General features: G+C 42.5%; 1 protein-coding gene across 6 annotated transcripts; it reads left to right on the top strand.

Annotated features, from left to right (window-relative positions):
• The first annotated feature begins 49437 nt into the window (after window positions 1-49437).
• On the top strand, window positions 49438-111415 carry Cpeb4 (cytoplasmic polyadenylation element binding protein 4). 6 transcript variants are annotated; one of them, XM_006245978.4, is made up of 10 exons: window positions 49438-51222; window positions 68542-68623; window positions 86304-86354; window positions 95736-95759; window positions 97312-97485; window positions 100755-100844; window positions 101169-101287; window positions 103449-103563; window positions 105794-105975; window positions 107123-111415. In XM_006245978.4, the coding sequence occupies exons 1-10, from the start codon at window positions 50098-50100 to the stop codon at window positions 107348-107350; spliced, it is 2190 nt and encodes a 729-aa protein (XP_006246040.1). In that variant the 5' UTR covers window positions 49438-50097; the 3' UTR covers window positions 107351-111415. The 6 variants fall into 6 exon arrangements, with proteins under 6 accessions (XP_006246040.1, XP_006246041.1, XP_006246042.1 ...); XM_006245979.4 differs by lacking the exon at window positions 86304-86354; NM_001106992.1 differs by lacking the exon at window positions 95736-95759 and having other exon boundaries at window positions 50098-51222; window positions 107123-108014.
• Window positions 111416-111780: the final 365 nt, after the last annotated feature.

Raw genomic sequence — 111780 nt, 5'->3', positions numbered from 1 at the left:
CAGCCATTCTGTTCTTTTTCTTTTAAGAGCACACATCCACTTTTATTTATTTACTCTCCATTAGTTTAAATCCAGGATGGGTGCAGCATCACACGGATTCTGTCTCCAACGGCCTTTGCGGGAAGGTTGCTTTGGAATTTGGCATGAACCATGCCACGGTCTTCACGGGCCTGAGTTACTTTTCCCCAGATCACTCTGGGCTCGTTTAGTTTGCCTCCAGGAGTGACTGTGTTGTTTTTTTGCTTTGTTCACATAAGCACATCTCTTGCCCAAGTGGAACTCAGTTTCATCCCCAGCATAAACCCCTTCAATTTTAAGGAGAGCCGTGTGTTCTCTTTGGTTCTGGAGACCCCGGTTGTAGCCTTGTACCATAGCCTTCCAGACACACTTGCTTCCTTTTGGAAGTCCTGTTCCCAGCAGGCCTCCGCAGGTGCCAAGATGGCGGAAAGCACCGTTCTATTCTTAACTGACACCCTCTACCCAGCCATCGTCACCACCCTCCTACTTAAAAACTATATGCTTGCCCCTTCTTCCCCCGCAGAGCTTGCATCCCAGCATTGGGTCTCCTGTAAGTCTGGATTTAGTCATCCTTGTGATCACCAATGTCTCTGTTGACCCGGTTCCGATTTCCGGGTTGTCCCAGTGCCCTGCGACCCACCCCAGCTTTCTTCAGCAGACGTGGAGATGAGGGAGGAAGTGTCTCCTGGCCAGAACGAGCCTTGTGTATTTGTGTCTTTCCACATTCATGCTTCAGCTGCCGTTGTCCCTGACTTATGGATTAGTTAAGAGGCAAGGCTGTCACCCTTTCTTGTGACACCTTCTCCCACAGCTTGTACCTGGCCGGACATGGGTGTTGGGAGGAAGCTTCCTGAGGGAAGCTGCTCCGTCAGCTTCCTCTTAGCTTTTCCCCTTCTTTCTGACTGTTCTCTGAGCTACTCAAGGACAAAAGTCCGGTCCTTTCTTCCACAGTGTGTGTGTGTGTGTGTGTGTGTGTGTGTGTGTGTGTGTGTGTGTGTCTGTCTGTCTGTCTGTCTGTCTGTCTGTCTGTCATTCCTCACGTGGAGAATTGTGAACTATCTGTATCTGGCTGGCTGATCAGGAAGGTTGTTACTTCCAACTGTACTTTGGTAGTTCACACTGCACTAGCAGAAGGCCAGGTTGTCGGCTAAGTTCTGTATGGACATTGACTTGTACTATGTTGGCAGTCATCCTGGGCAGTGGACGCTTTTTAAAAATCATTATTGGGCAGAAACCGAGACTGCAGCTCAGAGAATAACCACTCGAGTCGTAGGCAAGATGTGACCCCTGCCCATTTGACTCCCACACTGTGGGTTTTGGCGCTTTCCAATGACCCTGAGTGAAAGGGACCTTGTTAAAAGCACCTGCTGATTCCGCTTTGGGCCGAACTTAACATTTCTAAAACAAAGCAAAAAACAAAACTCCCCTGCTTGAAGTCATGTTGATCTTTATATCAACATGATACTATGATTCTATGGCTCCTCTTGACCTGACCTGTTAGGATGGTCAGCACAATTCTTTCTTGGAAGAATGTCTTGGAACAGAATCTTGGAAGAGATTTGGGCCTTTAGATCCTGGGTCTGAATCTTAGCAGTCAGCTCCTTGTTACGACTGTGGCAAAGTCTACTCTCAGAAACACGGCGATGTCATCTGCAGGCCGAGGATAATGGTGCCACCAATGAATGGCTACAACGGAACAGACATCACAATGCCTGGAAAGGGCTCCACACACACCGAAAGCTGTATAACACAAACAGAGACTGGAAGCGGCTTCAGGTTGGAAGGAGCATTGATGGAGTCCTGTGTGACCATCACCCGGTTCCTTTTCTTTCATTTCCTTCACTTCTAAAAACCATTTCTCTAAGCAGAAAGGTTTTATTTTAGTGGGGACACACCACAATTTGTCTTGCCCTATTAGAGATTCTTATTACCTCAGACCTGGAACCTTCTAGAAGACTCCTCCGAGTATTTTGTACCCACAAAGTGATTCTCCCAAGCCCTTTCCATCTGCAGCAGAGAGATGGATCAAGGAAGGAGGCTTGGATCACCCCACTGCCTACCCCAAAGGACATTACAAGCAGACAAGACTGCTGAGCAGAGCCAGTGCCCAGCACTAAATCCTCAGCCCTGATGGTCCAGCACAGGGAGGTACAGAAAGCTGCAGCAGAATTACTACTCTGGTCACGTTGAGGTATTTCCCATCAGCTTCTTTGACTTGCCCCCTAAAACACACTAAGTACATGGGCTATGAACTATTTCCTTCTCTTCCCAGGGAGCAGCAAATCCTGCCTCACCTGGCCTAAGCTGCCCCCTGAGACTTGGTTTTGGACAACAGAATGTGTCAAAGTGACAGCCTTAAAAAGATGGATGGTCTCTGCTTTCTCCCACTTGAAAGACAGTTTTGGGAGAAGGACCTTGAAGGCAGGAGGACATCTTGGTAACTGCAGCTTTGGTCAGTTCCAGAAAAAGGTGTCCACATGAGTACTCTCACCTCTACCGTGTAGCATGAGAACCATCTGAGCTCAGTGAGTCTATCTAACAGTGAGAAGTCAGCCATACACAAAGCTGTTATTTTGGGGCTGTAAGGCCTAAATTATAGAATGGCTTATTACCCAGCAGCCAAGAAACAAGCCAGTAGATATTTCTGGCGTCTACACTTTCCTAATCTTTTCTTCCATTTTATACCCACCAGGTATTTCCTGTGTCAGCTGGTGCCTCCCATCACGTTTCCAACCAGTAGCACAAGTATCGTAAGGAAACTTGACAGAATGCAAATTCTCGGCTCCACTACAGCTCAACAGAAGCAGACTTTCAGGGGTCAGGCCAACAGTGGGTCTGAACAAGCCTGGGAGAGTCTAAGAAAGAATTCAAGTCTGACTAGCAGGTTGGGCTAATGGCCCTCTCCATTACTGAACATGTTAATCACCCTTCCTTTGAAGACACACATTGCTTGGGTCTACCCCGTCCCTTCCAGATCAGACCAGGCCCTGGCTTCTGTGATAGCAAGAGCATCCCATGCTAACTTAGTTGAACAGGCTTGTAGCATTGAAAAATTGAAGATGATTTTCATGATGTTTGGGCCCTCTGAGAAAGTGCTTATGTCACAGAGAAAAGACCCATACCCGAGGATCTGGTCAGAGCGCAGGTTCTGATCCCGTGGATTTAGGGTAAACTTGGGATTAGGCATTTTTAATAAAGTCATCTCTGGTCACCCCAGGGGACTGGCTCCAGGAGACCCAGGAATCCCCAGATCTGCAGATGCTCTAGTCCATGTTGTAATACAGTGTGGTGTGGGCATATAACGTGCACCTCCTCCGTGTACCCTTTACCGTCTCTAGATCACTATGACACCCAGGACAGCATAGAATGTCACAAAATGGCTGTTGAACCATAGGGTCTAGAAAATAATGACAAAAAAGCCAAGTCTGCACATGCTCCGTATGAACGCAACGTTTCCCCACTGAATAACGTCAATCGGCAGTTGTTTGAGTCGGCGAAGCTGGAGATACTGAAGGCTGACTGTGTGCTCGTTGCCAAGTGATGCTTAGCTGGAGCGCCAAAGCTCTGCAAAGTCACAATCTTCTCCGGGACGTCCGAGAAAGCAGCTGTAAATGGAACATCTGCGTGACGAATGGGATGACCTAAAGTTCTACCGAGGTGGCCTCAATGCCCCTTTTACAGTCTTCAAGGGAGAGTTCCTATGGAAGATGTCATCTGAGCTTTGCCCTACAAGATGGAAAGACTTTTTTTTTGTTCGATTCACACAGAGAATGATGTTCCAAAGCAGAGACAGGCGTTTGTTAGGAAACCCACCAAAAGCCACTCTGGGGGCCTGGGGTCTAGCTCGGATGGGATAAGAAAAGGGAAGGGAGTGGGAAATGGTTTGTGGCCAGAGTGGGAACAGGCCTGAACATCAGGTAAGACACACAGGTTTCCTTCAGAGGCTATAAGACATGGAAGCCTCTTTAATGGGGGTAGGACACCTCTGTGCAGACACTGACCGGGTTCCACATGAGCACCGCGGGTGTCGCCACCACCCTCCTTTTCATGACAAGGTTTATATCATGAGACAGAGGGATGCCAGGATGACTTGGGGGACAGGAATTAAACATGACAGTATGTTGAAACTGAGCACTCCTCTTCCTTGCATGAGGATGTCCTCTGGTCCTTTTGAGGAATTGTCCCAAGAAGGAGGAGGGATGAGGAGATTTCTACTTATGGAGAGCACAGCTCAGCTCATGTGACCACATGCCATACTGAAAACAAAATATGAGTGATGGGAATAGAAGCTCTACCCATGGGTGACTGAGTGCAGCCATGAGCAGCGGCAGGCACCATGGTCAGCCTGGGTTACCACATTGTGGTAACAATACCAGCATTGTGCTGACATTTGGGATTTGGTCCTTTACTATGCCACTGCACAAGCAAGGTGAACACATGCTCCCCCGCCTCTTTAAAGCAAGAAAACACCCACCTTTGTCGGGTTGACTGTGCTCTTTAATAACCCACAAGGTCCTGATCAGTTCTAGCATGAGAACGAAGCAGCAACCATGAAACAGGTCAATAAAAGTCTGTCTGAGTTATGTGTGTTCGGGCACCCTCTCACTAAATTCATTAAGCTCCTTCTATGTCCCTGTGTTCTTCCTGACATTTTTCTGGTTCAGTCTGCTTGAATGCTTGCAGGAGGATCAGTGCCAAGCTCTCAGAGGACTCATTCAAAACAAAAGCAGGGTTCCAGAGAATTCCTGACCCGCCAGCAAACTGAGAGCCAGTGACTTTGGGTTGGTCAGCATGCTTCACCGGTGATCACACCCTGCCTCCCAGAGAAGACAAAAAAAAAACAGGGAGCCACTGTTCGAATTCCAACTCAGGGTGAACTAGAAAGTGGCACCGTCCTCAGTTCTATGTGTCTCCCCCACCTACAAATCAGAGGGTTTTAGATAAAGGCACCGACACTGGCTTCCCACTTTCTAGGCCTCTTCTTCTCCATCTCGCGATAATTTATGTCTTTCCCGCTCACACTAGCTATTCCCGGAAGCCCCTGGCAGCTTCCTGAGACATCTTTACAGATACATGGTCTATTTTTGGCCTGGTAGGGACTAGACAATGATTAATGGATGGGAACTCTGGTTTTTCTGGCAAGAGAAGCTTCAGTTTAGGCTGGAGAGGCCTTTGGGTATCGATCAGGCGCTCATCAAAGTCAAGTGGAAAGCAGGTTTGTGTGTGTGTGTGTGTGTGTGTGTGTGTGTGTGAACACGTACACACGCGTGCAGCCCTCACAGGCATGCCTTGCGTATGAGCATGAATACCATGGCCTTATACGCTTTCAAACTCCGGTTTCTGTCCCTTTGGAGTCTCAAGGAATCGTTCCACTTTGCGGCTCTTTAACATTGATGAAGCTGTCCTTTACATTTCAAAGAACTGTGGAGCACAGATAAAAACGTACAATCCAACTCATTTCCATTTAAAGCACCTTCCCGGAGCACCTGCCACGTGTGAGATAGTGGTGTCTTGCCACGCTCCGGGTGAGCAAGATGGAACCGATAGGGGTGCCTCTGACTTCAGGGAAATTAGGCTGTCCTCATTTAAGAGGGCCGAGGCTGCGATGGACCAGCCTGCTCACAGTGATAAGCCCTGACATTTCCATTACAGCTACAAAATGCAAAGTGCACGTGGACGTGCCTGTGTGTCCATGGTCAGGAGGCTATTCTTATCTTCCTGCCCGTGGGTGCTGGTGGTCTCAGATTGCTTTCCCACCGGCTCATACAACTCAGTGCAGAGAAAGGCAATCAGCTGGAGTCACGGGCCGTTGCCAAGGAGGAGTGAGCCAGGAGACTGGCCAAGAAAATCTAGGCTTCTGTGGTAACTTAGATGGTGTCAAATGGGAAACAAAATGCCCCTTTCTCAAAATCGCTGGGACTAAGCTCCAAGGTTTCTTACCCCAGTGTCCTTGTGGCCAGTCACGATGCCTGTCACATCCCTCCCCCTCTTAATGATGCTTCCTTTCTCAAACCCCGTGTGCCTCGTGCAAAGGTGACAGGCCATGCTGCAGATGGACTATGCTGTCCTTGACCTTCAACCTCTCCCTGCTGCCCCTGCCCCAAGTGTCTCCTGTCCTAAGGCTCTGAGAGAGTAGTTTCTTTGCTCTTTGAAGAACATTTGACTTGCTTGTGTGTGGAGGAGGGGCTCCAGGGAAGGGAGGTTACCAGGAAGAACAGCAACCCTAGTTGGGTTACTTCCTGTTTTGAAACCCAAGGACTTGTTTGAAATCAAGGATGGGTGTAAACGTTGGCGAGACAGTTTCTCCTGTGCCCTAAGGACTTTCTGTGGCCTGCAGTAAGCAGGCCTGGCAGGGGACTCTTGAACCTGTTTCTCACATAGCAGAATGCACTCCTTGTGGGGCCGAGTCGCTCTAGGTGCACGGCCACACATGGCCCCGTGTGGTGGTCTGACCTGGTACAGGAAGTGGGGCTGCTGCTCAACCTACAATTTTCCTTCCTCACCTTATGGAGAAGGAGCTGTTGGAGCAGCTGAGAACCTTTTACTTCCTGCAGCCCACAGGAAGCACAATTCGGGATTCTCAAAGGTGACACCACAACTGCCACCTTCTTTTAAGGTACCAGCATCTTCTCCTGTTTCGATGCCCACAATGGGCTCTGAACCTCTGCCTTCCCCACTCACACCCTGGCCCTTTCTGCAATGCTTAGTCCTTACTGCGCTCAGTTCAGAATGTCACTCTAAGACCCAAGTTTGGCTGGCCAGACTGTGACATCATCTGACCAGTGTGACTGGTTCAGGGATGGGCTGTAAGTAAGCTAGGGGCTAATTATAACTCCAGCCATTAAGCACTTACTGTGTGCCAGACACGTAACGTCCAGCACTTTAGTTGACTCTCCCAGCAGCCCTGTGGGGTCAGCACTCTTATTGCTAGAGGGGCTAAATAACTTATCCAAGGAACCCGATAAGGTCACAGTCTGAACCTGACTCCAGGACTCCAAGTGGAGACTTAGTTGTGAGAGTTGACATAAAATGTGCTGTGGGTGTTTTCTTCAAGGGGACTGTCCATTTTAAGTATGTATCTTCCAGTGAGACTGCTATTATGGTTCGATAGAGACCAACCTGGGAAAGGAAGAGATTGCAAGGCAGACGGCCATCCAGAACTTGGGAAGGTCCTCCTCTCCTGCTCTCCCCAGCAACATCAGGGCAGCATGCATACCCTCTCCCCCTCTCCCCCTTTCCCCCTCTCCCCCTCTCCCCCTCTCCCCCTTTCCCCCTCTCCCCCTCTCCTTCCTCCTCCACTTCCTCCTCCTCCTCCTCTTCCTCCTCCTCCTCCTCCTTCTACTTCTTCTCTCTCTCTGTCTCTCTCTCTGTCTCTCTCTCTCTCTCTTTCTCTCAGATGACCACCACATTATATGTCTTGATACACTGATCCGTTTTCCCAACTGAAACTGATGTGGAAGGTTTCGTGTGTGTGTGTGTGTGTGTGTGTGTGTGTGTGTGTGTGTGTGTGTGTGTGTGTGTGCATTCATCATAGTATGAAGTCTTTGAGATCCGTTCCTTTCAGTTCAGGGTGAATCATGAAGGGTCTTATCACTGCTCATGCATGTAAGGGCTGACTGGAGAGAGGAAGGGCCCATTGTACCCTGGGATCTGTGTCGAAAGGGTCAGTGTAAGAGGTACATAATCTCTACAGGGCACAGACCTGGCTAACACCGCCTTGATGAGACTGTTGGGCTCAGAAAATACTACCCCAAGTGAAGCCTCAGAGCCAAGCTGCTCTTTGGCCTTCTGACTCTCTTTGGCCTATCAATCTGTCCTGCTGAGAGACTTACAAGCCAGAACTACTTCCACGAGGTCAGAAATCCTTCCCCCATAAGTCAGTCAGAAAGTCTAAAAATACTATTCTAACCTTCCCTTTCCTTTCTACGTGACAGCAGGTTATCAACCAATCAAGACCCTCATTCCAGAGGGTCCTGCCCTCTCCCAGAGAGGAGGAAATGCCACAGGGAGGGACTCAGAAGGTTCTGAACCTAGGCTTGGCTGGGTTGCCCACTTGGTCAGTAACTCATCCCCATCCGTGTTGGCATGCTGCTGCCCCTCCTTTATTGAGTCTTGAGTATTAAAAACGGACAGTTCTTTCTAGGGCTTGGAGTCTGCCCTGGGCCTGCCAAATTCGTGATTACATCAGCGTGTTAGCCTCTCTCTTGTTAGACTGTAATTTGTTGCAGGGGTGTCTACTGAGATCGTGTGACAAGAGTGACTGTCCACTGCTCCCCTGCTGGGAGGATAATGCCAGGTCTGTGGGGCTGAACTCTTTTAGGCCGTGTGCTCTGTGAATTGTAGCTCACTTAATTCATTTTCCCACTGAGAAGAGTTGATATTAACACTCAGGACTATTGGATTAAATTATCCTTTTGCATATGGACCCCCCAATTGCTACACCCACAGTACGGTCTGCCTTCCTCCACTCACTCCCTTTGTCAACGGAGCAGTATCATTCTAATAAATTGACTGCCACTCAACTGATGCTGGTTTCTTTAGAGACTTGAACATAAACATGGCGTGTACATTATATGATATCACAAAACCCCATAACGAGGTACTTAAAGTCGTCAGAATCACAGAGATGGAAGGTGGAGTTTGGCAGAAGGCTGTGGTGAGGCAGCTACACTTCAGGACATATAGTTTCAATGTGTTTCGTGAAATGAGTCATGGAGATGGATGGTGGTAATGGTCCAGCCTCTTTTTTTTTTTTTTTTTTGGTTCTTTTTTTCGGAGCTGGGGACCGAACCCAGGGCCTTGCGCTTCCTAGGTAAGCGCTCTACCACTGAGCTAAATCCCCAGCCCCCTGGTCCAGCCTCTTTAGGGGTGTACTGAACGTCACTTGAAATATATACTGGACAATACTGACTTTGAATTTTCAAATTGCTTCAATCTAATTAGATTTCAGCAAATGAATATAAAATATAGAATAAATAACTGGAAGTGTAGAAAACTGTCTACATATAAGGGATCCCAGTGAATATCCTGATGGCTAAGAAAAATACGTAGTGTGAAACATTGAGAAATATCACTATTTCAAAAAAAATTAGTCTTTGTACTGGGTGTACTGACTCATACCTGCCATCCACATCCCAAGGCCTGGGAGGCTGAGGCAGGAGGATTCAAGCTGGAGCTACACAGGAATAACCTGTCAAAACCCAGATGATTTGATTTGGCTTTCCACTGTGACCCATGAGGGACTGAAGAGAAACACTACACCTTGCCTCTTCCCTCCCTGTTTTTCAGTGTCAAACTGCTAGTGAGAAGGCTCTTAGCCTTTTCTGTATGGGTGACAAAATTCATCATCCCTTTAATGTCGTTTCTGTATTTAAGTACACCCAGAGCCCGGCACTGGGCCTTCATCCTGCATTTCAGAATTTGCTTTATGTCTCTGAAGAATCATTACGATGATAATTTATACAAATATTTCACTATAACAAAGAATTTTGAAAACAGCACATTTGATTTTTCTGACAAGAAATTTTGAAGTTACATATTCGGGAGAACTTAGGAACTCAAGAACTAATGTTACCATTTTGGCATGTAGAGGACTATGATCAAAGACTTGGTTTACTTCCATTAATTTTTTTTTTAAAACAGAGTCTCAGTGTGTAGCCCAGACTGACCCCAAATTCTCACCATCCTCCTGCTCATCCGCTCTAGTCCTTCAAAATGTGATTATAAGTATATTTGTTTCCTTAAAATAAACAGCATTAGTGTGGTGTTAAATATGTGAGCTATTTTCGTCTTTTGTTGCAATTTCTCTTGCGAGATTAATATGTGCTTCTTTATGTGGTGTATAAATAATCCATAAACATGTTATAGCCCCTTATTGTTTCCACACTTGAAGCACCATCATGTGCTGGCTCCTAGGAGGTTCAGAAACCACATGTATGGGGTTGGGGATTTAGCTCAGTGGTAGAGCACTTGCCTAGCAAGCGCAAGACCCTGGGTTCGGTCCCCAGCTCCAAAAAAAAAAAAAAAACCACATGTATGGTTCTGATAAGAGCTGGACTCACCAGATAGTTTGTTTATATCCTATCGAGCCTCCTGTCTCAGCAAATTCAACCTCTCTTTCCCCAATCCTGCAATTTCTCTAGCTTATTCTAGTAGTATAGTGCATACAGTTCTGAAAGCGCTGTTGTGTATGGATTATTGTAAGTGACATGTGGATATGAGCTAATTTTGTATTACAAGGGTGACTGACCAAAATATTAAATTTTAAAAAATTGTCCTAACTGCTTAATCTACTACGGATGGTAGCAAAGTGGAAGGATATCAGTGTCAGAAAGAGACAGACAGTCAGACAGACAGTCAGACAGACAGACAGACAGACAGACAGCTGCTGCTGCTGCAGCCACCGTGCCCGTGGCTGTCTGTCTCTGAGAGTCTGGATGACTCACTTCCCTCTGGTCTGTACATCTGTCAGGCCTCCTGAGCACTCAGTCCCTGGCCTCCAGAGCCCCATCTTTTCTCTTTTGTTTTCAATGCAAACATCAGCACATGGCTCTGCTGCCTTTACCCTTCAGGGTTTCCCCAGAGTGCACCTGGGCACTTCCTAAGTTGGTGCCACCCCTCAGTGTCCAAAGGCAAGTGACAAGCGAACATCAGAGGTGGAGAGGGAGGCAGCGATGCCGTCCAGAGCAGGAGAGGTCCCCTCCTTTCTCCATTTGTTCCCAACAACTGTGTCTGAGGACAACAGGTGTCAGACACACTGGAGGCTCTAGAGACATGGCAGTGACAAGGTGGACCTGGGGCCCCTCACCTCTCGATTCAAATTCTATAGGAACAGGACAACAAGAAACAAGTGAACACAGAGTTGGATGAGGTGGCTTTAGATCATACTGAATTTCGTACAGACTAGATAGGGGCTTTACCCTGGGGAGAAAATGAACCGGGAGAGAAAGGTGGCAGGCAGCTCTCTAAAGATGAAGATAGTCTGAAGGGTCTTGCTGATGGCCCTTCATGTACAAGAGACTGCTCCGGAGGAGGGTGGGGGCCTCTTGGCTCTTTGTGAAGTGGGAAGGGATCTGGATCAAGGTGAGGGCAATGAGGTTGAAAAGACAAGCAAGATTTCCTATTCTGTCATCTGACTCTTGTTCCAAAAGCTTGCCATGGGCTCAGAGGTGTTTCAGACCAAAGGCCTCAGTGCTAAGGTCAGGAGCCAGAGTTCCTCCCCGCCCATCCCACACTCAGACCCTTTCTTGCAGATCAGGTTTAAGCCTAGCCTTATTTTTACCTTCCAGCTAGTTTTCCAGCTTTTCCAACAGTCCCTTCATGAAAGAAGAGGCACATTTACCTTTGTGGTGGAGTCACACCTGCCAGTGAGGAGCAGCAGGACAAAAGGAGGAAGCGTTAGAGTGACAAGGCTTAGATTAGAACCTTTGCAGAATCCACGAACTCAACTCCATGTTCAGTCAACCCAAGCTTATGGGACACAATGAGAGCTGTGCTAAGAGGAAAACTCGTAGCTCTGAGTGCCTCCAAAAAGAAACAGGAGAGAGCATACATCAGCAGCTTGACAGCACACCTAAAAGTTCTAGAACAAAAAGAAGCAAATACACCCAAGAGGAGTAGAAGGCAGGAAATAATCAAACTCACGGCTGAAATCAACCAAGTAGAAACAAAAAGGACCATAGAAAGAATCAACAGAACCAAAAGCTGGTTCTTTGAGAAAAATCAACAAGATAGATAAACCCTTAGCCAGACTAACCAGAGGACACAGAGAGTGTGTCCAAATTAACAAAATCAGAAATGAAAATGGAGACATAACCACAGAATCGGAGGAAATTCAAAATATTATCAGATCCTACTACAAAAGCCTATATTCAACAAAACTGGAAAATCTGGAGGAAATGGACAAGTTTCTAGACAAATACGAGGTACCAAAGTTAAATCAGGAACAGATAAACCATCTAAACAACCCCATAACTCCTAAAGAAATAGAAGCAGTTATTAAAAATCTCCAAACCAAAAAGAGCCCAGGATCAGATAGGTTTAGTGCAGAATTCTATCAGACCTTCATAGAAGACCTCATACCAATACTGTCCAAACTATTCCACAAAATTGAAACAGACAGAGCACTACCAAATTCCTTCTATGAAGCCACAATTACTCTTATACCTAAACCACACAAAGACCCAACAAAGAAAGAGAACTTCAAACCAATTTCCCTTATAAATATTGATCCAAGAACACATCAAAATGATCATCCATCATGATCAAGTAGGCTTCATCCCAGGGATGCAGGGATGGTTCAATATATAGAAATCCTTCAATATAATCCACTATATAAACAAACTCAAAGTAAAAAACCACATGATCATTTCATTAGATGCTGAGAGAAAGCATTTGACAAAATTCAACACCCCTCCACGATAAAAGTCCTGGAAAGATCAGGAATTCAAGGCCCATACCTAAACATAGTAAAAACAATATACAGCAAACCAGTGCCAACATTAAACTAAATGGAGAGAAACTTGAAGCAATCCCACTAAAATCAGGGGCTAGACAAGGCTGCCCACTCTTTCCCTACTTATTCAATATAGTTCTCGAAGTCCTAGCCAGAGCAGTCAGACAACAAAAGGAGGTCAAAGGGATACAAATTGGAAAGGAAGAAATCAAAATATCACCTTTTGCAGATGATATGATAGTGTACTTAAGTGACCCCGAAGTTCCACCAGAGAACTACAAAGTCTGATAGACAACTTCAGCAAAGATTCTCCAACATACAACAAAGACACTATGACATATATATACATATATACATATATATATGTATGTATATATATGTTTATATGTATTTGACAGCCAGAGCATGTCAAATACAGAGGCGAATGCTAGCAGCAAACCACTGAACTGAGACCAGGACCCCCATTGGAGGAATTAGAGAAAGGATTGAAAGAGCTGAAGGGGCTTGCAACTCTATAAAAACAATAATGCTAATCAACCAGAGCTCCCCGGGACTAAACTACCACCCAAAGAGTACACATGGACTGACCCATGGCTCCAGCTGCATATGTAGCAGAGGATGGCCTTGTTGGGCACCAATGGAAGGAGAAACCCTTGGTTCTACCAAGGGGTGGATGGGGAGGGGAGCACCCGTATAGAAAAAGGGGAGGGGGAGAGGATAGGGGGCTTATGTCCAGGAAACTGGGAAAGGGAATAACATTTGAAATGTAAATTTAAAAATATCCAATTTAAACAAAAAAGAAAGAAAGAAGATCTCACTAGGTGATGGTGGCTCACGCCTTTAATACCAGAACTAGGGAGGCAGAGGCAGTAGATTTCTGAGCTTGAGGCCAGCCTGGTCTACAGAGAGAGTTCTAGGGCAGCCAGGGCTACACACACACACACACACACACACACACACACACACACACACACACACACACACACTCCTATATCATAATAAAACAAGCAGTAATAAAAAAAAAAATCTCACCTCTCCCAATTAGCGTCCCAGTGAAGCAGCTCATCACCCATCCTGAGATCTGACACGAGGAGAACAGCCACAAAGCTCTTCTAATGCGCATGCACCCCTCCTTCCATTTTGTGTCTCATTAGTGAAGGGCGTGTCTTCTGGGCACGCCCTTTATGGAGATTAGGTTTTCCACAGTGAATCCACTCCGGCGTTGCAATTTCCCTTCCACGACACGAAGCCAAGGGAAATCGGGCAACTCCAGCTCCTTCGTAGTCGGCCATCTTTTGACAAAGTTGTCAGCCAACCAATCAAATGCTTGGCACCATTTTAACTGTGTGAGCTTCACTATCAAACCTGGAATCTCTGCTCACTGGGCCTTATCAACAAGTTTAGACTGATTAAGTTCTACGTTCCTTCCAATGTTATCCCACACCCTTAAAATCCATTCCCACACAAATTCCCCAGACATTCGCTTGAATGAGTCAAAATTTTTAAAAAATAGGTACATAGCATGCTTTAGAGTTTTGTTTGTGTCTTAACCTGGTGACACAGATCTGGCCATGGCCTTAGGCCTAGTCCCTGCCCAGATTTTGTTTCTAGGCTGATATGGGCCTTGTATTCTTTAGAACAGCTAAGGGCATCCAGCCTTGTAGCTCACAGCCCTCCCTACCAGCAGGCACTGCGTCATTCCAGTTGTAGACATACTGGATATTCTGACACGGTAAAGCACACACACTTGATTCTGTGGATCTAAGCAGCAGTAAATATTTAGTATGCCTTAAAATTTAAAGACACAGGATATTGGCTGGTGACCTCTCTGTGAAACACAGGATATCACCTGGTGACCTCTCAGTGAGTGACCTCTCTGTGAGGGTCACTTTCCTCTGCTTCGTCTGGCAAGAGACGTAAAAACCTTAAGAAATATTCATGTTTGATATTTAATAATGAAAGATTATGCCTAAAATTCCGATTTCTAAGTCCATTTGAAGAAAAACAAGAGTACCTGGTCGCCCTGAACAGGTCAGTGGGTGCTGAGTGGCGGACTTTTGTTCTCAAGCCCCGCCATCCTCCACAGTCTCACACAGACTTTACTGCCTGCTCCTCACCATCCCTCTCCGTGATAACAGTAGATAGCGTCTACTCTTACATCTGATCTCCGTCCCTTGGGTGGCGGCAGTATTACTAGGAAGTGTGGTACCTTTGTGAATAGTGCATACTTCGGTTATTTGGGGTGGGGACTGTGACCTTGAAAGAGGTTATGGACACTAGCTTCTTCCTCTTCCGTTTTCTGCCCGTGCAGTAAACAGCCAATGTCAGCTGGTATGCCCACCAGAGTCTCAAAGCAATGGGCCCATCTGATCGTGGATTTGGACCCTCCTAAACTATGGACCAAAGTGAACCTTTTCTCTTTATAAGTTGGTCATCACAGGTATTCCACGATACTAATGGAAAGCTAACATACGATCTCTGAAAGTCCCCATCACCTATGCCCCTCCTCAAACACTCTTCCTTCAGCTTAGGCAATACAGTCCCAGCTGATCTCAGCCTGGCACTGGGACTCCAGGCATGTGTCTCTAGGTCTGGCTTTTGAGGTCTTGAAAAGGCACAAGGAGCTCAGGTTCCTTCCTCCTCCCTCCATGCTGGTACCTCTCCCTGGATCCTATGGGTGCTTCTCTGTTTATTGGGTGCCCACATCATGTCAGAGTTGGACACAGAGTCCCTTACACATTCATAGCCTTCTGGGCCACACACCCCAGGAACATTTCTGTTTTCATTCAGCTAATACCTAAGGCCCAATCTTGCTTTAGGAAGATTGTATGATATCATGATCTAGCACATACCAAGAGCCAGTCAAAGAGAGGAAAAGCAGGGAGAGCAGTGGATGGATGGATGGATGGATGGATGGATGGATGGATGGATGGATGGATGGATGGATAAATGGAAAAGGAAGACATATTGATTAATGTTTGTCACTCTGTAGAATTCCTTCAAAGCCTCTTTAGCCCCCTTCTCTCCTTGCTTCAGGATCTTTTCTCTTTCCCTGACCCTGGCAACTTCTTATTCTTGTGTAGTACATGGGCTAGTGCAGATCAATAAATGCACTTAAGACAATAAAGAGAGCGGTTCTTTAAAGTATCCCTTTGAGTGCACCTACAGACCCTGTTAGTCCTATGAAAGCAGTGATGTAGCCAATCACAGACCCTGTTAGTCCTATGAAAGCAGTGATGTAGCCAATCACAGACCCTGTTAGTCCTATGAAAGCAGTGATGTAGCCAATCACAGACCCTGTTGGTCCTATGAAAGCAGTGATGTAGCCAATCATCCTCTAGGTCTCTATCACCATAGTGCCATCATTCCTGACTGGGTCAATCCACACACGCATTGCTCCTCTCTCAAAATTATTTGTGGTCTGTAAATAAAAAGAGGGGAAGCTTGCCCTGAAGTGTTTATTGTGGCCCTGGGTCCTTTTTCCTTACCTCATGCTTAGGGAAGTCAAATTCCCCCAAAGAGGCTGGCTCTCAGTTTTAGCAGTAGCCCTTTCATAGGTTAAAATGTGTTACCCAAACACATCTGTTGAAGTTGTGGCCTTCGGCATGTCCAAGTGTGACTTACTTGGTCATGGAGGACACAATTTGTTAAGATGAGGTCGCACTGGAGTAGGTGGGTCCTTAATCCAATATGATGGGTATTGTAAGACAAGAAGAGGTCTAGATATGTGGACACGAGGGAAGCATGTTCTATGACAACAGCAGCAGTGGGCAGCTGTAGTTGCGGATCCAGAAGCCACAAAGATTGGCAGCCCTCGCCAGAAGTCAGCAAGAGGCAAGGAGACTGAGTTTCTAGAAGAGTGTGACTTGAGATTTCTGACCTCCAGAAACAGGAGAGAACGTTTCTGTTGTTTTCAGGCACCCATTTTTGATACAGCTTCGTCTTTGGATCTACAGGGGACAAAAGTCTTTCAAATGGAACAAAACAAACAAACAAACCTAAAACAACAACAACAAAAACAAAAAACAAACAAAACAAAACAAAAATCCAAATAATTGATTTCAACTGGGCAAGTTTGAGTAGAGTATTAGAAGCAAATAAGTACTCTTGGAAGATTCTAGAAAAGGTCTGATTTCTTATATGTTATCTTTTTTTCTTATCTAAATCTAAACCAATACTAATGCAGTCTAAGGATAAAGGGGCGGGAAGGAGAAGTGGCACTGGCTGTGTGCGTATATCATGTGCCCTAGGCCCAGCACCTGATCAGCTCTCTGGTCTCTCGCAAGACTCCAGAGGAAGAGGTCCTACGGCAGATGGTTCAGAGAGGGGAGGGGGAGAGAGAGAGAGAGAGAGAGAGAGAGAGAGAGAACACGTAAGCATTGGGGCGAGGGACGAACCAAGGAAAGGAAACTGGCAGTGAATCTGTGAGACACTGTTCCACTGAGGGACACAGAGAGGGGCAGACACGTGACACCAGCCAGGCAGGAGGGAGGAAAACCTTCAACCTCTGTCTTCTCGTGCCAGGGCCTCCCATTGGCTGAACTGGCAGGGAGCCCGGAGGACACAGTAGCCTGCAACAAAGAGAGGGCGAAGGGCAGGGAGAGGATCCAGGGAACCAAACGGAGAATTACCAGGGCAGCTAGGAATTCTTCTTTCTGAAGAAGAATTCTCATCCCCACTCTGCCAGCGGAGGATACGGATGGCCACCTGAGAGAGGCCAGGGGGAGGAAGAGGGTTGGTAATAAGTCATAAGACCCAGAGGTAACTCCTTACAAATATGGTACGAATAAACAACAGACTGGAGCCGCTCTCATAAGACGTGCACGTTATTTTGTTTTCTCCAGCGATAGACTTGGACAAATTATGCCTCGGCTCCATGTCATAAAAGGCACAGAGGGAATTGTACGGCGTATTATAAAGATAGTTAAACTTCAAGGCAAATCAGGGTTGCCAGAATTCAAGAAGGATTCGAGTCAATCTTGTCCTAAACGGGCCCAGGTACAGGAAAGAAAATAGAAGGCGATTGATTCAAAACATTCTGTACCTTGCACTCTTGGGAGGTTTGGAAGGAGGCATCAGTGCCCGCGACGAAAATAGCAGGTTCATCTGGCAGCATGTGACAGAGGGGGGAGAACTTCCTTGGCCGTTGTGCAGTGGCCCAAAGTGGTGTCCGTTATCTAGGGACTGTTAAAGCAGAGGCAGCAAGATGGAGCTTCCTTAGGGCAGCGGGGTTCTGAAGGGGAGATGACACGAGGCTGAATTTCGGCATCTCTGGGGAGCTATGTCTCTCAGCTTTCCTCTATCCAAAGACAGAACCATGGCACATCTGCCATGATGGGCGGCTGACAGGGTCAGCCCGTGCTGTGCTGCACTGCATCCTCGGCAAGCAGCAGAGGCAGGAGAGGGTACGCCAAACACCACTCCGGAGCTTTGCCTGTGTGCTGTCTTAACTAGGAGCCAGAGAGCAATTCAAACTTCAGTTGTTCTAAGCATCCCACCTTATGACCCAAACACATAGCCAGGCTCTCGGGGGTCTTGACAAGCTGAGGGTGATGGCTGCTGGGGACATCCACTCCTTCAGAAAAGGCACCAGAGACTTTCTCCTTTCCCTTTGACAACCATCTCCACACCCATGGGTACCGTGAGGGGACGTGACACTGCTGGAGCCTGAAGGGCAGTGGCACAGAGAATCCCAGAGCCTTGACAGCAGGCCTGAGAAGAGCTCTGTCCTCCCACTGCCCACCTTTCCACAGCGGCACTTCCAGCTCGGTAAGATGAAGGTGGCCTTCTTAAGGAAGCCATCTCCAGCTTGAGATTTCTTCCGCTTCTTTCAGGGTGTGTGTGGGGAGGGGGAATTCTAGCCAGTACTCCGCTTCAAATCTGTTACACTGTTTCCACGCATGACTCCACCAGGTCCAGCTCAAAAATTACTCCTTGCTGGTAACAATGAGCCTCACCTATCACCCTCTCCCAGTCTGTCTGCTTCCTGCAGAGACCCCGGGTCTCCTCTGTGTCTCTTATTTGGAAATAGCAACCCCTCCCCCATACTAGAACATGGGCCTGAGGGCAGGAGTGTATCTGTCTTCTCTTCACATCTCAGGGACTTAGCACAGTACCTAGCCTATAGTAGGTACTAAGTAAGTCATTTCAGAACCACAGGCAGACAGCTGGGGTTCTAGATGCTTTTCAGATCTCTATATCGGCCTCTGGGGACTCAGGCTTCTTGGATCCTCAGCATCTCCTGTTTCTGTAGCTCATGGATGCAACTTCCCTGACACGTGCCACCAACCATACGCATGCTTTCTTTGCACAGGAGCTCCTAAGAGATAGACAAGATCACCTCCACCTGGGTACACCTCATATTCTCTAGGCCAAGATCTTGGACAATGACCTGGAAGGGCTTTATCATCTCCCTCAGCCATCTCTCCTCTCCCCACCAAAGTCTCTACCCAATCTGATCCCAAGGGAGTAGACTGGGGTAGCAATGACATCATGGAGCCAAAGGATTATCCAGAAAATGGAAACTGAGGCTCAGATGGAGACATGACCTTGCTGTCAACAGGAAGTGGCTAAAGGAAGAGAAACTGAGCTTCCTTTATATCCATATTCCAAGCTCTTTCCAGTACCTGTGAGGTAGGGACAGAGAAGACATGGCAAGTTTTCACTATCTCTAGGGTGATCCAGAGTACAGCAGGATAATTCTGCTGTCTCAGCCTTCCCAGCAGCAGATTGGGGTCCTTAGCCAATTTCTCTCTCTCTCTCTCTCTCTCTCTCTCTCTCTCTCTCTCTCTCTCTCTCTCTCTGTGTGTGTGTGTGTGTGTGTGTGTGTGTGTGTGTGTATGCAGGTTCACACTCCTTAGAAGGCTGTGTGGAGGTTGACATAGATAATAAAAGCACTAAACTAGCTTTCGCTTGACATCTAGACTCAAAGATCAAGCTGGGAGTTTTGTGATTCGCTCACTATAAATACTCAGGATGCGTGGTGTGAAGCACCCATTGTCTGCTGGTTTCTTCACTAGGCCATCTATCTGTCCCCAGCCCCAGGACATCTGGTGCCTGTGGTTGATCCATTAGCCAGCCGTCTTGCCTGCCCCAGAGCAGAGCAATCCAGGACACCATGAAATATTTAAGCAATCTTGACAGCAGATAGCTTCCTTTAACTGGATTCTGTTAGGATCATGGGTTGGGTTACAGATGAGGCCTGATCAGCTAAGGCTGAGAAGTCGAAGGCCTAGAGCAGGATTGACCACACCCAGCGAACTGACAGAGAAATGAACAATAGTTATGGTTCCCTTTCGAAAGATACGCGGAACTATGTGGGTCATGCAGATCCCTAGTGGAGGGACCAAGGACTTACTCATCCATCCCAGACCTGGAAAATCACAGTCCTGAGTCAGATCTGGGTTCCAACTCAGCCCGGCCTATTGCTAGCTTCTATGGTGAATTACTACAGTTTGCCAAGACTCAGTTTCTCAGTCTGTGAGTGGGGGAAACTTACCTCACCACCTTACCTTCCAAGAATGCCATGGGACTTAACTGCTGTAAGGTGTTCGGAGGTGTGTGGCAGGCACTCACGTTTACGTCTTGTTACGCTACGCTATGTTATGTTACGTTACATTACGCCACGCCACGCTATGCTGTGTTATATGTTCCCTCCTTCCATGTATTCAGGGGCTTCTTACCTGGCTCTGTGTTAGAAGTTACAACTAGGGATGGCCTGGGAGGTGGAACATAGACTGCTCTGGTGGGCAAAGGACTTTACACAGTACCCAACCCATGCCTCTGAGCATTAACTGCTCCTCATGCTTGCTGTTTCAGATACCACACTTAGTACTATGCTCTGATGCCTAGTGACATGGATTAAGTTCCAGTGCAGGTGACCTTGCCCACCATGGTAAGAGAAGTGTGGGTTGGGTACTGTGTTAAGTGCTTTGTCCACCATGGTAAAAGAGGTATGGGTTGGGTACTGTGTTAAGTTCTTTGTCCACCATGGTAACAGAAGAGTGGGTTGGGTACTGTGTTAAGTTCTTTGTCCACCATGGTAACAGAAGTGTGGGTTGGGCATTGTGTTAAATACTTCATCCACCATGGTAAAAGAGGTGTGGGTTGGGTACTATGTTAAGTGCTTTGCCCACCATGGTAACAGAAGTGTGGGTTGGGCATTGTGTTAAGTACTTCATCCACCATGGTAAAAGAGGCGTGGGTTGGGTACTGTGTTAAGTGCTTCGTCCACCATGCTAAAGGATTAAACATCAGACAGTGTACTGGCAAAAGCCTGCCTGCTAAGCATTGATGGCCCTCACTGGCTTTGTAGGCAGACCAACCCTGACTTCAAGTTCATGGCTATAAAATAAATTGTTACAGTGGGACTGTGGAAAGCTGGTTGGGGAGTCTATGAGAGTGCTTTAGAGTCACAATAACGAAAATGATTTTTCCTGTGGAAATGCCAACACTGAAAGTGTTTTTATAGCTGGGACGTTCATGGCCATAAAATCCAGATTCTCCTGGCTCCCCTAGTGTTACATCACGCTGGGCCTTCACTTTCCCCACCAGCTCCGACACGGGGAAGCATGCTCCACATCCCTCATCCTCGTTGCCATCTTCCCTAGCGTGTGATGATGAAGTCTCTCCAACATGACCTGTGTATGTTCAAAGCTGCAGCCTTCGAATTTGTCGCTCTTGTGGTTCGGTGAGAGGAAGGGAACCCTGCAAAGCCAATTGTGTGTCATTTCTAAGACAGAAAAGTGCAGAAGAAAAGCTTATAGTTAGGTGGCCGTGGTCTCTCTGAGGAGCCTGGCAGCCACAGCCCAAAGGGAAACTCTGAAGTCGGAGCAGTTCACTTTTGCTGAGAGAAGCAGATCCTCTGGGCATTGGTCCGTGTTAGAGCAAAGCAGGGTGCTGTCTGACAACACTTTCCACTTGGTGGTAACTCTCATGGCTACACATGGGGTCTGTCAGTCTCAGTGTAAAACAAACAAGCAAAAAAGCCCAACAAGGTGTCTGGAGGCCCCTCCCCACAAGGGTGCCAGATCCAACTGGAAGCATGGACTCTATTTCATGGAATCCGGGTGACTTATCTCCAACAGCCCAGGAAAAGGAAGTGAGAACCTTCTCAAGACCACACAGCAGGAAGCAGTGGGGCTGAGATCTCCAGAGAATTACATTATGTTCATCCAGAGCAGGATTCAAACCCACCTCATACCCAGCTCTACCGTACGACCTGCTGGCTCCCAGCACATGCCAGGGATTCCTGGAGACACTAGAATATGGCTGTGAGCAAGAGGGGCACATCCGGGCCCCCAAGGGGGTCTCTTTGAGAGAGAGAAGAAAGCAGGCAGGTTCTACTTGAGGTGAATCTTTCAGTAAAAATATTCAGGTCCACAGCAGGCAGAAAAGGTGGAAGCCCGCCACTGTAGTAAGAGAAAGTTCCTCTGAGAAGGTCCTATTTGTGACCCGAAGACTGTGGAGTGAGCCACGGCAAGGAAAACAAGGGTGAAGGTCCAAAGGTTAGAACTCACTCGCCCTGGGACAGATGGGGAAGCAGGAGCAGCATGACCAGAAGGTCATACATGATAGTGGACAGAGGCTGACCACAGGGGTCACAGTAGTGAGCAGAACATTGAGTTGAGTTCAGCACAGGCCTGGAAGGTTCTGGGGGGGGAGGGGCAGATCATCTTTGTGTTTACATGATCTTCCGATGCTGGTGTGTCTGTGTCTGCCTGCGTATGCATACATGTGTCTGTGTGGATGTGGATGCTTATGTGTGCTGAAGTAGAACATGGGGGCGGCGAGAGGCTGCATAGAGATCAGGAAAGCAAACTGATACTGCTCTAGGCACCAAGGCAAGCCGGGGTGAGCTCTGTGGTCCTGAGGTGGAGGAGGGTGCAGGATCCATCTGAAAACAAAGCCATCTGGATTCGGAAGGTTTGGAGATGAGCAGCAAGGGAGGAGAGGGCACCCACAATGGCTGCCACACCAATGACTCCCCGTCTTGTGCCTTGAACACAGCAGGTGAGGTATTATCTGGGGCTGTTGTAGCACAATGTGGGAGCACCAAAGAGCCCGGTTTCAAGACAGGCATGCCCCGCCTCTGCCCACATAGCAGGCAAGACACACTCAAGATAACACTCCTCTCTGCCCAGCGTCTTCCCGGAACACCAGCCAGCCAGGCCCTGCGGCAGCCAGGGTGCTGCGTTCTCTAGATTGGGTTCCTGGAAAAACTGTTCCATTATTGATAAGGAGCCCCTGACATCACAGCAAGATGAAGAGGCGTTTCCTTGCTGCCCTGCAGATCTGGGTTCTCTGGCTCAGTGGCAGGAATGTGGGGGAGGCTGGGGAAGGGACAGTGTCACCACGAAACACAGCCATCTGAAAACACCAGAGAAACACGGCATTGTAGTAACTCACATCTGCTGGACACTTTTTCGATACCAGTCATCTCCTTCCAAAGTACCATGGCCCTAAGAACTCTAAGACAAAGGTCCAAGCCCTTCCCACCTCGCAGACTAGAAAACTGAGGCAAAGGGAGGTCAGGCAAGTTGCTCCAGGTTATCCAACTTGCAATGGGAAGGGCCAGCATTAAGTTCTACCCATCTGTGTCCAGTTTGCAGGACCCCACTCTGCTGAACAGCCCCAGGAGCTACCCAGCCAGAGTTGAGAGGTGGGGCAGAAGCAGAAGGCACTCTCTGCCTTCCCTAACTTGAAGGGAATTTTAGAGCTGGAGGAGAGCATTAACCTAGCATGTGCACGGCCCTGGTTCTGCTCCAACACCACATAAACACGAATCAGTGAGATGAGATACCAGGGGGAATCACTGAGTGAAAGCCGTCATCCAGCATCGATGTTAAGTGCTCACCTGCCTGCTTCACCCCTCCGAGTAAAGAATGATACCCCATACCTGGGCAGCTAGGAAGCAGAAGTCCTGGGGTCCGAGGGCAGAGACTCCCCAACCCCACTGCACACATTCACGTGTGCAGACTGAATACAAAACTTGACCTGGAGTGAGTGACTTTCTTGTTGTAATCTCAGAAGAGAGAGCCTAGATCCATCTTCTAGGCTGCCGGGAAGCTGCTTGGAAATACTTGCTCGTTTCTTTTTAGTTTGCTGGATCTCACACTTCTTACCTCTGCTTCCTTTCATCCCCTCCCTCTTCTGTCTACTGACTGGCTGGGCACCTGCAGGCTAGTGTGAGGCAGGAGAGATCAAAAGGAGGAGAAGCGGGCTGACACTCAAGACCAGCTCCGCCCTTTGCTACTTCTGTGGCCTGTTCTTTTACCGTCTCCTCTACCTACCATGTACACCATCTCAACGGTCCCAAAGAGGAAGAATGCACAGCTCTGATCATACATGACACGCTGTCCTATTAGGATGTCCTAGCTCGGTAAACTTTTGAGAGTTTGAGCCTGGAAGGGGACAAAGAGGGATTAGATGCAGACCTACCTTTAACTAGCTTCCTACCTAGAAAGGAAGATAAGGAGTGGCCTGAGACCAGGGTTGCACCAAAGGAGTAGACAAAGAGCCTAAGGACTCAAAGGAAGAAAGACACTCTTGTCATACAGAGCCTTGTTTTACAGACCAGCCTGGAAATTAGACCCTCTCTGTCCGCCTCCCTATCCCCAATCCCGGATTACCTACCAAGGCCAGGAAAATGTTTTTTCTAGGTCAGATCCAAATCTTAGTAAAACAGAGTAGAAGATGATGAGCCTATGGCTGGATCCACCCAAGGGCAAGAGCTAGACAGGCAGATGTGCCCTGTGGACAACGGCCTTAGCACAACAAAGCCTCTGATCCACTGTCTCCAAAACACAACTAACATATATGGGACATGGACATATATGGAGTCTCAAAGTCCACCTCACATTTACTGAGCCTGCTGAGTAGGATGCAGCGTAGCATGTACGGTCAGAGCTGTGCGCGCTTCCTCTTTCGGACAGTGTAGGTGGTGTGTGTACACAGTAGGTGAGAGGAGAGACGTGAATGTGGATTGTGTTCAACAGGGAGCAGCTTTCAGTGAAGTTGTTTATTAGTGATGGAGGAAATGCTGAACCACCTGTCCTCTGCTGAGGTCAAAGGACATTGTTGGGTCTTCCACTAGGGGCCAACTCAGGTCCTCAGGCTTATAAACTTTACCTGCTCAGACATCAGACATTCTCTCTCTCTCTCTCTCTCTCTCTCTCTCTCTCTCTCTCTCTCTCTCTCTGTGTGTGTGTGTGTGTGTGTGTGTATGTGTGTGTGTGATAGTGTGTCTCTGTCTCTGTCTCTGTGTGTGTCTGTCTCTGTCTCTGTCTCTCTGTCTCTCTCTGTCTCTCTCTCTCTCTGTGTGTATGTGTGTGTGTGTGTGTGTGTGTGTGTGTGTGTGTGTGTGTGGTGTGATTCTTCTAAGACAGGTGGATGTCACTGCTAACTATTTTGGCAGCTCCATTTCAGATCACCGAAGGGCGCACTTGACAGTTTCATATCAACTGTTCCTCAGAAGGAACTGCCAGCAGTGTGTGTGTTCTGAACTAATGGAAAAAGTCAAGTGTGACTGTGCCAGGGTCCTTGTCTCTAGTGTAGAACCAAGATCAGCGCCAGCATCCACCTTACTGGATCGCAAGCTCATGCTGCATAATGGGTTCTAGTTAGGCGGGCACTCACTGTGAATGCTCTTGTTGGCAGTGCGCTCAGAGATGAGCAGTTCAGGCATCAAAGACATACAGACAGAAGGAAGAAGTGCTAGTGTTCTCCAGCACAGGGGAGGGCTGCACCTCACAACGATCCATTGTCTCGTTTATGAATAAGTAGTGGAGAGGAGCTCAAAGGCCCCAAACAAAATAATGACAGAAAGGGAAACAGAAACTCCTTGATCAGTTCACATGGCGTACATGTATTGAGATATCACGCCACAGCCCATGATTATGTGCAACTATGTTAACTGAAAATATTTTAACTGGTTTTTAAAAAGTAGGACTACAACGGCCGGAGGCCAGCACACTCAGTGGTAGGCTCAGAGATGCACAAAGCACATAGCAGACTCTGGGGGACTCATTCATGCCATCAGTCCATGAATATGCATGAAGTAACTGTTCAGTGACCAATCCAGAGGCAGCTTCTGAGCAGAAAGGGATGAAACATTCAATCAGGGAAGCAACCAGAAACCCTATTAAAACCCACGCTCTGCCTGCCTATTCCGTCTCTTTGAGCCTTGGTTCCCATATTTATAAAAGCAAGGATAGGCTAACTAGAGTGGTTATGAATATTAAATTATAATATTGAGATGAGAATGGCCCGAGACAATGCTCGTAAAGTAGTAAGGGCTTAATAAGTGCCCTTATTAATGGGAGTCTGAGGACCACAGAGACGTGCAAACGTAACAACTACCTATTGGTATTCCATGATTTGTCAGCCTTGTGTTAGGTTCTGGACATATGGAAACAAAACATGTCATTGTGTGTTACGGGGACAGCCCGTACTTTAACTGCATACACTCATCCTTTCCTTTCTCTGATTCCTGCATCCATGGATTCAACCGAATGTCAAGAGTAACAATGTTATCACCCTTTCCCATTTTTACTTCCTAAGTAATACAGTACAATCGTATGCATGTAGCATCTGCATCCCATGGGCGCTTAGGTAATCTAGACGTGTACACAGGAAGATATGTATGGTTATATGTAGGCATACATCATTTTATGTAAGAGACTGGAGCAGGTACAGATCTTGGTATAGGGGCGGGGGGGGGCTCTCCCAAAGATACTAAAGAATATTACATGCTTTAATTGTGCACATGAAATGAACACAAACATCAGTGAAGACAAGCTGGTTGTGAGTGACATGAAGGACTGGCGGTCCTCCTAGGCTACCTCTTGCACTCTAAAGCATGGCCGTTTTCAGACCCAATTCACTTTGAATGGGCTAGGAGACTGTCATGTCACATATAGAGGGACCGAAGGCAATGTTAGGCATCAGTTGGTCAAAAAAAATATACACATACAGATACATATAAACATACACATACATATAAACATATACATACACATACACATACATATAAACATATGCATACATGTAAACATACACATACATATAAACATACACATACACATACATGTAAACATACACATACATATAAACATACACATACATATATGCATTCTACACAATACAAGAATCAGGCTATCATCCCTGGGATTTCAAACTCCAGTTTTGCCTGGAATTTTCCAGTTTCAAAGCAACAATTGCTTTCCTGGGTGCCAACGTCCCTGCGGCTTCCCCTTGCTTGTCTAGACCCTTGTAGCTTGTCCTCTCTGTCTTCCTCCTCCGTGTCCTGGGAGGCTGTTCCTTCCCCTTAGGTCCTGGTTAGGAAATAAGGTTGGGAAGTCTGAGGAAGTGAGGATGGCGGCTGTATATTCACACCCCGTCTTCTCACTTAGAAGGCCACAATGGGGTGTATGAGTCCCTCTGCCAAAAGCCATACTTCCTGCCAGGTGGCTGCCTCCAGGGTGCCCTCTACGCCTGTACACAAAGGCCCAGGAGAGGTGACAACACAGGGCTCTGACCAGCCCCAGGGAATTGTACCCTGTCTCATGGGTCACCCTCACCTTTGCAAATACCTTCTTTATTAAACCCTCCTCACATTTTGCTTACTTTGAACGATGCCATGTGTTTCCTCCAGGCCACTCACTGGCACCTCTAGGTGCCCAGCTTAAGGAATGCTGTGCTTTGTGCTGGACCGGTGGAAAATAAGGCTGGAAATTTGGCCATAATAGGTTATCCTTTCAAATCTTCACTCGTCCTATGTGCTGGTTGGCTGGGGCTGACAATTGGAGTTGCTTTTCTTCCCAGCTCTTAGGAAAAGCTCTCAGGTCTGTTGTCAGACCCAAAACTTCAAAGGTGTGTGGGGACAGAATTCACACAGACTATGAAAACTGTGTGCCTGTCACACATGATGTTTCTCAGGACTCCATAGAGTCATGCCTGTTAAGCTCTCATTGGAGCACCCAGCACTCAGTAAGGAGTTTGGGCCCTTTCTGTTTCCGTAGTTGCCTGACTTCATTTCCCAGGGACTCTATGGATACTGCTCTGGATAACTGCTCCTCTCTGTAGCCACCTTTTTCTTTATACTTTAGCAACGTGTAGAAACACCATTCACATTTTTAAATCTCCTACTAGTGCTAAGCACCTTGAACCGTAGAGAAGGCAGCGGCCATTTGCATGGTAAGCAGTCTCGTGATCCACCTACTAACTTTCTGTTTGAGCCTGTTAATGCCTCCATTTCCCTGTGTGTAAAATGTGTATATTATCTATCCTTAGACTTGCTAAGAAGAACCAATGAGTAAGGCTTGTCCAGGCACCTATGTACATGCGTGATTACACCTACTGTCCCAGTTCATCCCAAGAACAGTCCTGGGAACATGCGAGACTGTCAAAACTTTGTAACTTTCTGACTACGAAGCTTGGTTCCTACAGACTGCTACTGAGGATATGTTGTGTGACAAAATTCAAGTATCCATGTAAAAAATATAGTAGCCATGGCCGCTGGGTAGTAGGTCATTGCTGTGCACCATGGTAAGTAAGCACTTCATATGCTGTATCCTGGTTTCAGGTCAAAATGATTCCATGGAGAACCTGGGAGCCCAAGGGTTAAGTTGCATGCATAGGGTCCTTCCTAGAAACAGCCTCCAGTGGGACTAAACCTAGTCTCTTGACTTAGGCTTCCATGCTCTTAACTACCAGGGAAAGACAGAGCCCACCGGGCCGCTCCACTTCAGGGATCCCCGGAAGTCGTGTCTGCAGTGTAAACTGTATCCTACCATCAAATAGGCCGGCTTTCTGCTGCGACAGTGAGAAGCACAGCTTAGTGCTGAGGCTGGCAAGTGCAGCATCCGATGTCATCTGCTCTATTATGGAATGTGCCATGGCTCACCCTAAAACAAAAGATGGAGAAATAGCAGGAACATAGGGATGTCTAGAGCCCCACCAGCTGAAAAGTGGCAGTTGACACCAGCAAAACTGATCACAACAGCCACCAGGCATGAGGGAGCCCTAACTATCCAGGTCATCATGTTCCCAGCCTGCAGAGCAAGGAGGAAGGGTACGCTGACAAGGCTATTCAGGCTCCCTCAGCTAGGCTCAGCTGTACAAAGCAGCATTCCTGCCACAGAGGAGCCCATCCAGGGGACGACAGTCATCCTTTCGGTGTTCTGTCATCGCTGGCTCTGTCTGAGCTTGTAGCATGCAGCAGAACAGGGGTAGAGTCCTCACTTCCCCTTTAAGAAGGTTCAGTCACTCTCCTAGTTTTCTTCCTGTTGCTGTGCCAGACCAGAGTGGTGAAAACCACTCAGCAGGAGGGAGGATTTATTTGGCTTCCACTTCCAGGTCATACATAGTCCACCACAGACGGCAGGCAGACAGGGCAGGGACCCGAGGCAGAATCGATGGAGAACTACTGCTTGCTGGCTCATCTGCCAACTCACACTTAGCTAGACTTCTGAGACAGCGCAGGATCACTTGACCAGGGAAGGGCATCTTCTACAGTGACCTGGGTCCGTTTACAACCATTGCCTAGGAGGGACAATCTTTTACAGACGAACCTAAAGACCAGCTAGATAAAGAAAACTGTGTGCCTGAAAGTCCTTTCTCAGGTGACTCCAGGATGTCGAGTTGACCGTTAGTTTAGCCAGAACACTCAGATGAAGAGGGCGGAAAGAACTGGGGGAAAAAATGTGACTGAATCAGTTACAAATGGCTGAATATGGAATAGCTGTAGTTGTTTAAGCATAGTACGAAAGGGATTGAGATGAGAGTAAAACCGTAGAGGACCCGGGACAGAGCACCGATGGGACCTTGAAGCCAGAAGCTACCATGATAGAGGGCCTGAAGCTTTGTTAAAACCAGCTCAACTGTGCATTGAGCCTTCTGGTCCAAGGGACTTCCAGGACAGGCAGTCTAGATTCCTCATCTGGCTACTCCCCGGAAACTGGCCTTTAGCCAGGGCCACATGACTCTTCCCCTGGGGATGACAATTGGATTAGGAATAGAGGTCAGCTGACCACTCATAATTTCACTGGAAGTGGTACCTCCTCCAACAGAGCTAGGACTTCTCCCTCTTTCTTCCCCTGTAAAATTTACACTACTATAGCCCAAGTGCCCCCAAATAAAGCCTTACACCAGCAGGCGTTCTTTCTGTATGTTTCTGACCAAAGTTTGGCCAATTAGTCTCCCAAAAGAGAAAGCCCAGGTTCCTTTAACCCAGAGGTTGGAGCACCCATGCTGTGTAAAATGGATGGAAACTGTCTGAGGGACAGGAAGGAAGAGAATAAGGAGAGTGTCAGAGGTCACAACAGACTTCCAGAACACTTTTCAATATTCTCGTCTCCTTAGGCTAGCTTGCAGGGGCCTCGATATTTAAAACCACATCCCCGCAATCACAATGGCAATGTCTCCCTGAAAACCTTCCTCAAAGGGACTGAAGAGAATCCTGTGAACTCTAAGTATTTTTAGCTGAGTGCGCTTGGAGGCCCTAGGGACAACTTCAGTGTTTCCCCAGATACCTTGTCTGACCTGCCTCCCGAGACAGGCACAGGAAGGTAGCAGGGCTGCCAGTGCAGAGCCCGATAGCCTGGGTCATTCCAGTCACCCTGCAGTTAGAGACAGCCAATGCAACCGTGTTGAGTTTCAAATCCTTCCGAACAAATGGAGGTTGGAGCTACACGTGCTCTGCAAATGATCTTGAAAATAGAAAAACACTGTGGACTGGATAATATATGAAGACATGGAACAAGCAGGGCTTCTCTTTACTCCCACCTCCCTTTGAAGGCACTCACATTGTACCATGTGTCTCTCGGTCCTGAGTGAGAATACAGACCGATCCACGCACTCTCTGATCTCTGGTAGGTAATGACAATAATAAAAGCCCGTGGCCTCTCTAAGTCAGAGACACTGCCTCAGTTCATTGTGTAATTCTTCCTTCTTCTTCTTCCTGCTTGGGCTGCTGCCAGCAAGAACCTGTGGAGCTGGCATTTCTGCTCTTCCACTAGCTTGGGGACTTAGTTTCTGGTCCCTCCAGGAATCGTGCGGGGGTAAGGAAGGAAGTAAAGGGGGTGGGAGAACTCTTAATTGGTTGGTACTGTCAAAGGTTGGCTTTGTGCTCTCAGAGGCTGGCAGGTGCTTTTCAGCTGACATTCTCCTTCCTGGATGATCTATACAGCTTCTGGAGGCAGCCATCCCTGGGCACCTGTGATGCCAGCTCTGTTAATATGGGCAGGTTTCTCATTTGGCTAGCCCTTCTCATTTCCCAACATGGCTTCTCCATTCAGGCACTTCCTCCTAGACAAGGTAAGTTCCTCCTAGATCCAAGGCTGGCATTGCTGTTGCTGCTTTAAATATCATGTTCCTTCTTCCCCTGCCCCCTCCCTTACTTGCCTCTGAGCCAATGACTTGGGTCATGTCCCCTCCTTCTATGCTGCCACCAGCCACTGCAGCTTCCATAAGCAGCAACAAATCTCAACCCCACCTCAAACCCCAACTGCAAGCCACAGAGCTCTCCAAGACCCTCCCTGGACCAGAGCTGAACAAAAGAATATATTCCTTCAATAGTGTACTTCACATACTCGCCCCAAGTCACCAACACTCCAATTCAAGCTTTGAGAATTGTGTCACTAGCTTTTATGCTAAACTTTTAAATATTCTGTGCTTGCCTGTCTCTCCTCAGCACTGGAGAGTGCAGCAGCCATGTGTCCCTAGGCCTACTATGGGACAAGGGGTGCTACTGTGTCTTAGTCAGGGCCTTATTACTGTGAACAGACACCATGACCAACATAAGTTTTATAAAGGACAACATTTAACTGGGGCTGGCTTACAGGTACAGAGGTTCAGTTCATTATCATCACGGTGGGAGCATGGCAGCACTCAGGCAGGCATGGTGCAGGAGGAGCGGAGTTCTACATCTTCATCTGAAAGAAGCCAAGAACAGACTGGGCATCCTCAGGCAGCTAGGAGGAGGGTCTCCAAGCCCACCCCCACAGTGACACACTTCCTCCAACAGAGCCACACCTTCTAATAGTGCCACTCCCTGGGCCAAGCATATACACACCATCACATACTGATTCTGAGGGTATCCCAAGAGGCCTGCCTGAAGAGGACAGCAAGTGAGACACTGAGGGGAACTTCCCTGAAGTGTAAGGAGTCAGCTTGTACCAGACTGGAGCTGGATCCAGAGAACTTGCCAAGGAAGGACTTTCTTCCGTTCCCAAACATTCCCTTCTCAGCCACCCACACTGATGGACTCGCACACCAGAGCTTCAAAGTCTCAATCATGAAACTGACATGGGAAAGAGCAAGAGTTTGGGGGCTTTCCCCCTTTCCTGAACCCAAACCAGACTAAACACAGAATATCTATATGCAATGCTCATATGCATTTAGTATTTTCATAGAGAAGGTTGAGATTACTTGTACCAAAATTTGATGGGGCAGATGGCCAGGGAAGGTATGTACAAAGATGGCTTGATCACCTATGAACACATCTTTAATAAGCAAAAAGACAGCAGCTCCTTCCTCCTCCCTGGCATGTCCAATATCTGCTAGCATCCATTCCTGGGCTACAGTACCATGAGATAATCAACTCCCTCCCACTTTCCAGAGGCACCAATTCCAGTGAGAAACGCTAACATGGACATCCAAGGCAACAGAGTAAGAATCGATATGATCTAGAGCCACGTGGTGACATCACAGTCATCCACATATTTAATAACCCCACAAGGATAATAGAGTGCTTAAAAAAGTCCTTGCTGATTCAAATGTAGTACATCTACTGTGTGTTTGTGATGCTGTAGGCTAACACTAGTGCGGGGTGCATTTGGTTTGGACAGTACATAATTCTTGACTGCAGTCCACCACCAGTCATGTATTTACTCTTTATGTATTTGCCATCATTTTCGAGCCTGCTTTGCTACTTATAAAACAAGAATTTGCTCTAAATATGTGCTCTTCCCTCAGTAGCAACCATACACTTCATCTTCGCCTCACAGCATCTAAAGGTGAGCTCTGAGGTGCTCTTGCAGTGTTTCATGACGGGACTGATTGACCAGGCTGAAGACTGCCTACCCATTAGAATGGGCTGCTGCTCAGTGATGACAGAAGCAGTCTCATGGGGGGACTGATGCTCCTGCCCAGTCATGACTTATGTGCTCACTCTGCAGACCTACTGTGAACAGGAGTGGTCCTTGCTAGAGAACCCGCAAAGGTGGAGAAGAGGCCTATTAGGGGAATGCTCAGGACCTCTTCAGTTTTGATCCAGTACAGCTGAATGCAGCCAGGAGAGGTCAGTGGAATTTACAGAAGAATAACAAGTGAACCAAAGGAGAGGAGGCAGTGATGGAGAGCGCAGTGGAGGAGGCTGGACAGCAACACTAAAGCAACAATGTAGCTTCCGTCTATGGCAGGGTGCGTTGCACCATACGCTGTAGGATTCTGTCCTGCCTACCATGCTAAGAACATATAGATGTGAGGCTATAGGGATGCCTACGCTAGTCTCCGCCCCATATTCTTACATAGGGATTTGTCTTATCCAGAGAGAATATTAGTTTGTACAAACAGGCCTAAACCCATATTCCCAACTCAACTTAGGTGAATTGGGCACGAAAAGAAAGCTGTAACAAAGTATTTTTGGTTTATGTGTGTATAATTTGCATTCAGCATCCAAGGTGCAAATCCACTACCATCACTTGGGTTTCAAAGAAACTACAAGGGGTTTGGACCAGCCGTGGGAATCAGACGAGCCTTACTATGCTGTGCACACCTAATGTGAAAGATAGGACCCTTTGAGAGGTGATTTTGATAATATACAAGGCAGTCGAGGCTATCTTTGGAAGGTAACAGACTCAGTATTTGTGGCTGTGTTTTCGGTAGCCTCCCACTTGAGGGGTGGCCAGTTGGTCTGTGGGTTAAAGGCTCTTGGCGGCCATCTTGATGGGTTGGTGCCCTGTGGTCTTCTGATTCTCAGTGGTCAAAGCATCCAATCTTATCTAAAATCTAGTATTTTTTCTAGCTCTGAAAACATAATTGCATTTAATAAATGGCTCCCTAGTTTTGTAGATGATATTCCCAGGCTCTCCACAATTCTGGCATTTCTCTAATTAGCCTTCAGATCCCAGAAAAGGCTCTGCAACAGCCCAGGAGCTCTGAGGGTGGGACTTTCACCCTGATAACCTAAGCATCCCAGCTCAGCCGCAGAGAATAGCCACTGCTGGATGCATCCCTCTGAAGTACACAGCCCCTCGATGCACTAATTTTTACCTTATACAAACAGTACCTTGTACACAAACAGAAAAGGAAAGCAAACTAAGCTGATAGCTACTCCATGTGTTTCTCTTGAACACAACTGATTAACATTTCCCTTCAAATGACGGATGCATTGGGGATGGGTAGAAAACCAGATTTGTGTGCATTCATTAACTTTGAAGCATAGTCTGATACTAATTATTTTTAACTAACTAATCAGCACATTTCATTCATAAATCAGGATTTATCAGTATAGTACATGAAAGGAGAGAACATGTTATTATTTTAATTTGGTTAATATGCGGAATTGCACTGAATACGGAATGACCTGCTTTTACTAAGTAGCGGCAGCCGGATCCAGCAGTGGCTGTTAATGAGAACACTGGCGTCCAGTCCCAGCAGCTCGGGACTGGACAAGTGGTTTGCACCCTGACCTTTCGGTGCACATGCACTCCCTCCAAAGCTAAAGCCTCGTGTTACTTGTGCATCTAGAACCAGTTACATCTGCTTTGGTGGTGGGAGTGGGAGGTGTATGGAGTGAGAAAAGGTGGCAGTAAGAAAGGCCACCTGCTTGCTCACTTCCCTCCCCTCTTTCTCTCTCGCCCTCTCTTTCCCATCTCTGGCCTCCAGATACCGATGAGAAGGTCCAAGGGAACATAGCTCAACAGCAGAGCACGTACTTAGCATGCATGCTATTCCTAGCACCAAAAATTAAAAATGGGGGTGGGGGAGGGACTGGAAAGCTGATTTAGGAGCACACATTATTCCTGCAGAGGACACTAGTGCCATTCCCAGCACCCACGTTGGTGACCACTGTCATAGGAAAGTCCAGCTACATGGGTATATGACACCTCTGCCTTTGTGGGCACTGGCAGTCACATGTACATACCTACACACACACATACACACACACACACATACCACAACACACACACCCACATACACACACACATACACACACACCACAACACATACACACACATACACACACATACACACACACCACAAAACACACACACATAACACACACACATAACACAACACACACAACACACACACATAACACAACACACACACATACACACACCACAACACATACACACACACATATATATACACACATACACACCACAACACACACACATACACACACATACACACACATACACACACATACACACAAACACACACAGGAGGGAAGGAGATAGGGAAGGAGGGAGGGAAAGAGAGAGAGAGAGAGAGAGAGAGAGAGAGAGAGAGAGAGAAATAAAAATAAAATATATCTTGCACTAGGTATGGTGGCTTGAGCCTTTAATCCCAGCTCTTGGGAGGCAGATCTGATTTTGAGGCCAGCCTGGTCTACAGATCAAGTTCACGGACAGTCGGGGATACATGGAGAAACCCTGTAACAAAAAAGACCTTAAAATAAATAAAGATATTTTTAAAAATTAATGACTACAGCCCAATTACATTAATAAGGGCTTCCACACTTATCTACTGGTTCTTCCCACGCTGTGCCTGGTCATCACGCAGCCCATCTGCTCTGCAAGTCGGTCCCCCGTTCTTATCTCCCCCATATAGCATTTCTTCATGCATGTTTCCTCTCAGAGACTCATTTGAAGATCAAACCAGACCTCAGGGTTATGCAGTCTTTAAGGAGTCTAGATTACCTCCCCGGGTCCTCCACACAGAACGTTAGCTTAGAACTGGAATCCACAGGGCTTCCTCACTAAGACAAGAGAACTGCTTTGGCCTTACCTAGCAATGAAGAGTGGTGGCCAGCAGGAATCCTTGTGGCCTTTCTGTGACACACTGGGGCTACGTCCAGTCATGGTCTTTCTGTCCAGCCCTGGAGCCAGACTGCTGAGGTCTCTATACTGGGGACATCCTGATGTGGCACATTCTAGAGCTAGGCCTTGCTTTTGTGTTTTAAAAAAGGACATCTCTTCTGTTTCCTGAGTGGTTTAAAACTTTTCATTGAGGTCACTAGAGAAGATTCAGAAGGGCAGAAACTTACCTTCTTAAAGTCTGAGAAGAGACATGGCTGAGCACATCATAGTGCACACTTTTAATCCCAGCACTGAGGAAGCAGAGGCAAGCAGATCTGAATTCAAGGCCAGCCTGGTCTACAGAGAGATTTTTCTATCTATCTATCTATCTATCTATCTATCTATCTATCTATCTATCTATCGACAGACACATACATACATACACACATACACACATATAATACATACATACATACGTACATACATACATACATGCATAAATATATTAGTGTGTAATCCATTCCCAGGAGCTAGTTAGCATGAACACTCACCTTCAGAGTAGCTGCTTCCTGCCCACTATGCAGTGACAGAATTGAGCAGGAGGGGAGCCTGGATTTCCTCCATCTCTGAAGCTAAGAGGGTTTTGGTGTGTGTGTACTATCGTAAGAGTCTCACGGAAAGCTGTACGATGATGTCTGGGATTATGTGTAATAGAATTCAGAACATTCTTCTGCACTGTACAGCTGCACACAAGAAGCCATGCCAGTCTAAATAAATACAGGGCCTGGTCAAATGGCTCTCTTGGTATCTACCATCCCAACCCTGTACACACACTGCTGTGTTTATCTCATATCTATGAGCACACTATCTCCCTATTTTTATATTGCTTTAATGTTATTTTGTGAATGAATGCACAAGTCTGTAAAACTTCTTCTATAGCAAGGGTTTAATAGGAACCCAGCACTCCACTATATAGACTTACCATTTAAACTCTCATCCATTATTAGACAACTTAGACAAATCTGTTCCTTTTGTCGTTGTAAATAATAACCACATTGAACATCTTCCTGTGAAAATCACTATAAATAAGTAGGGCTATCTTGTTTGGATAGATTCCTAAAAGGAAAACTACTGGACCGTGGAGTAAAAATGTTTTCTGAATGTCGTGTTTCATGTTGTTCAATTTGTTTCCAAAGAGATGGTACTGAGTTACCATGGAAATTAGGGCATTTTCATTATTTTAACTAATCTTTAGTTACACAAGTGATTCATGGAATACAATCTCCTTGCTAAGAACTATTTTTAAAGAGTTATGCCTCTCTTAATGGCCTCTTCCAATGTTTTAAGTCTAGGACTTACCAGTTTTCAGTTACAAAAGGCCTCTAGCGATATCCTAGCTTCATTATCTGTGTCTGTGAACTGAGCATATACCTCTAGAACTTCAGATATATGCGGCATTTCTGTATAGGGCGGCCTCCACAAGGACAGCCTTCCCATGAGTGACCTCCACAAGAGTGGCACGCACATGTGTCTTGGTTCATGCCTCCAGCAGCAGGCCTGCAGGTTTCTGCATCGATACAGATGTTTCCATACGTGTCCATGGAGCAGACACCAATCTCCCTAGTCATTCCCTACACAAAAGGATCTGGATGCTCCTAATCTAGTTTCCACAAACCGTGCTGCCAACAATACTCTTTTACAGGAACTGTTTTGTTTTTGTTGTTGTTGTTGTTGTTTGTTTGTTTGTTTGTTTGTTTTCTCTGCTTGAAACTAAGCAGTAGAACTTCTGAGTCTAGATTCTGTCAAGTTGTACAGGGTATTTGAAACTACTTTTACTGACAACTTAGGTATAATTATCAAGGCTGTGACTGAAGTGTTGGCCACCTCACCAGGTTACGTAGATTGCCATGTAAAGGTCTCATCACATTTTATTCATCAGCTCTTTACCCCTGTCTGTTCAGGCCTGCTGTGGTCCCTGAGCTGTGGTCCCTGAGCCACGGTCTGCAGGGAATAAATGTGGGTTAGGTGCTCTCCATCCTCTCAGGGCCTCACTGGACACCTGAACCCTTTCAGTGTCTGCCAATCCTTGGCTCATCTTTCCAGACAGCACTCAAATGTCCATTCTTGGAAGCGTTCCTTGGAGAGGAGGCTGAGGGGGGCAGCTAAGCTTCCCTGTCCCCATGGCACCCTTACTCATGGGCTCTTGCTTACTTCAACTCTAAATGGAGTGGTCTGGGCGCTCAGTGCTTTAATGGCGCAACACAACTGGGGGTCACCTTAAATGTGTTTGTGGATCACTGAAAAGAATGTGTTGACAGGAAGGAATGGAGCATATACAGCTGTCTTCACAGACAACACAAGAAGAATGTAAAAACGAAATCGCCAATCGTTGACTCTCGCCAATGGTGCTCATGAGTTCAAAAAAAAAATATGAAAAATCAGAAAGTGAGGTAAGACAGGCTCTCCCACACTCATGTAAAATCTGAGCTGCATCCATCCCTCTGGAAAGTATTTATAACATTCTTAGTTCACCAGCTTCTCAAGAAATCTAGAAGACTCTAATCTGGTTTATCTTTAGAATACACACAGAGAATGAGAGCTCTCCTGTGTAAGGAGTTGGGATATGAAGAGCTCATTGTCTTGATTCTAGTGAGGGTGTCAACTCTGAGGAGAAGTGGGTGAGGAAAGGGGCTGGGAGTAAGCAGGGCGAGCATCAACGGAAGTTACTGCTGGGGAGCCGAGGTGGCAGTGCAACTGCTTATATTTGCATTGTTAAGCAACCAGCTTCTTTCACCACATGCTTTACTACTAAACCAGAGAAACAGAAATGACCAAAACACTTTTCAAGGCATTCATCCAGTTTCTCAGAAGAAAAAATCAGATACAGTTACATGTACATGTGTGTAACAGGAGAACACAATTCCAAAAGAACTTACTCCCCAGGTCCCTCTCTCAGATTTGATAGTCTCTTACTCAGTATGGGTGGAGGGTATGGCAGCAAACAATTCGGGTACAATTCCTCCTCTCATGAAGCTTCCAGTCTAGTGAGAGCCAGCAGCTCAAATACCAGACAGGGTGGAGAGCAAGGGGAAAGGGACTCACCAAGCAGTGCTAACACCTCAACACTTGGAAGAAGTTAATAGAAGCCTGTCTCTCACATGTTTAAACACAGCTACCCCAACATGCAAAAATACCACTTCCAGGAACCCTCCACATATTAAACCTCCTCCATGGGTTTTCAAGCTCTTTATGTAAAGTGGCATGGTATTCGCATGTAACATACACAGTCATCTATGACGTGTTTCATCACTTCTAGGGTACTAACACAATACATTTTGTGCAAAAAGTCTGACAAAATATAGTTTAGAGAATAATACATGAAAATCTCTCCATATTCAGAAAAGATACAGCTTTTTCCAAATATTTTTGACCAGTATTGACTAAACCCACAGGTAAGAAAGGCAGCCAGCTTTTGTGTAACATCTAGGAGAGATCTCTGTAGAAGGAATTAATAATTTTATTTATATGCTGCTTGACTACTGTCTAGTTCTGAAAATGGTATTCTTCAAATCCTTTAATATCACGTGGGTTTGTAAGCAAATGATGGCAGGGCTGCATGTCTGAACACATGTTCAAACCTCGTGCATCCTTTGCTCCTCGGCAGGAATAGTGTACTTGGAATTTGATGTGTCCCCGGGAGCCATCCAAGAGAGGCCTGATGTGTGAATCTGCATGTTTTCCTCTCCGAGGATGACGTGGACTACGTTCTCCTTCTCTGACCTGCCATCTTAACCTGGACACGTGGCTCTCAATGCATTACACATACACTGCTGTCATTATCTCTAGCACACAGCTGTCACTTCCAAAGCTATCAGCATGTCTCCAGGACCCACGGTAGACGTCTGTCAGCTGTAGACACCTGGTAAATTTTGTGTCCCAAGGCATGTTCATCAGTGTTTGGAACCCTCGAATGACACATATATCTCCAATCGAAAAGTTAATAATAACCAAAGCTGGTACTGCTAGAGCCCACAAGCTACCCTAAGAGCTGCGCATATCTCACTTCATTTAACCCTTTAGAAAACTGCCTGGACATTTACGCCTTTGTTTTCAGCACAGGAACTGAGAGTCAGAGAGACAAAAAGCCACAGAAGTCACTCAGCTGGTGAAGCTGACAGAGAGGGGACTTGAACCATTACCTAATTAAAACATCTGTTTTTTTTTTTTTACCCAGTGACCTAGTGTTTCCTGAAATGCCGAGAGCAACAGTCTCTTTGATTACAACATCTGTTGGACTCAATGTGCATTTATTTCAGCATGTATTAGAAAACAGTTAATGGTGGCATAATATATATGCCATGTCATACTGATCTTTCAAAATATGAATCAGTTACACGTGTTTTCTCTTAGCTTATTTACCTAAGTTCTAAAGATTGTGTCCATTTGAAAAGAATGTTGAATAAGAGGCAGCAGAACAATGAATACGAACTACGAATCTGCAAAGGAGAACTGGAAATTAGCTGCCTCAAAACAGATTTAAAAGACACCCACATATACATGCATTAACACACATGCGGGCACACGCGCGCGCGCGCGCGTGCGCGCGCGCACACACACACACACACACACACACACACACACACACCAGAAAACTAAATTTTTTAATTCCCACCATCCACTTACAGGGTTACATGATGCTGCTTCTGATTTAAACTGTACCTCAGATGTTGTCAAGTGAGGCCCTACACATGCCCCGAATCTCTGCACTCGAGGCATATTTCTTCCCTCTTTCCTTTTTCTCTTTGGAGCTTAAATAGCTGAATAGATTAAAAATTGCCCTTAAATAAAAAATGAGCTAAGGGCCCTGAGCTCTCTCCTCTGCCTCATTTCAACTCTGAGCAAATGGTGAATTACTACACCTCGGGATGTGGTGGTTTCTAACTACCAAGCTGTCAGCAGCATGGAGTGTGGCCATAATGCTACCTATTTCCCTTGCTAAAATATTTATGCACTTATTAGACTTTACGCAGGCTGCTGGAAGTGGAGGTGCTCCAGTGGGGGCTGGGTCATTTCAAGAAGCCCATTACTGAGACTCACCTCAACTACATTAGAGACTGGAGCATCCACTTATCTGTGAATCGCTCATTAATATTAGACAATTTCTGTCTCTGCACTTGTTCTGAGGTGCTGATAGCATTATGTATAAGCATGCTCGTGTGCAGACATGCATTGGCTGATGGCTTCTGTGCAAGCCACTTCATTAAGAAGCAGTTTAACTTGGAAGAGTGTATCAGTACAGACCAGCTTAATGCAGCTGCAGCACTGGACCCAAGATGATTCAGCCCAGGGAAGCAATTATTATGTATAAAGTGTTTTACACAAGGTTGAAATGGCTTACTATTTATAAAAGAACTCTCTGGGACTTATAATGGCTGACTTGCTTCGAGGTCCATGGCATAGCAGAAGTTCTATGTCAACAGGACTTCCCATATGCTAGTAAGACACCGCTATATCTCCCCTCCCAGCAGAAGTCCCACTGAAAAATAGAACGAGGAGTGTTGTTTGTAAAATGGTTCAAAGTTGGGCTTCCCCGCCCCCCTTTAACATATATGTATTACTTTGGACTTACTTGTGATTTGTACAGAAGGAAAAAAGCTTAATTTCAAAAATGCTCAATGAAGGCCTACCCTAGGTTGGTACAAAAAGAACTGAAGAGCCCTGAACTTGAAAGATGGCGAGTCAGTGGCGATTACACAATGGAGATGACAGGCTGAATGTATATGCCTACCTTGGAAGAGAGGTCACCTCTGCTGGTGGCCAGAGAAGGCCATTCAGGAAAGGACCCTGGACAACGTAGGTGCTCTTGGCAAATGGGCACAAGTGCAAAGCAGCACAGTGGTGGTGGCCAGCATGGACACACCCGCTCTCAGGACCCCCCTTCCTGTCTAGCACAGCTTACAGTTTCAGCTTGACACTGGATCCTCTAGTTTAAGGGAAAGTAGGCCCAAACCCAGGCGCATGACTCAGCTCGCACCAAAAAGTCCTAACAGAGGGTTTTTAAGGGTGTGGTGGGCCTCTGGAAAAGATCCTCCAGGCGTGGGGAGAAATTAGGCTCTGCAGCCCTGTTTCTTATTTTTGAAAGGCACTGTGTGACAACTGGGCCTGGAGACTGGGGTCGATATTTTATGACCTCAAAGAAAGCCACGAACCTTGACATCACTAGCTGGCCAGCATCAGCAAACACATGTAGCCTCTTTTAGGTGTGACAGAAATCTCTTCAAATGGCACTGAGCGCTGGTGCCCATGTGTCTTGTTGCCTTTAGCTAATGGCACCCACGGCTCAGAGTTAAGTTCATGAAGACAAGTCTGGCTGGGCAGCATCCCAGGACAGTGGCAAGAGAGGTACTGAGACGAGTCTTGCAGGGTGCTGGGCAATGCCCCAGGAGGGGGCAAGAGAGGTCAGGTGGCAATTACCAAGTGATGGGCCCTTTCACCACGTTCTAAGAGTTGGGCATTGGTTTTCAAACAATGAAAGACTTCCTACGGGGTAAGTGAGGTGACCGTGTGCACAGACAAAGGCAGGACATTGAATCACACAATGAGAAACGTCACTATGCCTTTCCAGTACTTACCATTATTGAAAGAGGATCTGTCGCAGTTTAGACTAGGACCTCTTTAAAGCTCTCTCCCACTTTATTACTCTTTGCTCCAAATAGAAGCTCTCAAAGCCAGGGCCTTTGACATGCACACAGGGTCTAAGAGACAGTCGACACCACCCTTGGTCCCCACTGTTGTAATTCTGAAAATCGTCTTTTGGTGAGACTAAGTGATACTAGGCCCTTAAATCTTTATGTTTCTTTGAACATATATTTTAAGTTTTTTGAAATAAGCTAAGGAACAGAAGGATATCGAGTAAGACAAATGGTGATTTCAGGATGAAAACCATCAAGGTTTGATCAGAGTTGAGTACATGTGATAGCTATTGAAAACATTTCAATCATACAGTAATATAATTACATTCCCCCATAAAGATTTGGTGAGCAAAGTCAGCCATTAAGTCTGAAGATTGCTCTGACAAAAGAATGAGCAAATAAAAGAAAGAAACACACACAGAAGGCGAGACACAATTAGACTTGAACCAAGGGAGGAGGGAAGAAAATAAATGGCAAGAAAGGGGGGGGAAAGCCCCAAAACCTCAAGGGTGAATGAGGAGAACACTGGGATGATGTCTTAGGTTGGCTTAGGGCTAAAGGAAAAGCCATACCACTAAGTGAGCTGGAGAAAATGGGAGGACTGGCCTAGGAGTGAAGGAGGGCGATGTGGGCGATGGGCTGCATGAGCCCATTGCCCTGCAAGAACCCAGACAAGAGCAAAACCCTTCAGTCCAGTTCTCAAGTGTTTTCACCAAATCAGCAATGTCGGCATCACCTGGAAGCCTCCTGGACTGGCCACTTCTTGTCTTTCTCACAGCTTTCAGCAGCAAATGTCAGTGGACTGAGACTTCCGCAACTGCAAGCACACAAACCTCTCTACCTAACACATGACATGGCATGTATTTTTATCATACTAACGGCAAACTACCAACACATACCGCCATCAGAATTTCTAGCATAGCAGTTCTCCAGATGGTTCCAATGCACGCTAAAACCAAAGGGCTACAGGGCCAGGGAGAGAGCACCTCGCAAATATTCCTGTGGAAAACCAAGTGTATCATGCCACACAAGGTCTTTTGTCAGGCTTCGGTTTCTGCAACTGTGAAATGAATGGCTATAAGACTACGAGCAAATCTCTAAACCTTGCTGCTTCTGAAAGCCCAAACCTCAAATACCCATCGCCTGGCTTCAATAGCAGAGCCCAACTTTTAACAGAGTACTGGGGAACACCGATTCAGCCTTGCTTTCTAACTCCTTTTGTAGGGTAGGTGTGGCCACGTGGTCTGTTGTGGCCAATGGGAGAATGGAAGCAATGCCTATGGTTTCTGAAAAGTCTCCTCAAAGAGAAGACTTAAATCACTTTTCACCTCTTTCTCCATCCTCCAGTCTGGAACACAGACCACACATCTTGGCTGTAAGGCCAAGACCCACTTTGAGGAGAGGAGAGCCATAGAAGGGGAAGCCTGGGCCACATGAGTCCTGAAAAACACTCACTGCTTCAATTCTCTTTTAGTTCCCAAAGCTACTCCACGTACAAAAGGGCATTATTATTTTACAAATTCTTAATTTGGCTTCTCTATGCTCTTACATTATCACAAAGAAGCCTGTTCTACCTTGTAATGTTATAAGAAGAGGCTGTGAGAAAAAAACAGCCTTTAATCCCATCACTCAAGAGACAAGTTAGGCAGATCTCTGTGGTCTGAGGCCAGCTACATCCAGAGTTCCAGGACAGCAGGGGCTACACAGAGAGACCCTGACTCAGCAAACAACAAAAAGCTTGTATCTTGGGGCCCAGCCCAGGAATCTGTATTTTATGAGTTCCCATGGGCTAATGATTGCTAGTAACATACGTTCACAGAACAGGAGAACGAGAAATTTGGACACGAAAGAATCATTTTAGTCACCCTCTCCCATAGATAAGATGGCACTTTTTTAAAATATGAAACAAAATCAGAATTGACATTTTCTTTGAAATATAAATTCTAGACATGACCAGATCATTAGACCAGCTAGACCAGAATTTGTGAGTTTATGGATATGTTGGGACTAATTGTGATTCTTGACTCAAAACTGTCTGTCCTGTGGACCCTAGAGTTCCCAGAATGCTCTGCAAATCTAATGTTTTTCCTGGTGGTGCAGGTTAAATTCTAGAGCCCAGCTATTGGGGGGTGAGATAGCAGGTACTTAGCAGCATGGTCACGGTTTTGATGCAAGACAAAGTGAATCTACTCAAAGCAGCAAGGGTGATCCAGACCGGCAGCCTGCCCACATACGGTGCTGGAGTCCTGATAGAGTCCAGGGTATTCTGTGTGATGCCCGGCATGGTCTGCAAGGGGAGACTCCGTTCTTGCCCATCTCTGTCTTTGCAGGATGAGGCTCCTCACCTGTTCAAACCAGTTGTTTGATAAGGAGGCACCAGAGGAGCTGGCTGTTCCCACCCAAACAGCTCATTAATTAGCGCCCTGCGCTAGCACTCTGCGGGAAGGTGGGAGGAAAACTCAGAGGCTTGCACACACGGCAGAACATCAAGCAAGAGAGAGAGAGAAAAAAAAAAAACCAACAGAGCAATTAGTCATTAAAAACGGTGCGTTCTGAGTAAATACAAACCATTTTCCAACACTGGGTCTCAGCGAAGAGCAGAAGTGGAATTTGAGAAAAGATCTATTCTTGGGGTTGGTTCCATTTCTGTCTAGCTCACTTTACGCTAGCAAGTTGCAGGCACTCCTGGAAATAAGATGGTTCGGAGCTACCCCATCCTTTCTTTGCCTTCACAGTAGGTGCCTTTCACCCTTGAGATTTTTATACTCATTAAAAAGCATATCTTGGCATTTTATTAGGAAGCTCATTAACATTGCTAGCCAAGTAGCTATTGAGTATTAACTTCCTGTGCAGTCAGACTTTATACCTGTCTAGACTTACTTTCTTACTAAAACCAATACTAAGGACATTAAGTCCTTCAATCCAGTTAGAACACTTCCGGGTTGCTGACTCTAAAAGGATCAATTGCTTTAAATATTTCTGCACACATACATATGAGCTTACCTAATTTATGGTAGTATCTGGTAGCTTCTGCTGTAGGGGTGCCATATTTTATAATGTGTCCCTGTGTTTTATAGAAAGGAAAGGCACCAGGGCCCATGTAGTGTCGAACTCTGTGGGTCTCATTCACTTACTAGTCTATGGTACCTTACGGAACTGCACAGCTCACAATATAAGCGGCTTTGGGTGGAGGCTATGTTGCTAAAGTCATTAACCAGGCTTCTAGGTAGCTTGGGTGTGTGCTATTTGGAAATGGCTGGCAATGTATGCTTCAAAGGCAGTAGTGAGGACATTAGAACTCTAGGGGTCCAGAGTTCACCCTGTGTGGTTATGGTATGAGATTTATGTCATCTGCCAGGCTTTAGAACAAAGAGGCTGGTGAAGGGGGCATTAACACTACTTCCTGGAAGGCTCCAAGTTTGGGCTATGGGTGGCTTCAGGACCTAGATGGGACTCGGCTGCACTAGCAGGGTATAGGCATTCCCTAGTCTTATAGCTTCTCTAAGGGTGTGTTTGTAAACTAGACAGGAAGGGAGCTGTGTAAAATTTATTTCTGAACCTGGTAGTATCTTAATGGTTGGGTAAAGGATGCTTTGCCCTGCAACCTGCCAGCTTCCTGTTGCGCATACTCCCTAGAAAGCACTCCTACCGCCAGCAGAGTGCTCATCCACCTCTTATCTGCAACAGAAGATCCCTTTAAAGATCCCAAATAGAGTTGCTGAACTGTTGTCATGGTTACCAGGGGACAGTTGCGGAGGCCATGATGTTTTCAAGAAGGGTAGTCTTGGATTGCATATCCTGAGTCTCCAAGGAGGCAACAGACTTAAGAGAATGGTTTCTCCCTTCCTTCTCTCTTCCTCCCAGGGCCTAACCACGAACCTGACCCTTGATGACTCAGATGTCCCAGTGATCATCCTAGTCTCAGCCCAGACCAAACCTTAAACAAGGATCGATCTAGGGTGGAAGACTGAGTGATCTTGGCATGTCTTCTCCTGCAAACCAAGAGAACACTGGTCTATGCCTAGGTAGAAGATGCTGCTGAAGTAACTCTCTGGACTCAATGTATTAATAAGGAACACACATCTTGAGCACTGTATACGGGCACTACATAGACCTCATATAATTCACTGACCTAGGAAGGGGCCCGGAGGATGCTGTCCACATGGATCTATGGGGGAAGAAAGGACTTGGAGTGGTGGTGCCACAGGCAGCTCAAGGAAGAAGCAGCAGAGCTGGGATTCAAATTCAGGGCTGCTTGGTTCTTAGGGCAGACCAGTTTCCTCTAAGCCACAGTTGCCATTTTAGATACTGAGAAGAAATGATAGCTCCAAGAGACCCATAACCTTCTACTGGACACAGAACATCCATCTAGTCATTAAGTAGACATGAACTGATTTTGTTCTGAGCCAGATCCTCTACTGGTCACTGGCAACATAAAGACAGATTACACATAGTCTTTGCCCTTAAGAAACTAACCTACTGATACCCACTAGTAATTTAAAAAGAGGAATCTACAAGGGGAAGTTAGGGAAATTGTTCTGGAAGAAATAGTCTCAAGGGGTGTGTGTGTGTGTGTGTGTGTGTGTGTGTGTGTGTGTCAGGGGGAGTGGCAGAAAAGGGGAACAACAGAGTAAGACCCAGCAATACCTATGCTCAAAGAACTCACAGAACTGCCAAGATCACTCTGATGCATACACAGGGAAGGAGAATAATATCTATGAATAAGATCCACATAGGCAAGCACAGAAAGAAGGCTCAAATGACAGTGATGGTGATGATGAGTCTTTGAGACAAGGTCTCACTATATAGCCCAGGTTAGCCTGGAGCTCGCTTGATGTGTAGACCAGGATGGCTTGGAACTCAGGGATTAAAGGTGTATGTCACCACACTGGGTCAATAATATTTTTTTATTTTGCTGGAAATACTTAGGGCTCTAACCTAGTTTTATTTTTCTTCAGTTTTCATTTCCCAATAAAAGGAAACATTTATTCATCACACATCTAAAGCTTATGCTGAGGGCAACATATTACTTCAGGCTCCAGCGGAGTGCATGACAGCAGGTCTACATGCAAAGACATGGAGTCCTTGAATAGAGAGCAAACAGCAAACAGCCAACACGTGAGCTCCAAACCAAATGGCATAAGGAACTAAATGATTGATTTAGTTTTGAAAATCGGACCTTTCAGAAAAGATTTCACTACTGCTGTTTTATACATGCATGTCTCCATTCAAGAGTCACTCTCTGGTGCTTCCCATCCTCAATGTCAACCTTCCTAATGCTGTGACCCTTTCATACAGTTTCTCATATTGTGGTGACCTCCCCACCATAAAATTATTGCTGTTGCTACTTCACAACTGTAATTTTGCTACTGTTATGAATCGTAATGTAAACATCTGTGTTTTCTGAAGGTCTTAGGCAACCCCTGTGAAAGGCTCATTGGACCCCTCCCTGAAGGGGACCATCACGACCATGAGTTGAGAACTACTGCTTTAGACCAAGTACTTGTTTAGAGACATAAGCCACCAGTGTAATGTAATGCCATATACAAGCAGGAGCCATATCCAGGGTCATGTATGCCTGTAAAAAGAAAAGTCAGAAGTCAGGGTACATAGTTTGGAGACTTACTCCTCACAAAAAATGAGTTGCAAAGAGAGATGACAAAGGCATGGAAAAGGGTACTGCCCACGGGACAATAAGGCTTGAACTACGAAGTCTGGCCTTTATTCTCCAGGTAACGGACTGCCATTTTAAAAAGGGTATGAGCAGAACAGGACCATGACTGGATTTTCGGTTTTTAGAAGCATCCTTCCGTTCTGCTTGGAAGGTGGTGAAGTAGAAAACATATAGTTGGTGGCTCAGCCATGGACGCCTACAACATGTGCATCTCAAAGGGAGGATGGTTGAGTAGGCGATGAGGGTGGAGGAATGGGGACTGAAGGGAATCCCTCCGGAGCTTTACATTCTGGATAAGGAATAAGCAGTTCTAGGCACAGTACAGATGCCGGGAAAACCCGCCTCCTTCCATCCCTCGGGGGGCGGAGCTTGGGCCAGAGCACGTGATGCCAGGGGCACCCACCTTTACTCAGGGCAGGCTTCTGGTTTATTCTCGGTTTCATGGGTTGCCACTTCGACCCCCAACACTTTAGCTCAGTGATTCAGTGTGCAAGATGCCCATTCTCTTCCTGAACGTCTCCCCACGGGCTTCCTAAGAAGTCTGCTTTGGGAACACAAATCGCGAGGAATCTTTGCCCACAAAAAAGATGGCGGTGCACCGCTTGCACTGGATGCGCGGACCCGACGCCGACGCCGGCCCCGCTGGGCGAGGCGCAGGCGGAAGAGGCGGCTCTGAGATGACCGAAGACCTTCCTGGGAGGGGCTCTGAGGCTGGGAGGCGTGGCCTAGTCGGAATTGTAGTGTCGGATTGGTCTTCCGGCTGTTGGGCGTGGCCTCCGCAGCACCCCGCCCCTCCCTCATCGAACCGGAAGTGTCTCTCGGTCTTTCCAGCTGGTTGTCATTTCACTCGGCTCGGTCCTGAGGAGAAGGACTCAGCCGCGGCTGCGGGACCTGGGCACCGGAGGCAGTGGCGGCGGCGGCGGAGGCGGCGGAGGCAGCGGCGACAACAGAGGAAGACGAGGAGGAAGAAGGAAGAAAAAGAACAGCCAGGCGGAGTCCTCAAAGACGACGACAGCTGGACTGCGGGACCGGGGAAAAGCGGCGGCGGCGGCGGCCCAGCAACCGTGAGGAGAAACAAAAGCCTCCTAAATTATAGTTTCCAATCAGTCTAGGGGAAAAGAGAGCGCGAGCCCAGGGGGGAGGCTTTTCTCCTTTAGAGTAACAACGGTAGCGGGGGTTTTCCTTTTTGTCCATCCCCCTTCCCCCTCCCCCCGGCGGAGAATCGAACTGAGAGAACTGAACAAACCGCCCCTGGGTCCCATGAGGGAAAAAAATCCCGGAGCCGCAGAGAGGGGAAGAGGCAGAAACCGCAGGACCTTCCAGGTCGCCCCCTTGCTCCCCGCACCCCCGGGCCACCAGCTCGCCCTTGTCCAGTCTCACTAATCCCTCCTGATCGCGACACCCCCCAGAGGGAGAAACGGGTGTTTCCAACCCCTTTCATGGGGGAAAGGAGGCCGAGGGGAGCCCAAGAGCAGCAAACGCAGCAAGATCTGCACCCGGAGCCCCAGGAACAGCCCCAGAGGCCCACACTGCACCCTACAAAAGAACAGAAACAGGACCAGGAACAGCAGAAATCTCCCTGCAATCATCTTTCCTTTAGTCAAGGCTGATTTCCTCTTTGGCAACCAGAAATTCACCTCCCGCCCCAGATAACCTAATATAATCTATCTATATATAAATATATAATATATAATGTTCTTAAATTATTCCTGATTTTTTTAACCAAGCTGCCAAGAAAAGAACGTATTCTCCCCTTAATCCTATTCTAATTTTTATGTGAATCTAAACTGCTGAGGAAGACCATATGTGATTGTTAAATTTTATATATATATATTTTTACTCCGCACAATGCTTATTCTTCTATATCCATAGATGCTTGAGAAGCTGTGTTTCTGTCATTCATGTACATTTTCCTTTGGAAAAAGAAAGCGCCTATTTTACTAACCAAAGACTTGATTTTTACCTTTTCCTTTTTTATTCCCTCCTAGAAATAAGCCCAATTGGATTCATATCAATATTTTAAGAGTTTTTTTTTAAGGTTCTTTTCCATTCAGAGAGACCAGAATTCCAAATCAGAGATACATAGGGTGATAAGCTGTGATCGTTGAGTTAGCTATAAATAAGATACTTCAAGCAAACAAATTTGAGATACAGGGGAGGAAAGCCCTGAGACATTAGGTTGTTTTGCTTTGTTTTTTTTTTATTGTGATATTCTGATCCTAAAAATAATAAATGGGGGATTACGGGTTTGGAGTGCTAGTGCAAAGCAATACTGGGAATAAATCTGCTTTTCCAGTCCGATTCCATCCACATCTGCAGCCTCCACACCATCACCAAAATGCCACCCCCAACCCTGCTGCTTTTATAAATAATAACACAGCTGCCAACGGCAGCAGTGCTGGGTCAGCTTGGCTCTTTCCTGCTCCGGCTACCCATAACATTCAGGATGAGATCTTGGGGTCAGAAAAAGCAAAAAGTCAACAGCAGGAACAACAAGACCCTTTAGAAAAGCAACAACTGTCCCCGAGTCCAGGGCAGGAAGCTGGAATACTGCCTGAAACTGAAAAGGCAAAAGCCGAAGAAAATCCAGGGGACAATTCTTCAGAGAACAGCAACGGAAAAGAAAAGATACGCATTGAATCACCAGTGTTGACAGGATTCGATTACCAAGAAGCCACAGGCCTCGGGACTTCCACCCAACCCTTGACATCCAGTGCATCATCCCTTACTGGTTTCAGTAACTGGTCAGCAGCGATAGCGCCTTCTTCCTCCACGATAATCAATGAAGATGCAAGTTTCTTTCACCAGGGAGGGGTCCCTGGCGCTTCAGCTAATAATGGTGCTCTCTTGTTTCAAAATTTCCCCCATCATGTCAGCCCTGGCTTTGGTGGTAGCTTCTCCCCTCAGATCGGGCCTCTCTCCCAGCACCATCCTCATCACCCCCATTTCCAGCACCATCACAGCCAGCATCAGCAGCAGAGGAGGTCTCCTGCCAGTCCCCACCCCCCACCTTTCACACATAGAAATGCTGCTTTTAACCAGCTGCCTCATTTGGCGAATAATCTTAACAAACCTCCTTCTCCATGGAGTAGCTACCAGAGTCCCTCTCCAACCCCCTCTTCTTCCTGGAGCCCGGGAGGTGGCGGCTATGGTGGCTGGGGAGCTTCTCAAGGCCGAGATCACCGCAGAGGGCTGAACGGTGGAATAACACCCCTGAACTCCATCTCACCTTTGAAGAAAAATTTTGCAAGCAATCATATTCAGCTCCAGAAGTATGCTCGCCCTAGCTCAGCCTTTGCTCCAAAATCCTGGATGGAAGATAGCTTGAACAGAGCTGACAACATTTTTCCTTTTCCGGTAAGATGTTGTTCCATTAATAGATTAAGATGAATAAGGAAGTAGTGTGGTGGAGTATCTGTGGAATGAAAGAATCAGAATTGTTGCTCACATTAGGGACCTTAGGAAATGAATCGGTTACCAGTCTTTATTTTAGCAAACCAGTGTGATCGGAAGAAAACAGTTAACTGTTTCTTGGGCCTTAATTTTTCCATTTATAATTACAGAAACAGGATAGTTAGTGTTCTAATTAATTATTATACCTTTCTTGTTTAATGAGAATTTTCTTCAGTTGCTTGAGGAAGAACGGTAAAACAGTAATGTGTAGCAGAAATGTATTTCATTATGGAAACTAATGAATGTTTTCTGCCTATCTGAAGGAACTAAAAATGACCTTTTTTTGACATTGTAAGGTAGGGAGTCACTGAAAGGAACTCAGAGTTCCAGATTTCCTCCTAGTTATATTTAGATGTGGACTTTGCAGTCTGAACTGATCAATTCAGCAATTCCTCTTAGACCTCTCTGCAAATTCTGACCTTTCTTGTGTCAGTAAAGATTACTAGTTAGGGAGAAATGATGCAGATAGTTTCTTTGTCATGCTTCAGGTTTATTTATCTGTCTGTCTATTTTGCAGTGCTGGGTATACTCATTTCTTTTTGAATACCATGAAGATGTTGATTTCAGAATGCCTGTTTTGTTTTTGGGGGTTTAATGTTTATTTTGTTTTTTGGTATGTGATGCCTTTCACCTACTTGTTTATTTTCCAGTGTTAACACTTGGGGTGTAGATAATTAGACCATTCCTAAAAATAGGTCTAGGCAAAGATCGCTTGTCTTTGTGGCTACTAGTATATCCCTTTTCTGGTAGGAATCATATTGTTTTTGAACGAATGAGCAGCCAGTTTGTCTTGCAGAAACAAGGTAAAGAGAATTTCATGTCTTAGCTCAGGATCACTTGCCACACTCAATTTATGAACTGTATGTAGAGTGATCCTTTCTACATCCTTAGAAAATTTATAGAAAGTAGTAAGGTCCATCGAGCCCGTCCTCATATCAACTGTGAAAGGTAAGTTCTATCATTATCCCATTTACAGATAAGGGAAGTAAACACGGGCTTAAAGCCATGTGTGCATGAATGTGTCACCACATGTGTTTCAGCAAAAGGTTTTTTTTAGATACACTTCTGCAGGGACTAAAGCATATTATAAAACAGTTGTAGTGTTCCTATTTAAGGGAAGTGAAAGTTTGCTAGAGAGAGCCCTGTGTCAGTTCAAGGAGTTAAGTAAATATCTCTTCATTCCTTAAGGATACAGGTGTAAGGCATCTTAAAATATTTGGTCAAATTTAATTTTTAATTTTCTTAAAAAGACTTTAATTTTTGCCTGTCAAAAAATTGTTGGGATTTTGCTTTTAGAAAACATTATTTTTTGCTCAAGCCAAGTGCAGTTGTCATTTAGTGACAGGTAAATAGCAGTTCAGGACATTGACTTGGCTTTAAAAAGTTGTTGTTAATATTCATTAGAATATAAATATTACAGCAGTTTAATGCAAAGGTGACTTATGAACTATTTATGCATTACTGATTTTAAAAAACAAACCTTTTACTAGATTATGATTAGAATGGGAATTAAATATTCTTTTCTTTCTTACTAGCTACTTCTTATGCTAGGAAGTAAACTTATGTGATGTTATGATCATTCCCTTGTTCTGAGCATCTTAATTTATGATAAAGATTTGTTTGGGGAAAGTGAGAGGTGCAGGAAATGAAATATCTATATATGTGTGTCATGTCTTCTCCCCATGACACTGATGGTATGTGGAATCCTTTTGATCAGTTTTGTTTGTTATTAAACTATTTATTAAATAATAGAGTAAGATTTATACTAAAAGTGATTGTTAGAAATTAGATCTTTCATAGGGTTGGGGATGTCACTCAGTAATAATAGAGCATTTGTCTGGCCTGCAGAAGGCTTTGGATTTCATCTCCAGCACTGAAAAACAATGACTTTGCTCTTGTCTTTTCTTGTCTATTATGCTGAGGATAGAAAAAGGGTGCTCGGTAAACCCAGCTCAAATACAGAAGAGTTGGGTGTGATAGCGCATGCCTTTAATCCTAGCACTTGGGAGGCAGCTGGGTCTCTGAGAGTTCAAGGCCGGCCTGGTCTACACAGCAAGTTTTAGTCTAGTCAGACTACCCAGGGATACCCCGTCTCAAAAAACAAATATTTTTTTTCAAATATGAAAAGATTAGAGAGTACATCTTCTTCTCCCCATTTCTATCATTTTTTTTAGTGGGTTTACTATGAGGTTATAATATTCGTATGCAATCAGGATAGTATGGAATACTAAAAAGAAATTACCTGAAATATTTCTAATATTGAGCAACAGTTAACTAGCTTGAAATGAACCAGAATACTTTTTACATTCAATTACTGCAGGTATGTTTATGTTCTGACTATATGCAGGGTTTTTAAATTAATAACATTTAAAAATTAAAATTATTTTCTTTATGTTTGTGTGTGATGTGTGTGCACACATGTGTACATACGAGGGTCAGAAGATAACGTACACCAGGTACCTTCACCACGTAGATCCAGGCATCAGACTCAGGTGGTGGTTTTACCCAGTGTGCCATCTTGCCTGACCCCACCCCCGACCCTGCTTTTTTTTTTTTTTTTTTTTTTTTTTGTCCATTTTCAACCTTCTGGTTTTTCCACGTTTATGAAACCTAATGAGACATTCCAATAGCCTTGTAACTGATCCATGAAGGAGGTATATTTTGAGAAAATTTTGGTTAAAAGTTGCTTCTGACTTTTTATTTAGTCTAAAGCTTGAAGGTATAAATTGGGAAGGCATGACTTAAATCCTGTTTTCAGACACATTAAATTAATATGCATTTAATAATATATAAGATGCCTTTATATTCTAAGTGCTTTATATGTATTAATTTACTCAGCAATCCTATGAGGTGGAAATCATTATATACATGCAAGATTTGGCTCTTAACCATTAGTTATACTATGGTGCTCTTCACAAAATCATAATATAAATGGGGGTGAGAGGAACTCTTCCCAGAGCAAGTAAGATGAAAGGAAAAAGGTAACTATATGTATGACCAAAAGCTGAGCGTAAGCCAGATGTAGTTTCTGCTACCCTGGAGACTGAGGCCATCCCCACCCCAGGGGGTGAAAGTCTAGACCTTATACCAGCCTGAGTAACTTAGTGAGGCTTTCCATTGAACAACAAAAGTTGGCTTGTGGCGTTTTACAAGTCTAAATGTTAAACTTCCTAAGTTAAGGTCAATAATTAACATTTTTTACATTTATTTATTTATTACACATATTTAGGTATATAATATTATAATAATACTTAAAATTATTTTTTACATGTATTTATTGTATTTATGTATACATGCATGTCCTCCATCTTTATTGGCAGAGAGAATTCAGTGTTTTACTTAGGGCTCCATTTGCTCTTGCCTTAGACACATCGCTTTGTTAAGTTTTCTAAATTACACAAGTAATTCTTATTACTATAATAACTTACCTGGTGTTGTCAACTTAGTATTCTTAAAGTTATGTCTCAAACTGTGTGCTTAGAAACAAAGTCACTGCAGTGCTTCAGGTCGACAAGTCTTGGTGAGTTATTAAAAAAATCATAACACACAGCCTCATTCCATTTTATTTTTCCTTAATGCGATTACAAGATAGTTGTTTTTGTTTTTGTTTTTGCATAGGAAATCTTTTGTTTGACTTAGAGAGAAACCAATTTTGTAATTGTGAAATATATGCTGGATGGTTCTAGCCATGGCAGAATTGAAATACTGGAAAACATTCTGGGAAAATCCTATGAAGTAGAGAACATCTTCTTTGCGGAGAGCTTCTAACTAGGTCCATTATTTCCTGATGGAGCTGAAACCTTTTTTTAACCCTTTCCCTTCTGTGTTTTCCTCATTTTTAAAAAAGAAATTTTTTACTTTTTATTTTTTTGTGGTCTAGGTGATTTGTCTGTATGTCTATGCACTTCGCAAGGCCTGCAAACCTGCAGAGGGCATTAGATCCCCCAGAACTGGAGTTACAGATGGTTCTGAGCTGTCGTATAGGTGCTGGGACCTGAGTCCAGGTCCTCTGCAAGAGCTCTTAAGCACCAAGCCTTCTCTCTAGCACCAGGGTAGAATTTTTAACCCTATTTTGTGTGTGTCTGTATGTTCCTGGAAGCCATGAAATATGATCAAAAACTGTTCTAAAATGTATCAGGAAACGTTTACTTTTTGCAAGCCTAGCAAATATGGACTTGCTGATTAAAACTAGGAAGGTAATGTTTGGTTGATCAGGGTAAGCTTGTGAGAAGAATCCTTGGTGGTTCTCCTGAGGAAGAAACCATTGAAAGTACTCTAAAATTAACGTAGGCTTCTGTTGGGATTTTACAGTCTAAATTCATTTTTCTTTCAACTTTTTCTGTCCTGGTAGAGTGAAAACAATCTTGAAAGCTCATGCTGTCACATTGTTTCCAACAAAGTGCTATATATACCTGGGCTTTTGGTCTGGTCACAGATAAGATAGGGTGAACAGCATTCTAAGCTTGAAGGTCACAAGCCCACACCCACTATGACTATTAATCTCTCTTAACTTTTTGTGACAAATACTCAATTTGTACATTTGAACTATCTAAAGATGTGTTGTAGAAATTAAATGAAAGTTTTTGGCTGATCTATTTAGGGAAGGATACATATTTTAAAATTTAATTTTAGTGTAGTTTTCATCACATTATTGAAAAGAGATTGAGTTACATTTTCTAATGTTAGACAATAACTGATAGATAAATAAAATTGTATATATTATGATTTAAGTCAGCTTCTGACTGTAAAATATGAATAACTACTGAGAAAGACTATTGATGTGAGGCCAAACTGTCACTGGACTGAGATACACTTAAATTTGATTCTGAACTCAAACTGAATGGCTTGGAGTAAGTCTCTTAAATTTTGGAAGCTGATAGCTTATTAAGGTAATAATGGTGAAGGATTGTTGTAAGGCACCGTGAATGTGTGGTCATGCTAAAGCGGAAAACATGTCTCTCAAACTTTGAGTAAAACTGTGAGGTGAAGATAATCTCTAATGTAGCTTAGGGTCTCTAACCAATTTGAAGCACTCAGTAGCGTGTACCTTGTTGTTCGTACTCTGCTTCTCAACGTGCACCTTTACAGTCAGCTATGCCTACAACCTGGGAGAGAGAAATCAGTTAACAGAGTTACAAATTTTTCTCAGAAAAGCAAGTTTTAGAATGAGTTTATATATACATAGAAACTTTGATTTAAAATTTCACTTTACTGATTGCCATTTGGTCACAGAGTATAAAATAATGTTCGCAGGCATACAAAGTCGCTTATTTAAGAATTTATTTCTAAATTCCCAAATATTACAAATTTCCAAATATTTTTTGGAAATTTTAGAAATTTCTATTTTAGTAATGGTCACATTTACATATTATTTTTGTTATACCTAAACTTGAATCTTTTAATTTGCCTTAAAGTTTAATCAATTAGCTCCTGGAATAAAATGGAATTAAACTATTAGGTTAGTTTATGATTCCTTATAATATTAAAAAATGCATGCTGAATATTACTCAAACATTAGAAAAGGTTAGAGAAATATTGTATATTATCAAATCATTTTTGTGAGAGTCTTGAACCTATTTCATAACATAGTTGCTCAATAAATTTATGCTAAAATGTTAAAGTAGAAAATAAAATTATAATAAAATAATATAAACACATTTTAATATTATATCTATAAATAAATATTAAAAGTCATACAATATCCAGTTTAAATCTATGATACCATTTCCAACTTCTTATGAAAAGTCACACATTTTCTAATAAATATATTGTTCTTTTAATATATAAATTTAATTTATGTATTCTTTACTATATATTATAGTATTTAAAGCAACACATAATAAAATTCATGTTCTTATTTTAGATAGGATGACCTGGGACTTGCTATATAGCCCAGGCTGGCCTTGAACCTGAAATCTCCTGTATGTGCCTCCCAATTTCTTAGATTATAATCCAACTCCGTGCAAACTTTTGGATAGCAGAAGTCTGGTCCTGCTTCATGTCAAAGAAAACCAGATCAACTATATAAACTTTGGTTAGCATTAATCAGCCTATATCATTCAGTATTTTGAAAGATTTTTGCATAGAGTTGTTTTATTAAAAGTTTTAGGCACCAGGTATGGTAAATGCCTGTCTCATGTTTATGGTCCGAATTATTAAACTTTAAAAATACATATAAAGTATGTTAGTACGTCCCAAATTGTACTGTACTAAAGCCAGACAAGTTTGATTTTGCTGAGTTTTTTTGATATACCCAGTCCTTTTTATACACCTAAAGTAAGGTAATCTTCTGGTATTCTGTATTTCAAAGCCATACTTGTCTTTAAAATGTCAGGTAACAGTTTAATAATAGTTTTTTCAGGAATCTTAGAAGGTTGTATCTACTTAATAGGTTCATGGTGCTAGTTAGTGAAATATATGCTGCCATTTTGTTATCTATGACCTCAAGAACATTTCTACCCTTAAAATAATCTTAGTTATAATAAATCATATCTGGCCTTAAATATGGCTTTACTATTTACTAGTCATATAATCCAGGACAAGCATGCTACTGTCCTGATTCTTCATTTGTTCATTTCTTTTCTCTGACCCTTTTGACAATAAAGTGAGATTATGTCTAATATTTGTCTTCCAGAAGATTCTGCTATTAAAAGTAGCCGTAGTCAGGGCTGGCAAGTGGGCTCAGCAGGTGAGAGGAGCTCTGGCCAAGACCGCTGCTGTGGGTTAGATGCTGAGACCCGGGAAGCAGCAGGAACAGCCAACTCCAAAAGCTGTCCTCTGATCTTCACACCCTACTAGATCGCATTTGTATGTGCATGTGCAGAACACGCGCACACACACGCACACACACACGCGCACACACACACACATGCACACACACACATACACACACAAATAGAATAAATCTTTAAAAATGTACTAATCCAAATGTTATTTATGAATAACAGTCTCTTTAAATGTCAAAAAGCAGCTGGTGAGGTGGCTCAGTAGGAACATGTATTAGCCACCAAACCTGGTGACCTGTGTTTGATCCATAGAACCTTCATGGGAGAAGGAGAAACTGACTCCTTCAATTTAATCTTCTGATCTCAGTGAGGGGGGTCCATGGCACTCATGCACCTGTACAAGTATGTATGTACACACACACACACACACACACACACACACACACACACACACACTAAAGAAAAAATGCCATTTAAATGTGGAAATCATTGTATTACTGCTGCATGATGATTAAACATAATTTTAAAGAATGAAGTATGATTTTAAACAAAATTGTTGCACATACACAATAGTGGAACTCAAGCTACATAATGTTTATTTTTCTGAACGCAAATAAATACAGTGTCTAACTGGTGACTTTATCCCCCTTTTTGATTTGGTTTTCTTCCCATGTGACTTTTGATATTTTATTATGGAAAGTTTTAAATATTGACTAGGCAAAATAGTGTCCTGAACTCCTACATACATGTCACATGACTCCTGGACAGTCTTTTCACCTACACTCAGAACTCTTCTCTGCCATATATCTTAAAGCAGTTCTAGACGTGGTTGGAGTTCACTGTGAAAGAACACACTTTCCAAGATACAAAGTCTTTGGGGATTTGCAAAGAGCATCTTCCAAGGGTCTTTTAAAGATATCGATGGCTCCCATTTCTGTCATGCCTGCTCAGCCTGTTTTCCTTACTCAGCCTAGTGTTATCCCACAAACACCAGTGGCCTCATCGCTTTCTGAGACCTCAAAACAAAGTAATAAAATAAGCTCGGCTAGAGCAGCAAATCAGCTACTGGTGACTGGAAAATCTCAGTACAGTATAATATTCTTCAATTGTGGCCTTCTAGTTCTAGGCTTCTGTGGAACCATAGGTATAATATCTGGGAAGAATTCAAAAGAACAGCTCAGGACTGTGCTTTGGGGATTGTTTTTCTGTTTTGTTTTTAAAAGGAATCCAGGGGTTTGAGATCTTTTGGAGGCCTGTGGAGTGCTTCAATCATATTCATTCACCTCTTTTTCAATATACAGGTTTTCACTTTTAATGGGTTGTAGTAGGAATATTTGTCTATGGCCAAAGAGGGCCTTCTCATGAAGAGTACCGTTTGAGAACTTCCTATTATGTTCTTGTGAATTGAGGAGTGTGTTCTGCCTAGGAGACTATGAATATGGGGCAGCCTTGTTAGAGGGTGAGCATTGAGTGCTTTTTGTCATCATTGTTAAGGGTCATAAAAAAGAAGGGATATCAAGGGTTGTAAAACATAAGTCTCAGCTTAGGCATAAAACTGTACATTTTGGGTTGTTGTCCCTCTGTTAACTGGGCCCTGGGCTGGCCAGGCAGACATGGAGAAGAGGAACTCTCCCAGCTCTTTAGGGTCTTTCATGTGTTGTTATGACCTGACTTAGTCTCTCAGGACAGCATTTTAGTTTTATTTACTTTCTTTAAAACAATGGCTTCTTGGGGTTGGGGATTTAGCTCAGTGGTAGAGCGCTTGCCTAGCAAGCGCAAGGCCCTGGGTTCGGTCCCCAGCTCCGAAAAAAAGAACCAAAAAAAAAACAAAAAACAAAAAAAAACAATGGCTTCTTGTGGTGAGTAGCTTGTTAAATAGGAAAACGTTGCCTGTGATCTTTTTGGATGTAGAGGTTTGGGTTTATTATGATAACCTATATGAAACTGGCCATAGTAAAGCAAGGGACAACTGGATTATTCAGATATGCCAGTGTCCTGTTTTCAAAATGTGACTTATATACCACAGAGAGAAGGCATGCAGGGATGTACTCTGAGTGTGCCTGCTACCTGGTGGCCATTGGGCCTTACTTTACATACCATGTCTCTTTTCTCACCAGTTTTCTGTTTGTGTGCATGCATATGCAGGTGCAGATGCTGGTGTGCACACATGCATAGATCAGAGGAGGATGTTGGGGAGACAAGACCTCTCACTGGACAGGAAGCCTCAACATTTTGGCTAGGATCTGGCTACTTCACAGTACTGAAGTTATAGGCACATGAAGTTGTGCCTATCTTTTTTTTTTTTAATTTTATTTATAGATCCTAGGTTTTTTTCATTTTTTCTTTTATTGAAAATATATCCTTTTCTCATACAATATGTCGATATAGTTTCCCCTTCCAGTTCCTCCTTTCCTTCCCATCCTTCTGAATCTACTCCTTTTTTTTTCCCCGTCTCATTAGAAAAGAAGAGATAAGCACCAGTTATGACCAAATAAGATGTAATAAGATAAAGGAAAAAAACATCATATCAAAATTGGACAAGGCAACCCAACAGAAGGAAAAGAGATCTAAAAGCGGTGTGCCTAGCTTTCCATGTGGATGCTTCGAGCTCAGGTTCCCACACCTACAGAGCAAGCACTCTTACCCCAGCCATCTTCTCAGTCCCTCATCACAATTTTACAGAGATATTTCTGAGTGTGTGTATGAAGAGTGTCAAGATTTCTTATCCATTAAGTAGAGATTTAAAATCAAGTCTTACAATGAGCTATTTTTTTCCAAGCAAGGTTAGAATGATTAAGTAGCCAAGAAGAAGGAAGTCCATTGAACTAATGGAATCTAAATTACCAGTTTTGTTTTTTAATTCAAATAAATGGCAACAAGTTTTTTAAAAAATCGCTTCAAAGATTTTTATAATATTCAAAATATGTAAATACATGTTGCATTTAGTGAAGGGAAAGTAGAAGGCATTTTTCTCAAAGGCTTTCTGAAGAGGTCTTCTGATTTATCATCTGGGAACCAAATGTTTGTGAACAGAGCAGATTGATTCAGCCACAGTGTAGAATTCCGTGAGGGATGTTTAGTGACCTAAGTAAGACTCGTCACCTCCGTAGAAGGTGTTATGATGAGGAAGTAGACTCCGAAGTGGAGTGCTGAAGAACTGGGAGGGCTGTTAATGTCTTCACTCTGCTCCTCTTCCCATTACACAATCGCTTCTTTTATGTCAACCCCTGACACTACCTGCGCCCAGGCCATGCAGACCCAACAAAGAATTGTATACCTTGTGGATGTCAGTAATGAACATTCTAGGTTATGGCATGACTTATTTAAATAGATTTTCTAAAACCAAGTCTTCTGAAGCTAGACTTCACACCACTTACAGTGTGACTTTAAGTTTCATAGTCCCCAAATGGGATAAGAAAAGGTAATGACTCCACCACGTGGCACCTGTAAGAAGCTAATATAGATAAATGATATGTAGCTTGTGTGAGAAACGCAGCTCAGAGCCAGGAGGAACAAGGCAGCCTCTTGCTTTACTGGTTGCAGTAGTGTACCTGTGCTGTGGGAAGATTATAGTCCTGTCCAGGGAGATAAGCAGCAGCCTGTCTGTCTGATGCAGCCTGACAGTGTTGAGGGACTCTAGGGAAAGAAGTACTCTGTGCTGGGGTGAGAGGCCATTTGGAAGCAGAGTCCTGAAGGCTAACTATACAGTCACCTCTTTGTGATTTGTGTACATAAATAGCATTTCATCCAAGACGAATATTTATATTTTGGAAAATCTTGGATTAAAACTCCCATAGTTAGCTTTGATTAACTATGAGCTCTCCCAGAGCTTTTCAAGCTTCCTATTTGTTTTGGCAGCTGACACACTGGCATAGACTTTCCTTTTGAACCAAAATATTTTCCTTTCCCTTCTTCACCAGGGAAAATTTAAGCCAGAAAGAGAAACTTCCACAGCCTGATTTGGAAGAGCAGGCTGAAAGTGATCATCAGAAGGGAAGGAAGAAAGTAGGGAGTTGAATTTTGACTTGGATTCTTAACTAACCTGGTTACATTCAAGTAACTATATTGTGTGTATCATCCCAGTCTGATAGCACCCAGCTACAGAGATGAATGTTTGAAAAGGAGCCAATAAAGAGTGGTGGTGGTGGTTAGCATGGGATATATTTAATGAGAAGACTTAGTCTGAAGACAGAATCTCTGAACACAGAACAGCATCCAGTACAAAATACATAACGTGGTGGTCTGGTTTCTTACCAAGTGAACATGAATATCCCTTTAAATAAGAGTGAAACCGGAGAAAAATATGCCTTGAGGGTCTCTAATCCTAGGAGTTGATAGAAGAAATAATTTCCCTCTATAACTGATTTTCAAGGAAATCCATAACATTTAACAGATGGCAGGTACTGATATTTTACACAAAGACTCATACTTGGTGTATGACAGGATCACATTTGGTGAACAGTGTGAACGAGGATACAGCTCCTTAATGGTCAGCCATGAATCTTAACTAGAGGAATGAGCATGTGCGTCAACTGACTTTTTAAATGGAGATGGCTCATAGGGCATTTGATCGACAGTTTTGAGAGGAGACACATTAATAAATGTCTACAGGCAGTTATGCTATGTTGTTAGATAAAAAAAGAATGACGGGCCTAAGATAACTGATCATAGGTGTCAGGGGTAATAGTGATGGTGTAGATGCCAGCTTTGTGTTTTGTTTGCTCTTGATGGTGTACTACCTGTTTTCTTCAAGAGCAGCTCCCCATTTGTTGAAGTTGAGCTTGATTTGTATTTTTTGAAGGTATATGCTATAGAGTTTGGAGAACAAAGCTCCTCTCTTTATAAGGAAATTTAAAATATTTCTTTTAGCTTACTTAAGATGCAGAATAATAAGATGCAAACCACACCCCCCAAATAGCTAAAGAAAATAATCTGTTGATGGGATATTTAATTAGTAGATTTTAGTGTGTTGTCCCTAGTCTCAGATGGAGACTTGTCAGAGGTATGGATTCTTACACTCTTGTTCAGGTGACTCAGTTCTGTTCTTAAAGAACAGGCCATGCTGAGCCCTCAAATGTAAACATGGCTGGCTGGGCGTGGTGGTGTGCACCGTGAATCCCAGCACTCGGCGCAGGGGGCAGAGACAGGAGCTCTATGAGTTTGAAGCCAGCCTTGTCTACATAGAGAGCCCTAGGCCATAAGGTTGCATAGTGAGACCCTGTCTCAAAACACAAGCTACAACAAAGCGAAGTCAGAACATTGCAATTAAGATGTTTGTGGGGCCTTGAAATTATAGGTGTTCTTTCATATTTATGGATAGTTATTAGGTTCGTAGGTCTTAAAGCTACAGGCCTAGGTTCAAATTCTGTTGTACTACGTGCCTGACATAAAAAAGTCATTCTGTCACTGTAAGCTTGTTTTTTCATCTGTGAAAGGAGATAATTGAATATGGGATTATATAAGACTTGTGTGAGGGATAAGTGAGAGTATGCATCTGATATTTGAAATGAGCTGCCAACACTATTGCTATTAGAACCAGTTCTGATAATTTGGTTTGCAGTTGATAACCTGTCAATGCGTTTGTCATGGATATAATGTGTATTCCTTACCTAAATGTCATCCCAGTGGGCGACAGGACAGGGCTTTGTGTTCTCATGTGCTTTTCAGAGTCTGTTGCATCCTCGTCACCATTACACGTCTTGTTCATTTGTTGCTGCTGCTGTTGAGCATTATTAGAGTACTTACTGTTTTCCAGACCTTTGCCATATGGATGCCCTCAAAGTCCTTTAAACAGGCCTCCCCCTTACTCGGTAAATAAGTCTCAGTGGTCCTGTGATGTCTACAGTAGTGCCACTGGCTTTGGAATGAGGTGTCAATCATAGCTGTGCTGCTGAACTCAGCAGAGATTTGCCTATGTAGAAAATTGTATATATTTTCATTAGTCTTAGCTTGTATTATTAAAAGGGAATAACAGACTCTAATTTAGGAAGTCTGAGGCATATAATTAAGACAGTGCTGGTACTCTACACAGACTGATTGTGGGTACTTAGTTGGTGCTCAGTACAGAGAGGTTCAACTTTTCTCCCAAGGGAGCCTGGCAAAGGTAGTTTGAAAAAAAAATACTTTTGATTGTGGAGTTGATTGTGGAGAGAGTGTTGTTTAATTTCTTTTTCTTTTTCTTTTTTTCGGAGCTGGGGACTGAACCTAGGGCCTTGCGTTTGCTAGGCAAGCGCTCTACCACTGAGCTAAACCCCCAACCCCGTGTTTAATTTTTACAAAATATTTTATTTTTTCCTCAAATCAAATGGTAATTTTTTAAAAAAGCTTGTTGTTATTTTGCTTTTTGTTTGCATAATGGGCTGCTTAGCCCTGTTAAAGAGCACTGGGTCTATAGTTCTATGCTAATTTTTTTCTTTTTCTTTTTTTTTTTAACCCCAAAGAAGGCCTCAGGTTCAATCTCTAGTGTCTGAGAAAGGAAACATTCACCTTCTTACTCTCAGTGACCTCTACCTTTTGTAGACTAAAAAGGAACTTTGAGTAGTGATTTAAATCCAGATCTTTGGTTTTTGACATAGTTGTCAAAACTGATAAAATATACATCCTTCAAGAGCTCAGACAATTACAATATTGACAAACCAAAAGAAAACTGGCTGAGGATATAGCTCCTTACCAGAACACTTGCCTAGCACATGGAAAGCCCTGGATTCTATTGTCAGATCTGCAGACACAAACAATTGAAAAGCATTTTGTCCTAGGAAAAGATAGTAGACATCTAATGAAATTCCTTCCTTTTCTAGACTAGGAAGGCCTTCTGCAGGACAGCAGCATCCTGCAGAAGTTGAGGCCTCCTGGTGTCTAATACTCATTGCATTGACTTAGGTTGGGGTTCGTGTTTTCCTCATTGGTTCAAGGACAAGTAAGAAGAGATGTCACTTGATAAATTTTCTATTTTACAGATACTCTCTGGGAAATAGATCCTAGAAACAAATCAGCAATTATATATGGTCCATTTTGTAGTTTAAAGAGGCAAAAGGGGAAAAAAATTGGAAATCAAACCCTCCTTGATAAACCCAACTTTGAGTAGGAAAAGTGACATTGTTCTGTTTCTGTGTGCTGGCCTTACTATTGTATCTCTATCATTCTACCTACTTTCTATTAGCACAAGACAGGATTGTTAAAAATAGAAAAGATCACCCAAGGAGAAAATTAAGAATGATAAATTTTGAATCCCCATTAATAAAAAGCTAACGACAAAATATGTGCCTTTTGACCCCTTGAATTACCAGAGCACTGAGGAAACAAACGTTCTATACATGAAGCCTATAGTAATTCTGATGGCGAGTATGTTTGGGTTGTGGGCAAAAATGCCCATTCCGTGAGGTTGGAAAGATGACAGGGCTTGTGCCACTGCTCTTAGACTTTGCGTTCATCAGTGATCTGTTGAGGCTCTCTCCTTCTAAACCATATAGAATCTGGGCATCTGCCTGAGCACACTGCACCTAAGTGTCAGTACCAATTGCTCCAAGTTTATGTATCGGCATTTACCTGTGAGCCTGTAATTAAATTACAAAGAATTGAAAGAAAAATAGTATGGATTTAAAAGGGATTGAGGTAGGATTTTAATCCAAAAAGTACTGGAATTTACATTTTTCATTTTAGATTCTAGTTTGGCATACTTTTTTGGTTAAAGTCAGTGATTATTAAATGTAGTAGAAGTCTATGTTCTGCATCCATGGGGCCTGAGTAGCCATGGAGTTTACTAAGTTTTTTACTTAGTAAAGTTTTAAGTAAGTTTACTAAGTCATTTACTAGTGTCCCATTAACAAACAGAAGCTTTCTTGACTTACTAGAAGTAGCTTTTATAAAAGAAGCCACACAAAACCACTGTTATATTTTGTATCAGCTGCTTCTCTTCATTTTTTGATTTGCAAAATGCAAATTCACAAGGCTGGTACTGCTTTAGTTCCATGGAAAAGAGTGAGTAAATTGTTTGCCCTGTTGTTCATTTTATCATATGGAAATGCACACCTGTAATGGGCAATGTGTAAGCAAACCTTAAGACAGGGAAACGGAGAATAAGTATTTCACATGCTTAAAGCTCACTTGAAGGCATTCACCCACATGTGGTTTTAGCAATCATTTTGAGCTCCTGCATCCAGTAGATGTGCTTAATGCATAGTGATACAGAGGGTTGGGCAGTGCTCCTTAACCTAGTTCATAGCATGGACACAAAGAAAATGATATTTCAACAAATGATATTTCATCACCATAGAGCTTCTGCCATTTCAGGCCCTTCTGGGTAGTCCTGTATGGCAAAGTGGTAGGACTGACTTAGCTCACCATCACCCATTTGAGGTCAGTGCTGTAGTGGGACATATGATGTTAGACGTTCTACTGGAAGCACTTAATGTAAAACAGCTCTGCCCTTAGGACTTGTCAGAGGATAGAGCAGGTACGTGCTTTGTACTGACTGTGGCTTTGGTAGATGACCCAGGTATAGGCACAGTTCATAGTCTTCTGGAAAGGAGAAAACTCCAACTGCTGTGGATGAAGGGAGTGTGAGTTGCTGTTAACTTCCAAACTTTGCCTTCTGCCTCAGATTCATTTCACTTCCAAAAGAAATTGCAGTAAGGGATTAGATGTTGTGTTGCACTTGAAGCCTTAAAAATAGAGCAGTCTCCCCTTTTAGACTTTCTGTACCTTAGAAAGTATAATTCTGGCTGTATGTCCTACTTCTGTGGGATCTAATTGGTGAAGGAAGCTGAAGAGTGAAAAATCTGGAAGAAAAAGGTGGACAAATCAGTTCTGGAGTGAGTGGCACCTCACCCCAACTCTTATCCTCATTCTCACCCCAAATCTCCCACTCCTAAAGGCAAACCTGCAACATCCTCTCTGCTAATAATTGAATTCGATCCAGATATAACTATACCTGGAGTCCCTAAACTGCAGAGTGTCAGAAAAGCATTTGTTCAGTGACATTGCTGAGTATCTATATGGGGGAACAGGATAAGGAGGAGTGTTCCTATCTCAGGGAAGTATGGTGCAAAGTATCACAGAAGAAGAGGGGGAATGCCAGGTTAATCAGAAATCATCTTGAGTGATAGGCCCTGCTAGCCTAGAAGTTAGAATCAAAGTGTAAAAAAAAAAAAAAAGTGATGTCCCAGCAAGTAAAAATAAAATCAAGAGCAAGGCAGAGCAGTCTAAGGCACCGAGTTAAATGATTTGGTGGGGCAGAGGGAGTGTGTTGGTTGGTTGGTTTTGTTTTTGTTTTTAAACAAGCTGAAACTCCGAGTTAATAAGTAACGTGGAGCTAGTGGATTCTTAGCATTCATAAGGCCTGCATTTCTACCAAGAAGAAAACACAGAGTAACTGCAGAGAGGTTGCAGGGTCAGGGGAAGTCCTCCTGAGATCCAGCGGGTTTGGGCTCTGCGTCAGATGTCCACTTTATCACCTCCTTTCAGGGTTAAAACTTTCCCATGCACTTTAACTTCTCAAGCTGACCTTCAGTTTTAGTCATTGCTACATAATTCCCTTCATCTGAGGAATACCAGAACAGTAGAGTGGTTGTAACTCTTCTTATTTCTTACTCTGGAAGTAGACTTTATTAAGGTGGGGTAGGCTCCACACTCTTTCTCTGTTTAACTTCAATAGCAGCAAAGTCTAGCTCAGCTTGGCAAGTAAATAGGTATTGAGGGGGATTTGGGTTTTCTTGTCCAGATACCCAGTCTGATCATTGTCCATCCAAAATAAGGCTAGGTTTTTAAAGAGTAAATGCCTTTTTATGTTGGAGAGAGTAGATAGACAAGCTTCATTCTTAAAGCCAGCTCTGTCAAAGTGAGGAAAAGTGTCTAGTGTCATTATTCTATCATATCCATGGAGAGGGGACGTTTTTATATGTACACATATTCATGGTATAATATATGTTCTGGTTATGGTAGGAGTGTTTGTGTCTGTGTGTCCATCAGGTTTCTCCCCAGCCCACCCCACCCATCTCTTTTCAGCTTCATTTTTGAGATAGGGTCTTTCACTGAATCTGAGGTTCACTTTGCTGGCTGAATCTAAGACTTATTCAGTTGGCTGCATATTGTGTTTCAGGAATCTGCCAAATTGATAGAGAACTACTGGAGCAGTTCTGAAAGGTTTACCCTATTAATCTAGTCTTAATTGGAGGAAAAGATTAGCTTTCTTTTACATTCGTTAAGGTTCTTAAGGTGAAGGCTCGTTTTAATGGTTTAGGCTTTATTAATAAAAGTGATGCTTTTGTTGAATTCTTGTCAGAAGTAAAATCAGTCCCTAATAAGCTCTGTGTGTTTTTGTGGGTCTTGATGTTTTGGAAGTGCTAGAATATGTCCTGCTAAATGCAACTTCCTCTTGGGTAGGTAAATGGAGGGAGGGGTTACTTGAACTGAGCCTCAGCACATACTAGTGCTTGCTGCTGTGTTTCTCCAAAGCTTGAAATATTATTTTAAAGTGGTCTGTGACTGCTTTTGTTTACAGGATCGCCCCAGGACATTTGACATGCACTCATTGGAGAGCTCACTCATTGACATAATGAGAGCTGAAAATGATTCCATTAAAGGTAAGTTAAGAAACAACGATTCTATTTTAGTAATAGCTAAAAGTATATTATCTACTTATTCTGATAAGCAATATCATTACTCTGAAGTCATTGTGTCTAGTAAGTTGTATCAATTCTACACATAAACTTTTTGTTAAAAAGTCATATTTATTTGATGACCATCTGCAGTAGAATCCATTATGATACCAACTAAGAGTACTGAATGAGTCCTTATTGCTAAGAGTGGGCAGTTAACTCAAAGATCATACACATCACGGTTGTGTCACAGACAAAAACCTCAGAACCCCTGAAGTTCTAAAATGTGACAGTAACTACATAGCCAGGGATAATTCACATGTTGGTGACTTTTTGGCCTAGTTTTACAACTTAAAAAATGTCCCACAATTTCTGATTAAAATCTTTTATAGTTAATTTTTTTCTATATATGATGATTTAAAAAATACTATTCTGCTTGGATTCTGGTAACAAGGTTGTTAGTGACTAGCTATGTTACAGTTTTTAAAAAGCCACATAGTCTCACTAGGCCTTTTCTTCTTGCTAAGAGACTCACAGTCACCTGGAGCCTTAAAAGTTAAATAAACAAGCATGGACCCTACATCATACATGGAATATGGATTTATCATGCTCTCTTTTAATGTCTCAGATCATGCTACCATGTAGCCAGCTTGATAATTGTCAGAGTAGGCCTTCTCCAGACTCCTAATGAAAACTATACAACAGGAAACTTTTTTCCTTGTAAGAATCTCAGTTTACTAGGAAGCGCTGGATGAAGAACTTTGCACTGAGGCAGGGTAGCCTGTTGCAGTGCTGACTAACCTAGCCCGTTTTCCCAGAGGTTAGTTAGCACGTCGTACCACTGACAGTAAAACCTTTAAGAATAAACTTATTTTTCCTTTAGAACAACTTGGGGTTTTGATTTGTAAAATATGGTCATATCCTCCCAGCCCCAGCACATACATTTCCCTGTTCAACTACTTCTATCCCCCATAAGGAATCTTTGTGTGCCCTGCAGATATGAGAAATATGTGTGTATTCGTCCATTTCATGAGCTCACTTAGAAGTAAGGACATTGTCAAGTTGTTTAGGAGTATTTCAAAGGTTCTTACTGAATGCCTTGTATGATTCTGGGTGCATGTTCCAAGGTTATGTTCCATACATGAAGAGAAAAGCTCTGTCAGAGTTTGATAGATTTAGTATGACTCTAACTCAGCCTTTTCCACTCTCTTTTTTCATAAAAATGAGGAAAGTCTAAGGTCATCATTAGCACCAGAAAATTGTACTTTTTCAAAGTAGCTCAAAGAGAAACAACTGTTGATTTCCTACGTTTCCACTCTATAAGAGATTATCAGTTTGGGAACAGAGTATAAGTGTATAGGAGGGTTTCTCTGTAGTACTTGTAACTTGTGAGTCTGTAATTACTGTAAAAATTATTTACAGGAAGGTTTGTAAAGAACACTTTTAAAAATTGTTTGCTAGATTCTTATAGCAGGATTTTGAGAACCTCCCTTGCACTAGATGGTGGGGAAAGTCAGTAGAACAGCAATAGGTACAATTTATTATGTTGTGTTTCTCGGAAGCAAGCCTCTAACTAGGATTTAAATAAAAAGAGGTTTGTGCACATTGTATAATTAACTAAAAGATGTCTTTGGTTTATCAGTTTTACCCAGGATATCTAAGGTTGATTTTTCTTCTTTAGTTTGATAAATTATTACATAAGCTTCACTTTTATATTCTATTAAAAAATTATTCTCACTAATATTTACTTGCATCTCTTCAGCTGATTCTGTATGAGAAATCAAAAGTTAAGTGGCAGAAAAAATATGTGTAAATGGCGCGGAATGTGGGACATGAGCAGGCCGTGGAGCTGTAGCAAGGCCCAATGGCAAGAACAGCTCTAGGCCACTGTCCTTCTGGCTGTGCTGATGATCATGTGGTTCATATGACCGTATGTGTCTGTCAAAGTCAACATATGGCCTGGCTCTGAAGACACTCAAGAATTAATGTGGATTTTTCTGTTATCTACTAAGTCTTCCATTGTGCTTATCACAGGAGGAAGCCAGGCTCAGTTCAGTTCATTTTGGTATTAAATGAACCTGGTGGCTGTCCTTTTGCTACTTTGTGGGCTCTTCTTTCTTCCACTCCTCTCCACTTATTTTCTTCCATCCCTTCAACCCCTCACACTAGATAAGAGAAAAAAGGGTAGAAGGGAAAAGAAGGAGCTCCCTGAATAAAGCCATGGTACGGAGAGGGGGTGATGTTTATCATTAAACTACTTCCTGCTGATCAGGGGCGTGAGTTCCTTGGGTCAACTTTGATCTTTGCTGGCAGGATAGCTCATTTCTTCTTTGCACACAACAACCAACATCACCCCTGCCCCCCTTGCAGCCCTAGCTTATATATATACTCTCTGAAAAGTCTCCAGAATTCCAAATGTCCCACAGTCGGAGAGACTATCTGCAGCTGGCAAAACCACCACAAAGAGCACAAGGCAAGTCCTAGGGCACAAACTGCAGACAGCTGCAGGGACAGTCTGAAGCAGCACCGTGTCCCATACCTGAGATTAAAAGGAAAATATATTCTTAAAATATTTCTGTGATATTTTAAAGAAACAAAACTCCAAAATTATAACTATAAAACTTCACATTTTTTCTTAAAAAAAAAAAAAAACAAACAAGGAAGAATTAATCCATTGGTGGAGGCATGAGCCTAAAAGAGTAGTTTAGAATTCTGCTTGACTTTAAAGAGTCCTTACCCTAGTGTCAGTGCGGATCCATTCAGGGCACTGCTTTATCTCCTACAGACACTTCTTTGAGTTAGAGCCTTTAGTACTGTGATGTTTGATTCTGATAGTGGTTCTAACTTAAGATTTTGTTTAAAAATGATCATTACCTTTGCCTTAAAAAACAACCCATTGTCCTCTAAGTCAGGCACTAAATTCTGCCGACCCATCTAGACAGTAAAACACCCTTCCTCAGAAACAGGGCAGAAAAATCATCACTCATTCTGTGAGATCATCATGCCTCTTAGAAAAATATAAGTTTTAACTGAGAATAGTGCTAAAGATTTCATACAAAGACATTTTGCATTTGGACTAATTTTACATTAAAATAATTCCATAGAACATGAATGACCTCATTGATTTATCTCTTATCAGTAGCTCCTCCTAGATATCAGTGTTTAAATCATAAAAGCCTAAAATTGATGCAGGCATTTGCCTAAATGAGGAAAGAAGTCACAAAGGAGAACTTGCATTTTCTGTTTAGGAAAATATTTCCTTGGTATAGGGGTTAAAAATTTTTATTTTTGCCATCAACAAATAAGATATTTGATATGTCTAGGGGCTTCAAAGGTAGTGTTTGAATGTTCTTATGATTGTGTTGTTGATTCCAACTGGTTTCTTCAAAACTTTTAACAGATGTTCAAAAGGACATAGCTTTCATTTGATCATGAATATCAGAGCTTTTTGTGGTTTTAAAATAATTTTTAAATACTGGTTTTTAAAGAGTTTGTATGTTGCTGTCATTTTGCAGGGTCTCAGCTGTTTGGGGAGGAAAAGGGTCCTCCATAGGCTTTATCCTTGTATCATCACTGAGGTCAGTTGGCAGGTCCTTGTGTCATTGCTGGGGTCAGTTGGCAGGTCCTTGTGTTATTTTTATCCTGGAAACTGCATTGCCTTCTCTAACCAGTGGCAGTGACAATCCTCAGAAGCTTGTCCCCACAGACCAATTTTGTTTTCTTTGTTCTACACCCAGACTCACATGCCAAGAGCCTGAGTCTGTGAGTTTTGATTTCCCCATGTGACTCCTTGAGCACGGCTGTAATACTGTTAGATTATCAGGGGCCAGCAATGCACTCATATTTAGATGTCCAGGAGATTGTTTGGGGAACTCTCATATTTACCATTCTTTTTTCTTGCCTATGACATCAATGCTTTTTAAAAAGGGAGTAGCAGATCAGAGCCAAACCTGAACACAGCTGTTTTCAGCCTTCTGAAGCATAGGTTGGACACATGAAGTAGTCGTAAAATGTGTTTCTCTTATGTGTATATAGTAAGAAAGAGCTTTAACAATCTTGGAGCTTTCTCCCTCAGCATGTGCAGGGAATAAAGGGAAGTAGGAATAAAGTAGGAAGTAGGTTATGGAATGGAGTCAGGTGCATTGGGTAAAGAGACAAAATTAGTACTTAGAATATGTCAGACAATTCCATTTCATAATAGTGATTGAATATTTTAATGATGTATAAAGACAATTTAATATCCAATTTGCTTCATTTCACTAGAAAGCAAATTGAACAACAAGATTACCGCAAGAACAAATGCAGTCCATGAGTCTTGCAACACTGCAGTTATTCCTCAGTTATTAACTAAATTATGAGTCAATGCCATAGTTTTCTTTTGAATGTAATGAAAATGGAGTCTTTCGTATTGTTTTAGAATAAATAGAATAAATTTCGCTTTCAGGTTTTGGGAGGAATGAGAGTCAGCATACTTATTACAAGTGATTCGTGTGTGTGTGTGTGTGTGTGTGTGTGTGTGTGTGTGTGTGTGTGTGTGTGTGTGTGATGTCAAATGCTAAGTCTGCATGTAAGCAGTAACGGTTGTCTGTAGTGCCTGTGGTTTATGAAGCCTTCCACGCCTGAGGAACCTGTTAGAAATGTATGTATGCATGTTTCTGCCTCACTTGCTTCCTAATTCGTATGGATTTATTTTAAGAACTGTGGACTTAACAAAAGAATGTTCTGCACTTTAGTTCCTGATTGCCAAAGGTGCTGCGACCTTCCACTTTAAACACTTTGGATGTCTTTCTATTTCCTTATATATTAATTTCAGGGTCTTTCCCCTACTATTTTCATTACTGTACATTTTTCCCCTTAAACAAAAGATTAAATGCATGAGCAAGTGGTGATTCCATCTGTGCCTCTTTGCTGCTAAGCAAAAGAATTTATAATAATCTCTTTAGAAGAAAATAATGAAATTCAGTTGATGTTCAGTGCATAATGCTCATTTCATTAATTTCATACAAGTGGTGGTTAGGATAATTATGCAAATTCTTTATCTTTGCCATTCAGAAAAAATGAATTTAGTGCTACTTTTTGGGAGAGATTAGATAATGTCTGGCAAACCTTCCTTATATACAGTTTTCTTAATATTTTTATATTCCAAATTGTCATCACTTAGTTCTCTGTTTCAGAGAACAGATGATGTATATTGATATGCCGAGGCCTTTGACTTGATTTCATGTAGGTTCTGATTCTGAGAGAACTCTAGACTACCTACTGAAAGCTATTGAATGAGGTCTATAGTTGGTCATTTATTTGTGTCATGTCTTATGAACCTGAAATAATTTGGCCATAAACAAGACTTTCAAAAATGAAAGGAGTTTCCATGAAAACAGGCTAGCCTTTAACATAATGTTTAATTTTCAGTCAGAAGTGTGTATGATGAGGGGTGTGTGTGAGGGGTGTGTGTTTGTGCGTGCACACGTGTACATGTATGTATGTAGTATTTGCCCCTTTTCTATTTAAATATTGGCCTCTGTCTACATGGAGATAAATCACAAGGGTTAGACACTTTCCTTTAAGGGGCATAGAGCAGGCATGGTACAAACTGCAATGAGGAAGAACCAAAAAGACAGGGCAAAACACAACTCATTTACCTTGGATTCACAACCCAATCTTCCCCTCTCAACTAAGTTACTATCTATGCTATCAAGTGTCTTCTGGAAAATTGGGGGAATCTTAAACATTACATGTATCTGGAGTTCAGACTCAGCCAAGTAGCCTCCCTGCTTATGGGACCCAGCTTGCTGAGAACACTGATTTCTTCTTGTCCCCTTTGGATGATACCAAGTAACTCAAAGCAGCTGAGCAGGGGAGTGGTCGAGATTTCCAAAGAAGAAAATTGACTTACTTCTAAAAGTCTCCTGAGTAATGGAGTGAGAGACATATAAAGAGTATAATTTCAACTGCACTACAATTAACTGTGTGTGGGTGGTTTGAAATGAAGGGTGTTTCCTCCCCTGCACTTTCCCTTTCCTAGCTGGGGACGTGGAGCATCCTGAATAGCCTTCTCTTGGGCTGTGTGGAAGAGGACGGGTGGGTTTCCTTGAGTCATTGCTGGGTGGGCTGAACTCCGAGCAGCTGCTAGCTTTCAGGGTTACTTGGTGGAACCTCAATGGCTGTGTCAGCAGAGTAGACTGTGAACATGCTGGTTTACTCTTTCAGATTTGGGGGTTTCTATCTTTTAAAAAACAGTTGGGGAGGAGAGGATAGGGCCTGGCCTAGGCGAGAGGGAATGTGGTTCTGAACATTGATTTGCTCGTAGGATTGAATCGACATCATCCCCACTGTGCTTCTGACTGAACCAGTTACACAGCACACACGTCCTGGTTACCCTCAGATCCACTTGTGATCCTCTCCTCTGACATACATCTGTGATAGAATATTTGATGCTTATTTTTATTCTAAAAATTATATAAGCAGTTGTCACAAAGCAGGAGTTTATCTTATGTCATCCATGACATGAGGTCAAAATTGCCTAAGCAGTCCCTTATTCTCTTCTTGGACATTGAGCACAAAGAATCCTATTTTGAGTTTGCAAAAATTGGGTGGTCATTGTCACCTTAGAGCAGTGCCACAACTCTGACTGTATGTGGATGGCAGGTAAGGGTAAGGAGGGCCAGGGCAGAAGAGTAATCCTAAACCATTTGTTATTAGAATGTTAAGCATTTTCAAAAAGTTACCTCACAACGTTATTATTTTCAGCCTCACTAAGGCTCCCGTATCCTATGCCTGCTATGACTTAATTTTGTTTAACATACCATGGGGCAGGGACAGAGCTGATAAAGGTAGAAACCAAATTTGGTAGACACTTTTCAGATAACAAGCACTAGTAAAGTCACACTTTGCACATGATTTCGTGGTTTTACACTGCCCCCTTAAGTATTGGGTGTAGCTTAAATAAGCACAGGTTACACCAGATCGTGGACAAAAAATAGTAATGGTCTCCATTTACACGGGAAAGCTGAGTGATATTTTAGCAAGTTTTCAGCAACCTAGCACTTTGTCAGTAAACATCTTAAAGACTTCTGCTGTGTAAATGAGGAAAGGGGTTCAAAATTAAACAGCCCACGCTGCTGTCGCTTCCTGTCCATATTAATGTGTGTGCTGTACACTTTTTGATGATGTCACTTATTTGTCTTTTTCCTTCTCAGAGGTTTCTATAAAACTTTTACATAGAGGTATTCTTGCTAGTGCATTTCCTGACAATCCCATATGCAAGTCCCCATTTAGTAAATAATTTGTCGTCTCTAAGAGTCCTCAGGCCTTCCTTGATCATGGTGTGTAGTCCCCCCTGTGGTATTGGGGGATTTTGGCAAAGGGAACCAACCAGGTTGCCTGGTTCATACCTGTCATAAAAACATCCAAGATTCCTTTTGCAGTTAACTTAGCTACAGCAAGGAAAGAACAGTCCAGGATGTGAAGAAATTACTTCCTGGAAAGAGCGAAAGACTCAGTGGTAAGACCCCTTGTCATGCAAGGTGAGAACCTGAGTTCCGATTTGAACCCCTGTGAAAGAAAAGTCAGAAGTAGTCATGTGCCCGCCCATTAACCACTGTACTACAAGGTGAGGAGACGGGATTGCTTAGGCTCGTTAACCTTCAGTCTAGCTCCAGGTTCAACAAGAGACCTGTCTCTGAGGAGTAAGGCAGGAGAATGGTAGAGCAGGACACCTGATGTCCTCCTCTGGCCTCTGTGTAAGCACAACCTGCATACACACTACACTAACATGCACACTGTGCACTCTTACACATGCATGAAATTTTTACAAATGTTCCTAATATGCTTGGAATACTTGCCTATGGAATGTGTGCAGTTAATTACTTATCCGTTGTTTACACGTGATTTACATTTCGTTTTTATTTCCTGGTGCCCATGTACTCAGTACCAAAACTTAGAAACTTAGAAGGAAAACAAACAACAAAACCTTGAATAAACTTAACTAGTTTTAAATTGCTTACTTCTCTGAAAAATACCCAGGACGGCAATGCTGCCTCCTGAGCTTCATTATTCTAACTGGCTGGTTCTGGATCCGGTCCCACACTAGTGCGCCCAACTCTAAAAGCCAGGTTTTGTTTTATTCTGAGTTGCCTGGAAAACAGCCCAGTCAGACTCTGAAGGGAAGGTAGTTCCAGAATCTTTCCAGATCCCCAGGGGTACATGCCAGTGCTATATATCAGAAAAGAGGAGTCAACTAATTAGAAGACTTGCTTTTTAGTGCCCAAGAAATTAGCAATAGAGCGCAAACCTTTGTTCTAAAGAATGGTCCTGACTAATAAAAGCTATAAATAACTTGAAACAAATCTAAAATGTCTACTAGCTATAAAATTCTGAATAATGTCTGGCACGATTGAGTAAATATACATGTTTTAAGTCAGCTGATCTCACACTGATGAGCAGAAGCTGTTGACTCAATGGTTCTCAACCTTCTTAGTGCTGTGACCCTTTAATACAGTTTCTCCTGTTGTGATGACTTCTCAGCCATAAATTATTTTGTTGCTACATCATAACTGTAATTCTTCTGCTGTTATAAATCCTCATGTGAATATCTGCTATGCAGAATATCTGCTATGCAACTCTTACAGGGCTCGTGACCCTAACTGAAGTTTCGGATCGTATTCTTTCTGCAAGCTACTCAATACTGTAAACACTGTCAACTCTTCTAATGTAATGTACAGACAACGGATGCTAAGTTCCACCCTTTCATTTATAAGTGAGGAAAATAAGGTCCAGAGGAAAGCCATCAACACAAGGCCACATCACTGGTAATCACTGAGCCAGGTCTGAACACGATGCCAAATGTGTTTCTTCTTATTTCTTAATATTTCAGGATGTCTATTATAGGCTAACACAGGGGTTCTCAATCTGTGGGTCACAACCATCAGAAAACACATAATTCTAATGGTCTTTGGAACTAAAATGCTGCTCAGTGGCAAAATTACAGTCGTGAGGCAGCAATGAAAATAAGTTATGGTTCGGGGCACCACAACGTGAGGAACTGTATTAAAGGGTCACAGCATTAGAAAGGTTGAGAACCACTGTTCTAGAAGGAAGTGTTCATTTGGGCTTTTGCTTCTAGAGCGTTAAAGTCCACAATGGTGGCAGGAGCAGCTAAGAGCTCATATCTCAAACAGCAAGCAAGAGGTGGAGAGAATATTGGAAATGGCACAAAGCTATTAAACCCCGATGCCCAGTCCTACTGACAAACCTCCTCTAAGGAGGCCACACCCTCTCAGCCTCCCTAAACAGCTCTACCAACTGGAGACCAAACATTCAAGGGTCTGAGCCTGTGTGAACATTTTCATGTAATGTTTACCAGCACACTTTGCACATACATGGTTGTTTTCCAAACAGTATGAATGCTGATGCAAGGCAGTTGAAATGCATTTAAAGGTGTTGCTGAGTTCTCACTGTTACTTACTGAAGTTTTAGTTGTTTTGTTTTCATGTTTTGAGTAAGGTAGAGCTGGGAGTCTTTATTATGTAGTGAAGCCACTATGAAATATTTTCCTTGCAATAGGCCTCTTAATATTTATTAAAGATTATGAGATAGTTCTAGACACCTTCTCTGATTATTCTGCTTTATGCTTCTGCGGTTAGGTTCCCTAGAACCTAGGTTGGGTTCCCTAGAACCCAAAAGAACATAGGACTATAAAGGAAGAAGAAACAGAGGATAAGGAAAAGACAATGGAGATGTATTCACTTACCTTATATTGTCATCTCCAGAGAACAGCATTTTGGAGCTTCCTTTCTATATTTGAAGCTATATTTGTCATTTGAGACCGTTCTAGAAGAATGTGGACAACCCTGGTATGATGAGACATGGCCATGTGGCTGGAGGTCTCCTACATTTGGCCCCTGCCTCTATTCCAGCTCCCAAAGGTGGCACATGCTCTGTTCTGTGAGATCCCTTCCGCTGTGTGTTTCTGCTCTGAAGTAACTTGGTCACTGTCTGTGGACAGTAGTGAAGTGCATGTATGTCCTAGCAGGAAGCTACTACTGGCACCGTCTCTTTTTAATTCTCTCTCTTTGGAGAATTGTCTCCAACCTAGATCCTACAGAAACTTTTTCTCTGAATTTTGTGATCTCTAGTTTATAATGGAGAACAGATAAAGCCCAGAAAGGTAAAACAACTTTCTTTACAAGTTACTCAGTTTCCCAGTAAGGGTGAGAGGGTCTCTGAAAGGAGCATAGCCTCGCGCCTCATATTCAGTGGTCAAGCCTTTGTAGTGTAGCAGGAAGTGAACATAAGATGTAAGCAGTGTGGCTTTGCATGCTTCCATGGAGTAGGCATTGATAGTTCTTAGCTTCAGTTTAGGGATTCAATTTAAAATCTGTGTTATAATGATCCATGGTAATCTTGTATAGAAGGGGTGGCCCTCGCACTAACTCCCTGTCACAGAGTGGAGGCCGCTGTTCTGCCCACTGATTCTCATGCCTCTGGCTTCCTGGGGCCTAAGGAGCCTGATCCCCAGGTGACTCAGGGCCACTGCTCCCCCTTCCCTTGCTTGTTGGTCTGTTTTTCTACTTTTCTTCCCATTAGATTATACCTTCCCCTCCTTTTAAACCAGCTATGGCTGCTTTAATTGGACAGAAAAACATACCCTTTTTTGTTAAAAACTTAAACTTTTGTCATTAATCACTGGTATTCTGACATCCTCTTAAGGCAAGTTCCCGGTGCTGCGTCCTCTCACTGCAGCATCCAGAGTCAAGCAAGCTCTGCTGAGGATAAACACAGCCTTCCTGCTTGCTGCTTTGCTGTTAGCTTTCCAGGCAGTCGGGATCTTTTGAATTCCTTAATTAGGTCAGCTCCTTGGTAGCTTCTCTGCAGACATTCCCTTCTGCCTGGAACTTTTAGCTGCTTTTAGACCTTGCAACTTTACAGCTGCCTTGAATTATAGTCGGGTAGTCTTTCATTCTGTAAAAATGTATTACTTTGGCTTTTACAGTCTTGTTTTCCACTGTCCTATTACTATTTAAAATTGGAATTTGAGGTTCTGGTACAAAAAGAAGGTGCCTTGTTTATATTAATACTCGTAACGTAAGGTGAGTTTTGAGGTTTCCCTTTCCTGAAATCCTTCTGCTACTGTGCTAGTTTGATAAAAGGCGGGCGCTTGAGTTTTGTCTTCTCTTTTTTTCTCAGAAAAGATGTACATCTCTGTTTGCAACCAAAGACACTAATAAACTTCTAATTCCTTGAAGCCAAAAGATTCCCTGAATTATTATTGCCTTTCCAAAAATTCCAGTTGAGTACTCGTTAGACAGAAGAAACTGCCTGGCGTCCTTTCTCCTGAAGGTGGAAAGTCATTGCTTATCTTTGGCTATTGTTGGAGATGGGAGGAATTGCTGTTAATTGCTGAACTACTCCTACACACTAGGGGTAGAGGGTCTTATCACTCTACAGAGCTTATTTTAGGACTCTCTCACAATGCCTATAAATGGAAATAGGGACCTCTGTGTCCCTAAGATTCAGCAATGTGAAGTAAATTACAAGGCTGTGATTTTATCCTTTTTCCTGTATCTTCTAAGGTAGAGACATTTCCACCCTCTGCACCTCCATCCCCACCCCCACTCCATTCACCCAGCAGCTGATTACTGAGTACTTTTCTGTGCCTGGGTTCTGGAATCCAAGACTGTCAGTCTGTTTTCAAAGAGTTTGCTACCATAGAGGAAGAGAAAGCTTAAAAAGAAGTGTGCCGGTTAGTTTTGGGTGACAGTTTGACAATGGGAATCACCTGTGAAGAGAGGACCAAGGAGCAGTCATCCAGCTTGGCCTGTGAGGGATTGTCACCTGAGTTAAACTGAAGTACGAAGACCTATGTCCTAAATGTGTGCTACCATCTGAGTGGGCGGAGCTCTAGGAGAGAGTTAACTGAGTGGGCGGAGCTCTAGGAGAGAGTTAACTGGGTGGGCGGAGCTCTAGGAGAGAGTTAACTGGGTGGGCGGAGCTCTAGGAGAGAGTTAACTGATGGGCAGAGCTCTAGGAGAGAGTTAACTGATGGGCGGAGCTCTAGGAGAGAGTTAACTGAGTGGGCGGAGCTCTAGGAGAGAGTTAACTGAGTGGGCGGAGCTCTAGGAGAGAGTTAACTGAATGGGCGGAGCTCTAGGAGAGAGTTAACTGAGCACTGGGAAGCATGCATGCTTTCATTCTCTGGCTGCTTTTGACTATGGATGTACTTCAGGTTCTTGCTGCCTTGATTTCCCCAAAATGATGATGGGTTGTAATCTAGAATTATGAGCAAAATAAAACCTTTCTTCCTTAAGTTCCTGTCTGGGGTATTTTATCACAGCAACAGGAAATGAAACTAAGACACTCAGTAACCTTGTATGAGAGGGGCTACCATACAGAGTGAACCAGAGCATGGGTGCCATGAAACTGGGGGGACTTCCATGGGAAATAAGGCCTGCAGGGCAAGGGACTGTAGAAGAAATGGAGGTAGAGCTTGAGTGGTAAGACATTGGGGCTCAGAGAGAGGAGGGCATTCCACAGAGGAAGTAACCAGTAACCAGAAATAGAAGTGATGAGTTAGCAGATCTGGATGCCTGGTGGATTTTGTGAGGTAGGGAAATGGCTCTGTGGATGGATAGGAAAGAGCAGGTGTAAGGATTTTCACTGGTCCTCACGCTAATGACCACAGCCATCTTATAGAGGGTTTTTGTTTAGCCTTAACTCTGTATGTTTGAAGTTTGTTTTAAACGGGTTTTTAGAAAGAGCAAGAATTTGTAGCTGATATTAGTGCCAGTTCTTCCTTTGTGATTTCATATAGAAATGCTATAAACAGTTGGTTACAGGACGGGTAGATCATGAGACCAAGTAAGGTTATGGACTTTGATTGTTAAGAAGTCTTCTTATCATAAGGTACAGAACATAGTGAGTACATTGCATTAGGTCATACTGACATTGGTTCAGCATTTGTGTAAATACAAAGTTGGTATCATAACCAGTGAATTTATAATGGGCCTTTAGCCTTTGCGACATTTTGTCCAGGTATCCATAACACCATCTTGCTACAAGTATCAGGCAATGTTGATTAAAAACAAAAGTATGTAAAGCTTATCTGTTACCTTTAATCAGAATTTGTGACAGTATAACTTTGACTTATATGTGAACTAAAATTATCACTCTCAGAATTTTTCTTAAATAACTAGTATAATGTATGTCCATATACAAACATATATGTATATATGTATGTGTATAGAAGTTAGTAAGTTTTAATGTGGGTCACTGAAAACTCCTTTTCTTTTAGAGTATCTAGCTTGAGCTAATTGAAAAAATAATGTAGCATTTCATGCTACTTTAGATTGTATAGGACCACATTGTCTATGTTCTAGACAGCAAAGCTGTTATTTCTTATATAACTTGACTTGTACTATGTCACAAATTGGCTATGAAGAATAGAAGATCATAGAATGATAGCCAGCAGTTCTGTAGAGAGTCTGATAGGTTTCATTGTTTGTGTTTGAAGGATATACTTTTACTATATCATTTCCTGATGAATCATCTGCAGCAATAATACCTGGGTTCTCCTTGGAAAATAAGTTCTAATTATGAAAGTAACTTGTACACTTATTACTAATAAAATAGAGCATTGCCTTTTATCTCCTTGATGGACTTGCTCAGTCCTAAAAGAATGGGATAGTACATACTGTTAGACCCTACTTACTAACTCTTAAGTCCGTCCATTTGCTAAGCAGTGGTCTTTCCAACTAACGGATGCCCAGCATGGAACTGACAAGTTGGTCCACAGGCCTATTCTAGCTGTAGAATTTGGTAATGTTGTTTCCCAAGTCACATTGTCTCAGTTCCCTCTATTTGGCTAGGTTGAATAGTATCTACAAATACAGCCTCTGGCTTCTGGATGAGATGTGCTAGGCCCTGGCTCCAAATGCCAGAGCTGTCTGCAGAGACATATGCATTTCTGAAGATAGTGTCCGTTAAGAGGAGGAGTGCTGATCACGAAGTGTTTTTTATGCCTATAACACAGTCAATAGCAAAAGCCTTCAGGGATTGAATTTTAGCCATCAAATACATTCATTTACTTAAAATCCTAGTGTCATCCACGTATAGATAGATAAGTTATCAAAAAATGAACCCAGCAAGACCACAGGCACTGGGTTATCTTTATGTTCACCTATCTCAATTATTTTTACTTTATCCTTTATTCACTATACAATACTTATGTTTTAAGTTCAGTAGAATGAGCTCATTGTTTTCTGATGCCCAAATAGGAAATGTAGTTTTGGTTTGTTTTTTGTTTTTTTTTTTTTAACAATTTAGTTCCTAAGAGCACTTATTATATAAAAGAGATAAAGAGAATTTATCCACTAGCTGAATGGTTACATAAGACTGGCTATTGCTGTGGCTAGAATTAGAAAGCTAATTTAAAACAAGGTTTCCATTTTGGGAAAAGTATCTTGAAAAAAGATGACCTTGAAAAGTTCCTCCAAAAGCTTGTATCCTTAATACAAACCTCTAACAGGTTAACTAGTAACTGGTATACTTGGAAGTATTTGAATATCCTTTAGGAGTTCCTACAAACAGTATAACATTCTCTAATACTAAAAGAAATGAGCTGTTGACAGAAAAGACAGGAGAGCCATAACCCCCAGCAAACGAAAGAAGCCGGTTTGATAAGGATGGTTCTCTGGTTTCTGCCAGATGAGATCCTAATAAAGGGAAAGCAATAAAATTATCAAAAAGAACAGAGAAGGCTTAGGATAAGGAGATGACTGTGATTCAAAATCAATAGGTAGGTGTATATAGATGCATGTTGTTATACATTTCTCCGAACAGTAAGGAAAGTAATATGACCTGTGATTTTTTATTTTTGGTGTTAATGAAATGCTTATTTAGATTCATAACTAAGACAAATGTACCATTCTGGAGCTAACTTTTGCTGAGGATTTCAAAAAAGAACTCTTTAGATAGGCAGATAGGCACCAAGACACAAACACAATATCCAGTCTTTGGCTGGGAATGTGCAATGAGTCCCACTGTGGACCTATGGGATGGGAGAGTCAGGAACTTAGTCACTGAATGGGAAGAGGAAGATAATGAACAGTATTGGCATCCACAGAGCAAAGGAGACACAAAGCACAGAGGAGCATGGGGGTAGCTTGTAAGAAGGTTCAGGTCCTTCTTACACTTTGGGAGAATTTCCAGAGGAGAGATGGTACCCATAATTATAAATGACGTTTTTAGATTTGTTAGTTGTAGAAAGAATTTACAGAATTGGGAAATATTGTGAAATGTAAAAAGAAAAATTCTCTTAATGTCACTGCTGATTCTTTAAAAGTAGGGGAAGACTTCTTGATGGTTTTAGGAGGATATCCCATGCATATGATATGGGCCTCTCAGGATGAAAGCTGGTGCTCCCCAGCGGTAACCTTATCAGAAGGCAAGTTAAGGTTGTTGGAGGCTCACAGTGTCCAGCTGGGATGGTGCTGACAGCGGCAGTGGCATGCTTTATCTTGGGTGCAGGGTAGAAAGCTAAGGAGCAGACCAGCTGTGAAATGTCAGTCACCTAAACGTAGGCACGCACCTGAGCTCAGCCAAATTTTTGTGTCTGTGAAGTCGAAAGATTTTTCTGCCCTCTAAAAATAACCAGAAAATGTGTTTGTTGTTTGAACTTTCTTCAACTGGGCCAGCCAGTATGGTAATTTGTCACTTGGATTCCCACTGTTGTTTATAGCCTTTTTCAGCCCAAAATAAGAGACGTGGCTCATGTGGAACAGCCCCAGCTTCAACCACAGTGCCAGCACCAAAGAAATTAGAGCGTGTCCTCAGAAGTGCAAAGACCGCTCGCTCAGCCCTTAATTTTAATCAATATAAATGCTTCTATTTATGTGTTATCTTCTTAGTTCATCTTTTAAAAAAATGTTTGATGATGAAAGTGGTTTTAATAGCTTCTGTTAACTCATTTGCTTAGAGGATTATATGGCAACAAAATCTAGGCATGTTTCATTAAAAAAAAAAAAAATCAGGTGAAGTTTAGTGGTCCATGCCATGTTCCTGCTTCACACATCTCAGGTCCATTTTTTTAAGTATGCTATGACAGGAGAAGAGTCCAAGCTGGAGTTAAATCAACTCCAGTGGCATTTGCCAGAGTTGAGTACTTGACCTGCACATCGACAGTAAAGAAACAAAACAGTATTTAGACAGAAATTGAAGTATCAAAATCAGGTTTCACTTTTCCCCCAGCTCCATTTCTCCATTCACTCCCTACGTAGCAATAAGCTGAAATCTTAATGAGCAGTTAATTTTATCTTAAAAAACCTTTTTTTTTTAATTTTATATTGGTTGAAAGTTTAGTTAGTTGTGGTGTGTCCATGTTGGACCCAAGGTTTGAGATGTAGGTTAGTTACAGATTCTGGCAGCAGACAATGTTCTTCTCTTTCCGTGACATGGCGCATTCCTGTGAGTTCCTTTCAGAGGCAAGAGTCTCACATTGGAACTTCCTTGTGAAGAGTTGTTTGTATGTGGTGTTGGAGCGACGGGACCACATTAGCTCTGGTTCTCAGAACTGAGTAGAGTCGTGCTGGCATTTAGAGAAGGCCTGTGCCAGCCTGAAGGCTTGGCAGACTCTGCCTCCTCTCTGCTTTTTCCACAGCCCATAAGCCTCACTACTCTGTGAGGCCAGAGCTCAGTGCTCTTCCCTAAAGCGACCTTTGTACCTCAGAGTTAGATATTGGCAGCTACTCCTGACCATAGTAGAGAATTAGCAGCCAGTTTTTCAGCCCTTGCTGAACCTGCTGAGGGCTCTCCACCATTTTTTTGAAGATTGATTAAAAATAGGTATGTGGGGTATGGAGGCTTAAAAATGTTACCACAATGATATTTATTTTGTAACTTAGCATGTATACAGTAAGTATTCAGTGAGGATTTGTGGTCCAGATAGCTCACTCTATATAGAGAGGCACTTCACAAAACAGAAATACAGTTTCTTAGAGGCAGAGAAGTTCCATTGCTTTCCCTTGCCAGACCGGGAGACAGTTCATCCAACACTTTGAGTGCTTTCACAAGTTCTTTTTGGAAGTAGCTTGAATAGTGATTTTAGCTTCAGAACTTATAAACTATTTCAAACTTGGAAGCTAAGTGGCCAGGCATTTAGTGAGTGCTCACTTTGCACAGCCCAAACCCTGAATCCAAAGCTGCCTGCATTGCTTGCCTTTACCTGTGAAAGCCTTTTTCATAAGGAAAAAAAACACATAAGATATTATAGTTAATTGCATTCTTCAAAAAAAGTAACAACCAACCCCAAGGAAAATTTTTTCATACTTATGGGGCATAAAATATCAAGATTGTTTTAATAGATTGATGTCAGAACACAGTGGTATAGATGAACATATTTTGGGTGGTGATTTGGAAACGACCTTACTAGTTAGGTAGTTCATATGTTATGAGTAGCTAAATCTGAGGGACACTTGATCACCTTCAGGCTTCCCCTTCGGTGCTTCACACATCCTCTGATTGGCTATGTTCCTTAGAACAACAAACTCATGTCCCATTATGGAGATTTGTAAATATTTTGCATATTAGAACCCACCAACTCCACTCTGTTATTGATTAAGTTTAAACTATCTATGAAAAAAATTAGTAACAAACGGCCTTCTTTTACCTTCAGGTCGTCTAAACTATTCATACCCAGGATCCGATAGTTCTCTGCTTATTAATGGTAAGTGATAATTGATTTACCCTAGTGAAGTGCACAAACCTGAAGTTAGTATTAGATTAAGAAAAGATAGCATTTGTGCTTCAGCAAGTGCAAAAGTGGCACTCTTTGTTCTGTAGTGACATTTATTGATTGCTCTTAATCACCTATTTTAACAATAATTTTTGTCCCTCAAAATTGTGATAGAAACTTTTCTCTAAAATTACTGTGAGCCACTTGATTCTCCATTCTAAAATTAATGAAGAGTGAGTATGAATCCCATAATGACAGGCCACCATCATCAGATTCTAGCTTCTGTACAGCAAATGAAAAGAGACGGTAACCAGAAACTTAGAACCTGAAAGAGGCAGCCCAAGAAACACAGTACTTTATGCTCCAAAGAGAAGGCCATTCATTATTTACCATCAAAGAGAGCATGAAGAAAGATGTATTAGCCTTTATAGCTCCTTCTGTAGTCTCCTTCCCTGACCCAAACACTAGTAATGTGCCCACAAATCCTGCTTTTATGTGTACATGCCAGAAGAAAATTAAAGTCAAAGGGAGGGCCAAGGCAACTACTCACAGAATTAAAGAACTTTCAAAGACATAGATACTTTCAGTATCACAGTTTAGAATAAATAGGTGGAATGCAGAAATCCTTTTTTAAAGATTTATTATGTGTGTTTGTTTGTATATGTGTGTGTCCTATATATGTGGGTTCCTGTAGAAGCCAGAAAGGACATTGGAGTCCTTGGAGCTGAAGATACAGGCTGTTGTGAGCTGCTGTGTAGATGCTGGGAACTGAACTCAGGTCCTCTGACAGAGCAGGAATCACCCTTAACCATTGAGCCATATTTCCAATTCCTGAAGTTTTGCTTCCCTAAATTTCTGTTAATTTCAAATCTCTATTAATATTTTCTGTCCAAGAATTACTTTTTTCTGTATCCATCATTCATCAAGCAAACAGAAACAACAAAACCTACCTTGTCTGTTTCACATGGTAAACAAGAGATTGAAAAGGATTATTAGAATTAGTCTCCTTTTGGTTACTTCTTGAAAATGGTGACCTGTGTAGAATATGGGTTTCTTAGCCACCCCCAAAAAGTTAACAAGAAAGCAGATGAATGAGAGGTGCTTGGCCCAGCAGCTCTTCTGGAAACTGAATAGTGCATTAAAACCTCATCTTTGATCAAAGTTGGGTCTCCTTATGCTCAGTGCCAGACATTTATCATCATTGTTGTTGTCATGGTCTCCTTCTCCTTCTTCTCCTTCTCCTTCTCCTTCTCCTACTGCTTCTCCTTCCCCTTCTCCTTCTCCGTCTCCGTCTTCTTCTTCTTCTTCGCCTTCATCTTCTTCCTCGTCTTCTATAAAATAATGCTACCATATTATACTGGCAGAAACCATCATAACATGCTCATAGTATAATATAGTAACACAAAAGTATCTAAGCTAAAACCTACCGACCTACCACCTAACGGTGATGGCATTAAGAGGACATCCCGTCCACAGAGCAAGGTTTACCTTTTCTGATAAACTAGATCCAGGCTCGGGTCCAAGTACTGGAAATTACCATGAGCTGAGATTTGGGATATGGCTGAGTGACCCCAGGCACAATAGTTGGCTTTTCTTTGTGTTAATTACCTCATGAAGTTGTTTGGCCAGGTCAGTTGCCTCTAGGACTCATCTCCGTGAAGTGCAGAAAAATTCTCTAGTAGCTTTTCCTTAAAGATCAACACGTCTAAATTTTAAAAATTCTTTTGTTATGCCTATCTTTTTCCAATTAATATTTATTTTTTAATTAATAGTTTTCAGTTACTCTTATTTGGCAAAAGAAAAAACAAAAAATAATAAAGACGGTCTTGTCCCCCAAGTATTTATGTTTTGAAATTGTATTGATTCATAGACAATAGAGGGAGGCCAGATACTTTATTTTCATTGCTTCTTATGTAGAAGTTTTATTTATTATAAAAGTATACTGACTGAGGTTCATATCATTAATAACATCTCAAACTAAAAGATATAAAGATGAAGAAAATTAAAAAGATATAAAAAAGAAGAAACTCTAGCTCCTTAAGCAGACGCGAGCGTGTGAGGTCATGATATCCATGGTCTCAGGTATAGTATCCACTTCAGAGGGCACAACAAACTAGCTTTTGTCGTATGTGACCCAGTGTTAGTTTATTCATTTGTAGTGAAGAATGAAACTTGTGGTTAGACCAGATAGTGAAACCGCAAGACTCACTCCTTCTCCAGTATTAAAGTCAAACGTACCAGAAGATGTTTAAGTGGGGCAGGAGAGATGGCTTGGATGCAGAGAACCCAGGGCTCAAAACTTCTTATTACTCCAGCTCCAGGGAGATCCAACCCCTCTGCCATCCTGCACTCATGTGTATAAACTAATATACATAATTAAAATACAAAGTGAAATAATTGTAACAGATTACTTAAGTCAGAGGCTTTTAGAAAAGGGCAGTGAGACCTCCAGCACGACTTAGGTGTAGGTGTTGGCTATTCCTTCAGCCATGTTTATGCAGCAGTCTTGTGAATGGACCACTGCTGTAATAAACTGATCTTGCTACACTGATGCATTGGTAGCTTGGTTCTTAGGTTAGATTTTGGATGTATTTATCTTGGAACTCTAACATATGGGAGTAAATGTGTTGAATGGAGACAAACTTAGAATTACAGAAACCTCCCACCTCGCAGGGTTGAAGATTAATAAGCTAAATCACTTATCATCATACCAGACACATAGGACATCATACTAAAATCATTCATTTTTTAAGGCTAAGAATATGAACACTAAAATTTTATAAAAGGGAGCAACAACAACAAAGGATCTAAGATGAGTTTGTAAAGTCTGCCTGGGGTAAACACAGTTTTTTCTTTGTTATTGAGATAAATAACCCAAACCAGTACTTTTTAAATGTTGCTCCCTCATCAGTTCACTATCTTTTTTCCCCCATCTTTATTAAATTGGGTATTTCTTATTTACATTTTAAATATTATTCCCTTTCCCGGTTTCCATGCCAACATCCCCCTAGCCCCTCTCCTTCCCTTCTATATGAGCTTCCCCTCCCCATCCTCCCCCCATTACCACCCTCCCCACAACAATCACATTCACTAGGTGTTCAGTCTTGGCAGGACCAAGGGCTTCCTCTTCCACTGGTGCTCTTACTAGGCTATTCATTGCTACCTATGCAGTTGGAGCCCAGGGTCAGTCCATGTATAGTCTTTGGGTAGTGGCTTAGTCCCTGGAAGCTCTGGTTGTTGGCATTGTTGTTCATATGAAGTCTCAAGCCCCTTCAGCTCTTTCAGTTTTTTCTCTGATTCCTCAACGGAGGTCCTGTTCTCAGTTCAGTGGTTTGCTGCTAGAATTTGCCTATATATTTGCTATATTCTGGCTGTGTCTCTCAGGAGAGATCTACATCTGGTATCTGTCAGCCTGCACTTCTTTGCTTCATCCATCTTATCTAGTTTGGTGGCTGTATATGTATGGGCCACATGTGGGGTAGGCTCTGAATGGGTGTTCCTTCAGCCTCTGTTTTAATCTTTGCCTCCCTATTCCCTGCCAAGGTTATTCTTATTCCCCTTTTAAAGAAGGAGTGAAGCATCCACATTTTGGTCATCCTTCTTGAGTTTCATGTGTTCTGTGCATCTAGGGTAATTCGAGCATTTGGGCTAATATCCACTTATCAATGAGTGCATACCATGTGTGTTTTTCTGAGAGTGGGTTACCTCACTCAGGATATTTTCCAGCTCCATCTATTTGACTATGAATTTCATAAAGTCATTGTTTTTGGTAGCTGAGTAGTACTCCATTGTGTAGATGTACCACATTTTCTGTATCCATTCCTCTGTTGAAGGGCATCTGGGATCTTTCCAGCTTCTGGCTATTATAAATAAGGCTGCTATGAACATAGTGGAGCATGTGTCTTTGTTACATGTTGGGGCATCTTTTGGGTATATGCCCAAGAGAGGCATAGCTGAGTCCTCAGGTAGTACAATGTCCAATTTTCTGAGGAACCTCCAGACTGATTTCCAGAATGGTTGTACCAGTCTGCAACCCCACCAACAGTGAAGTGTTCCTCTTTCTCTACATCCTCGCCAGCATTTGCTGTCACCTGAGTTTTTGATCTTAGCTATTCTGACTGGTGTGAGGTGGAATCTCAGGGTTGTTTTGATTTGCATTTCCCTTATGACTAAAGATGTTGAACATTTCTTTAGGTGCTTCTCAGCCATTCGATTCCTCAGCTGTGAATTCTTTGTTTAGCTCTGAACCCCATTTTTTAATAGGGTTATTTGTCTCCCTGCAGTCTAACTTCTTGAGTTCTTTGTATATTTTGGATATAAGCCCTTTAGGTGAGGAAATAAGTTTAATCCTAACTAAATAAAAAGAAAAGGGGGAAGAATCCTTTCCCATTTGGGGGTAGTTTAGATTGGAATGACATTGGAATTTGTGTGCACAATGATAAAAGGGTTCACTTATACGTAGATACCCTGACTTCTTGTTTGCCTTGCTTTAAACTCATTTTCATACTCTCCAGTGACCTTCATGGATTAGTGACTTTTCAAAGATGAGCTAGTGTAATTCAACTGATAATAATTAAAACCTCAGTAATACTGTTACAGTATATTATTATACACCTAGCTTCTATGATTATAGAAGGGTCATTTTTATTTTTATTTTTTTTCCTGGAGGGAATTCTTGGGTTTAAATGTATTTAAAGACCCAAGTTTTCTAGCTACTTTTTGAGTGCCATGTTAGTGTGCCGGTTTGCTGAGAGTCAGTAATAAGCACACAGACTAAATGACTTAACATCAGTTATTCACCACACTTGTGGAGACTATAAGTCACTTTGCTGGGAGTTTTAGAGGCTAGAAGTCTGAGATCAAGGAATACTCAGGAGTTATTTCTCTGAGACATATTCTTGGTATGCAGATGGCTTCTTTTTCCTTACACGCCCTACCTTTTTATACATCTGCATCCTGCTTTCTTCTTAAAAGGACAGAGGTCATGTAGGGTGAGGTCACCAAATGCCCTCACTTAACTTTACCTCTTTAAAGACCATATCTGCAAAATCCATCATATTCTGAAGTCCTTAAAGGTAAGGCTTCAGCACATAAATGTGGGTGTGAGAAAATATCAACCCATAATGGATGAATTTATGAGTAAATTTTATATAACAAGCACATATGTTTTATAGTCCAGAAACATAAGCTTGAACTTTGTTTCTCAGTTAAGTAAACGTGCTAAGCCTGGCTCAGACTTCCCTCTAGGCTTTTCTCTGTGGCTTAGCTAACCACTCAGTTAAATGTTGACTGAAAGAGTAATTGTATTCATCCGCTATGTTGAAGTTTAATTTTATCGAAGGAAACCAGTAGTCACTGCTAAAAAAGAGAAGTCTGTAGTTTTGTTCTATCATTTTTCCTTTAATTTTTATTTTCAATTCTCTGTTCTCCACTATTTTAGTCCTTAGAATTAACTGTTTGAAAGATGAACTTTGGGCACAAGATAATCCAGAACAGCAGAACGTGAGGGTTTGGACTCATTCGTGTAGGTTTTCCCCTCTGATGGTGTCTATTCATTTAGAAGCATCAACTCTGTGCTTGTTCCAGAGAAGGTGTGTTGAGATCCATCTTTTAAAGGCTATCAGAGATATATCTCTTAATGATAGGCTTTTAGAATGAAATAGGAAGATTATTTGCCTGGAGTGTCAGCAGAAATCTACCAGAAAAGGAGGCTGTAAAATGCAGAGTACAGTTTTGAATGCTACTTTACAACAAACTAATGTGACATAGGAAATTTTAATTGCCAGCTATGTATGTAAATTAATGTTGACAGTGAATTTATTAAATTAGAAGCTAATCGTAAAATCACTTAAGAGTATTATTTTTGCATCTTTGCTGGACTGGATGTAGACATAGTGTCAACAGATTAATAACTATAAGCTTCAGATCTTTGAATTTTATCTTTACATGTATATGTATGTGTGTGTTTGTGCTAGTACATATATACAGTAGTATTTGCACATTTTAAAAAGGGTCACATAATAGATGTTTTCTTTTTATAAATATATTCTAGTATGGATACTTTCAAGTGAGGAACTTATCAAGTGAGGTGCTTATTAAGAAACAAATAGTAACTCACCTTTATAATGAAATGTGTGCAGAGAGAGAAATCAATTATTCTGCGCCTTCTTTGTAATTCTATGCCACAGACTAATGGAATATTTTACTGAGGGAATGTGACTGAATATGTCTTCTGTGAAAAACCATTTGTAATCAGTCCTGTAGAGGCACTTTAGAAACGAAGCACTAATCAATAGATGTGATATTATGGATTCAGAAGTTAGAGACGTTTATGACCACAATTTTTCAAGCATGCTTTACTATTCTTGACTCTTATTAATTCTAAACATTAAATCAGTAACAACTCTATAATCCCAAATCCCAATGAAAGTAAAAGTAGAGACACACAAATAGTACTCATTTCTACTCTAATGGAGACTGGGAAGGCTTTTACTTAGCAATACTAGCTAGCAAGTGTCTCAAAAATCATACCAGTTGGCCCCTTAGCAATTTGGGGAAAAGAAAATTCTTAGCAGAGTGTACTTTGGCTGACTTAATCAGAACTTTCCCAAAACATGTTTGCCATTGGTAATGTTCCCCTTGTTACTCCCTCAGTGTTTGTAAAACATTAAATGACACGTTAGACTTTGTATCATGAGATTAGACATCTGTGTGACATTTTCCCCTGGAAAGTCTGTGCTCCAAGTATTTCATCACAATGTGTATTCCAAACATAACTTGGAGTCAGTGAGGAAGAAACATTAGAAAAAAATATATATATACATATATATGTATATATATGTGTGTATATATATATACATATATGTGTGTGTGTGTGTGTGTGTGTGTGTGTGTATATATATATATATATATATATATATATATATATATATATGAAGAGGCACCATTTAGCATTCAATGACTACATGGATCTGGTTTGTAGACATGTTCATCAAAGTACAGTTTGCTTACTTTTCCATATATGTCCCATGTCAAAATTCACATGCACACATACACAAAATATAAGTCAAAATTAAAAAAGGACATTCTCATTTTTGAGTTCCAAACATCATTATTTTTCAGTACTAGTTTACACCAATTTTTTGTTTGAATTTTTCAAGTTTTTATAGTTGTAAATATTGTGTACCTACAGCCTATTTTCCCTTAATATGAGAAAAGGTGTCTGATTACTTTTCAAACATTAATCCCAGAATTTAACCTAAATGCCTGTATGTTAACCACCTGATTTGTGGTATATAAATAAAGAAATCTGAAGATTGTTGTAGAGACTTTAGTTATTTATCTGTAGCTCTTACTGTTCTTGAAGGTTTGTTTTTTTTTTTTTGTTTTTTTTTTTAAATGGGAGCCATGTGAGTTTTCATATTGTCTTTGTAGCTCTTAAATGCCATGCTTTTAAATATCTGTTTTCCCCGGAATTGAAGTAGCATCAATCTACTTCTAAAGATAGAACTCAGATTCCCGAGTCATTCTTTTCTCGAACTGCTTTGTCTTTGAAGTGGTTATGTAAATAGAATGTTCTGAGGCAGACTCCCACTTCTGTGATGTCACTTGTCTTTCTAACCTCTGCCTGGTAAGTTGGAAAGTAGCTCATTACCTGCTGGCTGGGAAGGTGCTGAAATGAGCACCCAGCAGGCTTTCCTTGGGGAAAGTCCTGGCGCTGTCAGAGGCCATTCACCCCAGCAGTTCAGCGGACTCCAGTGCTATGCAGTAATGGTAGAAAGGTATTTTTGTATGAAAACTAATTTTATTTTGCAAAATACTCACCTGGTAGTTCTGAGTTAAACTGATTTGTATTGAATCTAGAAGACTAAAAGTGAAAGTCCTGGCAGTTTTTAGAGTGACATTAACTGAAGAGTGTGTCCCAGTGTTCTGTATAAACCCAGTCCCCAGCCAAGTCTCACTCGTGCTACATTCTCCTGAACACAGTAGCACCCTTGCTTGCCTGTGGCGTGGCAGCCCTGATACTCCTGCAGGTTTCCTTTAGGATCTCACCTAGATTCCATCTCTGTCGCGCCCTGTACTTCTAGATACTCTTCTCTTCTGTCTCTGCTGCATGTGCTCCGTAACCAGTAGAACTATGTTCTCCAGAGACATCCAAGGGTAATGGTTGTGTTATATACTGTTTTCTTCTACACATACATACATACATATTATAGATGATGTATGTAAGAAATTAACAATAATGAAAACTATTTTAAATGCACTCTAATAAGGTTATATAAATATAGCCTTTCTAAAAATATCTTAGAAGTGACTAACAGGCAGGTAGCACTGAGCAGAAACACATTGGACAAAGAAATGATTCATACCAGCTTGCATAATGCTACTCAGAACTTATAAATTGTATTTCTAGATTTTTTCCATTTGATATTTTCAAATTGAGATGTACCCTTGGCAACTAAAACCATGGAAAATGAAAGTAGGTAAAAAGTAGACATAGGCATGGGTCATCATCATGACAAATTCTGTGTGACCCCACACTAGATCAGTAGTTCCTTGAGGTCAAAGCCTCAGGTTGTCTTATCCACTGTGCTCAGCAAGACCTCAAGGTCAGGAATTATTGAGTCGTGCCAAGGCCCTAGAACAGGATAAGCCTTCAGTGCCAGGTTTTCTGGGGAGAGAGCATCTCCTCAAAAGTTCTTGTCTGAAGTTTATGCTGTTTCTTGTGGATTCGATTAATTATCTTTTCTCTTCCTTTGAACTGCAACTGACTTGCTGACGGAATGCTAAACCTTCAGTTTTGAACATTTGGGGCTGGGTAGAAGGGTTTCTTTTTCTTGGCGCTGGGTCATTTGTTTGTAGGTACAAAATGGCTGACTAACGTCAATATATAAATTGCCTAAAGTTTTCATTAGTTATCATTTTCTTATATTTGGAATGAACATAAAAATACTGTAATGTGTATTCTGTAATGGTGAAAAGGCATGAATTAAACACTGATATGTTTACTAAATTGTTAGCATGGGAGTCTGAGAGAAAACAGAATGGACATAGTGGCAGTTGGTGTAGATCATGTCACACACGGCCTAGCTTCACAGTATCTTGGCTCACGGATGGTGACTACAGCCAAAGGTTTTCTTTAAAACAAGTGAGGTTTAGTAAAGATTTATAGTGTATTTGAAGTTCTTTTTAAAAATGCATGAAACTGACCACCACCGGCTTTGATACATAACCCAGGAAATATAAAGAATATGGCCATCTTTCCATTTCAAAAGCTCATAGATGAAATCTCAGTGGATTCTTTGACAATGTTTGAAAGGTTGTTTTTTGTTTGTTTGTTTGTTTTGTTTTTTCTTCTCATTTGACATGCAGCAAGGACTTATGGGCGAAGGAGAGGTAACATCAATGTTTCTCACTTTTGAATGTATCAGTTCTGTATAGAGAGAGTTGGGCTTACCCAGTTTGTGGGGAAGGAGTGAAGGGCAGTGGCTGGGCTTGACCTATATGGAATCTGCGTTGTAGCTAGAGCTGTAGACATTCTAATTGAGGAGACTTAGAGAGCTTGATAATTTGGATTTAAATTCTCTATATTAGATATTTAGCTTACTTATAGCTAAAGATTTGCCTTTTTAACTCCATAGAGGAATTTAAGAATTTTTGTAAAGATTTGAATATTTAAAGGCTAGACTTGTCTGAAAATTATCTCACTAATTGGAGAGTCATTTATACTTAAGTAACCTACATGAGCTTGTTTTACTAAGTAAACATATACATGTATTTAGTTTAAAATATGACGGGCTGAATAAATAAGTAATTCTACAAATGCTTCATGAAAAAAACAAAGGATTCTAGAGACTCGTTTCTTAGACATTCCTAGCTAAACTTAATTTTCTTCTCTGTAATACTTTTGCTGTTTTATAAAGACCATTGAGTCACTTAGACTAAAAATGTGATTTAAAAAAAATCATTCAGAAAGTTATCTCCAATTGTAGAGCTATTTTGAATCATAATTTACTGACAGCATATAGGATAAATTTATGACAGAAACACTGTTGTCTGTGCTTGGGAATGGGACTGACAACTGAGGTAACCAAAGAGCATGTGAGCGCTCCGATGAGGGAAGAGACTTGAGATCACTCTTAGAGGACCATTGACAGTTCCTCAGAGAACACCTAAAAGTGAACAGCAGTCAGCAGTCTGCACCTCGGTGCTCTGCTCTGATACAGACGTTTCTATTTCCTGTCAGGTAAGTATGGGGAGACTTAAACACATTGGTGTGTCTAGTCTGTCTACTTTCTTATGTACTCCAGATGATTGGAATTTCAGTTTTTAGAATAGTTTTTCAAAACAGATGACGTCCGTGGTAAGCTGATAAGCACTCAGCGTTAGCATGCCTTCAGATCGCAAATGCTATAAGATTGGAAGCTGATTGGGTACCAGCATTGAGTGGGCTTTGATTATATCCTATTACTTAAGGTAAACTAAAATGAGTGCTCATTTAAACTGACTTGCTCATTTTAAGTACATTCTTAGGAAAGTGTGCAGAGACTACATAGTTTGGTCCATTAAAGAAATTTATGGTGCCCAGCATTTTATAGCTAAATTTAATATTCCGTGTCCTTGTGTAGGTTGCCATGGGGCACTTGCCAAGGCAGTGCAGTCTGCTGCCAACTGGTTTCAAAAGAGTACTCTCTTCTAACTGGGCTTCCATTTCACTCACGTTCTGAAGCTTCTGCATTCCTGTGGGATACTTGAGTAGCCCTCTGCTTAACCACATACAGTCTCTCTAAAGCAGTCCACCTTAAGGTGGTAACAGGTCAAGAGCGTAAGTGGTCCTGTGTGAACAAATAGAAGTGGCAGTTCTGTCGCCTCGAGTCGTCTTTGGTGTGTGTAACAGTTAGTGGCAAGGGCCTTTTCTATTAGCTTTCTGTTCTGCCTTCTGCTCCAGGTCAGTCTTCATTGTTCCCGATGGAGGATGGGTTCCTGGATGATGGCCGTGGGGACCAGCCTCTTCACAGTGGTCTGGGCTCGCCTCACTGCTTCACTCACCAAAACGGGGAGAGAGTGGAACGGTATTCCCGCAAGGTGTTCGTGGGTGGATTGCCTCCTGACATTGACGAAGGTATGTTCAGCAAGGACTGTTTGGAGACATGCCACTCTGTGGCCCATGGGGAAGGAGTATCTAGGGTTTGCTGTTGTTGCAGCCCCCGTCTTACCTGCTCTGACTCTTGAGTCTCACTCACCTGTTCTCCTGTCCTCCTGTGGTAATAAGCCGCAATGCTGTCTTACCGGAAGGTCAGGTGCAGGAGGAGGAGGAGCAGGACCGTGAGCATGAGCTGGAGGCCAAATTCAATGGAAAAGAGGGAAGACCCCCGGGAAGATCTCCCAAGGATTCTATTGTACACAACATGGGGTTACCTGCCATGTTTTGTTTTCTCTAATTTTGTTGTTGTTGTTTTTATTTCTTTACTGCCTTTCATTGTTTCAAAATTTTAAATTTTAGATTAAGTGTGAACTTCTAAAAAATGTAGTTTATAGTTGTGCAAGGAGACTCTTAAAAGTGGTTAAAAATGTGTGTGTGTGTGTGTGTGTGTGTGTGTGTGTGTGTGTCCAGCAGACATTTCTAGAGAGCGGCACTGCTCTTCAGTGTGTTATAGATGTGAATAAGAGGGAGGACCCCTGTCTGTAGAGTCTGCATTCTAGTGGGGGAAGGCGCATCAAAGTCTGCAAACATAAGAGAAGGTGTCAGAGAACAGAGTTGGGAAGCAGTGATATGAGGGCTAACATGCAAGGGGTCTTCTTAGCTTGGGTGGCTAAGGAAACTCATTTTAGGAAAGCTGTATTTGAGCTGAGACTTGAGTCCACAACCAGGACAACGTTGGGAGGGATTAGTTATCCAGTAATGAGTTCATTTCTGGGTTTCAGCAACACAAATAAAAATGACAGAGGCAGACCATCCAGCAAGTATACAGCCTTGAGTTCTTTGTTTCTTTTATCTTGGTTTCTTAGATGGAAATAGACTAATTCATGTTCAAGAATATAGAATAAATTTCTGTCAGTCTGTAAGATCTAAAAATATTTAGTCATTTGTCACTTAGACTGAGATCAAGTTTATCAAACTTCTAGAAGGTTGGAGGTTATAGCAAACACACTTGTTAAATGTCTTGAGAAAGTTGCCACAATGTCCATTCCATTTGCCCCCCCCCCCCCCCCCCGTCCACACCACCCTCAGAGTGAGGGCTTGAAAAGTACTGGAGTCTGCACAGTTGCAGAGTTCCGTGGGATGTAGGTTGAGAAGCAGATCGTGTGAAGTTGAATAAGCTTTGTACCTGAAACCGGAACAAACCCAGAATTAGTCCTTGGACAATCCAAGCAAGTCAGGTAGCCCGGTGTGCTGTGACAGTGCTCCTAAGCAGTAAAGTTGACTCGCTGCTGTAGTCTGGGAAACACTCGAGCACCTGAGAGGGGCCGTGAGCCCTCAGGGCTGGAGCACCTGAGAGGGGCCGTGAGCCCTCAGGGCTGGCTCCTCCTCTCGGGCAGGAAAGCCTTGCTTGTTGCATTTGGGTTTAATCTTCTTAAGCTGAAGCTGGGAGGGTTCCAGCTTCTCGTCACACAAATAAAGGCTCTCCCTTTCCTAGCAAGAGTTATAGTTCATTCTTCTCTCACCATCTAACTCAACTTGCTCAGGAAAAATGACTCAGGAGCCATACAACTCCCAAGTTAGCTTAGCAGCAATCTCCTGTGAGCCTCCTGTGAGGTAAATGCACTGCAGAAACAGGGAGAACAGAGTAGACTGCACCGTTTCACAGCTGGAGGGAGATGAAGATAAGGGAAGAAAAACCATGAGACATTGGCGTTGGAAATATCAAAGTATGTAGCTTCTGTAATACATAGGTGCAAACTAGTTATAAACACACTTGTTGGCATGCATATTCATTTATTTCCCAGCTTTGTCTACTGAAGAAGACTTGGAAATAATGAATACCCTCTAGTTATGAGCATGTGGGTTTTCCTTTTTGCTCTTAAAAGGAACCAAGGCAACATTTTAAAAAAGCATTCTATAGGTTGACATGATTCTAGAGGTAAGGTAAGAAAACAAGATATGGCATATCTTCCTGAGCCACAAAGTATGGAAGTGCAAATGTCAGGGAAAAGTCAGAAAGTCCTGGGAGCTCCTACTGGCTCACTCAGGAAAGGAGAGAGAAGAGAAAGGGAGTGGTGGGGCGAGCAGATAATAGATAGATGATAGATAGATAGATAGATAGATAGATAGATAGATAGATAGATAGATAGATAGAACATCACAGTACTTAAAGAGAGAATTGGAGTATTTTAACCTGTTGAGTAACGGTGTGTTCAGATATAAGAAACAACTAGAAAAGAAAGAGAGCTCTCTTCCATGCTGTGCAATACTGATGAGCAAATGCAGAAGGAGCAATGGGAACAGATCATCAACACTTGGCAGCCATCATGGTGGTTACTGATCTCTCAGTGGGTACCTTCTAAGGGATGGCATGACTAATGCAGCAGGATGTTGGTAGGTAACGCATTATTCCTTGCAAAGTACAAATCAAATACAGAGAAGAAAATGGATTCTTGGTAGAGAAACCAGGCAGAAGCCAGTGACCAAGATCATTGTGTCTAATTAATGATGAAGTGACCCAGCATCGTTTGTGTTTGGGATAGATAGCATGGAAGTGGTCACGAAGAAGCAGAATACAAATCCACATGAAGAGTTTGCAGAATAATCGAATCAGTATTGATTACTTGACTATGGAAGCTACATACGGAGTTACAAAAGAAAGCAACATTGCTTTAGCAATGGTAGTGTTTGGGAATTATAAGCATAATGTCAGTAAAAGATTGTGGATGGATGTATTGATTCATATATGTATGTAACCTGCGGGAGGGAGAGGAGAAGGAAGACCTCAAAGGTAGATGTGCCAAGTCCTGCGTGTGATGTGAATGTGAAGTAATGCAGGAGCTCTTGCTACTGTTGTTGGATTTTGATTACAGGGAGAACAAGAAAAGGGCAGTCACGAGGTGATGAGGAAGGAGGGAGCATGAGCCGTGACAGGAGAGAAAGCTAGTTGCGTTCTGGTTTTACCTGTCATTGCTCTCCTTTTTGTGCCAGATAAGTGTATAAAAATGAGATGAACAGTGAAAACATGAAGCTCTAAGTGAAGCCCTGTAGCTCGAGCATGTGTGTTCTGACTGCTTGGGCGCTCACTGAGACACTCGAGTAGACTCTGGGACTGGGCACAGGATTACTCTAGCTACAGGATATTTTTATTTGTGACTTCATTACAGTAAAGTGATTTTATATTACCAAAAAAAAAAAAAAACCATCTAAAACTAACACTACCTTTTTGTTTGCTTGTTTTTCATTAGATGAGATCACGGCTAGTTTCCGTCGCTTTGGCCCTTTGATTGTGGATTGGCCTCATAAAGCAGAGAGCAAATCTTATTTCCCACCAAAAGGTAATTCTTGAGATTCCAATATTGAAGTACATTTTATTCTCACAGTGTCTAATTTGGAATGTTTTCATAAATGTTTATTTCACTTCAAAATTTTTTGTTAAATTTATATTTTTCTAAATGTGTTTTTAAATTTTCTACCTAATATACTTTTAATTCAATTTTAATTACACACTACAAGATGTTTCCAGATACTACCAAGTAGTCAGAATGTTGTTTTAATTTTTTCTAGTCTTTTTCCCTTCCTTAATGGTGTTCTAATTGCCCTATGGATGACAAAGGTGGGAGGGGAGCATTTAGGTCTCATCTTCTGTTCCTCCTTCCCAGGCTATGCCTTCCTGCTGTTTCAAGATGAAAGTTCTGTCCAGGCTCTCATTGATGCGTGCATTGAAGAAGATGGAAAACTGTACCTGTGTGTGTCAAGTCCAACCATCAAGGATAAACCAGTAAGTGTAGTTTAGCATAAAATTACCCCTTGTTTATGCCTCCACTCACCTGCTTGTAAAAACTTGTGATTTCTACTTAACTTTATGTTTGAAAATTGAACATAACAGCTTTTATTATGTATTCTTTGGTAATTTTATACATGAATACAATATATACCAACCCCCTTCCAGCTTTTAGAAAAGATCCTTCCACTATATCTTTCTCCCAACTACGCTATCTCTTCCTCTTTCTCTCCCTCTTCATCCTCTTCTCCTCCTCCTCCTTCTAGTAACTTACTGAGTCTAATTAGTGCTGTCTGTGTGTGTGTGCATGCAGTAGAGCCATCCTTTAGAGCACATGGGCCATGCTACTGAAAAAACAGACTGTCCCTCCCCCAGTAGCCTACATCTGCCAAAAGCCTTAAGGGCAGGGTCCTATGAGCATCTCTCTCCCCATGTTGGAATGGTGGCTGGCTTGGTCGTGTGCAGGCAGTCACAACTGCTGTGAGTTGGTGAAGACACTCTTTTCAGCAGCATCCTCAACTTCAGCTCTTACAGTCTTTCCACTCCTGCTTTCTGAACCTTTTGGGGGTAAGGAAATGTGAGATAGATGTCCATTCCTGAACACTTTACAGTCACATATTCATGGCACTTCAACAACCGTGAGTCTCTGTATTGACCACCATCTACTGCATACAGAGGCTTCTCTGATGAGCAGCGGGGTTTGCTTCATCTACAGGTGTGAGGGTAAATATTCAGACGGCAGGTCAACACTATGCACCTTTAGCAGAATTATAGTAAGTTGTCCTCTGGTAGCCAGTGACCTACCCAGCTACAGTTTCTTGGCCTAGGTAATGGTACCAGGCATGAAGTAGGCCCTAAGTCCAATAGAAAGCTGTTGGTTACTCCATAACATTTATGCCAATAGTGCACCGATATTGCATAACACTAGTGCACCGATGGAAAATCTGCCAGGTTGTTATCGTAGCTCACAGGGTTCACAGCTGGGTAAGGCTGCTGACAGACTTCTCTTCCCCAGCAGCCTACTAGGCCATAAGTGGGAAAGTAGAACTTCAGAAGAGGACGGGGAGGGAGGAGAGACTGGAGGAGACTAACACTGAGGGTATTTGAAAAACCATCTGGAAGCATATGGAAATAAATCTTTAAATACATTTTTAATTTAAAATGAAGTTATTGAATTATTTATTAAGAAATTAAATAAGTTTAAAATGTTTAAATGAAGCTTTAAATTTTTTTCAAATATTAGCAATATTTTTACTGTGAAATAGTTTCAAGACTGTTCTATAGGCATTTATATATGTGTATGCACACACACACACACACACACACACACACACACACACACACACGTGACAGACATAGTGAGAAAGAGGGAATTAGAGTTATATTACACAGAGGGACAGTGCTCCTGCCTGGAACCATAGGTTATCTGACAAAAGCTCAATGCCAGGTGAGGGATAAACCACTACCCCCCATATGAGTTATTAGTTGGGGTCTCAGAGACCCCAAAACTAATACAGGCTATTGTCATTGTTCTTGGCTACCCACTAAAAACTTGATGGTAAGACCTTCTTTCTAAAGACAGTCACACACTCACAGTACCTAGAGAAGTCAGCCTGGTATGTAGGATGTTTACTATTCTGATGGAGCCTATGGACGCTAACGTGCTTATGAACATAACACTGCTCGCTGGTTAAGAGCACTCGCTAACCTTGCAGAGGACCTGGCTTCAGTTTCTAGCACCCAAGTAAATAAAAATAAATAAATCTTTTAAAAATTTGCAAATATTAGCAATATTTTTACTTTGAAATAGTTTTGAAGCGGTGTAATAGATTCATGAGTATCAACAGTAAATCTGCACTTCCTGGAAATATGCTGAGTCCTATTCCATTTAAATTATGTGGGTCCTGTAAGGCTGGGGAACCTGACAAGCAGATGACTAACCGTAGGCAGTTGAGATGTGTGATGTGCTGAGGGGCTTGGTTCTCAGTAAGTAAACACTCCACGATATTCTTACTCTGCAAGGAGAGGCAGGGAAGCTGCTTTTAAGACTTTGGTCTTACAGCTGTATTGATTTGTGATAAGATAGGGATATTGTAAAATACTCTGCAATAATTTTGAACTCTTTTGGATTGACCAATTTGGTTTACACACTCTGTAGGTGCAGATCCGGCCCTGGAATCTCAGTGACAGTGACTTTGTGATGGATGGCTCACAGCCACTTGACCCACGGAAAACGATATTTGTTGGTGGTGTTCCTCGACCATTACGAGCTGGTACAGTTAAACAGACACAGTCCCTGTGTCGTTAGCAGGAACTATAAGATCTTCAGCTGAAATACCCGATGAGCTTGCTGTTAATGTGAAAGAGAGAAGTTCTAGTGTCTAAGTGTTTGGGTTAGAATTAATGTGCTCTATTTTTGACTCATAACTGAGTAAACTTAGACATTATATAACTTTCCTAATTCTCAATTTTCTCACGTATTAAATGGAATCAACAGTGCATGACTTGATAGAGTTGAGGATTGAAATGAAATGACTGATGCAGAGTGCCCAAGTGCAGTACCATGATGCCATTCGTGCCACTGTCCTTTATAGGAAATCCAAAGCCCTCTGCTGAGATGTGTAGGGTTTCTTTCCCATGTCCCCAATTTCTCAGCCACTGTTTACTGAACTCTTAATATAGCTGCAGCCCCACGTGTTTTTAGAATAATAACTACAAAGGAATTACATCTCTAATTGACTTAAATAACTTGAGGTTTAAGAGTATAGTGAGATTAAAATAAAGTGTTATGTTTTTAACATTTCATGGAGAAGATACATTCACTATTTCAAGTTTTTAAAACAGTGTCTTATTTATTTTCTACAATCTCACAAATGTAAACAACATATTGTGATCATATCCACCCGGCTTCCCCCAAGCACCTCTACCAAGTCCTCCTCCTCTTATGGCCTTTCCTTTTCTTTTTCTTTCTTTTTTCATTTTCTGTCATCCACAGAGTCCACTTGATGCTCTGTGCTGGAACTGCTGTCTGGTCTTGTTGGCTTAGCATATGCAGGTGACCACAGCTATAGTGAGTTCCTGAGTACAATGCCCAGGTCATGCCCAAGAGACAGCGTTTTCCATGTACTTCCCCATATGCTCTTACATTCTCTCTGTGCCCTCCTCCGGGGTGTTCCCTGAGACTTGTGGGGACAGATGGTCAGATGTCCCATTCAGAACTAAGCACTCAATAGTCACTAATTCTCCTTCTGTGGCCAGTTATGAGTCTCTGCACTGCCCACTGCAGAGCCAAGCGTCTCTGGCTAGGTGGAGGGCAACACTAATTCATGTAAAGAAACAAACTTTTGAGAGGCAGTTTAACAACACTTAGGAAGACAACAGTGGTAGGTTCCCCTTGGGCCTATGACCTTCTAAGCCGTAGGCTTTGCCCAGGTTCACAGTACCAGGCATGAATTCCCTCCTGTGCAAACGGAATCAAATCCAATCCCAAAGCAGTTGGTTATCCCCTTACCCTCGTACTACAACTGGGCACCAGTGAGCACGTGCTGTCTGACAGATTGGTGCTGTAGTGTCCAGGGTTCACTGCTGTGTGATACCATTGATGGCTGTTTCTCCCATCAGCCCTCAGCACTCTCTAGTACTATGAAAACTAGCCAGTGTGTTGTCACTTCAGCAATAAAGGTTACTGTCTATTTATGTGGACAGCTCAGGAACAGTGGCTATTGTCTATTGTTTATTGGACCTCTTATCATCAGTAACTCATAGGGAGCTTTTCCACACCTGGCACTGAATTTTCATTTATTAGAAATTATCTTCTGGCAGAAGTGCTGTCCACCCATGCCAGGTACCTTTTCTTTAAAGATTTTGTTTATTTCTATCTTATGCATATGAGTGTTTTGCTTGCTTGTATGTCTGTGCACCATGTGTGTACGGTGTGTGTACAGTGACCCTAGAGACCAGAAGAGGGCTTTGGATGCTCCTGGACTGCACAGTTGTGAGCTGCCACGTGGGTGTTGGGAATAAAACGTAGGTTCTCCGAAAGAGCAGCCAGTGCAAGCTGTGCTAGTGAACAGCTATGTGTAAACAAAGGCACAGCTCCGATGGTGAGGAGGGCAGAGGGCCTCCATAGAACCTCCCAGTTAGCCTTCTCATGTTCAATTTATAGGAATCAATTCCTTGCAAACCAGTACAGATATGACAGCAGGCCAAAGCAGACAAACCTAGGTGCCAGACCTAGGCCTGTCACCTGGACAGACCCTTCATCTTGGAGCCTCAGTTTTCTCAGAAAATTACTAGCTATTTCATGGGTTGTGAAAATTAAGAAAGCACATTGTAAACCAGCCAGCTTGCAGTTCAAACAGTCACCCAGCAGAAAATTACTATAATAATGATTTGGATTTAATGACTAATGATACACACTCAGAGCTCACATAATGTTTTTGGTGAAGCGTTAGGTAAGCCAGATGAGCCTGATTGTAAGTGTCTCTGCCCCTTTCTTTCTAGTGGAGCTTGCAATGATAATGGACCGGCTGTATGGAGGCGTCTGCTATGCTGGAATCGATACTGACCCAGAGCTCAAATACCCAAAAGGAGCTGGACGAGTAGCGTTTTCTAATCAACAGAGTTACATAGCTGCTATCAGTGCTCGCTTTGTTCAGCTGCAGCATGGAGAGATAGATAAACGGGTAAGTTCTGGATGTGTCTGGAAAGTTCTAGAAATGGTACACCATCTAATGTAAGACCTGTGTTTAATGTACACTGGCACTCCCCTTGGGACTGATACTGGCAGCCAACATGGTGCACTGTACTCTGCAGTCTTTGTTGGTTGGTTTTTACTGTGCTGTTTTCAGTCTGAGCTGTTAGCATGAGCCAGTGGTGTTTTATACTCCTTGTTTCAGGTCATGTGTGCTCAATGTCTGTGGTCGTTCCCTGATATGGATACAGAGGAAGCTTGTGCTATAGCTACAAGTGACTGGTGTGGGATTCGTTGTAGCATAGTCACATGCCTCCTGCTTTCCAGTCACACTCCCTGTCAGTGTGTGCTTCAGAGCTGGGAGGGCATCATTAGAAATGCTTACTTTTGGTTTTCTACAGTGAAATCCCTGGGTCAATGTTTAGCCCCTCTCCAGATCCTCTGCAATGTGAGACTTAAAGCCTAGCTACCCTTCCTCATCTAAACAAGTCCTAGGAGGTTTCATCCAGGAGTCTCCCAAGACCAAGCGTTGCCAATCTTTTGTAGCTGGTGAGGTAATGACCAGGTCACTCTAATGCCCAAAAGACTCAGATAACAGCTGGCCTATTGAACACTGGTTCAGGCCCAGTGCCGGAAAGTCACCCCTCACTTTTAGATTCAAGTAGCCTACTCATTAAAAGGGAAAAGGGAGCCCCATCATGTTGTACCAGACTCCAGCCCTGTGTTTGCAACCTAAGATGTACACACTTAAACCACCAGCCAGGCCCAGCAACCACTCAGACGTTTCCGAGGCAGACATCAGGCATCTCCTTGCCATTGAACCTCGCAGTACACATTTTGTGAAAGAAGGAAGTGCATAGATGGTTTTGCTTAAATTATAATTTCAGTAATGATAGTTTCTGATAAAATTCTTTTGCCTTTTTTTGTTTGAGACTTTATTTTAACATGATAAGCATGTTAAATGGTAGGTGTAACTATCTTAGGAAAAGCTATTTGAAATGGCGGATCTTCGTTGCTGTGAGTGAGGTGCATCACTGCTCCTTCCCGTGGCGCCTTGGCACAGGAAGGTCGAGCACAGCATGAGAGTGTGCACGCACGTGGTTCTGAAGTGCCAACTCCCCTTTCTCTCTCCAATGCAGGTGGAGGTTAAGCCATATGTCTTGGACGACCAGCTGTGTGATGAATGTCAGGGGGCCCGTTGCGGGGGGAAATTTGCTCCATTTTTCTGTGCTAATGTTACCTGTCTGCAGTATTACTGTGAATATTGCTGGGCTGCTATTCACTCTCGTGCTGGCAGAGAATTCCACAAGCCCCTGGTGAAGGAAGGTGGCGACCGCCCTCGGCATATCTCATTCCGCTGGAACTGAAGAGCGAACGACTCCAGGGCTCCTTTGCAGGCCTCAGAAGAAGTGCGTGCCCTCTTCTGTTAATTCCGACTCTTCCTCAGCCTCTTCACGCTGGCATGGCCTGTGCAGCAGTGTGTAACTAACAGCCGTAGAATGAAAAGAACAACCTACAACATAGGTCTTTTGTAGACTCTCGTGTCACTGCAAACAGTATGTTCCAACTCCATTTTCACATTGCCATTATGTTGCATGCAAGTTTGAATTCTCTTGTTTTGCTGGAGGCCAAGAGGATCCAAACTTGCTGTAGCATTTTCTTAGAGGAGAGAAATATTAACAGAGAAATGAGACAATATTTTTGGGGTTTTAATTGCTGGTAATGATATAAGAAAACTTTACTGCGATAACCACCAACAGTAACACTATTGTCTGTTCTGACACAGTCTCCCCAGGGAAGGGCTCTTGTTTCTTTTCTTTCATTCCTTCTCTCTTTCTCTCTCTTCTGTCCCTTTCTATTCTGTAACAGCAGTGGAGGAAGTTAGCAGTTATTAACAGGAAAGAGTATGTCAGAGCGAGCGAATGCATGAGTAAGACTGAGCAGCGTAACCGTCAGAGCTTTGAGGCCGAGTATAGCTTGACCATGCCTCAAATGCCTTCATACATCAGAAAAAATAAAGTAGGCCAGCTGAGTTTATTTTCTTTGACATAATTGTTAAAATTCCGAATGTAAGAATTGGGTGACTTTACTACTGAGGGGAGTGTGCTTATTTATTTAACTGACTTCCTAATCACAGCCCCAGGAAACCTACCAAAGCTAGAATTAATGATGTCTGGTGGGAAAACAGAAGAACAAATACATAAATTTTATTTTTGTTGTTATATATAAACTCTATATCCTAATTTACTAACAGTCATCAGGTGTCAGCCTTTGCTCTCCATTTTGACATTAAAAACAACACATGTAGACATACCTCAAGGATATCGTTTTTGACTTCGTGTTACACTACACTTGTAGCCAAAACTGGAAGATTCAAAACAACATACAGACCAGCTGCCCATTGGCCTCGTTTTCCATTTGAAGTTACTTTGGAATCCTGTAATTTAGTTGTAACATAGAAAATGTGGGGGGGAAAGGTTAAAAAAAAAAGTCAAGTAGTTGCAAAGTGTTTTGCACTGTTGAACTAAGTAATTGTGTAAATCTGTGCAAAAGTCCGTATGTTTATCTTGCTCTTCCTATAAGGTACAATAACATACACTTTCCGAACTTAGCATGGGACATAGTGTTTGAAGTGCCAACTTCATCAAGTAATGCATGCTTATTATAAAGACAACCCTAGCTTTGAAAGATGTTCTTATGTCTGAACAGTCTGCTTCGGGGGCTAATGTAAAGCCGTCTCTTGAAGCCCTGGTCATGGAAGTGACTTTTGGTTTAATTGACATTCTCTTCGTAATGCCCTACCGTAGTTCAAAGGATTACATCAGTGTGCAAAGCATTCACAGTGAGCAACAGTCTAAGTGCAGTCTTGCTAGCTGTGCTGCCTAACAGTACCATCCTGGATCCTTCAGAACCAAAGACTTGCCCGCAGTGCTGTCTGCAGGAAAAGCAGCCCTTGATTCTTAACACAGGCTTGAATGAGCTACACCCGTTACGTTCCAAAGGTCAAAATGGGGGAGGCACTTGCTGTCTAAGAGTCCAACAAAGAAAGAGGGAGCACTGTTCGCAGGAGCACCCTGCTAACAGAACAGCGAAGCAGCTGGGGTGGAGGCGCTGTCTCTCTCGTAGCTGGTCAGGGACGTTTCTTCCTTTCTCCTGAACTACGCGATTCTAATTGGAATGTTCATTTGCCTCTTTCTTCCTTTAATGCTTGTAGGTGGCTTGGGGTGTGCTATCGTGCTGTTCCTACTCAGTAAACAGGTGTGATGAGTTAACAAGAAATATCACTGCTTGAGGACTAGCTTTGAATAATACTTTTCCCTTTGTACATGACCTGCTGAATTTCGGTACAGTGTTTTGTAGCTGACTTATTTTGTCATGCACATGATGTATATTTGTTATGCACTACCTTTGTATATCTTGTTTTTCCAACAGTGAACATTTTTAGGCACACTTTTCACTGACGGGATATCTCTTTATGCAATACCTCAATTTTTCATATTGCAAAGAGTAGCTTTTTGTACTTTTATTACTGAGAGATCTTCATATACTTCATTTTTTAATATAAATAATTTTAATAAATTTTATTTTCTTATATTCTGCTTTTTATACATTTCAGTGCTCTGCATACATTTTAAATTATGAATGTTGTGCACTGGCAATGCTATTTTAGAGTCTGCAGAGAAGAGAAAGCATGTTGCTTAAACATCCTTCCCCAGCACCAGCTACTGGTGTACCTATAATTTAAGAAATAGTCTATGTAAAGTCACAAATTAATGGAAAAAATTCGCATGAAAATGACAAGATAACACTGTAGTTCCTCAAAAAGAGATTAACTGCATAACCATAGGATAGAAATTTAAAACCACAAAATTGTCTACAGCTTCTTACTAAGTTTTTTAAATTATTCATAAAATGCAGACATTTTGGGTGAATGTTTAATCATTTTTAATCTTAATTAATTGATGTTACCTGTTTGATTCAGAGATGTCTGCTCTTTTAAATTCTATATAATAAAACGAGATCGCCTGGCACAGGACAGGTGTGTAATGTTAGTATGCATGACTAATGTAAGAAATTGTTATTCTGCTAATATTTCCTTGTGATTGTGTGACAAGCGTGTTTACAGATGATTGGTTCACTTCTTTACAGGGCATAAACAATGATTATCTATTACTCTGAACTTTATGATTACATGTCCTTCAGATTACATGGGATTGTAGTTGGGAGTTACCATGTAACTCAAACATTATTAACATGTAATTAGTTTACAGGTTTTAGGGTATCACTTCAATTTACCAAGCATGTAGTTCTAGCGCACTAGCATGGCACCAGCCATGTATTTACAATGTAGTTACAGAGTAATTACATGGTTATTTTTGCAATGTAAAATAAAGTGTTTCTGATTATTTTCTATGTAAAGGACCCCCCACCCCATCCCCATCCCCTGGCTTTGGTATAATATATTTACTTCTCCATACACAGACCTCTGCAGAATGCAAAATAAAACTTGCAGTGAATGAACTTAGCATTTTATGAGAGTGCTGTTGGAAAGACTTGATAATTCACCCCTTTTGTTTTGAAGAGTCGAATCTTCTGTTAAAAGGTGATTTAAAACTTGAATGTGATGAATTGTGGCGAGCTCACTCCAGTTATGTGCAATACTTATCTCACACTTTGGAAGATCTTTGCAGTGTAATTCTTTGTTTTTAATTGCAGACATTAAAAAATGTCATTTTCTACTGTTAAGAGTAATCCTCTTTCTTGCTGGTGTTTCTAAAGAAAAGAATCAGAAATCAATCTTTCTACTAATGTAAATTTGAGATTATTTTTAAAAATGGAATAAAAGAGGTTTTGGTCATTTGCTTTATTTTATTATCTTATTTTAAAGCTACTGTGATTGATAGCATTGTAAGAATTGGGACAATATTGTATTCAACTGTTTTATTTTTTATATTTTTAAAATTTAAAGTATAATTAGTTTTTATAATTTCATCAGATTTTTGTTATATTTTTTGGAAGTGAAACTTTTAGCAAGTGGGTGTCTGGTTTTTACTGCTCCCTAATTTCCCAGTGTATTGCTCACACTATCAGAAGGCAGCGTTATTTAAGTGTGTCAGTTAATTGTACTACTTGGCTGAATTTCCATATAGTTTTTACTGTGTATGGGGAGGTTGTAGTATTTATTCTAGCATTTTAAATAAGGGTAATTCATTTTTTTATTAAAGTCATTTTCACCTTAAGTTCCTATTTTTGTATGTTCTACTCTTAAGTTATATAACACAGTTCCTTTTTTAAAAGAGTTCATTTGTTGAAGTGCTAGTGGAAAATTAATGTTATTAAATAGTTTGCAAATGACTATTTATACCAGTATGCATATAATTTTTAAATATTTGTAATGTGAGATGTTGAATGAATAAAACTTTTAACTCAGATTTCTTTCACTATACTTATTTCTTCTTAGCATAAGTAGACTCCCTCGTTGGGATTATAACATTTTTAAAACACTAGGAATGTCCTGTTGGGCCCTGCCAAACAAACCAGTGTGAAAAAGAATTTAGTCATGTGATGCTCGTGGCAGGCATCCCTGGCTTCCGGAAGTTGAAGTTGTAAGAGCTGTCGGTTGTAAGAGTGTCTTTGGCCTTGCTGTCTCTTCTTGTGCTGTTGTATGGTGTGTGGTGTCTGGGGGTGGGCTGTGTCAGCCTGCAATCTAAGTGTTCTTTCTCCCTCTTCTCCCTCCTGGAGATTAAGCCCAGCACCTCCCACACAATACGCACATGCGCTGCCACTGACCCTCATC

This window comes from Rattus norvegicus, chromosome 10 (assembly GCF_036323735.1).
Source record: "Rattus norvegicus strain BN/NHsdMcwi chromosome 10, GRCr8, whole genome shotgun sequence".
NCBI lineage: Eukaryota > Metazoa > Chordata > Mammalia > Rodentia > Muridae > Rattus > Rattus norvegicus.
This window is presented reverse-complemented; position numbering and strand designations above follow the sequence as displayed.

Excerpts from the sequence above, each read along its gene's own strand:
- Cpeb4 (XM_006245978.4), top strand. The coding sequence starts at position 50,098 with ATGGGGGATTACGGGTTTGGAGTGCTAGTGCAAAGCAATACTGGGAAT. Across the intron at positions 97,486-100,754 it reads GCCTCCTGACATTGACGAAG|ATGAGATCACGGCTAGTTTC; the intron begins GTATGTTCAGCA and ends GTTTTTCATTAG. Across the intron at positions 100,845-101,168 it reads ATCTTATTTCCCACCAAAAG|GCTATGCCTTCCTGCTGTTT; the intron begins GTAATTCTTGAG and ends CCTCCTTCCCAG.